This window comes from Pseudophryne corroboree, chromosome 12 (assembly GCF_028390025.1).
Source record: "Pseudophryne corroboree isolate aPseCor3 chromosome 12, aPseCor3.hap2, whole genome shotgun sequence".
In the NCBI taxonomy this organism is placed as follows: Eukaryota; Metazoa; Chordata; class Amphibia; order Anura; family Myobatrachidae; genus Pseudophryne; species Pseudophryne corroboree.
The window spans coordinates 127,155,661-127,299,839 of NC_086455.1; the positions used below are offsets into that span (position 1 = coordinate 127,155,661).

Genomic DNA, 144,179 nt, shown 5'->3' on the forward strand with positions numbered 1-144,179 from the left:
CCTCTTACACACATATTCATATACAGTGTCCCCCTCCTCCCTCTTACACGTATTCATATACAGTGTCCCCCTCCTCCCTCTCACATGTATTCATATACAGTGTCCCCCTCCTCCCTCTCACATGTATTCATATACAGTGTCCCCCTCCTCCCTCTCACACGTATTCATATAGTGTCCCCCTCCTCCCTCTTACACGTATTCATATACAGTGTCCCCCTCCTCCCTCTTACACATATTCCTATACAGTGTCCCCCTCCTCCCTCTTACACATATTCCTATAGTGTCCCCCTCCTCCCTCTCACGTATTCATATAGTGTCACCCTCCTCCCTCTTACACGTATTCATATACAGTGTCCCCCTCCTCCCTCTCACATGTATTCATATACAGTGTCCCCCTCCTCCCTCTCACACGTATTCATATAGTGTCCCCCTCCTCCCTCTTACACGTATTCATATACAGTGTCCCCCTCCTCCCTCTTACACGTATTCATATACAGTGTCCCCCTCCTCCCTCTTACACATATTCCTATACAGTGTCCCCCTCCTCCCTCTCACACATATTCCTATGCAGTGTCCCCCTCCTCCCTCTTACACATATTCCTATACAGTGTCCCCCTCCTCCCTCTCACACGTATTCATATCATACTTCCCGACATTCTGGCTGCTCTCTGCGGGAGAGAGCAGACAGGTCGGCTCAACAGGCGGGCCGGGGAGCACTCTGACAATTGGAGGGGGTGGGCCGGAGGCGGGATGGGGCGGAGCAAGGACGGGACAGGGGCGTGGTTACGGCGATGCCTCCTTTAAGCCATGCCCCCGCTCTGTAATGCCGCGATCACCTGCATTACAATGCAGGGGGCGTGGCTATGATGACGCGATTCAGCAAGAATCGCGTCATCGTCTGCCCGAACCGCCCACTTTACACACAAAGTGGGCGGACGGGCAGGGGGACCCCATCAAATCGGGAGACTTGCCTGCTCTTCCGGGGGGCCGGGAGGGTCACCCGATTTTCGGGAGCCTCCCGGCCATTCCGGGAGAGTAGGCAAGTATGATACATATACAGTGTCCCCCTCCACCCTCTCTAACGTATTCATATACACAGTGTCCCCCTCCCCCCTCTCACACATTCATATACAGTGTCCCCCTCCTTCCTCTCACACGTATTCATATACAGTGTCCCCCTCTTACACGTATTCATATACAGTGTCCCCCTCCTCCCTCTCACACCTATTCATATACAGTGTCCCCCTCCTCCCTCTCACACCTCTTCATATACAGTGTCCCCCTCCTTCCTCTCACACGTATTCATATACAGTGTCCCCCTCCTCCCTCTCACACGTATTCATATACAGTGTCCCCCTCCCCCCTCACACGTATTCATATACAGTGTCCCCCTCCTCCCTCTCACACGTATTCATATACAGTGTCCCCCTCCTCCCTCTCACACGTATTCATATACAGTGTCCCCCTCCTCCCTCTTACACATATTCCTATAGTGTCCCCCTCCTCCCTCTTACACATATTCCTATACAGTGTCCCCCTCCTCCCTCTCACACATATTCCTATACAGTGTCCCCCTCCCCCCTCTCACACATATTCATATACAGTGTCCCCCTCCTCCCTCTCACACGTATTCATATACAGTGTCCCCCTCCCCCCTCTCACACGTATTCATATACAGTGTCCCGCTCCTCCCTCTTACACGTATTCATATACAGTGTCCCGCTCCTCCCTCTTACACGTATTCCTATACAGTGTCCCCCTCCTCCCTCTTACACGTATTCCTATAGTGTCCCCCTCCTCCCTCTTGCACATATTCCTATACAGTGTCCCCCTCCTCCCTCTTACACATATTCCTATACAGTGTCCTCCTCCCCCCTCTCACACATATTCATATAGTGTCCCCCTCCTCCCTCTCACACATATTCCTATACAGTGTCCCCCTCCTCCCTCTTACACATATTCATATACAGTGTCCCCCTCCTCCCTCTCACACATATTCCTATACAGTGTCCCCCTCCTCCCTCTTACACAGTCCCCCCCCACTCCTCCCTCTTACCTCCCTCTAAAATCACTGGGTGGGCACTGCAGGCACACTTTGTGTGTGCATCTGATCCAGTCCTGCCTACAAGCTCTCCTCTCCCATGCCGATTGCACGGAATGCACAGTGCCGTGAAGCCCCGCCCCCATGCACGAACTCCACCCCTCTTCGTCCTCAGTCTCCTGTTTACTTTCATTTTCTACAGCTCGCAGTGCACTTTTGCACTGCAGCTGTAACCAAAGCTGGGGGGCCCCATTCATAGAGGGGGCCCAGGGTAACGTGCCCCTCGAGCCCCCTCTTAATCCGGCTCTGGGGAGGGTATTACCTTTTTGCAGTTGTGCCATCGCATTCGTTGGCAGAGCGGCACAAACATAAGTTTGTGCAGTCTCTGCACTGCCCAGGACTTACTCAGCTGCTGCGATGATCGGGGCCGACTGACTTCAGAAACCCTCCTTCAAAATGCCAGGTCCTGCCTGTGTTTTTCCGGACACTCCCTGGAAACTGTCAGTTGCCACCCACAAACGGCCTCTTCCTGTCAATCACCTTGCGATCGCCGGTGAGTTCATAATTTTTGCACCATTCCGTCACTGACTGGCGATCCCCGTTGCTGCGGTCTGTCGTGCCTGCGCCTTGCGGTGCATATGCATGCGCAGCTCCGACCTGATCGCCCACTGTGCGAAAACACAGCAGCGATCAGGTCTGAATAACCCCCTATATTGGGAGTGCCAGTCACCTATCAATTCAAATCAAATCATGTCACTGGTTGGTACTATTTCAGGTAGTGGTAGTTCAACTTCTTTATGGGATTTCTACATTCCTAATTTACCATCTGTACTCTACCATTACTCAGACAGCCGTCATGTGTTCCAGTGTGGATTCCTGAGACCACAGGGAAACTGTCCCGCTGTCCATTTGACAGTCCAGTGGTGCAAGTAGAAATATTTTGTTAGTGTGCCGAAAAAGGGGGACATGGTCACATGTCATGAGAGGGCATGACCACATGACACTAGGGGGAGTGGCCACACAGCATAGTCCCTTTTCTTTGCAATACATAGTAATGCCCCATAATAATAGACATATATAGTAGTGTCCACATTACAATAGAAATACATAGTAATGCCCCATAATAATAGACATATATAGTAGTGTCCACATTACAATATAAATACATAGTAATGCCCCATAATAATAGAAATACATAGTAATGCCCCATAATAATAGACATATATAGCAGTGTCCCACATTACAATAAAAATACATAGTAATGCCCCATAATAATAGACATATATAGTAGTGTCCACATTACAATATAAATACATAGTAATGCCCCATAATAATAGAAATACATAGTAATGCCCCATAATAATAGACATATATAGCAGTGTCCCACATTACAATAAAAATACATTGTAATGGCCCCATAATAATAGACATATATAGTAGTGTCCCGCATTACAACAGAATTACATTGTAATGTCCCCATAATAATAGACATACATATTAGTGTCCACATTATATTAAAATATAATCACCCCACAGAGTGAAGCCAGAGACATGCCAGCAGCCCAGCCTGTGAAGAACAGAAGCCGCTCAGTGCTGATGCGTCACTGGAGCAGAGTGAAGGGAAACATCTGGACACTGCTGGGAAAAGGCCCCCAGGCTCCTCTTTTCGTGCCAGCCGCGACCACCAGGAGAAGCGTGATATGATCTCATGACATCACCGTCGTGCTCCCTGTAGCCCTGACAAAGTGGGAGGTGCAGTCATGCTGCCAAACACCATAGTCTTGTTGCACGGCATCGCATTATAATTGTGGTAATGGCAGTCACAGGTACAAAGTGTGCAGTGGATGGTACTATGTACCTGATGCCAAATTCTTAAGAGTACTCCGTACCGAGCGTACCGGCATGCTTGCACCACAGTGTGACACTCACAGAGGTCCGGTGAGCTAATTTCAGCTAAGTGCACTGAGGGGCTCTTGGAGGTATTTAATTGGATCTGTTTCTAACTGGATTCATTTGATTATGTATGTATTTAGCTATTTTACATCAAGCTTAAGAAGGTGCCTTGGAAATCAGAAATGTTTGTAACTACAGTATATTGCGGAGCATTATACGTTTTAATAAAAGTTATGTTTTTTGAGTGCTCAGTGGGCTGAATATTCATTTAAATTGGATCCAGTGGTTTTCCTCGATTGCGGGAAGTGATCTTTATTCATTCTGTATTGGACTGGAGTAAGTCTTTTATTGCTGGAAGTGACTTTGTACAATTTCTATTATGGACCTATGTAAGTCATACAACACCATCTTACTAATCATACCTGGAAACGTAATGACACGCTCTCTGCATTCTTTGGCAGAGATTCAAATGTTTGAAAAGTCGGTTGGGTGTCTGTTTTTTCTTGTCAATTAGATGGGAAAAAACAGGCTCCCAACTGACTTTTCAAACATTTGAATCTCCCCCTTTAAGTGCAAATTGACACACTCAGTGGTTTTTACTTAAAGTACCTATTTACCTGCTTCTGTAACATACACACAATTACAACTGTAAAGTAACAATTCCAAGATGCTGTAACAACATTAATTCAGTGGAACCTGGTTAAGTGGCATCTCAGGTACAGCACACGTCTACTGTAGTCTCTGTTATAGCGGTATCTCACTCATCCAGGTTCAATAAGTGTTTGTTTTACTTATAGAGGTTCCTAAACAAAAAATATGTACATTATGCATTCTTTAAAAAAAAGTTATTTGTAAACATTATGTACTACAAACAATTAAAAACAAGTTTAGAGTCACAATGATGTCTCCTCAGCAAACACACTGACTGTACCCTGCAGCACAGTAGTCCTCTCTCTGGGCTTGGTAGATGCTAGATTCAAGTGGCCTAAGGGACCTTTTACATCAGGGGGAGGAGAAACGATACAAGGGGGAGGAGCTAGGCCATCGGGATAGTTCCTCTACTATCCACGCCACCAACTATTACCTTTAGTAATCAGGTGGCGAGCGAACTTTTTGGGTACCCTGTTCGGCCGTAGCAGCTCCCTCTGGGGGCGTGGCTCCTCCCCTAGTGACGTCAGAAGATCCCTTCTCCCACTCCGATTTAGAACCAACCCTCTGGGCCTCCTCAGATCCACCTCCTACAGCCTCTTTTAGCTTCACTTTCATTCTTTGGCTGTGCTCATATTGCTTACATTTGCCAGCTTCTGGGTCCTAAATTCCTCCCAGTCTATGAAAGTCAGGTGTAAAAGGGATACCTCTAAGTCCAGGTGCAAGGTGCTTTAGTGGGGTATCACACAAGACTTGTGAAAACCTGTACTAATCCCAGTTACAGAGGTTCTTAAGGTGGTTCTCTCATTTATAGAGGTTAATAAACTGCATTAACAGCAATAGTTATAGAGATAATTATTCCTAATAATAATAATAATAAAAAAAACCAGTCTAGGTTAAAAAGGTTTGACAGTCTCACTAACAGAGGTTTTTTGATTAAAAAATGCCGGATCCTCACAATTAGTCCCAGTAATAGAGGTTTCCCACTTTTCCAGGTCCGGCTGTATTTTGCTGAGCTGATTAGCCAAAAAAGCAATGGGACTCTGTTGTATTTAGGTGGTATGGTATTAAAGGTCGACAGAGTCTAGGTTGACCACTGTTGGTCGACAGTAATTAGGTCGACAGGTCAAAAGGTCAACATGAGTTTTTTCATCTTTTTTTGGTGTCGTTTTTGCCGTACAGTGACCGGGAACCCCAATTAGTGCACCGCTTCACTCACCATGCTTTGGGGGACAAGGTGCCTCGCTGCGCTCAGCACAGGTTACCGTTCCCAATTGTAGTCCACGTGGATCATAAAGTATGAAAAAGTTCAAAAAAAAGAAAAAAAATGCTAAAAACTCATGTTGACCTTTTGACCTAGAACATGTCGATCTAGAGACCCTGTCAACCAATAGTGGTCGACCTAAACACTGTTGACCTAAAGCCCAGATACCGTATTTAGGTAGTAACTATAATCCAAGCGGTTTATAAAAACAGATAGACCCATTGGAGATGGATAATTTTTATTTTTTAAATAAGACCTTAATGATATTCCTTCTACTGGTGTCTGTATATGATTTTATCAATAATACTAGGCTCAACAATATATATATATATATATATATATATATATATATATATATATATATAGAGGACTTGAGAGATTTCCTCTATTAAAGTGTCTTTGCTCAGTTATTCAACAAAAGTTCTTGGCATATAGATTATAAGAGCTCAGCAATAAACATGAGACCATTCTCCTAGATATATAATTATATTTAACAATCCTTTGATGTTTGTTCTTATGTGACACTGGAGAACTTCCTCACTACCTGGTGTCTGTGAGAACTGTAGTAATAGTTCTTACTAGAGATGAGCGGGTTCGGTTCCTCGAGATCCGAACCCCCCGAACTTCACCTATTTTACACAGTTCCGAGGCAGCCTCGGATCTTCCCGCCTTGCCCGGTTAACCCGAACGCGGCCGAACGTCATCATCCCGCTGTCGGATTCTTGCGAGATTGGTATTCCATATAAAGAGCCGCGCGTCGCCGCCATTTTCACTCGTGCATTGGAGATTGAACGGAGAGGACGTGGCTGCATTCTCTCTCTGAAAAGCTCCGTAATCTGTGCTCAGTGTGCTGCAAATATCTGTGCTCAGTGTGCTGAAAATATCTACGTTCTCTGCCTGAAAACGCTCCATATCTGTGCTCAGTGTGCTGAAAATATCTGTGCTCAGTGTGCTTTATTGTGGGGACTGGGGACCACCAGTATATAATTATACTTATAGTAGTGCAGTACAGTAGGCCATTGCTGTATCTTGCAGCTCTGTGTCACTGCAAGTATCCATTCCATATCTGTGCTACATTTTTGTGAGCAGTATATAGCAGGACAGTGTAGCATTTTGGTGACCAGCAGTATACATATATAGTACAGTACAGTACAGTACAGTACAGTAGGCCATTGCTGTATCTTGCAGTTCTGTGTCACTTCTAGTATCCTGATCAGTGCTCAATATCTGCTGCATTGTTGTGACCAGTATGTATACTGTATTGTGCGACGTGTGTTATACACCTGGTGATTATACATCCTGTAATCTGTACTGAGCGATGTGTGAGATACACCTGGGGATTATACACCCTGTATACTGTACTGTGTGATGTGTGAGATACACCTGGGGATTATACACCCTATATTATTATTATTATCCTTTATTTATATGGCGCCACAAGGGTTCTGCAGTGCCCAATTACAGAGTACATAAATAATCAAACAGGAAAACAGCAACTTACAGTTGATGACAGTATAGGACAAGTACAGGGTAAATAAACATAGTTACATCAGCAGATGACACTGGAATAAGTATCAGGTGGCAGAAGACTGCTGGATGTGGTACAGTTGAAGATTATTAAAGTAAGACAAAGGATAAGCACATGAGGGAAGAGGGCCCTGCTCGTGAGAGCTTACAATCTAAAGGGGAGGGGTAGACAGACATGGGTGACATCTGTCTGAGATAAAACCAGACAAACACAATGTTTAGTATATTTTTCCCCAACGGCACTAGACCTATGCCTAAAATGGCTCAATTTAAAGTTACAAGAATCCCCTTCTAAACATAGTTATCTTGGGCTAAATGTAATAGCCTGCGAGCTGCCAGAGGTGCAGGACTTTGCGCGAGTCTGCCCGTATCTTTTGAAGCGCCAATCATTAAAAGGCAAACCCAGATTGGTTTTGCCTTTTAAATGATGCAGCTTTAAAAATACTGTCAGACCCACCTTTGGCAACTCGCACTTTGTTACGTTAGGAGCTGGTCAAGATCACGGCGGTCGGGAACCCAGCAGTCAAAATACCGGCGCCGAGATCCCTACACAACTTGGAATGCTGACACTGGCATCCCGACGGCCGGGAACCCGAACGAGCAAGTATCGGGACACCTTCCCATCAGGAATGCGATTGTTGGTATTGACCCAGAATCCCGACCGCCGCCATTCTCTATCCCACCCATTACACTTAGCCTCTTGTGTTGTATGAACCTCTGATGCATGCACAGTGAACCTTCAAAAAGAAATTAAAAGAACCCCCCCCCCCCCAATAAAAAACAGAAATGAGAGATTGTGTAAATTGTAGTAATAAATGCAATTTATTTGAAAGTAACCAATAACACAAATGATTAAAATTTAAACAGGAACTTCATTAATAAGGACTGTGACAAGCAGATATTGAGGACAGATTATTGAAGCTTCAGGTCTCAAAACAAACCATTTGTAGCAACATTAAAAAGAAGTTTATGAGCTGTGAAAGGAAGCCGCATTCTATATCTTACATTAAATATTGGAAACAAATGCTTTTGCTTATAAAAATATGGAAGTTTTCATGAGGTTTAATTTCCATCTTGACACAATTTCACTTTTACAGTTTGTCAGAGATTGATTTTGGTGGATGGAAAAAGATATTAGGCCAAGGTACAACGACTAAACAGTCCTGCTCTTCATAAGTGGTCGCAAAAAAAAAAGACGACGATAAGAATCTGGAACATTCAACTTTTCTTCTCCGACAAACCAAAAACAAGAGTTAGCTTTACTTTTGTGTTGGCAGAAAAATACATTTCACTTTTTTCCTCTCATAATAAAATATGCATTTAAAGGTCTTTAGTAAAAATTTTTATTTGTAAACTGTTGCTGTAAGGACAAAACTTTACACAAATATTGACCCTCCCTGCGGTGCCAGACAGACAAAGGGTCTGAGCACTAGAGGGGTGAAAGTGATTTATTTCTTTTTTTCATCTGGTGAGCTATGAAGACACACAAAAGGCGTGAAAGCTGAAACCACATTGGGTACAGGAGTGGTGGCCAATCAGCACTGCGGTGACCTCTAGGAGAGTAATGAAGGGTTAAAGGTCACTTTCACCATAGAGTGCTGTTGAAAAAGACATGTAGTCCAGTGCCCCTGGGACGGCGTCATGTCCAATGTACGGTGCCATCCTGGCAATGCAATACTCCGCTTGATCTGGGGGAAGTTCCCGACGCAGCTCATCTGCAGTGATGTAATTCTACAAGAAAAAAAAGAAAATTGAGTCGTCAGTTCCAGGAATTTGCCCATTTCCCCCTCTTCAGTTATGGAGACAAACAGAATTTGACGGCATCTAGTCTGCCCATGTACACACACTAGGGTTAATTATTGTTGGGGGCCAATTAACCTACCAGTATAGCACGGGGAGAATATACAAACTCCACACTGTTAGGGCCATGGTGGGAATTGAACCCAGGACCTCAGTGCTGTGAGGCGGTGATGCTAACCATTACACCATCCGTACTGCCTTAGATGCCATAGGACAGACTGGTAATGCTACAGACCTGACAATATCAGTGATCAAACTACTCTTAAGACAATAAAACAAAGCTATGTTGGCCATTTAATCTTTACGCATGTAAATAGATCATTAGACGATGAACCAGTTGTTACAGTATGTACATAGAATTGTACAATCGAGTCAAACAGTTTGATGTTCACCCCCTCCCCCAAGCGTTGAGATAGGGAAGGTATTGTTTCTATTATTTTTTTAAGGAAGCGCAGCAGAGAGAATGGTGTTTTCTGCTTATTCTCCTTCCTTTTCCACCCTCTGCAATGACACAGACCGTAAACTACAGCCTGTAAGTCAGTGCATTTTCCAGGAACCATCAGAACTAGTTCATGGTAATTAGATTTAAAGCACATCATTCTGACACTCTGCAGTTATTACTGCCAGGACCACATAGAGTGGTGCTCAACATAACCAAGGAACTGGCAGGACACGCTGGGATGTGTAGTTCCACAGCAGCTGGGGGACCGCATATTGAATACATCTGCACTATGGTACGGCATTGACAAGAAGAATGGCACCGTCTCATTTATCACTCCTGTAATCACAGGGAACATGTTATTTGCTATGGGGTGTGTGTGTGTGTGTGTGTGTGTGTGTGTGTGTGTGTGTGTGTGTGTGTGTGTGTGTGTGTGTGTGTGTGTGTGTGTGTGTGTGTGTGTTTTAGTCATAGACTGTCAGTGTGAGGAAGTATAGTATTTGGGTTCATTATTACTGGTTTCTGCTAGATAGGAGGGTGTGTTATCTTCCAGCAAATATCATGTAAAAAGACATGTATCTTTCACCAATTACTTTGTATGAAATTGTAGACTAATTATGTGAGAGTCTGAAGTAATGAATAATTAGCTCCGCAGCAGTACAAATACTTTTAGATCAGGGGGTTTTCAACGCCGGTCCTCATGTACCACCAACAGGTCATGTTTTGTGGATTTCCTTAATCACACACTGGTGTGTTACTCTATTTTCCTGGGCCAGTAATTATCCCGCCTGTTTCCACAGACCGAAACCCTCAAAATATGGCCACAGGGCAAACCGGTACCTCTGCAATACCCCAGATATGAGAGATCCTCACAGCCGGGATATTTCTGAACCACTGAAAACATCATGGAAATTCCTACATATCAAATACAAGCCTCTCTAGACACAAGTTGTTTTTGTGAAATGTCACCTCAAGATGTCGCTCTGCTCCTCCTGATCAGATCTGTGATGCACTAATATTGTCCCTTATTTCACTCTCCAAAAACAAACATCAGCTATAGACTGAATTACCAACCAAAAATGGCTGTAGTCAAGGGGTAGTATGAAATTAATGGACAGATAAGAACAACTGGCGGGAAATGGGGTCACACTAGCTTTTGATTGCACATTCTGTCTTACCATAGTGCAGACAAATGAAGATGGAGGTAAGCAGTCAAGACTAAACATTCACCATAACAGTATATTGGAACCAAAAAGACAGAAGAAAGAGTAGGCATCTGACTTGTTATTATGTACACTGTCTATAGACGTTTGCTGTCTCCTTCAATATTAGTAAATTGCCTTATTTATTATTATTTTTTGAATAAACGATTTATTAGGTTTTTACAAATTTTTCCATTGATATATAAAGAACAATATCATAACAATAATATTGGTACATCGGTGCATTGCAACATCATTACATTGGCATTTTCAAGGCATTAAAGTATGAAATCAAAGAGTGACAATCAATGCTAAGTAATGCCTAATAAATTTGGGTAAAGAGTCACGATTTACATAACAATTGTTACATTCAAAAGGATGTTAGAATACAGTACAATAGTCCCGTTATTCAGATCCAGTGTACCAGGTATGAGTGGATAACCTCAAATAAAAGGAAAAAGTTTTTACATAATATGATAAAATAGAGACAAAGGAGTAGAGGGTAAGGAGGGACACAAAACTAAGGGAAGGAGGGAAGAGGTAATAGCAACTCTGAAATATAACAATAAGTTATCATAGCGGATAAGAATTACATTATTTTCTGTCTTAGGTACCAGTCAGTGCCTTCGAATACTCTCTGTAGTTGATCTTGTATATCTTGAGGAAGTCTATTTATATATTCACCCCATTTTTTATAAAACCTCACTACCCCTGTCTCAACTTCTGGAAAAGCAGCACTTCGTTCATAATAAAGCATCTTTAAGATATCTGATTGAAGTTCATGTAGAAAGGGGGGAGATCTAGAAATCCAGTGTTTTAGAATAAGTTTACAGGCAATGGTCAGAATAACTGTTAATATAGGAGACAGTGAGGACTTACCTAAACCTAAATCCCATTCATCAAAATTTAATAACAGGCAGGGAATAGGGGCTTTAGCAAGTCTAAGGGAAAAAAGTTTATTAATATAATCGATAACTTTATCCCAAAATCGTCTTATTTTTCCACATTCCCAGAAGTTATGAAAAAAATCGGCCCTACTAGTAGAGCATTTTGGGCATCTGCCTGTTTCTTCAGCTACCATAAATTTTCTTTGCGCTGGGGAGATGTATGCCCTATGTATAATCCGCAAATATGTTTCCTGCAATGCAGCAGAAGGGATACGTTTTAGGGTGATCTCACAATGCTTTGTCCAAACTGCAGATGACTGAATAGATGGGATGTCTCGAGTCCAGCTCCGAAGGGAGCAAGACCAAGCCGCTACCATAGATGTCTCCAATAAAAATGGATATAAATACCGAATTTTGTATGTTTTGATTTTAATAAAAGCCATGGTATCCAAAATCACATCTCTGGGTTGGGTCACAGCTGGTTTCACAGTTTTCGACTGAGCATAGTGCCTAGCTTGTAGGTACATAAAGAACCACCCCCTCTGAAGACTAAAAGTATCTTCGAGGTAGTCAAAGGTACGTATAGTGCCACCTGGATCAAAGATATCTTTTATCGCTATTATCCCTTTCGCTTTCCAGTTCAAATATAGTGAGTTCTCCAAACCTGGAATAAAATTAGGATTTCCCCAAAAGGTAATGAAAGGGGTGTCAGTATGGTCCCTATGCAAGCGTTTATTGATAGTACACCAGCTTCTATAAACATCTGCAAATAATATATTGGAGAGAATGTGTGCTGGGATCAACGATTTGGGAGAATGTAATAGTGCATTAGAGGAAAAGGGAAAAAAAAGTGCATCCTCCAATGCAGTATTAGTAAATATTGAGGTTTGCCCTAACCAGTCCGATATATACCGAAAATGAGCTGCTTGAGTAAAAGTGGCTACATCTGGCACAGCGAAGCCTCCCTGTGCCTTTGGAAGGGTCAATTTGGAAAAAGCAATGCGCGGTCTCTTACCTTGCCATATAAATTTAGTAAGTTGGGCGTTTAGGATTTTGGTATCTCGTTTTGAAAGACAAAGGGGGAGCATTTGCAGTATATATGAAAGCTTAGGAAACAACACACTTTTTATAACAGCAATTCTGCCGGTTAACGAGAGGGGCAAGTGTATCCAGTGGTCGATTAATTTTGCAATTGAAGTCAGTATTGGTGGGAAATTGATCGTATAAAGTGAGCTAAGAGTAGTCGGAATGAGGATGCCCAGATATTTAAGAGGGGTGCGACAGATAGTAAACCTAGCTAATGTGGGGTGTGAGTGAAAGTAATTAGTTTCTGTCATTATAAGAAGGAGCTGTGATTTCGAATAGTTTACCTTAAAGCCTGAAAACGCACTAAAATTGTCTATTATGGAAGTAATAGCTGTAAGCGACTGCAAAGGCTGAGAAATAAATAGCAGCATATCATCCGCTCAATTTGACTTCAACATCCTTAATTTTAATGCCAGTATACAGGGGATTTGAGCGAAGAGCTACAGCTAATGGTTCTAATGCCATAGCGTAGAGGAGGGGAGAGAGGGGGCAACCTTGTCTTGTGCCCTGTAAAATTGAAAAGGGGTGAGAGAGATAACTATTACTTAAAATTTGCGTAGAGGAGCCCTTATATAATCTTTGTAAAATCATAATAAATTTAGTGGGGGTGCCAAATCTATGAATACAATCAAACAAGTGGTCCCAGGCTACTAAATCAAACGCTTTTTCTGCATCAAGTGATAGAATTGCATTGGGACTTTGGGAGTTAGAGGAGTTAGAGGATTCTAGCCATTGCATAACTGCAAGGACTTTCCGAACATTCCCCACTGAGTGACGACCCATAATAAACCCTGTTTGGTCTTCGTGTATGATATTCGGAAGAATAAGTTTAAGTCTATCAGCTAAAATTTTAGTATATAGTTTATAATCTGTGTTCAGGAGGGAAATTGGGCGATAAGATCCAGGCAAGAGAGGGTCACGACCAGGTTTATGTAGAAGTTTCAACAGGGCGGAATTAAAGTATAGAGGGGGGTCTGATCCTGATATAAGCATATTAAAGAAGACCAGAAGAGCATTTTCTATTTTAGGGCCCAAAATCTTATAGAAGTCATTAGAGATTCCATCTGGACCAGGAGCTTTGTTGGTTTTAAGGTGCTTAATAGCGCGCCTTATTTCCTCAATAGATATAGGTTGTATTAAAGATGAGGCTTGATCTGGGGATATGTGGGTGAGGGTAACCTTGCAGCATTAGTTTCCGATAAGCATTAGTTTCCGATAAGGCATACAACTTCGAGTAGAAGGCGTGCAAGATATTGGAGATATCCTTGCCACCAGAAGTGATATTGCCATTTTCATCCTTAAGAGCCTTAATTGTGCTAGAAGTAAGTTGGCCTCTGAGTAGGTTAGATAAAAGTTTCCCCGACCTATTACCATGTTTATAGAATTTGCAGGCAGAGTTAAAAGAATATTTAGATTCCGCCTGAGACAACATGTTATCAAAAGCTGTCTTTTGTGTCAAATACGCCAATTTATTGGCTGAGGTAGGTGTAGTTTTAAATGTCTGATAGGCTGTAGTGAGGTTGGTTTGCAATTCTACATATGAGGAGCGAAACAATTTGTCTTTATGTGCACAGTAAGAAATAATCTCTCCTCTAAGTACAGGCTTAAAAGCTAGCCAAAAAAGTGCGGGGGAAGAAGAGGCGGTATCCCTATTATCAGATTGATAATTAGCCCATATGGTTTCCAATGCAGCTCTAAACTTTAAGGAGTGAGATAAGTGGGAGGGGAAACGCCATTGTTTAAATGGGCCTTTATCCGTGACCAGGGCAAATCTGATCCAGCACAGAGCGTGATCAGACACACAGATAGGTTCTACATTAGAATCCAGGAGGCGTGTAAATAAATGTTCAGACATAAAAATATAATCTATCCTGGAGAGAGTGTTATGAGCTGCAGATAGACAGGTAAAATCACGCTCCAAAGGATGAGCAGCTCTCCACGCATCTACTAACTGAAGTTGTTGCAGAATATACGGTATGCCTATCTGTGGGACCCGACGTTTGTTGTATGGAGAAGAGGAAGCATCCATCAGCGGGGATGCTACTATATTTAAATCTCCCCCAAAGAGAATAGGGACAGTACCATAAGCGTATAATTTTGTTACAATTTTCATAAAAAAAACCTTAGAATATACATTTGGGGCGTACACATTACATAGTATGTATCTAGATTGGTCAATTGACACCTCAGCGATTATATAGCGACCCTGAGGGTCAATTAATGAGGAGTGTACAACGGTTACTAATGATGCCCTCACTAGTATTGCCACTCCTCTGGCCTTAGAGGTGAATGGGGCAGATAGAAGGACTTTCCAACGTAGTGCGTTCAATTTTAGCATTTCAGGGGGTAGCAAATGAGTTTCTTGCAAATATGCTATATCAATTTTTGTTCTATTGAGGTATATTAATATCTTCTTCCTCTTAACTGGAGAATGAAAGCCACCGACGTTAAGAGAACCCAATGTAAGACTAGCCATATATGGAGTAGTAGAAAGGTATGTATGTAAAATATACTCCCAACTTACTTATTGAAATCCTCTCACATGATGATAAGATAAGAAATATAGTCAAATCGGAGTTGTAAAAGGGAAGAGGGGGGGTGGGAAGAAACAACTGGGGGAACAAACATAGTGAATAAATTCCGCTAAGGAAGTATATTCCTATGTTACGCACACATGCTAGGTGTGCTTCCGGGTTGAAATCTTCCCGCGTCACACTAGTACGCGGGTAAACTCTAACGAGCATAAAGCATAACAAGATAGGTGCTCTTAACCTCCATAGTAAAAAACATAGTGATTCATGTATTTGTATATATGAGGGTTAGGCACAGAGCCATTATTGATCAAAAGTAAAGCATTGGTCAGAGGGGATACAGAAGGGTCACATGGATAAGCATTGCCTAAAATATCATATGAAGTTCTATACCCTTAATCGTCATTTCTATAAAACTATCTCTGGCCAAATGCATTCTGAACAGTGATTGCAAAAAGACAAGCATGTAATTTTTAAACCAAAAGGAGCAATGAGACTTTGGATATGATCTAAGCCAGCGGAGGGGGACAATCTAGTAACAATAACCAGAGATTAAATAGGAAGAGGAAAAAAAAAAAAAAAAAAAAAAAAAGAAAGGCAAATGTATTGTTAGCTAGGAGACTGCAAGGCAGTCACTAAGTATCAGCCGAGGCTGTAACTATGCATATACAAAGGACATTGTCAGACTGCACGTGGATATCTCTTTAGGGATATATAAGACTATTGAATCTCACATCTCAGGGCACATTATAGATCAGCTGGGTCTCCAGAGGGGCTGTAATCTGACTGAGTAAGTTCACGTAGGTATCCCTCCGCATCCCCGACTGTGGAGAAATCTTTAAATGCATTGCCTTCAAAGAGACGGAGACGTGCTGGAAATAACAAGGCAAATTTCCTTTTGTCTTTCACCAGTTTAGTACAAAGAGGTGCAAATTCTTTTCTTGCTCTCATTACTTCAGAAGAATAGTCCTGAAAAATAAACAATCGGGAGCCCATCCACTTAAGATCTCTGTTGTGCCTTGACGCTGCCCAGATAGCCTCCTTGTGTACAAAACTAAGAGTTTTGAAAATGACGACACGGGGTCTGCTGTCTGTGCCGGACCGCGGGGGACCCAAGCGGTGCGCTCGCTCTATTACCAAGCCCGTGCAATCCTCTCCAATATCCAGTAGATCAGGCAAGGTAGATTGTAAAAAGGTAAACAGTTCAGGTCCTTTAAGCGATTCAGGTAACCCCACGACACGTAAATTGCATTGACGTGACCTATTTTCAAGGGCGTCGACTTTTGTTTGTAGCTGATAATGGGATTTCTGAAGTTGTTCATATTGTATTTTGAGCTCAGTTACTTCTTGGAAATTTTCCCCAATCCGTTGTTCATTATTTACCACTGTTCTAGAAAGCTGCTTCACCTGTGATTTCATATCACATATGGCTTGTTGCAGTTTGGCTGAATGTGCGTCCATAATTGGTCCCATAGCTACCTGTACTGCCTTTACAACATCTGTGTATGTAACAGGGCTATCAGAGGCAGGTACAGGGATGTCTGGGGTGGGTTGTGGAGGGTGCGAGGCATGCTGTGAGTGTGTATCAATGCTAGCAGCATGTGTCCCCACCTGAGAATCAGACGCGGCGGCCATCTTGGATTCCGGCTGCCGACGTTCAGACTTTGATTTGTGCACTTTGGGGGGCATAGATGCGGATAGAAATCTATCCATGTGGTGCCCCACACTTTCTCCTTCAGCTCACTGCAAAAACCGCCGCTGTCCACGGCAGAATGGAGGCTCTGTGCGGCCCGTTATTCGGAGGTGCGGGAGAGCTGTAAAGATCAGCGTCTCCTCATGCAGGCACCGGAACCGGAAGTCAAATTGCCTTATTATATTTTTGAAATTACAGGGAGATGTATTAAGCCTTGGATAGTGGAGAGACACAAAGTACCAGCCAATCAGCTCCCATTTTACTGGCTGTGGGGGTTATTCAGGTCGCATCACTAAGGTCCCATCCTGCGTGTATGCACCCGGCCAATGTGATTGGATCACAGTGGCTGCGAATGCCTCTACCTGATAAGACAGGCAGAGGCGTTCACGGGGCGGGCGGGGACGGACTGTTACAGGAGCAGCGTAGGGAGAACGGGGGCGTGGTGGTGGATTTTCGGAGCGGCTGCATGACAACACACGCAGCTACTTAGATGGGAACAATGGCGGTGGACCGTCTGCATACACTGGGCAGGCCATTCAGCAAAGAAAGGATTGCAGATTCTGGTTTTGAGCCGATTCTGCAATCCTTACTGAATAACCCCCTTAGTACATATCCTCCGAAATCTCAGGAGGCTGAATATTCTGGTTCCTGGTGTAACTTTGAACATACAGATTGTGTCCTCTTACATCCTTGCTGCAGTCACACTAAACAGGCCTTCAAGTCACGGCATGTCGGTAGCACCAAACATTTTATTGCATTTTTCCTCGCAAAGTAATGCAATAGGACGCACAAGGAGATCCTGCTGGTTAAAATGATATGTGGCATGCCTATAATCCGTGTGTAATTGCGGCTGTATCTGCATCCAAAATGCCACGTTAGTGTTTTCCAGGAAAACACTGTAGCATAGCATGTTGTATGCAAATACAGTCACAGTGCATAGCATGTTGTATGCAAATACAGTCACAGTCAATCACAGAATACAGGCATGATGAACATCATTTCAGTCAGTAGAAGCTGCTTCTGTGTGCTTTTGCATTACTTTGCGAAGCAGCAGCATTTTCGTGGGGAAAAAAACCTCAAAAAAAAAAAAAAAGATGCTTGGCGCTAGAGTCACACTGCTCCGTGTGATAAAAGTCACATAACGTGCGAGTGCAAAGACGTAAGAGGACACATCAGTACCTTCTCTAAACACCAGCAACGCCACCGCCGCTCGCACCCCTCACAAGCCCAAATCCTGAATTCACACAAAACTGCTCGAATCCCTATGGGGTGTGAGCAGTTTTGTAAGAGATCAGCTGCCGATGCTCTGATTCGGCCAGGCAAAGACATCTGCAGGTAACGGATTCCTCCGCCCAAGGCTCGAATATTTGTTTAATTCTATGTACAGTGTGATATGGATTCAGCGTATTGAGAGATTAAATATAGCTTTAAAGCAAATGCCACTGTGGAACATAATTTAGGCACTGTATATGCCCCATGCTGAGGAGGGTGACACCTTGCATTACATACTGATAAGCATCTGCTGCCTCCTACTGTCTGCTGAGGAGGGCGACACCTTGCACGCTCTAGTGACAATCAGCATGTGCTGCCTCCTACTGTCTGCTGAAGAGGGAGACACCTTGCACGCTCTAGTGACAATCAGCATGTGCTGCCTCCTACTGTCTGCTGAAGAGGGCGACACCTTGCACGCTCCAGTGACAATCAGCATGTGCTGCCTCCTACTGTCTGCTGAGGAGGGCGACACCTTGCACGCTCTAGTGACAATCAGCATGTGCTGCCTCCTACTGTCTGCTGAAGAGGGCGACACCTTGCACGCTCTAGTGACAATCAGCATGTGCTGCCTCCTACTGTCTGCTGAAGAGGGCGACACCTTGCACGCTCTAGTGACAATCAGCATGTGCTGCCTCCTACTGTCTGCTGAAGAGGGCGACACCTTGCACGCTCTAGTGACAATCAGCATGTGCTGCCTCCTACTGTCTGCTGAAGAGGGCGACACCTTGCACGCTCCAGTGACAATCAGCATGTGCTGCCTCCTACTGTCTGCTGAAGAGGGCGACACCTTGCACGTTCTAGTGACAATCAGCATGTGCCGCCTTCTACTGTCTGCTGAAGAGGGCGACACCTTGCACGTTCTAGTGACAATCAGCATGTGCTGCCTCCTACTGTCTGCTGAAGAGGGCGACACCTTGCACGCTCTAGTGACAATCAGCATGTGCTGCCTCCTACTGTCTGCTGAGGAGGGCGACACCTTACACGCTATAGTGACAATCAGCATGTGCTGCCTCCTACTGTCTGCTGAAGAGGGCGACACCTTGCACGCTCTAGTGACAATCAGCATGTGCTGCCTCCTACTGTCTGCTGAGGAGGGCGACACCTTGCACGCTCTAGTGACAATCAGCATGTGCTGCCTCCTACTGTCTGCTGAAGAGGGCGACACCTTGCACGTTCTAGTGACAATCAGCATGTGCTGCCTCCTACTGTCTGCTGAAGAGGGCGACACCTTGCACGTTCTAGTGACAATCAGCATGTGCTGCCTCCTACTGTCTGCTGAAGAGGGCGACACCTTGCACGTTCTAGTGACAATCAGCATGTGCTGCCTCCTACTGTCTGCTGAAGAGGGCGACACCTTGCACGTTCTAGTGACAATCAGCATGTGCTGCCTCCTACTGTCTGCTGAAGAGGGCGACACCTTGCACACTCTAGTGACAATCAGCATGTGCTGTCTCCTACTGTCTGCTGAAGAGGGCGACACCTTGCACGCTCTAGTGACAATCAGCATGTGCTGCCTCCTACTGTCTGCTGAAGAGGGCGACACCTTGCACGCTCTAGTGACAATCAGCATGTGCTGCCTCCTACTGGCAGTTACCAGCATCACATCAGTGACTTCTTGCATTCTACAGTACTGGTGGGGAAGTGGGTGCTGCAGCCCTTACAGCATGTGTGCTAGAAAGAAAAGCTTGGAACAGTGACTTCCCTACCAGCTGATCTCCGAGTGATTTCCCAAGCATGGCCAACTTGTATATTACAGAAAACATACTACGTAATTCATTATCTTTAGCTCTATAGGGGGTGCTCACTAGTCTACTAACCCCAGCCCCAAACTACATTGTATATTTGCATAAAGAAACATATAAATAAAGCTTATACTTTCAAACTTGCAGGTTTAAAGTTAGCAGAAGAGAATGATACATAGATATATATTATTTAATGAATAATAGCAACAAGAGGAGTATGTACAAACCTTATCCCCAGCAAGAACCTTAAAGGAGGCCATAACTTGGTCAGCAGTGTCCGTGTCTGCAGTTTCACGAGACATGAAGTCAATGAAAGCTTGAAATGTAACCACTCCAAGTCTGTTTGGATCCACGATAGTCATTATACGGACAAACTCTGCTTCACCCTAGCAAGGAAAACATTGAGGAATCTTTAATTACTGTAGTTTAACGATCGTGGTTTGTGTACAGTCATACTGTAAACCTGAGAATGATCATGTAGTACTGTTTATACAGGGGTTGATCTACATTTGGGTCCATGTTTATCTTGACCTTTAATAGGATTAACGGAGACTGGGCAGTTGGACTTAATCCCCTGCTGTAATGACTTAATCCCCTGCTGTATTGTTCTCTGTATTGTATTGCAGCTGAGAACAATAGATGAAAGGTTTATGTTAATAAACCATGTTGTGCCTAGGCGCAGCAAACTAGTCAAGATAACCGTGGATCCATCTGTACCTGCCAGCTTTAAAATAGATGACTGAATTTGATAAGAATAAGCCCTAAAACACCTGTATAATGGAGCATTCTGTAGCACACTGATCAGCGCATAGGTGGGAGAACGTGCCACAATGTACATTAGCTATAGTTCCCATCCTTAGTTCAGAACGCCAGCTCCTTACAAGCTATTTCGGGTTGATCCATATCAATTACAGTAAACAGCTTTAACTTCAGTTGCTTTAAATGAAGCCAATTCTTACAATGAGAAGTACTAGAGCAATATCTAGTGATAGAACATAAACAGCAACACTGAAGGAATATAGACACTTCAAGAAGCAACATTTACATGGCAGGCCTCTAATACCCCTTTTCCACCAAAATCCCGGGTCTTAGCTGGGATTTTTTTACCCGGCTTTTAACCCATTTCCACTGCATGATCGTCCCGGGTTTTTCCCGGGTCACCTCAGTTTCCACTGAACCCAGGTAAGCCCAGCAAAATCTGTGGATGTCAATAAAAATGGCCTTTATTCAGGCCCACAAAGATGAGGTCACAGAAAAGGGAACAAAAGGGAGGGGTGGGGAATGTGTCAAGCATTCAGCGCCCACTTCCCTTCCAGGCCCACTCTGTGCCCAGTCTCTGTACGCCCAGCTCTCCTTCCAGCCGGTGTGCGCATACAAACAGCCTCATCCAGCGTGTGGACGTGTCTCCTCTAGTCTCTGGGTGATTACGTCATTTCACTGAGCTGCGTTCCGGGTAGACACGGCAATTACCCAGGTTTTTTAGGCAGTGGTAAAGGGGTATTAGTCTATGCTTTAAAACATGCATTTCCAGATATGGTCATCCAGAAAAATGACTTGTTATTATAATGTACATTAGAATATTATAAGGTAGCTGTACCCAAGAAAAAAAACACCTGATGCAAATAGTACAAGCAAGGAAACACTGGGGCCTTATGCAAACTGGTGCACAGTCAACTGTACAAAAAGGTCTTGTGACACGCAGCAACCAATCAAGACACTTGCTTGCAATTTCTAAAGTTTACAGATGTGCCCACTTACATCTAGCCTCCCCTTTGCATGGAGTGACTTGGTAGCGCCAAGCGTCTTTTCGTGCAACTTTTTTCATTAAATTGCATCTTATTCATGAAACGATGTGAACAGGACGAACAAGTAGCTTATGCTGATTAAAATAATATGTGGCACGGCTATATTCTGTGTGCGACCGTGGCTGCATCTGCATACGAAATACTATGCTACAGTGTTTTCCTACCAAACACTGTAACGTTGCATTTTGTATGAAGTTACAGTCACACACGACAACACAGCCATGTTGCATATCATTTCAATCAGCATAAGCTGCTCGTACGTCCTGTTCACACAGCAATGCGAATATGATGCATTTGCGGCAAAAATGCAGGAATTGGACAGGACCTGTCAGCTCACTTATGCCACAGGTATCTCCCGCTACGTGGTGTATTGAGGCAAGATATATGAGGTCCCATCTGTAAATATAGTAAATGATCAGTTGCATAGTTGGATGTGCACCACTAGTGTTCTGCATTATCTTGGATCCTATAGAGGACATACAGTACTAAGTAGCCCAGGCATTATTTGCTTTACACCGCTTGTGGGCTACCTTCCCTATTGTGTTTAGACATTTATGTCATCACGTGGTGAAATGGGATATAGCAGCCACATGGAGACAACCAATTTCACAAGACACTGGCTTTTATAACAACCTCACAATTGATGCAGCACAAAACACATTGCATGAACACGTCTAATAGTAATATGGTATTACTGTATACGTTAGCTTAATATTTGAAATGAAGGCTTTTGCTATTATATTCTTTGTGCAGGAAATGAATCACAACTTGGCCCATAAACTCGACCAATGTAAACATAGGCCCAGATTCATCAAGCCTTGGAGAGTGATAAATAGCACAGTGATTAAAGTACCAACCAACCAGCCAGCTCCTAACTGTCATTTTTCAAACACAGCCTGTAACATGGCAGTTAGGAGCTGGTTGACTGGGCCTTACTGATTTAAGGAATCAGTTACAAATGATGGCCACAATGTTGTTGCGCCAGTAGCATACATAGTAACATAGTATCTAAGGTTGAAAAAAGACAATTGTCTATCCAGTTCAACCTATTTGTGGTCTCCTATGCACGATTATTTTGTATAAAATTTTGACTGATGTTGATGACTGCCGTTACGTTTTACCCCTCTTTTTTATAATAACCATAGTGCGTGACTATGCCCCGTAACCCTGGATATCTTTATCCATTAGGAATTTATCTAACCCATTCTTAAAGGTGTTGACTGAGTCGGCCATTACAACTCCCTCAGGCAGGGAATTCCAAACACGCATCGTCCTTACCGAAAAAAAAGCCTTTACGCCGTATTGTGCGGAATCTCCTCTCCTCTAACCTGAGCGAGTGTCCACGTGTTCTCTGTGTTGATCTAACCAAAAACAGGTCCTGCGCAAGATCTGTATATTGTCCCCTTATATATTTGTAAATGTTGATCATGTCCTCTTAATCTCCTCTTTTCCAGTGTAAACATGCCTAGTCTTGCAAGCCTTTCCTGGTATTCCAGCGTCTCCATACCCTTAATTAATTTGGTCGCCCGCCTTTGAACCTTTTCTAGCTCCAGGATATCCTTTTTGTAGTAAGGTGCCCAGAATTGTACACAGTATTCAAGGTGTGGCCTCACAAGTGATTTATATAACGGGAATATAATACTCTCGTCCCTAGCATCAATTCCCCCGTTTTATGCATGCTAATATCTTATTAGCCTTCTTTGCTGCAGTCCTACTTTGGGTACTACTGCTTAGTTTGCTATCTATGATGACACCCAAGTCCTTTTCCAGTACAGAATCCCCTAATTTTACCCCATTTAGTAGGTAGGTGTTATTTTTGTTCTTGTTACCACAGTGCATCACCTTACACTTGTCTGTATTTAAGCGCATTCTCCATTTCGCTGCCCAAGCTTCTAATTTAACTAAGTCGTTCTGAAGCGACTCAGCATCCCCCTCCGCATTTATAACTTTACACAATTTGGTATCATCTGCAAAAATTGACACCATGCTCTCTAGACGACCTGTTAGGTCGTTAATGAAAATATTGAACAATAGTGGTCCTAATACCGAGCCTTGCGGCACACCACTTAGCACTTCAGTCCAAGTTGAAAAAGATCAATTAACCACAACGCACTGCTCCCTATTTTCTAACCAGTTTTTGACCCAAGTGCATATTGTGCTTCCTAGCCCTGATTCTTGTAGCTTGTAGATAAGTCTCAAGTGTGGTACAGTGTCGAATGCTTTGGCAAAATCTAATAGATTACATCCACCTCTTTACCCTGATCTAGGTTTGCGCTTACTGTTTCATAAAAGCCAAGTAAGTTGGTTTGACAGGATCTGTCCTTCATAAACCCATGTTGATTCCTTTTATGACCTTATTGACTTCAAGGAACTTCTGAATACTATCTCTTAGAATACCTTCCAATACTTTCCCCACTATAGATATAAGACTAACTGGTCTATAATTACCTGGTCCAGCTTTACTTCCCTTTTTGAATATAGGCACTACTTCCGCTATACGCCAGTCTTTGGGAACCATACCTGATATTACTGAATCCTTAAAGATCAAAAATAGCGGTTTTGCAAGTTCAGAGTGAAGCTCCATTAGAACCCTTGGGTGAATACCATCGGGACCTGGGGATTTATTCATCTTTAAATGTTTTAATCGGTCACAGACTTCTTCCTCGCTTAAATAAGTACCTATCAGTGGGATATTCTCATTATTGAGATTATGTGTTAGTCCCTGAATTGGGTCCTCTCTAGCAAATACTGTTGAAAAAAACTCATTTAGTGTATCTGCTATGTCATTATCATTTTTGCTTAAGACTCCCAACTTGTCTTTTAAAGGGCCTATACTCTCCTTCTTTAATCTCTTGCTATTAATGTATTTAAATATTTTTTTGAGATTCGCTTTGCTTTCCTTTGCTACTAGTTTTTCAGTTTCTACTTTAGCCGCTCTTATTTCCTTTTTGCAAATTTTGTTACATTCCTTATAGTGCTGAAATGACTCTGCTTCCCCGTCAGATTTGTATTTTTTAAATGCTCGCTTTTTCTTGCCCATAAGTTCCTTTATCTTTTTGTTAAGCAACATCGGTTTATGATTTTTATTCCTTTTTTTGCTGCTCGTAGGAATAAATTTGAGTGTATTTTTAGCTAGCAGGAATTTTAGTACCTCCCATTTCTCCGTAGTATTTTTTCCTAAAAACAAACCTTCCCATTCAATATACCAGAAAAATACCCTCATCTTTTCAAAATTCGCTTGCTAAAGTTTAGAGTCCTAGTTGAGCCAGTATAGGGCTGTTTATGAAAACTGATATTGAATGTGACCATGTTGTAGTCGCTGTTTTCTATGGGTTCCCCTACTATAATACCTGATACCAAATCCCCATTGTTTGTTAATACCAGGTCTAAGATTGCATTGTACCTAGTGGGTTCCTCAATTAGTTGAACTAAGTAGTTATCATTAAGTGTGTTTAAAAACATATTGCCCCTAGCGGCTCACTAAATCATCCACAATGTAGCCCTGACATCACGTATATAATATATATATATATATATATATATATATATATATATTGCAGCCCCATAGAGGCGCATAGTAAAACAATAATCTCGGGACTGACGTGATTGCGGGACATGGGCACTAGATGGCGGGCACAGCTAGATATTGAATTAACCTCTAAAGGTGGGTACACACTGGCCGATATATCGGCCATTCTCATGAACGGCTGATATATTGCGGGTCCGTCGGCCAGTGTGTACGGCCGATACGTCTGTGAACTCCGTTGTTCACAGACGTATCGCGTCGGCCCTGCAGCACAGCCGACGGCCAATATATCTACTGATATATTGGCGCGTTGCTGTGTGTGTACGGGCGGTCAGCCGACCGCCCGAACACATGCTGCGGCAGCCGGTGGTGATTGACAGCTGAACTGGGCGGGCGTGTGTACACGCCCGCCCAGTGCATGAAGTCAGTCCCCGATGGATCGGGCAGTGTGTATGCTCAACACACTGCCCGATCCGCCCATAGATATATCTGCCGATCAATTGATAGGCAGATATATCTACCAGTGTGTACCCACCTTATGTTTAGAAGTTGCATTCTACTGGCTGCTAGGGACCCAGTTAGGATCCTGGCAGTCGCAATATCGACGCCGGCATCCCGAATAAGATCACAATCTCGGCTCCGGCATGCTAGATGACGCGATACCACATCACTGCTCGGGATACCACTACTTCTCTGCAGCCTTTGCTAACAGTTCTCTGTACTGATACAGATAGAGCGACCACAGTGCAGTGACACAAACATTATAAAATGCTCAATCTTAGAACCTAGATTTAGGGGCATATCCATATGTACTAATAATCACAGAACAGCCACGATTATTAACACTCCGTTTCGCAGTGGATATTTTCATTCTTAATGAAAATATCACCCACTATGTACATAGGGAAGCAGTAGAGATAACCACTGTCCCTACAAGTTACCTCTCCGGAGGAATCTCGCACTGCGCCTGCACAGAGTGCCCGTTTCTGGAATCAGGAATGGTGCCAGACGGAGGCAGTGGGAGAGGGGGATACAAAGTTCTCTCTCCCGCTATGCCTCCATAGGCTTAAAGCAGGTTACACCATCTACCGATGGTGTAAACTAACGTGGCCAAACTCTGAAAAGATTTGCTTTTCAGGGTTTAGTACATATGGGTTAGATCGTAGTCCCCAATGAGAATATTGGGGACTGTGATATGTAGTGCTAATTAGCAATCTGCAGGAGATTTCTGTTACATTACCTGCATTATGCTACTAGTACATAGCCATAAACCATAAAAGAATGCAGAATCTTCAACTAAATAGTCCTTTAAGTATGAGATTGATCATTTTAATATGCAGAATGTTGCCTAAGAATATACAGAAAATGAAAAGTTCACCCTTTGGGTCCAGAAACCAGTACACACCAGGTATGCAGTAACAGGTGCCAATACAGGATTAACCCTGCTCTGTGTGTGCTTGCAGAACCCCAATATTGGTGCTGTTGACACACTTCCAAGTCCTGTGCATACCATTGTTCCGTCATATAGGTGTGAGGTAAGAAAGCACCACCCTCCATGATGTCCTAAGGTATAAAATGCAACAAAGCAGTGCACAGTGGGGGTCATTCCGAGTTGATCGCTCGCTAGCAGTTTTTAGCAGCCGTGCAAATGCTATGCCGCCTCCCACTGGGAGTGTATTTTAGCTTAGTAGAAGTGTGAACGTTTTTATCGCAAAGCGCCTGCAAAAAATTTTGTGTCGTTTCAGAGTAGCTCAAAACCTACTCAGCGCTTGCGATCACTTCAGACTATTCAGTTCCGGATTTGACGTCACACACCCGCCCAGCCACGCCTGTGTTTTCCCTGGCACGCCTGCGTTTTTCCGAACACTCCCTGAAAACGGTCAGTTGACACCTAGAAACGCCCACTTCATGTCAATCACTCTGCGGCAACCAGTGCGACTGAAATGCATCGCTAGACCCTGTGCAAAACTGCATTGTTCGTTGTGCCCGTATGTTGCGCCGCATGCGCAGAACTGCAGTTTTTTTAGCCTGATCGCTGCGCTGCGAACAAATGCAGCTAGCGATCAACTTGGAATGACCACCAGTGGTCTGTCTGGATCCAATTTCTGAGTTCTCCATGTAAATTGTCAGTAGCGACCATTATTAGATACATTCTGCTAGAAAGTGTATCTAACCACCTAACAGAGATGAGTAGCAGATTCTTTTTTGTGCACAGCACCTCTTTCTTCTATTTAATATATTTAAAAAAATAAATATATATATATCAATTTCACTCGCATAAAGATGCTTGTAATGTATGTGTATACTTCCTTTAAACAGCTGCTGAAGAATAAACAAAACTGCACATACTTTACAGCTAAGAAAACAACTCGTCATGGTGGATATAAGTTTCCTCCTCAGATCTACTTTGGCCAGCTAAGTCCTTACAGAATCATACAATACAAGCAGGTGTTACTTTACCATATTGTAACCCATGGAGATAAGACAGGCCCGGAAATCATCACTGTCCAGCATGCCAGTCTTCTTCTGCGGGATGACCAGTGACGGACAGGACAGCACACAGAAAGGTGCCAAGGAGATCAGAAACAGGACAGTCAGAAAAGTAAAGCAGTGCCAGAACGCATGGAAATAGTAAGAGAGATTCAGATATTTAGAGGAAATAGTCACAAGGGGAGTTATTTACAAGGACAGCAAAGAAGATGTTTTGAAGAAGTTTGAAAGTGATAAGGAAGAATTAGGTGAGGGGAAGATTGATGTGGAGAACATAAACACACATACAACATTAATGAAATAGGGAGAAAAAAATACATTATTTCTACTGAATACAGTAAAGCAACACTGGTCTGCAGTTACCTGGGAAACAAAAGTCACGTTATTATCCAGCACTTGTCTTAGCTTATAGACGTGGTAGTTTTCTGTACCTGAGGATCGTTTCCAATATCGTAACCCAAGCTGATGAGGCAGGCCTTAAATTCCTCTGGGCCAAGCGTGCCGGAGTGCTCCTTGTTACAAAAAGTGACCGTTCAGGTGTCCGGAACATGCCATGCCAGGGATGAGTGACAGGGTGAGGGCAGAGAGATGGCAAGACAGGGTGGCAGGATTGATTGTGAATGAAGGGCCATGCAGAATAAAGCAGAAAGGCACATGCACGGGGTAGATGGGGGGGGGGGGAAAGAAAACAGTTAGAATTAATATTTGTGACAAGGATGCATTTATCAGTGGATGTTTTAGGGCTCATGCACATTGGCGATTCTCCTTACACTGTCTTGCTGAATAAGTTCCATTTCATTTACCTGGCACAGGGCTGGGAATATCCCTATGGAGATCACAAGGGCATTGCACATGGATATACTGGGCAAAGCAGGATGAAGTATTGATGCTCCTATCTTCCTTCTCTTCTCCACTGACGCTGGGTCATACATTTCTTTAATCATCCATATGCACTGCTCTGGTGGCCCCACATGATATATCTCAGTCTCCGGTGCTTTCAGATGCTCAGACAGGCCAGCCTGTGAAGGAATCCCCTGTGTGCATGTACCCATAAAAGTGCAAAACTAACATTTTTGAGAACATGAATAAGAACAATCTTGGTGCCTGTGTGTAATTATTTAGCTCATCCCTCTGACTATTCTCTCACAAACATAATGCAATTTCCCTGACATGGTTGTCAGGGCTTGCAGCTCAACAACAACTAAAGAACCAAAGGTTACATAAACCATCATCACACTCCTTTTCTATGAAGTGGGAAGGATTAAACACAAGGGCTCAAGTAAATGACTTCTGACCAGTATCGCTGTTCCCCTGATATGTAGCCAGTACAGTTGGCAGACTTACACATACTCAGCGCTCATGTAATAATATGGTACAGGATAGATTTGTAGTCTTTACCATACACAACCAACTGCATATTACCTTTCATTACTCTAACTGATATACAAGACCGCTGAAAGACGATATTGGACTGGGTGGTAGGCGTTACAGAACAACACTGCTCATTATTACATAGTGTTATTCAACAGGCTCCAGGGTCTCATTATCTGATGGCTACACGGCACAGACTAAAAAAAAATGTGTGCTGTAGGACAGTGGATCTCAACCTCGGTCCTCATGTACCCCCAACAGTTCATGTTTTCCAGGTCACCTAGCAGCTGAACAGGTGTATTCATTACTCACTGACACACTTTAAAAGACCCACAGGTGGAGCAAATTATTTCCCTTGCAATCCTGTGAGGAGACCTGGAAAACATGAACTGTTGGGGTACTTGAGGACTGCAGTTGAGAACCACTGCTGTAGGATATTCAGCGTATGCAGCGTTTCTGTAGGGGAACTTGGAGTCACATGAGGATATAATTATCCTGAACACTGGCTTTCCATTATACAGGCTGTGAATAGTCTCTGTACACTCTTTCTAAATGTGCCCGACTTTAAGAAGAACGTTCAGTAACCGTTTTGATGGGTGTTGACGCTCCTAACTGAAATATATGTTGTGAAATCACTAAATATATAACAGGAGTGAATTCATGAAACAAATTCACCTGAAGAATACGCCTATTATGAAGTGTGTTGGACTGAACACGTTAACTAGAAAGTCTGTAGATTGCGTCGGTGGATAGGAACAGGGTGCTTACAGTATGTGTAGACATATGCATGCTTATTGTACGTAGTGCTTGGATATGTTTAGTTACATGCATGATTACCCAGTTCCACATATACAGAACCAGTGCTTTTAAACATTCAGACCCATGCATGGTATATCCTACAACACAGCCACAGTGACAGTCAGGATAGGTTTCATAGTAGTCCCTCCAGCCCACTGTGAGATGACGGCCGTTCCAGCCATATTCCCTTAATCATCCACTTATTACACATTCCCATGTTTTCTACATAGCCACATCCATTTTTACAGTGCTCCCAGCCATACACATATTAATACACTGACACATATGAACACTACTCTGTGGGATTAGCATTATTGGGTAAGACAGGCCTTCATGCTACTCGCATGTTCTTTAACTGTACAGCATGAATAATTAATATTAACAGTTATAGAAATATACCCCCTTTGCTCACTAGTGACACCTGCAGTACAGGAGGACTCACTCAGTAGTGCTACAACATGTCTTGTCTCAGAGTTGGCAAAACGGGGGGGGGATTTAAATCTTAACCCAGCTGCAACTTTGCGTTTGACATGCACATTTGTCAGCAGAGGGCATACACATGGTTACGGCACTAGAGAAGGCAATTTCCCTGGACCCCATTTAACCGTACATATAGTAATATTCCAAATAACACAGTTTCCCAGAACTATAAGAATAAAATAACTTTATTTCTCTAAACATGCTGCATATATATATATTACAATATGGCAACATAAGTTTAAATACATATCTATTTAGTTGGGAAAATAACTATTGCTCGTTCACAAAGGTGAATTTGTGGTCACCAAAACTAAGTGAGCTTCGCTGTAACAACATTTCTTAGGAATGAGGAGACCAAGTAGTTTGTATTAGAATTTGATGGCAGATAAGAACCACTTGGCCCATCGAGTCTGCCCTATACACATATACATACTAGGGTTAAGTTTTGTCAGAAGCCAATTAACCTACCAGTATATATGTTTTGTTTTCTGGATTGCAGGAGGAAACCAAAGTACCCAGAAGAAAACCATGCAAGCATGGGGAGAAGATAAAAAGTCCACACAGTTAGGACCATGGAGGGAATAGAACCCATGACCTCAGTGCTGTGAGGCAGTAATGCTAACCATTACACCATCCATACGGGTTTACAGCAATACTCAAGAGACTTGTTGGAGACCCTGATCCCAGTTCCACCTTTTGCTATTTGTGATTTTGGACAAGTGTTGTCTCCGTGTCCCAGGCACCAAAAACTACGTTTTGATCAACATGGGAAACGTTCCTGAAAATTTCTATGCACAGAACCACATAATAACTACATGTGTCATATAAAAAAAAAAATAATAACGGTAAAGAAAAAAATAAAACTGAATTCAACAAAAATAAAGATAATGTTCCATTTACCCTTATACTGTCACCTTTGTGAAGGAACGGTTTCCCAGAACTGTTGTCCCACCACCAGATATAAACACACACACTTACTCAGGCTACCCCTATACTTGCCCTAATAAAGAGATACTTGTACACAGGCACATGCATACTTACCCTGTCAAAGTGGTTGAACGAGTTCCTGAATTCATTCATCTGCTCCTGGCTGATGCCTTTGGCATCTCGTGTGAGGACTTGGTTTTCGATCTCATTCATAGTTCTGGCAATAGTGGTCAGAAGTTGTTCCCATCCCACACGGATGTGCTGCAGTAACGCATAAAATGTATGACAATCTCTTGCAAAAGAGGTTAGGTAAATAACTATTTGGGCTTAGAAGAGCACTAATAACGCACATAAGAAGGACTTGTAATAAAATCACACCTCCGTAAAGAGGTACCTAATGTACAGAAATTGGCTGCAGTAGAGCATAGTGTCAGAAATGGCGTAAACACTTGTATACAATTCTGTATGCAAACAAAATTACAGCTACTTTGTTTTGTTGGTGGTATGATGCCAAGACGGGGAACAAACGTTACACTTTACTCTGGGAACATCAGGATATCTCCTTAATGAGAGTACACATGGTGCAGGATTACTGGAAGCATGACTACAGTATATGCTAGTGCCAGTCATTACTTCCAACAATAAGAATGCGCTGCTGTGCGGAGTTATTTCAACAGCTCAATTTTGGTGAACCTAAAATGGACTTAGCCATTTTTGAACCCTTAAATTTGTAATTTACAAATCAAAGTCTCAAAAAAAAATTCTGATAAATTCTACTTTAAATAGACTGGTTCTAACCTAATATCTGACAAAAGAAATGTTTTCAAGTCACGGTCAACATGAGCCAGACTTACCTCCATGGTGTAGTTGGTGTGCTTGTTGTCAAATATAAGGGCCTCCTGGATTTGTTGGTGATCACCCTCTAACTGGTCAATCTTTGGTTTGTAGTTCACAATACTCTTCTCATATTGTCGTAAATGACTGAGTTGATCTTCTAGAGTCCCGTGCATTTCTATAGAGATGCGGCCAATCTCCTGTAGATAACAGTCCATGAAATCATGTATAACAGATGTTCTAAGTGCCAGATAGGCTTAAAAATACAGTATTTTCATTTTTACATAACAAATACACAGGGGTCGATCCTAAAATACGTCAAGGGTGCCATGTGCCGTTGCTGCGGTGTTTAAACGCCGGCAACAGCACCCAATCTCGCACCCTTCACAGGCTGGTTTCTGTTGGAGCTCGTACAACAGTGTTCGGTGCCCTATGGGGCAGCGAGCATTTCTGTGCTAATTCAGGCCGCCAGAAAGTGTGGCCGCTGCCGCGATGATTCGCACACGCGATATCTTTACGGCTAATAGCAATAACTAGAACGGCTAGTGGTTCACTTCTTTGAATTTGTGTAACAAAAAAAAAAATATGCTGACCATTTCATAATGATCTGCATTGATAAATGACATGCATAAATAAAATGTTGAACAAACTTATTCTACAGTTTTGGTAGGCATTACCCCATTTGGTTTGGTAGGATATTTGGTTGGCTGGGCTGGTGTGTCACTAGCGAGATGTAGAAGCCTATTTGGTTGTGATGGATAATTGCTTGACTGGGCTAGTGAGTCATCAATGAGTAGTATTAAACAATTTAGTTGGGTGGGATATTTGGATGACTGGGCTGGTGTGTCACCAATGCAATGCGTTATCCAATTTTGGGTGGCTGGGCTGCCATGAAATGTATTACCCCATTTGGGTGACTAGTCCGATGAGTCACCAGTAAGAGTTATTGCCCCATGCCCCATTTGGGTGGCTATGCTGGTAAGTCGCCATGAAATGTATTATCCCATTTGGGTGGCTAGTCTGGTGAGTCACCGATGGAATGTATTGTCCCATTCAGGTGGCTAGACTGTTGAGTCACCAGTACGAGGTATTGTATTACCCCATCCAGGTGGCTGGCCTGGTGACATGTATTGCCCCATTTGGGTTTCTAGGTTTTTGAGTCACCAATAACATGTATTCCATTACCCCATTTGGGTGGCTGGGCTGGTAGGTTACCACTAAGATGTATTACCCCATTCATCGGCTGAGTCACCAATAAGATGTATTACCCCATTTGGGCGGCTGGGCTGGTGAGTCACCAATAAGCTGTTTCACCCCATTTGGATGGCATGGCTAGTGAATTTTCTAAGTCTGTAAGTAACCAAACTTTGTGCTCTTTGTAAATAGATACATTAACTATAGGATGATTGTGTTGAGAAACATTTAAAGTGGTGGGAAGATTAAAACATACTCTGCAAACTGCAAAAGTAACATTTTATGCTTTTCTTAAATGCTGATTTTAAAACGGAGTCTCTTGCCTGGCCGGGGACAGGTATCCCAGTACCAAATAGCAATTTGTAATATTGCATTGTTTATCCCACCTCTTGCTTCACCAACTTAATTCATATTATATAAATGTACTTTTATATTTATTTTTGTCTCTGCATTTGCGTCACTGCGTCACTAGCATTTCATAGTAAAATGACTGAAGGATAGAAGGATGGACAAGGTGGGCGCAGTAGCTGGAACTTGTCTCACAGTAAAACGTCTCTGCAATTAATTTCTCTCCCATGTAGAGTGGAATGTTAAGCATGGGCCTTGATGTAATGTCAGTTTATTGTCTTAGTAACCATGTATTTCCATATGTTTTTTTCTCTGTACCTGCATCTTTGTTTGTATCCATGGCCCAATGACATTGGCTTGTGCTGCAAACTGCTTCCTCAGCCGTTCGTTCTGCTGCTGGCGTGCATGTTCCTCCGTCAAGGCTTGATCTCGGCGGGGCACCAGCTGTCTTACCTGCATATAATATAATAGAATAACTTGGCACAGTCTTATTAATTCCAACAACACTGCTCTGTAACAAAATAACAAGCTGTGTCGTGCAATTACTGCTGCCTCCAGCTTCAAGTTACAGGAACATTATGGCAATAAGCAAGCACAGTGTAAGCTTACAACATATAATATAGCAAATGGCTAATAACCAACAAAGGGGCAGATGTATTAACCTGGAGAAGGCATAAGGAAGTGATAAACCAGTGATATGTGCAAGGTGATAAAGGCAGCAGCCAATCAGATCCTACCTGTTAATTTACATCTTGGAGCTGATTGGCTTGTGCCTTTATCACCTTGCACATATCACTGGTTTATCACTTCCTTATGCCTTCTCCAGGTTAATACATCTGCCCCACAGATCGGCGTGCTTTAGTCCTGTGCGTGTCCAATATGATCTGTTGCTATCAATATTCCTTACAATGATATACGACTACGGAGAATGAAAAGTGTTACATGCCACAAAAGTAACAATAGTCATAATGAAACGCACTTTAAAAAATAATAATAATAATTTACAATATAAAAATAATAAAATTTTTATATATATATTATATAAATATATATATATATATATATATATATATATATATATATACATACATACATATATATACACACATACATACACAGTGCTTTGCGTTATCTTATTGTGATTTATTGTACACTGAAAAGTCACATGACGAAGATGATGGACACAATAGAGTGATAATGAAATAAGCTCACATGGTCCCACTTGTTGTTGATTTCTTGAGGGGATATAGTGGAATAGGGGTTGGTCCCAGACATATTGACGTGGTAAGTCTGCGCAATCTTTGTAACCTCATTATGAATTCCAAGGATGGCTTGTCGCTCCTTATCAGCCTCTGGCAATGTTGCTTTGAACTGCTCATGTGCGGTGCTCAGTCCCTAGAAGATGAGGCAAGCATTTGTTTTACATTCCAGAGTAATCAGTATCATTCACAACAAGTTCAAAGGCTTAATGACAAAAGCGAATGGTCATTGCATCCATCTGAGTATAGATCTACAGATGAAAGCTGTCATTAATTACATGACTAAGCCACCACCTTGTATAACGGACATGTATACCATGTTAAACATGACTCTCTCCAAAGAACATAAAACAAGCATGACCATATAATCAAGAAAACTACACGTTTAAGAATATGTGTATGATGACCACAGTAGCGCAAAAAATCTCACCCTCAACTGTTTCTTATTAGTTTTTTTCTCTAAGTGTAACATGCAATAATATTCCGAACAAGAAAACAAACACTTGAATATAATTGCTTGGCAGTACTTGCATAAGCTGTGCAGTTTAAATGACTTATGTAGACTTTGTGCCATATGAGTCAGCACCACGACCTCTGGCTTTTTATAAGAACATAAAGGAACGAGGTATGGAAACTTGCTGAGGTTTTAATTGGAAAAAATATATCTTTAATAATGCACAATTTTATATTACAGATTACGTAGTTAGAACATGGTGTTATCAACTTTCTTTTTTTTTTTTTTTACATCATTTGAGCATCAATCTCACAAAAAGAACTTTATATTTAAATTAAAAAGAAATCTTGTAACTTTTTAAGTATGCATTGCATCAGATTGTAAAACATATTAGTTATGCTCCTACTAGTCACTTTTTCCTTTTGATTACCACTCTGGAGAGCAAAATAGGATATAACTGCCCCAGAGTCATGGCTTGTGAAGGCATCTAAGGAGGGGGAGGTCTCACAGTTGGCAGAGCATAAAATAGAGCCAAGAGAGGAATTCCAAAGCCTCACTGCTCACTACAGCATGTGCCATGTGTCTGTGGCCCTAATTATTGGTCTTAAACCAGTAAATAGAAGGTCTATCTCGTTTATTAGGTAGACTATTGTTTATCTAATAAACCAATTCCTCCAGCAGCAATAGTAAAACATTCACTTATTTTGCGATCAAAGTCATTAAAAGCAACTTTTGTCTTTGGAATCGCAGCTATTTTGCCAATTTGTGCAAAGATGTTTTTACTATTATTACAAAATAAATCAATGCTTTATTATTGCTGCTGGAGTAATTGGCTTATTATGTAGACCGTAGTCTGACATAAGGAACTACTTACGGAGTGCATTTTAACTTTCCTTAAATCAAACTGTGATCTCACCAAAAGAGAAGACTTTCACTTATAACCACAAACATATCATTCACCAACTTATTATATATTATTATTATTATATTGTGGAGCAGGTGTACTTTATTATAAGTACACCTGTCCCACAAGAGGTATTGCCTCTCTCAATACTGGAAGATAGAACAAACAATACAACCAGTATTACCAGAACAACAATGGGTGGACACATTACTTAATTATATTTGTTTATTTCGCATCCAGTGTTAATGGATCATAAAATGTAAGCACACAGGGCAATTCTCACATTACCTGGATCTCCTCAATGGTATGAACAATGAAGGTGTCCTGTAGGTCTTCCATGGCACCTTCCATCCAGTTATTGAATGGGGCGGCTCTCTTGGCATACTCCAGATAAAGTTGATCAATGGTTTCCAATAACTTCTCTGTTCTCTAAGTGATCAACAACCAGTAAGAGAGTTATACAAGCAAGATAATAAATCGCAAGCTCCTAGGTTTACTGTGCACGGTATAGATTTCAAATAATTGGGTTGGGGACGGGATCCCGGCGGTCAGAATATCGACGCTGAGATCCTGACCGGCAGAATGCCGGCAGTGGGGCGAGCGCAACAAAGCGTTTGCCACGCTGCAAGCTCGGTGGCTCTCTGTGTTCGCCACAGGTTCTAGTCCCACTCCACAGGTGTCGTGGACACCCAGGAGTGGGAATAGTGTGGTGGTGCTGCCGGTATTCTGACCGCCGGGATCCTGACTACATCCCGAATAAATATATCAGACTACAAGTGAGGTTAGGTGAATTATGAGTACGGTTTATCGTAATTGGGTTACGGACTCCTCGCTCTTCGTGTCACGGAGAGAAGAACTTAAATGTTACATAACACAATCTACCACAAAATGAGAATTTCAATCCTGGGGGTAAAATCTTACAACTGACAATTAAGTTTGAGGCTGTATAACATCGTCTAACACATTAATCCTACATAGCACTAAACGGACTAGGACTAGAATGTTGCACCCAATAATGATCTACATTTGTGTGTGTAGCCTTACAGAATAAGGGGTATATTCAATTGAAGTCGGATCCATTCCGACATTCATTTGTCGGAATGGATCCGACCTGGGCTATTCAATGTCATCTCAATTCGACTTTAAAAAAAAAAAAAAAAAGGCGAATTGAGGTGTGGGAGCTGAGACAGGGAAGAGCCGCGGGCAGACGGGGGAGAGCAGCGGCTATATAGACGCTGCTGTAGCGCTGCTCTCCCCCGTCTGCCCGCGGCTCTCCCCCTCCCCGTCCCTCCTCTACCCGTCCCCGCATCACAGCCGCCGCTCACAGCAGGGTCCACCCAGCTCCAGCAAGCGAGGTCTCGCTTGCTGGAGCCGAGTGGACGCTGCTGTGACATCCCCCGGCGCTGCTCTCCCCATCTGGCTGCCCGCGGCTTTCCTGGTCTCTGCTCCCGCATCTCACTTCGACTTTTTTTTAAGTCGAATTGAGATGGTCGAAAAGGGAGCCAATACCGTTTTCGACACACGCACGTGGATCGGCAGCTATTCCGCCGATCAATGTGCTTTCCGACTTGTCGAATTCCTCGACTTGTCAAATAATTTGGAGTTAGACTGAATAGGTTGGAACCCCTTCCGACCTAAAAAAATTTGAAAACTGACGTCTTTTCGACAGACGGCAGCTTTCGACTTCAATTGAATATACCCCTAATCATGTGTAATTATGTACTTATGCATAAGCCTCACAATGTAAATACTCTACCATTGGCACAGTAACTGCTACGATAAGCACTATGGCCAACAACTAAAGGGTGATTGTCATTTGAATAAAAATCTAATTACAAAACCAGACAAAGGTAAGTACCATGCTAAATAACATACAGACTGAAAGCAGAGCTGTCCACCACTGAACAACTGCAGTCATTAATAAAGTCTACAAGACACATTTGCCATAGTCACTAAGTAATGAAAGCTCTGCTGAGTCAATAGAAAAGTGATATAAAGGGACAAAAGGCTGAGTAAACACAGCCATACAATACATTTTCACCTGCAGGTGAGTCAGCCTGCCTGTACGCTGCATATTATCTAAGAATCCATTTCTCTAGGTCTATGATTGAGCAAATATGGTCACCGCACCTTGCAAGCATGCTTATAGTAACATAGTTAATAAGGTTGAAAAGAGGCAAAATGCCCATTGGGTTCAACCTGTAATCTGTTTTATGCAGAGTTCATTATAATGTACCAATTGAACTAATGTTTTATGTTTCGTTATCAACTGTAAATCATGTTCCTCCAAGAGTAACAATGACAATATTTTCAATGCTATAACCTTGGATATCTTTGTCAGAAATGTATCCAATCCGTTTTTAAATGCATATATAGAGTCCGCCATTACCACCTTCTCTGGCAGGATGACTTATTGTGCTCAATCCTTATTTGTAGTGTTTATGGCTTTATACAGAAAATAACAAACCTCTATGAGTAGTAGTATAAGTATGTTTCTGTCATTGGTCCTGAGTATTTTAAAGAGTGTTTATTGCATGGCTTGTTTTTGTTAGTCATTCATTTTCTCAGTCACGAGCGCACCTGGGTAAAGGACTTATATTGTCAAAGAATAACTTAACGTCCTAACCGAATAACAGTATTATTTTCATATCACACATAATGGAACACTGAAAAAAAAAAAAAGACATTTTTAACCAGTCCTGTCTTCTTTCTTAGAGGGAAAGTTGCAGAATATGTAAATGTTGGTGCCATCTGCAAATTATTTGTATTAAACTCTATTGCAGGAGGCTTCGATCAACTTTGTGGTCAATGGCTTGTAATACTATAATAATCACAGTAACCACCAGAATATCTTTTATACGTATATATAAGATGATAGTGGCTTTGGATAAGGCAGGGTTACCAGATATATTTTATTGCCTCTTCATGTGCAGAAGAAGTGATGGTGTAATGTAAGAGATTGCAGTGACTTATCCAGAGGTAAAATCTTAATGGGAGGATTAGTAACATGGGAGCAGATGTATTAACCTGGAGAAGGCATAAGGAAGTGATAAACCAGTGATATGTTCAAGGTGATAAATGCACCAGCCAATCAGCTCCTAACTGTTAATTTACATATTGGAGCTGATTGGCTTGTGTCTATATCACCTTGCACATATCACTGGTTTATCACTTCCTTATTGCCTTCTCCAGGTTAATACATCTACCCCACGATTACAGCCCATAATCTCCATGACCTGGTCTGGGTAACAGTTGATCGTGTAACTTAAAGTTGTATACATGATATAGTTTCACTTTGTGTATTTTGTTTAACTTTGATGTAAGTGAACAATGCATACGAACATTATGTAATGAGCGCGCAGCCTGCGGAACTGGTAACCAAGGGACATTAGAAGGTCTTTCAGATGCTAATCAAAGGCCTGTAGCATGTGAGGCTGTTTTATTATTATGCACTTATGAACCCATCCACACTGCCTTATAAACCGCACATGAACGCAATGTTTATTTCTGTTGTGTTACGACAATACAACAAGTAAATCCTTTTATAATGTACCCCACACACTTTTTTTCCCCAGTCCTGTGCCCAAACTTTGTGTTATTAAGCCATCCACCATGTAAGTGGCAAAATGTAGCCCTCTGTACCTAATACGTTGGACAGCACTTACTTTGGGTATGTGGCCCAGCCCACTGAAAAGTGGACAGTAACTAAGACCTCATTTACCTAGGGGAACCGTACTGTAGATAATGTACCTGATGTAAACATTTGCATTTACTGCGGAGCAACAGAATCCATTACTGTTGGATACTTTTCTGAAGTCTAAAAGATTTTTGCAAGATTCAAATAGACACAAACATGAATGGCAACTTTGCCGCAATTGTCTTGCGTCAGACACAGAATCATTGCTTTCATCATAAAAAATGCAGTTAACAGTCTTGGATTCAGGTTCCTCCTGCTTAATCCTAGCATGTTAGGGGTCTATTTAAGCCTTGGAAAGGGAGAAAGCAGAAGGAGATAAAAGTACCAGCTAATCTGCTCCTAACTGCTATGTTACAGGGGGTGTAGTATGGTACGCCGGCGGCCGGGCTCCCGGCGACCAGCATACCGGCGCCGGAGCCCAACCGCCGGCATACCGACAGCGTGGCGAGCGCAAATGAGCCGTTTGCGGGCTCGCCACGTGTGCCACGCTATTTTATTCTCCCTCCAGGGGGGTCGTAGACCCCCACGAGGGAGAAAAAGTGTTGGTATGCCGGCTGTCGGGATTCCGGCGCCGCTATACTGTGCGCCGGGATCCCAACAGTCGGCATACTGAAGACCACCCGTTATAGGCTATGGGGCATATGTATTAACCTGGAGAAGGCATAAGGAAGTGATAAACAAGTGATATGTGCAAGGTGATAAAGGCACCAGCCAATCAGCTCCAAGATGTAAATTAACAGTTAGGATCTGATTGGCTGCTGCCTTTATCACCTTGCACATATCACTGGTTTATCACTTCCTTATGCCTTCTCCAGGTTAACACATCTGCCCCTATGTTTGAAAAATGACAGTTCGGAGCTGATTGGCTGGTATTTTATCTCTCTGCAAGGAATCCGGTGTCTGATTATTTTCTGCATTAGGCACATTTATTTGTAACACTGATTTGGTGCATCTCCAGTAATCGGTGTAAGTCAGCAAACTGCTTTTATTCTGGCATGAAGACATAGAAATATTCTGATCACATTATAGCATCAAATACACATTCATTTGCCTGACTGCCATGTTGCATGAATACTGGCACAACCAAGATAACAATCTCATACCTCCAGAGCCTCTCTACGTTTCTGGGTGAGAGCACCAAGATTATCCCACTGGTCACAGATTCTTTGGCACCTAGCATTCACACTTGGGGAGTCATAGTAATCCAGCTCACTACATGGAAACACAGAAAGAAACTAATAAGAACTGATACTCTGCAATGTCACACAAGACGCCACCTACCTAGGTTCTATTACAAGCAAGCTGGCATAAATCACTAGGATTGGTCATTGATTTTTCCATCCAGATACTTTTCATCTGCTACAACATATTATAGACATTTGTATGTCCAACATCAATTATTACCAGCCTTACTTATCCTTCTGCAATAAGCCATTCAGGGACAAGTATTACAACTGGCTTACCGAAATGAGGTCTATAACCCATTGCATCTAATCAATTCTGTTTTTCTAGAACTGTATATAAAATCTTATTGGTTGCTAGGGTTACACAAACTATTTTGTCTATGCTAGTTTTCATATACATTTCCCAACGTGTTTAACAAAATGCTTCTCTGCATATTTACATATACATATACACACACACACATTACACATCTCTATATATATTCATATGCAACTGTATTAAACCAAACCCAACAGACCCCTTAGTAACATAGGGGGAATTCAACTGTCAGTGGGAAGTTAAAATAAAGCCCATGGTGCAGGGTTTTTCCAGCAGCCGAGGGATTTAGCTATTCAATTAGAGGACAAAACAATGAGACACAGTGATTCTATAGCTATAGGTTTATCAAGCACTGAAATCTCTGAGACCATTTAAAAAAAAACAATTGGATACCACTGCTATTGGGAGCACGCATATCTGCAGTCAGTGATCCAAAATTGGGTGTGAGGCTCACAAGGTTTTTTAATTCACTAAAAGCTTTTGTCCAATTGAATTCCCCCTAAAGAATGTGTTGGCAGAGAAGAACCACTTGGCCCATCCAATCTGCCCATGTACATGCATACACTAGGGCTGTATTTTGGAAGAAGCCAATTACAATAGATTTTTAGACTGCAAGGGCTAATTTTAGCTTTATTGAGATTCTAAATTTAAAAACAAGCAAACAAACACTAATAGATCCGCTGCAATTAGATATGGATAACACTGTCTCAAATTGTTTTGGTGGCAGGAAAAAATATACCTGTGCCTTTGTGTTATACATCAGCTGCCTGTTAAACTGGGCATAAACTATACAATTATCTGTCAGATAATCTGTGGTTGGAATGAAAGTCTGGTAATGGATGAGAGCAACTGACAATCGACCATTTGCTCACAAACACTGGAAAATGGACAAAACCGGTCTGTGATTGAATCAATCTGTATAAACGACAGGTATACTAGTTTATTCTATGGTTACACACAGAAATCTACGCACAATTCTCAGGCACTGGGTAAAGATACACTAATCTGGAAACTTTGACCTATACATTCCATAGGAAAATAAGATGGCTGTGTAGGGCTCATCACTGGAACGGTAGTGCTTGCTGGAAATGGGCAGATAAGATACAGCATGCTTCACCATTCTAACGTTCCTGCAGCTAGCCCTCTTATACGGGATCCGGTCTGAAGATCGACACTGTCTAGGTCAACAATGTTTAGGCCGACCGCTATAGGTCGACAGTCACTAGGTCGACAGGGTTGGAAGGACGACAGGGTTCCTAAGTCTGGCTGTCCTACCCTTTATCTACACAGCATCTGGCCGTCCTATCCTTTATCTACACAGCATCTGGCCGTCCTACCCTTTATCTACACAGCATCTGGCTGTCCTACCCTTTATCTACACAGCATCTGGCCGTCCTATCCTTTATCTACACAGCATCTGGCCGTCCTATCCTTTATCTACACAGCATCTGGCCGTCCTACCCTTTATCTACACAGCATCTGGCCGTCCTACCCTTTATCTACACAGCATCTGGCTGTCCTACCCTTTATCTACACAGCATCTGGCCGTCCTACCCTTTATCTACACAGCATCTGGCCGTCCTATCCTTTATCTACACAGCATCTGGCCGTCCTACCCTTTATCTACACAGCATCTGGCCGTCCTACCCTTTATCTACACAGCATCTGGCCGTCCTACCCTTTATCTACACAGCATCTGGCCGTCCTACCCTTTATCTACACAGCATCTGGCCGTCCTACCCTTTATCTACACAGCATCTGGCCGTCCTACCCTTTATCTACACAGCATCTGGCCGTCCTACCCTTTATCTACACAGCATCTGGCTGACCTACCCTTTATCTACACAGCATCTGGCTGACCTACCCTTTGTCTACACAGCATCTGGCCGTCCTACCCTTTATCTACACAGCATCTGGCTGTCCTATCCTTTATCTACACAGCATCTGGCTGTCCTACCTTTTATCTACACAGCATCTGGCTGTCCTACCCTTTATCTACACAGCATCTGGCTGTCCTACCCTTTATCTACACAGCATCTGGCTGTCCTACCCTTTATCTACACAGCATCTGGCTGTCCTACCCTTTATCTACACAGCATCTGGCTGTCCTACCTTTTATCTACACAGCATCTGGCCGTCCTACCCTTTATCTACACAGCATCTGGCTGTCACACACTTTTCTCTAATCATCTATCATACCTGTACTCCATCTTTCTTCCACCATTTTCCAACAACCACTTTTCCCTTGTTCCCCTCACAACACACGGCCAGCCCCACCTTTGAAATGCCGCCGGCGCTGGCTGACTCGCTCCGTCTCCGTGGCTGCCTGAAGGTTAAGTGCTACATTAACCTTCTGGGTAGCAGCGGTCCCAGCTATATACCAAGGTACTTGCTGCCTCCACATGTCCTGCAAACTTCCAGGACTTTGCTGCTAGGGTGCAACTGTAATCTCCTCGGGGGTTGTAAAATATAATACAAGTGTACTTTTAATAATATACAGTATGTCTTATTAAAGTTGTGTGTAATGTATTTAATGTGTATTCATGCACTTCACAAAAGTAATAATGTTTATTGCCCTTTTGGACACTTGTTTGGGAGGGGGGATGGGGGTACTGGTCATATACATTACACATATTAACTGTTATAAGACAAACACTAATAAAAGTGCTCTATTATTTTCCTTTTTTATCTTATTACTTCACAAGAACATGCCACCTGCGCAGATTAATAATATTTCAATAGATGCGTGGAGTTCCGGTCGTGTATATATGTGTGTGTGTATATATGTATATATATATATATATATATATATATATATATATATATACATATACATATATATATATATACATATACATATATATATATATATATATATATATATATATATATATACACACACACATATATATATATATATATATATATATATATATATATATATATATATATATAAAACTTCCCGTAAGGCAGCACTCCACTTAGAATTCAACAACTTCTCCGGTGCCCCTGGACCAGGAGCCCAACGAATCGGCAGCACTCAGATAACAAAGCAAGTGAACCTTTAGGTTGACATCAACATTTCAAAAGTTTTATTCCCTCGTCATCAGGATAACAAGGGAATAAAACCTTTGAAATGTTGATGTCTAACTAAAGTTCCACTTGCTCTATTATCCGCGTGCAGCGGATTTATTGGTGTGTGTGTGTGTGTGTGTGTGTGTGTGTGTGTGTGTGGAATCAATGTGGCTTTACAGCAGTATGTTTCTATATTTGTATAGTTTCATATATTATGATTGACACCCACCCCACATCCCAGATTTATGCACCAATTGATTCCCCACCCACGTTATAGTTGCATCCACAATATCCACAGCTCTGTCTAGGGGAGGTGGACCCTGACTATTTTGTCAGTCCCGGGCCCCACAATTTCTGATGGCAACCCTGAGCAGTACTAATAATGAGTCAAACGGACTCATTGTAGTACTCAGAGTACACTGCGGGACATGACAAAGAGGAAGGAGGCGGTCCGGGGGCTTCCGTTTCCTTCCATCCCCTCCTCTCTCCTCTGACCTACACACTGCCGCTACTGGCCGGGGTCTAACAGTGATGTCTGATCTCATGACGTTCCCAGTGCAAAAACTGAGGAGAGGATGCCCACCGCAAGGTACCCGCTTTTGCAAGTTTGGCAATATACCAGAAACCAGCCAGAGCTTTCCTCAGCACTATGGGATATTAACTTATGTATGTGGGGCTCAACTGTCACGCTGACACAGAGACCAGCCAGGGTACAGTATATATTATTCAACTGCCTGCACACTGTCCGCTGTGTGAGAAGTGAGGAACAAGCTGCTTTTTACAAAAATGTATTATTATTATCATCATCACACAACAGTAGCATATGCTGTTTATAGGATGGTCTAGGGATACTGGCGATCAGTACACCTAAAGCAGAATCAAACACTTGGGAGTTAAGTGTCCTAACCCTACCCCTCTATCCCCTAACCCTCCCTACCTGCAGCCTCATCCTAACCCTCCAATCCCTTCAGCCTAACCCAAACCCCCCCTCTTTAGTGACCAACCCTCCCCCTTAGTGCATAACCTTCCCTCCCCGCAACCTAACCCTCCCCCTTAGTGTCTAAACCCCCCCTTCCTTCCCCGCAGCCTAAACTTCCCACACAACAACCTAACCCTCCCCGGGGGTGCATAACCCTAATCCCCTCCCTTCCCACATGCTTAACCTAACCCTCCCCCTCCGCCCTTCCTACCCCTCCCCGCAGCCTATCCCTCCCCTAGGGTTGCCTAACCCTAACCCCCCCTTCCGCAGCCTAAACCTAACCCTCCCCCTCACAGCCTAAACCTACCCTCCAATCCCCCCACTTTCACCCTCCGTGGCTTACCTCTCTGGTTGCCCAGCACACAGATGTCCAGGATCCGGCGCCGGGATTGTGATCCTATTCAGGATGCCAATGCCAGTATTCCTAGCAGTGTCGGGATTCCGGCGTAGGTATTTCAACTGCCGGGATCCAAACCAGATCCCGTGCTTACCATGTTGCTGGTAATGCTAATAATCATAATAATGCCCCGACACATATGCCTTTCATGTCACCCACTGTCACAGTGTGCTGGGACGTTAGGGGCGCCAAACTCAGATTATATCTCCCCCCCCCAACCTAAAAACGATCTGACGCCCCTGGCCTGTTACCTATAATGCAAGGCCAAGAGAGGCAGAGACAGTAACGTTTCTAGGCTGCAGGCTGTCTAGCTGTAAAGGGTGCTCTTTGTCTAGCTTCCCACTGGCCCATTATTACTGTATAATGCATCTTACGTTTCGTCTACCAATTGGTGCTAAAGCTTTGCAGAAGGTTCTCCAGTTCTCCGCTTCTATGATATATAATTCCTTTATTCGCTAACTTTATAGGCTCACTCACCTTCTGCTCTGACAAAGGTCTGCAGCTCTATGTATGTCGGTCATGGTGGTGGGGGACTTGCGATTGTCTACATACAAGTCAGATGTAAGGTCCACTTACTGGCCAATAGAAAGCTTATATGGTTACAGGAGAGGGCGCTGTTTTTCCTTCTAGACAGAGTCTAGTTTTACCTAAATGTCTCTGCGAAGAAAAGCCGCATAATAACAAAGGCTGAGCCAGACATACTTTAGTTCCTGGGCAATAGCTGCAATCTGTTCCACTCGGTCCTGATGAGCAGCCAAATCACTTTCAAAGGCCTCGTGTTTCTTCAGCAGAGCCTTGATCTCAGACAGACTCGCCGTTTCATAGTCCTTCTTCTGCAGCATGTTTTCTTTACCTGTTGAGGAAGGAAAATATAAAGATAGAAAAATAGAATTTGATAGCAGATGAGAACCACAAGGCCCATCCAGTCTGCCCATTAGGGTTAGTTTAGAGGTTATGGTGTTAGGATATAAGGGATAGAGTATTAATGTCAGTTTAGTGGTTAGGGGATTAGGGTAGAAAAAGTAAAAAAACAAGAGAGAGAGAGCGTATTTCACTAATATGCCGCTACTTACATTGCCTCTATAAAAAGTATGTCTCCAAGCTTAGATAAATCTCCCTCTTTATCTCTATCCAATTTATAGCTCTCCAAAATGTGTTAATTCTCCCTCATGAGAGTAAAAGCTACAGCGATAGGCACAAACCGCAACCCTGATCACCAGATTCTATCAACTGGCCATTGCTACTGCTAATTTGCCAACTGAGACCACGATCTATCAGGTGATGCGGGCATTGGCTGACCGCTATAAGTAAACATGTATTCTGGTCATGTGGCCTAAGCCATACATTTTCTTAATGTGGTCGGCGAAGCCAGACAAAGTTTTGATTACTGGGCATACAAGCAAAAAAAGACTAGCTCTGATAATAACCGGGCAGGTTTACTGCAATGTTAAAAGTATAATGTTGACTGTACACCAAATAACTACTTAGATATGGCTCTATTCTTAAAAAGAAAGAATGATAGATAGATAGATAGATAGATAGATAGATAGATAGATAGATAGATAGTTGGGGACGGAGATCAGAATACAGACACCGGGATCCCAGCTACCACAGGCATTCTGAGCAGGCCGGATCATGAACGCCGGGTTCCCAACAGCTGGGATATTGACATTTATATTATATATATATATATATATATATATATATATATATATATATATATATATATATATATACACATACACACACACACACACACACACACATATATATACATATATACATGCACACATATATATTTATGAAGATTAAATAATCATTTTCCTCTCCAAAGATGAGTGCTAGTATTTCTTTTTTCACTACCTGGGAAAAGTGTTTTTCAGGTTATTCTTCCTCACAATTCATTTAGTTGTGCTATACATAGCAGCTGCACCAAATACCGTATCATCTCTTGTTTGGTATGGGTGAACACACGATTTTATAGTAAAAACTTCAAAAGAACGGAAAAGTCACTTAAGAGCCATTAGTATAATTACAACGTTCCTCTGTGTTATGAGCTAGAAAGAAATGCTTTATAAAGCATCTGGGATGAAAGAAAAAGGTGCTAAGCAGTGCATAAATACTGGTTTGTTATACAGAAACAGGACACAGCCTAAATGGTCTGCCAACAGCATTCCTAATTGCAGCAGATGTTTATCAGAATGTCATCTATGGATATATGTCCCTGTGTGGTACTGTCCTATCATCATCTTGTCCAAACTTTGAAAATAAGTGAATCCAGACACTGACATTTCATAACTAGTGACAGGAATGCCCAGCAACAGTTACTTTGAGTCTGATCATATTACCATCTGTCCAGGCTTCGTGAATAGAAGCTTTCTGACGAAACTTTTCAGCCAAGTGGTCTAGTCTTTCCAACCTCCGGATCTCATTCAGCAGCCACTCCTCATAGCCCTTCTCTGCATGCTCCAAACCTCCCCAAGCATTGTTTATATCCTGGGTAAGAGATTTGTGAGACACCATCAATCTTGTAGCTACAGAACAATGTTACTGAACTAAGAAGTGAAGCCAGCAAGTAGCAGGCTCTGGGACAGCAGCGTAAGCACGCACAAAGTTTCAGGACAAGTCATTTGTATAATATAAAAACAGACAGACAGCGATATCTCAGACTATGGGGTAAATTTACTAAGATGGGAGTTCTATTTAAGATGTGATATTGCCCATAGCAACCAATCAGATTCCAGGTATTATCTTCAAGAATGTTCTAGATAAATGAGAAGTAGAATCTGATTGGTTGCTATGGGCAACATCCCATCTTAAATAGAACTCACATCTTAGTAAATTTACCCCTATAAAGGGACCAAAGCAGTATGCGTACAACATCTAGGTACTGATTACCTATTAAACAGAACTTCTGCAGAACATTTGAACATGGAACTTAGCAAAATATTTCAGATTTGAAATCACATTATTTTTATAGATTGCAGAAACCCTCAGGGGTCCAAAATGGACAACAAATCTATATAAAGGACTTATTTAAGAGCACCCAAATGCTCTCATCTCCTATTACTCTTACCTATTCTACTCCAATGACATTTTAATTAATTATTTGGTCATGCGAGAGATCACAGCTTAATTAAAAAAACTTAATACCAAGCCATCCACAGCCAAACCATGTAGCAGACCAAGCAATCTGTTTTCTAGAGTTTTTTAATCTTCAAAACCATTATGGAAACAAAATGTTTCATAAATCCACTGACAGGAATGTGTATTTCTAAAGGCGGACTGCGTCCAACTCCCATCAATGATAGAGGTGTCTATAGGCTACATGGGGCATGGAAACAGATACTGCATAACAACTGAGTGATGTTGAATATAGACCTCTATATTGATGCTACAAAAGGCATATGAGTCTAGGCATGCAAATGTCACACTTACAAGATCTAACTTATTATGGGTCTGGGACTCCAGGTCGACAACAAAAAGGTCGACACACCTTAGGTCGCCGCCAATTGGTCGACACACCTTAGGTCGACATGGACAAAGAGTCGACATGAGTTTATGTTTTTTTTGTGTCATTTTCTTCGTAGAGTGACGGGGAACCCCAATTAGTGCACCGCGTCCCCTCGCAATGCTTCGGGCATGGTGCCTTCGCTCCGCTCCACTCGGCACAGATTACCGTTCCAATCGTAGTCCACGTGGATCGTTAAGTATGAAAAGGTTCCAAAAAAGAAAAAAAATTGTGAAAAACTGATGTCGACCTTTTTCCATGTCGACCTTGTTCCTGTCGACCTTTTGTCCACGTTGACCTTTTGTCCATGTCGACCTAAGGTGCGTCGACCAATTGGCGTCGACCTAAGGTGTGTCGACCTTTTTGTTGTCAACCTGGAGTCCGGATACCCTTATTATACAGTACCTAAAATAAGAAATGTTCTGTCAGAAATGTTTTGCCCCTTAAACTAATGTGCAGGAAAAATGGTTTAATTATCATTGATCTAAACCACTATTTCCTAACTCCCAGCTGATGACTTAGAATGTAAGCTCTCACGAGCAGGGTCCTAATCCCTCATGTGCTTTTATGTCTCTTACTTGACCGATCTTCTTTTAGATTTAGCTATGCTTATTTACCCTTCACTTGTCCTGTATTGTATTTAATTGTAAGTCACTGTCTTCTTGTTTTATATATTTATGTACTCTGTAATTGAGCGCTGCGAATCCTATGTGGCGCCTTATAAATAAATGATAATAATGACTTCTAGAAAAGGGAAATCACAGACAGAGATGTAAGTGAAAACCGACAATGTATTATGTGATCTGTATGCTTCTGACAATGTGTTACATGGATAATGGATACAGTAAAACTTTAAATTCTATATATATGGATACCAAAAAGAAATAGTAGTGCACACCTAGCAGTCCAGGGGAAGCAGAGGTATTTCCTGATAAAATTATGTGTTAATTACATTATTTTCTAAATTAGTGTGATTACTTATTGAAATAATATTGATCCATATTGATGGGATCTATAAATAAGTGCATCATTATTTTCTCGTCTATCTTCTAATGTTAGAGACGCACATAGTAAAAGATAAAGGTGTCGGAAGCTGCCAGACATAGGTGTATGATATACTCAAATTACGATTTCCATGACAACTGGATATTTTTATCTATAACAAGGAACCCGCAGCGCATAAGGATTGGGCTTACCGAGACCATCTTTCCCTCAGAGGGCATGAATGCTGGCCGGTTGCTAAGTCTTAGTTTAGTCTGAAGAGTGTTAAAGTTGATTTCTAGTTGACACTTTTCTTGGACCTTAGGTGGCTTGTGTAGGCGCCTATAATCTCTGAAGTCCTCCAGCTTCTGTTGCATGGCTTGCATGGTATTCTCAGGTGCACGGTTCTCCAGCCAAGGTATAGTCCGTTTGATCCATTCTAACAGCTAGCAGAACACAGACACAATCACAAATCAACCGATCAATATTAGAAATACATCATCCACAAAACATTGTTGCTGCTCAATCGCTGAATCTCTGCATTAAGAAGACCTGCAAGTGCCATTTTTTGGCTCTTCATTGTAATTTAGCTATGTGGTAAATTCATAAGGGGCAATAAGCTATATTTTGAATGTTTGTGCAATATATGTTGTTTATTTCCAATATCTGTAGTCCTTTTTCTAGAAAGCCGGCAGAAGCTTGTCTATTACTTACCATTAGTATAGCCTATCTAATCATGTGATATTTTGATATTGTTACTATTTTATATGGGCACTACACTACCCTCTATCATGTAATGTGTTGCTTCATTTCATTTCTGCTTTTATACTGTAGTTTGCACTTTTTTAAGGGGGTATTATACGGTCAGTTCATCAATTTCATTTTTGTTAAGATTTTAAATTAGCTGAACCTCTTAGAATGTAAAATGTATTAATATATTACTGTCTCATTAAACCACTCATTATTAGTAGTGCAAGGGAGGGTTCAATGCATCAGCAAAAGGTTACGGGGTTACAGTTTGTAGCCAAGCCCTCTAACGCTGAGTACACAATGGCCTAGATATCGAGCGTTCTATCGAACGACCGATATATTGCTGGCCCGTCAGCCAGTGTGTACCAACGATATGTCTGTGAACGCAGTCGTTCACAGACATATCGCGTCGGTCCTGCAGCACACACGATGACCAAAATCTACAGATATATTGGTGCATCGTTCTGTGTATATGGGCAGTCAGCCGACCGCCCGTACACATGCTGCAGCAGCCGGCGGTGATTGACTGCTAAACTGGCCGGATGCATGTAAATGCCCGCCCAGTTTGTGACGTCAGTCACGGCGGATTGGGAAGTGTGTATGCACAACACACTGCCCGATCCGGCTATAGATATATCCGAAGATCCATTGATCTGCAGATATAGCTACCAGTGTGTACCCAGCTTAACACTACAAGAGTTAACCTTTTGCTGTCTTTTGTTGCAACACGTACATCACTCGCCAGTTTTTCATAGTCTTCCATAAGTTGCTCATTCTCCTGATTGACAGCTAGAACTTTGCAGATCCGATTGGCTGCAGTCTCCGCCTGCATAGGAGAGGGGAGAGAGAAGCTGGTTACATTTGAATGACGATGGCAAAACAGAACTTGCTCCAGATTGCACACTTTACAGGCAGCTTACAAGCCAAAAACGTTAGAATTAATACATGTAAGTAAGGCAATCTCAGATGAGGACAATGTTGCTTTTACTTTTTGTTTCCTAACATTTGTTTTTCTCACTGGGACCAGTTTGATACCTTAGAAAACATCCCAATATTGTGCTTACTTGGACTTATCAACCAAACCAGTTCCGATTGGGATCCGAAGCAATAAAATATTGGAACATATTAAAATGAAATGCAAGCAATTATTTTGGGCACGGTATAGATGATCTACAGTAATTAGATAGTCAGTCATTAGGCTGACCGGGTCAAAAGATCGACATGGAAAAGCTAGACGGGTACAAAAGGAAGACATGGAAATAGTCGACACAAAAAGATCAACAGGTCAACATGTGTTTTACAAGTGTGTGTCATTTTCTCTGTTTCACGATATGTGACCACAATTACTGCAAAAGTAGACGCTTCGGGCAAAGGACTATTCCCAGTCATAGTCCGCGTGGCTGGTAAATCAAAGAAAAGAAGAAAAAAATATGTTGAAAGCACCAAACAAACTTGTGTCGACGATTGTTATGTCGATTTTAGGCACTGTCTGCCTTTTCTCCATGTCGACCTATTGACTGTCTATCTAGACAGTGTAGATCTATCATCTGGATACTATTATTTTAATTATCTAATAAACTGATCTTCTTTTAAATATCTTTAAGGCAACAGTTCCAGGCTCATTACAGGGCTGGCCATATTAAATGTGGCTTAAATCACATGTACTCAATTCTGATTATGCATAAGGTGGTCTGAGCTTATATTGTTCTTCACTTTATCACAATAAATACTGCAATTCTTCAATAGGCAATCTCCATTCCTTGTAATGTAATGCTCGCACGATTAGGAAAGTGTTATTTCAACGCAACAGCTATAAAGCAAGCCAGTTAGAAATTGCCAAAACACACTGCAAGGGTTTAATAATAAGGTTACAGTTTTATTAATCTAGTCACTCAACCTTTACTATATCAGTATTTTCACAGAACACAGACTGCAAACCCCATGCAAATTTTGGTTAGGATTATATCCAGATATCTTATATGTAAAGGAAGACAATTAGCAACCACAAAGTCTGCCGGAACTGATCCTATACCTTTAACACTTGGAAGTGGTGACAGAAAAACAGAGATGATCAACTGCCTGCAAACAGTATGAGAAACTGTATGTAAGCTTCATCAGAGAACAATTCAAAGTGAAAAGTGATTAATGATAAGTTATTTTACCTAACCATGGGGGTGATTCCGAGTTGTTCGCTCGCTAGCTGCTTTTAGCATCATTGCACACGCTAAGCCGCCGCCCTCTGGGAATGTATCTTAGCTTAGCAGAATTGCGAACGAAAGATTAGCAGAATTGCGAATAGAAATTTCTTAGCAGTTTCTGAGCAGCTCCAGACTTACTCAGCCATTGCGACCAGCTCAGTCCTTTTCGTTCCTGGTTTGACGTCACAAACACGCCCAGCGTTTGCCCAACCACTCCCCCGTTTCTCCAGCCACTCCTGCGTTTTGCAACTCGAACGCCTGCGTTTTTCCGCACACTCCCATAAAACTGGCAGTTTCTGCCCAGAAACACCCACTTCCTGTCAATCACACTACGATCAGCACAGCGATGAAAAAGCTTCGTTATGCCGTGAGTAAAATACCTAACTTTTGTGTAAAATAACTAAGCGCATGCGCTCTGCGAACCTTGCGCATGCGACTAATCGCAGTATAGCGAAAATCAGCAACGAGCGAACAACTCGGAATGACCCCCCATGTTTTGCCTTGAAAATGTAACAAAGCCTAGGATATGGTGGATACTATGACAAAATGAACAAACATGTTGTAACCTTCTACGTTTTCTTGCACACACACACGATATACAGTATAGCAGAGAGCCTGACGCAATGAGATAAATGTGTTTATTTGCACAAATGTAGGGAAATGTCTAAATCTTTGCAATTCAAGATGCACATCCACTTCCCAGCCTTGGAAACTGCTGTATGGTGCTGCTTGTAGCTATATTTGGGAGCTAGCAGGGTCCAGAATATAGGCACTGTGCAATAGTTAAAATGTAATTAAAGCCCAACCTACATCAACTTCAAGATTCATGATTTCCCCTTTTCACTTTCTCTCATACAATATTGCCCAGCTTACCTTCACCTTAAATTACATATATTACACGATTCACTATTATGTGCTCTTACTACCATGGCAAAGTGTGCCAAGAAAAAAAGAGTGTACTTACATATGTGTCCTCTTACATCCTTGTTGCAGTCATGCTAAAAAGTCTTCAAGTCGTGCCATGACGTGGCGGCAGTCGGTAGTGCCGATCGTCTTTATTTGAGAAAATGTGCCTTAATCGCAAAATAATGCAATAGGACGCACAAGCAGATCCTGCTGATTAAGAGGATATGCGGCATGCCTATTTTCTGTGTGTGACTACGGCTGTATCTGCATCCGAAATGAGACGTTACAGTGTTTTCCAGAAAAACACTGTAGCATAGCATTTTGTATGCAAATACAGTAGCAGTCACACAAAGAATATAGGCATGCCGCATATCATTTCATCAACATGACCTGCTCGTGTGTACTATTGCATTACATTGAGACTAAGATGCATTTTCCCAGAAAAAAAAACCTAAAAAAAGACCCTCATCGCTACCGAGTAACATGGCACTCGCACGTTATGTGGAACGCAACTTATAGCGCACGAAGCAAAGATGTAAGAGGCCATATCTGTAGCAAAGCTCAAATGCAAAATACAACACGTGTCCTGCTGATGGCATAGGGAGAAGGTTGGGTTCCTGCAGCTACATCTAGCTAGAGTAATCAAGTCTTATGTGGAAAGGAAAGGCTGTGCACTTGCTGTAAGATGGGAAAACATCACTAAGTGCAGGTTTTAAAGGTCTAGTGGCTTATTTTAATAATCATGTCCCGTATATGGAACTCTACACTCATGAGGCACAAAACGAGGCACAAATAGGAGGACCATACAAATCTGCTCAATCCCCCTCCAACTGCCACTTTGTATTGAGGATAACGGTGTTTTTTTATTACTAAGCTGCCTTCACATACATATTAGTTCAGGCAAAAACACCCTCAGTGATGCTACTAGGGAAATGATATGGACTTGATCTGCATGTCAGCATTTCTCAGGTTGATACTGATGAAATGTTAACAATGGGCGAAGTGGATGTACCGGTGGTAAATAAACTAATCCTAACGTCGCAGGTTGCGGCTCATGTTGTAAAACTGCGGTTGCGGTGGTATGTATGTCCCTATCCCTAATACTTACCATAATGTCGACATTTTACAAAATGTCAGCATTTCCCTTGGCAACATTTGCGATATCGACATTGTGTACATATTGACATTTTACAACTGTCAACATCATAACATTCTACAATTACTGCCGAAGTGCATGTCAACATTATGACAGCCGACATGCTGAATACATCCTTGTTTAGCTCTATTGAGGTTATCATAATTTTTAAATAAATATTTCTTAAATAGATCATACCATTGTTTATTTTTTATTTTCGTTAACAGTGTTTTTCTACATCTGCAGAGACAGGCCTGACAGAGCGGTCCGTGTACCCCTACAGCTCTGGAACAGCATCACTGGGGCAGCACAGTATCACTCAATTGCTAAGCAACGTCATTTTGGTAAACTGCACAGATAAAGAAATAGCATTGTCACTGTAAATGTGCTTATTCCAGTGAATGGTATCATAAAGACCTTTACTAGGGAAGTGGTGGGGATCCGGGAGGGTTCACAGCTCTTGGGGTAGTCAGGGAAAACAGTCTAAACATCGAGCGACTTAACAGGCAAGTAGATGAATTTTATATTATACGATAGAGCCACACTGCAGCGTGTTCAAAGGCTGACCTCCTGACCATGCACTATGCAGCCCATAAGCGGATTTAGGTGTGAGGGCGCCCCTAGGCCCAACAATGACGGCTAACCCCACCTGCCTAATTTTATTTTTATTGATTGGTTATAATCCCTCATTTTGATGAAGCAGCCAAGTGCCACCCCCCCAAACAAGTGCTGCCCCTAGGCATGTGCCTTATATGCCTAATGGAAAATTTGCCACTGATGCAGCCGACAGCGGTTTCTACTTCGCAATACACAAAAAAGGTGCAACTTTATTTAATAAAAATATATCTTACTAACCTAACAAGTATTTAAAATAGGAATGACTTTCTTAATGCATAAAAGCATACATAGGTAGCGGTAATGGTGGAAATGTGGATCCATGTAGAAGGAATAAGAAGGGATTTATTCCCCCTTACTATAATTATTACTACTTGACACACGCCAGCAGAATACAGCACGGCTATTTTCTACAAAATAACCTCTGTCAATATGGGGAAAACAACCCTATTTTATCTTTCATTCTGAAGACACTTTGCTGCTGCTCCTTGTGGGCTACATGCATGGTAACCTGTATGGAGAACATACGTACAGTAATGAATGCTTACTTTTAATTCACACAGGACTGTGCAGGACCAAAATGTATTATTACATGCAGGAAACCGTTACGGCATAACACGGAATATGAATTGTGAGAAGAACTATGACACACGCAGAGAACAAAAACGGTTTCACTCAACATGTGTGAATACACTGATGGCAAATACACACATTGTGCATTACTCAGACAGGTTGAGTATCCTTTATCCAAAATGCTTGGGACCAGAAGTAATTTGGATATCGGATTTTTCCGTATTTTGGAATAATTGCATATCATAATGAGATATCATGGCGATGGGACCCAAATCTAAGCACAGAATGCATTTATGTTTCATATACACCTTATACACACAGCCTGAAGGTCATTTTAGCAAATATTTTTAATAACTTTTTGCATTAAACAAAGTGTGTGTACATTCACACTATTCATTTATGTTTCATATACACCTTATACACACAGCCTGAAGCTCTTATAATACATTATTTTTAATAACTTTGTGTATTAAACAAAGTTTGTGTACATTGAGCCATCAGAAAACAAAAGGTTTCACTATCTCACTCAAAAAATTCCGTATTTCGGAATATTTGGATATGGGATACTCAACCTGTACTGTGAGCTAAGGTGAGAAACTTAAAAAAAAAAAAGTTACATTTTGCCTCCTTGATAGGGAACACTCAATGCAGCCGCCGGACAATTTAAATGAACTGCCAATCACATTCCATGTACACAGTTGAAAGAAGAAAATCCATTACTTAATATTCATGTAAATGTTCTAAAGATCTGAAATACACGTTTCACTGCAGGTTTAGAATATGGATAGACAAGACAACTACTTACATTGCTACAAGTTAAGTTCACTTTAGGAGGCCACTAACCTACTCTCATTGTGTTTGCGACAAAAGACGCAATTGCAAACCGCATGTAAAAAAGCGTAGCCACTATGATACGCGCTTGATGGTGTCTTCAGCATAAGCGACCAGCAGACTGCGCATGCTCCAAGCTACCTCTGAGATGCCAATCGCAGTGAGGATTTCATCAAAGAGCAGCTTGCGAGGCCAAAGAAACTGCGCACGCTTCGCAGGCCTTGGCCTCTCGCCACTCCCGGAAAACAGAGGCATCACGTCCCCGTTTTCAGCAAGGCCCCCCCCTTTCCCTGAACGCATCTACCTATTACTGCAATTATTAGGAAACAGTGCGTTGGATCGTTTACACGTTCCAACCTGAATGAGGAACATAGTACTCAAGTACAGGAATAGCCGCAGTTGTATTATATTGAGGGAGAGGAGGAGCAGCAATAGCCGTCATTTGCCTTTAGAATCTACTAGTAAACATCCATATGAGTGTGGTTTTATTGGTTCATTTATTTTCCTCTTTCCTTGAGAGAAAATGAGAATCCGAATACACCCTTAGTTCTGCAATAGATTAGTTATGGATATGGAACAGGGTAGTTAATCTAAAGCAGGAACAATGCAGGAAGAGAGGAAAACAGTTCATCTTGATGGCTACATCAGAGTACTCTAGCTCATTATAACTGTAACATCCATGTAACTCAATTAAGGCCATTGTATCAATGATATATTTTATATTCTATATAAAAAACTGTTTCACATCAGAGTGCGTAGCAATTGGTCAGATTATTAATCACCGAGAACATTTATATCTCAGGCCTTATAAATACAACCAGTAGGAAAGTCACAATTGTATCCTATAGATCAGGCTTGGCTAACCTTTGTCTCTCCGACTGTTGCAGAACTACTAGTCCCAGCATATCTGCCGGAATAATTCAGATCCAATTGTCTGAGTGATCAGAAAGATTCTGTAACAACTCTGTATTATTCAGGCTCTAAGAGACAGGCTGAGGTCACAAAACATAAGTCTGTTAAAAACAGAAGGAAAAACGGCATGTTGGGACTAGTAGTTCCACAGCAAATAGTGAGTCACCGATTGTCTACCTCTACTACAGATAACAGTGACCACATAGGTCTCTTTGACTGTCACACAATTTGATTGGAAGATACACCAATGTACGAGTGAGTGACACACAGAAGGTAGAACACTTAAATGGCAAGTGACCAATGATGAAGAGAGTGCACATATGCGCCTCGGCATTCATTCAATGAGACACGACATAAGGTCTTTGGCTGCGGGTGCAAGCTTCTGTAGAGGATATTTAATTACGCGTTATATCTCACCTTCTGAGCACCTGAGAAGGCGTGGTAATAACATGACACATAGGTCATTAAAGCTTTCATATCCGGCCTTAGCGTCCCTATAATATCTGTACAGGAAAGGAAAAGAAAAGGTTTGAAAGGATAAAAGCAGAGAGCATAGCGTAAGAACAGTCATATGGAATGAGGAGGAGAGCAGAGCCAAAAATGAAAAGGGTTCCCAGCATGCACTGCAGGAATAACCATCTCAAGGGTCTTATTGCCAGGACAGAGAAGACGGAAAAATAGCACTAAAATACAGTAATACATTAATAATAACGGATTTCATATACATACACACAAATTTTCACTACAGGGTTTCAAATATCAAGATAAATAGAAAGTAAATTGCATGATATAAATAATGGTTTCTTGTCACTTCTACTGTTAATACCTATATCTTCCTCTGCATGCCTGTGTGTAATGTCAGCTGCTCACTACCCTCTTGCTCGCCAGCCCAAGTACCAAGAACACAGTCAATACAAGGAACACATGCAAGTGGACAGATTGGAGAAGTCTGTCCATACAGAGCATCCATCTCTCTCCCAGCACTAAAAAGGCCTGTAAAGAATTGCACAGACAGAAGTGATCTGCAGCCAGTTCCCTACATACTAATCTGGTGCCTCTGACTGAATTATCGCTGATCCCAGACACTGCAATATTTGCCAACTGCCCGATATTGCAGCCAGTATAATATAGAATGAAGTAGGTGCATCTAACGTATAATAGCCTGGAAACAGAATATTAAATCCTGGATTAACAGCCAACAACAAGATAAAAGGACATCAGGAAAAAGGCAGGTAAAATGTGCCCACTGCTGTAACAAGTATAGGGTTTAATTAAAGAACAACAAAATAAATGTGAAAGATATAAATTAGGCTCATTTACACTGTACTTGAGCATTACAGGGGAGGCAATAAAGCTAAAGTCTGTATCTTTTCCATTCTTTGTATTGGTGCATGCAAGGTGCAGGCCTTATGTAATTCCTGCACAGGTTATCAAGTCAAGCTCTGCAAGGATAGAGCCACCGTTTTTATCTCTGTACTAAAACGCACGGTCAACCTGCAACAATGGTGTTTTATAATGTCACTCATTTGTAGCAAGAAAAGCATAGTGTACTTAGGGGTCTACTTACTAAGCCTTTAATGGAGATAAAGTGGGCGGAGATAAGGAACCAACCAACCAGCTCCTAGCTGTCATTTTTCAAACTGAGGGGCAGATGTATTAACCTGGAGAAGGCATAAGGAAGTGATAAACCAGTGATATGTGCAAGGTGATAAAGGCACCAGCCAATCAGCTCCAATATGTAAATTAACAGTTAGGATCTGATTGGCTGGCACCTTTATCACCTTGCACATAGCATTGGTTTATCACTTCCTTATGCCTTCTCCACGTTAATACATCTGCCCCACAGTCTCTGACATGGCAGTTAGGAGCTGATTGTCTGGCACTCTATCTCCATCCACTTTATCTCCAAGGCTTAGCACATAGATCCCTTAAGATCTTCTAACTGCAAACATTAAAAACAGAATTAAAACAAAAATTTTTTCCCCCCATTACATTGAAAGAGCTAGAGCTAGGGCCAAGATCCTCACACCTGATGCATCTAATCTTCCATTTGACTGTGAAACGGCCTTCCATTCATTGTTGTGTATGACTATCGGATCTCCAAAACTGCATGTTCCACGCCAGCCTTGCGAGTGATCCAACAAATCTACATGGGGGTGTGGCCTAGTGACACCGGTTATGCTATGAGCCTGGCAGAGCCTCTGTTCAAAGGGGTGGCCGTTCAAAATGGGATCCCATCAAAACTCCCTACACCTGCATGCAGTCTGTAAAGTTAGATAACACAACTCTCATTTTCTATAGGTATATATATTTCCCATGTGAGGCACTAATAACATAAGAACATCTTTAATGAACAAATGTTTGGTCAAAGTTTCCTTTGTGCTTTCTTCTGTTGTACAGACATAAAGAGGACACATTTACTGTATATACAGAAAACAAAGAGACCACACAACTAATTCCAAGAACAACCCGACTAATGTTCAAATGAGCTAATGAGACTGAAAACAAGAAGGGGTGACATCTCACTGAGCATGGAAAACCAAGTAGTAACACAATAAGTATGTTTCTATGTATTATAGTAGGTAACGGGTAGATGACAACATATCTTCTATATCGATGCTGTATAGATTAAGTAGGACTGCATGGTTTGGGAATCACCTCACGCGAGTAAAGGTGGATATGTAAAGACTGTTGGAGTGATAAGAGTTGCCCTGTGCTTCTGGGACCTAGAAAAACGCTCAGTTGTTGATGCCTATGGAGAACTCTGGGGTCCATACACATCATTGGTTAGTGATTGCTAAGTAGCAATAATGATACCACTAAATTTCAGACTGTGTGATACTACATTTTTTACCTGAGATATAGAACATGGTACTGTTGTATGAAATCTACAGCACAACCACTTGCTGACCATTTGAATATGCCACACACAATATGGGCTTGTTAATTCAAATACAAACCAAGGCCATCCAATGACACTAAGGTGTATATTTACGGGTTCACTACGATATGCCGGCGGTCGGGCTCCCGGCGACCAGCATACCGGGGCCAGGAGCCCGACCGCCGGCTTACCGACAGTGTGGCGAGCGCAAATGAGCCCCTTGCGAGCTCGCTGCGCTCGCCACGCTACGGGCACGGTGGCGCGCCACACTATTTTATTCTCCCTCCAGGGGGGTCGTGGACCCCCACAAGGGAGAATAAGTGTCGGTATGCCGGCTGTCGGGATTCCGGCACCGGTATACTGTGCGCCGGGATCCCGTCAGTCGGCATACAGAAGACCACCCATATTTACTGAAGTGTAACAAATCATATTCTCGCTACTATCTTGTAGAAGTTGCTAAATAAATAATAAGAATTTACTTACCGATAATTCTATTTCTCATAGTCCGTAGTGGATGCTGGGGACTCCGAAAGGACCATGGGGAATAGCGGCTCCGCAGGAGACTGGGCACAAAAGTAAAAAGCTTTAGGACTACCTGGTGTGCACTGGCTCCTCCCCCTATGACCCTCCTCCAAGCCTCAGTTAGGATACTGTGCCCGGACGAGCGTACACAATAAGGAAGGATTTTGAATCCCGGGTAAGACTCTTACCAGCCACACCAATCACAACGTACAACTTGTGATCTGAACCCAGTTAACAGCATGATAACAGAAGGAGCCTCTGAAAAGATGGCTCACAACAACAATAACCCGATTTTTGTAACAATAACTATGTACAAGTAATGCAGACAATCCGCACTTGGGATGGGCGCCCAGCATCCACTACGGCAGGCATGTCCAAACTGCGGCCCTCCAGCTGTTGTGAAACTACATATCCCAGCATGCCCTGACACAGTTTTGCTGTCAGAGAATGCTAAAGCTGTGTCAGGGAATGCTGGGATGTGTACTTTCCCAACAGCTGGAGTGCCGCAGTTTGGACATGCCTGCACTACGGACTATGAGAAATAGAATTATCGATAAGTAAATTCTTATTTTCTCTAACGTCCTAGTGGATGCTGGGGACTCCGAAAGGACCATGGGGATTATACCAAAGCTCCCAAACGGGCGGGAGAGTGCGGATGACTCTGCAGCACCGAATGAGAGAACTCCAGGTCCTCCTCAGCCAGGGTATCACATTTGTAGAATTTAGCAAACGTGTTTGCCCCTGACCAAGTAGCTGCTCGGCAAAGTTGTAAAGCCGAGACCCCTCGGGCAGCCGCCCAAGATGAGCCCACTTTCCTTGTGGAATGGGCTTTTACAGATTTTGGCTGTGGCAGGCCTGCCACAGAATGTGCAAGCTGAATTGTACTACAAATCCAACGAGCAATAGTCTGCTTAGAAGCAGGAGCACCCAGGATAAACAGCGAGTCAGATTTTCTGACTCCAGCCGTCCTGGAAACATATATTTTCAGGGCCCTGACTACGTCCAGTAACTTGGAATCCTCCAAGTCCCTAGTAGCCGCAGGCACCACAATAGGCTGGTTTAAGTGAAATGCTGAAACCACCTTAGGGAGAAATTGAGGACGAGTCCTCAATTCTGCCCTGTCCGTATGAAAAATTAGGTAAGGGCTTTTATAGGATAAAGCCGCCAATTCTGAAACACGCCTGGCTGAAGCCAGGGCTAACAGCATTACCACTTTCCATGTGAGATATTTTAAGTCCACAGTGGTGAGTGGTTCAAACCAATGTGATTTTAGGAACCCCAAAACTACATTGAGATCCCAAGGTGCCACTGGAGGCACAAAAGGAGGCTGTATATGCAGTACTCCCTTGACAAACGTCTGAACTTCAGGAACAGAAGCTAGTTCTTTTTGGAAGAATATTGACAGGGCCGAAATTTGAACCTTAATGGACCCTAATTTTAGGCCCATAGACAGTCCTGTTTGCAGGAAATGCAGGAATCGACCCAGTTGAAATTCCTCTGTAGGGGCCTTCCTGGCCTCGCACCACGCAACATATTTTCGCCAAATACGGTGATAATGTTGTACGGTCACATCCTTCCTGGCTTTGATCAGCGTAGGGATGACTTCATCCGGAATGCCTTTTTCCTTTAGGATCCGGCGTTCAACCGCCATGCCGTCAAACGCAGCCGCGGTAAGTCTTGGAACAGACATGGTCCCTGCTGGAGCAGGTCCTTTCTTAGAGGTAGAGGCCACGGGTCTTCCGTGAGCATCTCTTGAATTTCCGGGTACCAAGTCCTTCTTGGCCAATCCGGAGCCACGAGTATAGTCTTTACTCCTCTCCTTCTTATGATTCTCAGTACTTTTGGTATGAGAGGAAGAGGAGGGAACACATACACTGACTGGTACACCCACGGTGTTACCAGAGCGTCCACAGCTATTGCCTGAGGGTCCCTTGACCTGGCGCAATATCTGTCCAGTTTTTTGTTGAGGCGGGACGCCATCATGTCCACCTTTGGTTTTTCCCAACGGTTCACAATCATGTGGAAGACTTCTGGGTGAAGTCCCCACTCCCCCGGGTGAAGATCGTGTCTGCTGAGGAAGTCTGCTTCCCAGTTGTCCACTCCCGGAATGAACACTGCTGACAGTGCTATCACATGATTCTCCGCCCAGCGAAGAATCCTTGCCACTTCCATCATTGCCCTCTTGCTTCTTGTGCCGCCCTGTCTGTTTACGTGGGCGACTGCCGTGATGTTGTCCGACTGGATCAACACCGGCTGACCCTGAAGCAGAGGTCTTGCCTGACTTAGGGCATTGTAAATGGCCCTTAGTTCCAGGATATTTATGTGAAGTGACGTTTCCATGCTTGACCACAAGCCCTGGAAATTTCTTCCCTGTGTGACTGCTCCCCAGCCTCTCAGGCTGGCATCCGTGGTCACCAGGACCCAATCCTGAATGCCGAATCTGCGGCCCTCTAGGAGATGAGCACTCTGTAACCACCACAGGAGAGACACCCTTGTCCTTGGAGACAGGGTTATCCGCTGATGCATTTGAAGATGCGATCCGGACCATTTGTCCAGCAGATCCCACTGAAAAGTTCTTGCGTGGAATCTGCCGAATGGAATCGCTTCGTAAGAAGCCACCATCTTTCCCAGGACCCTTGTGCATTGGTGTACTGACACTTGGCCTGGTCTTAGGAGGTTCCTGACTAGGTCGGATAACTCCTTGGCTTTCTCCTCCGGGAGAAACACCTTTTTCTGTACTGTGTCCAGAATCATCCCTAGGAACAGCAGACGTGTCGTCGGAATCAGCTGCGATTTTGGAATATTTAGAATCCATCCGTGCTGTCGTAGTACTACTTGAGATAGTGCTACTCCGACCTCTAACTGTTCTCTGGACCTTGCCCTTATCAGGAGATCGTCCAAGTAAGGGATAATTAAGACGCCTTTTCTTCGAAGAAGAATCATCATTTTGGCCATTACCTTGGTAAAGACCCGGGGTGCCGTGGACAATCCAAACGGCAGCGTCTGAAACTGATAGTGACAGTTCTGTACCACAAACCTGAGGTACCCTTGGTGAGAAGGGCAAATTTGGACATGGAGGTAAGCATCCTTGTTGTCCAGAGACACCATATAGTCCCCTTCTTCCAGGTTCGCTATCACTGCTCTGAGTGACTCCATCTTGAACTTGAACCTTTTTATGTAAGTGTTCAAGGATTTCAGATTTAAAATGGGTCTCACCGAGCCGTCCGGCTTCGGTACCACAAACAGCGTGGAATAATACCCCTTTCCCTGTTGTAGGAGGGGTACCTTGATTATCACCTGCTGGGAATACAGCTTGTGAATGGCTTCAACTACCGCCTCCCTGTCGGGGGGAGACGTTGGTAAAGCAGACTTCAGGAACCGGCGAGGGGGAGACGTCTCGAATTCCAATTTGTACCCCTGAGATACTACCTGCAGGATCCAGGGGTCCACTTGCGAGTGAGCCCACTGCGCGCTGAAATTCTTGAGACGGGCCCCCACCGTGCCCGAGTCCGCTTGTAAGGCCCCAGCGTCATGCTGAGGACTTGGCAGAAGCGGGGGAGGGCTTCTGTTCGTGGGAAGAGGCTGTCTGCTGCAGTCTTTTTCCCCTTGCTCTGCCCCGGGGCAGATATGAGTGGCCTTTTGCCCGCTTGCCCTTATGGGGACGAAAGGACTGAGCCTGAAAAGACGGTATCTTTTTCTGCTGCGAGGTGACTTGGGGTAAAAAGGTGGATTTTCCAGCCGTTGCCGTGGCCACCAGGTCCGATAGACCGACACCAAATAACTCCTCCCCTTTATACGGCAATACTTCCATATGCCGTTTGGAATCCGCATCACCTGACCACTGTCGAGTCCATAATCCTCTTCTGGCAGAAATGGACATCGCACTTACTCTTGATGCCAGAGTGCAAATATCCCTCTGTGCATCTCGCATATATAGAAATGCATCCTTTAAATGCTCTATAGTCAATAATATATTGTCCCTGTCTAGGGTATCAATATTTTCAGTCAGGGAATCCGACCAAGCCACCCCAGCACTGCACATCCAGGCTGAGGCGATTGCTGGTCGCAGTATAATACCAGTATGTGTGTATATACTTTTAAGGATATTTTCCAGCTTTCTATCAGCTGGTTCCTTGAGGGCGGCCGTATCTGGGGACGGTAACGCCACTTGTTTTGATAAGCGTGTGAGCGCCTTATCTACGCTAGGGGGTGTTTCCCAACGCGCCCTAACCTCTGGCGGGAAAGGGTATAATGCCAATAACTTTTTAGAAATTAGCAGTTTTTTTTATCGGGGGAAACCCACGCTTCATCACACACCTCATTTAATTCATCTGATTCGGGAAAAACTACGGGTAGTTTTTTCACACCCCACATAATACCCTTTTTTGTGATACTTGTAGTATCAGAAATGTTCAAAACCTCCTTCATTGCCGTGATCATGTAACGTGTGGCCCTACTGAAAAATACGTTTGTTTCCTCACCGTCGACACTGGAGTCAGTGTCCGTGTCAGTGTCTGTATCGACCTGAGGTAACGGGCGTTTTATAGCCCCTGACGGTGTTTGAGACGCCTGTACAGGTATTAACTGATTTGCCGGCTGTCTCATGTCGTCAACAGTCTTTTGTAAAGTGCCGACACTATCACGTAATTCTTTCCATAAGACCATCCAGTCAGGTGTCGACTCCCTAGGGGGTGACATCACTAACACAGGCAATTGCTCCGCCTCCACATCATTTTCCTCCTCATACATGTCGATACAACGTACCGACACACAGCACACACACAGGGAATGCTCTGATAGAAGCCAGGACCCCACTAGCCCTTTGGGGAGACAGAGGGAGAGTTTGCCAGCACACACCAGAGCGCTATATATATATATATATATATACAGGGATAACCTTATATAAGTGTTTTTCCCTAATATAGCTGCTGTATATATTTATATGCCAAATTAGTGCCCCCCCTCTCTTGTTTTACCCTGTTTCTGTAGTGCAGGACTGCATGGGAGAGTCAGGGAGCCTTCCTCCAACGGAGCTGTGAGGAAAAAATGGCGCCAGTGTGCTGAGGAGATAGGCTCCGCCCCCTTCACGGCGGCCTTTCTCCCGCTTTTTAATGGAAAAATTGGTAGGGGTTAAATGCATCCATATAGCCCAGGAGCTATATGTGATGTATTTTTTGCCAAAAAAAGGTTTTTTATTGCGTCTCAGGGCGCCCCCCCCCAGCGCCCTGCACCCTCAGTGACCGGAGTGTGAAGTGTGCTGAGAGCAATGGCGCACAGCTGCGGTGCTGTGCGCTACCTTATTGAAGACAGGACGTCTTCTGCCGCCGATTTTCCGGACCTCTTCTGCTCTTCTGGCTCTGTAAGGGGGCCGGCGGCGCGGCTCCGGGACCCATCCATGGCTGGGCCTGTGATCGTCCCTCTGGAGCTAATGTCCAGTAGCCTAAGAAGCCCAATCCACTCTGCACGCAGGTGAGTTCGCTTCTTCTCCCCTTAGTCCCTCGGTGCAGTGAGCCTGTTGCCAGCAGGTCTCACTGAAAATAAAAAACCTACTTTAAACTTTTACACTAAGCAGCTCAGGAGAGCCCCTTAGCCTGCACCCGTCTCGTTCGGGCACAAAAATCTAACTGAGGCTTGGAGGAGGGTCATAGGGGGAGGAGCCAGTGCACACCAGGTAGTCCTAAAGCTTTTTACTTTTGTGCCCAGTCTCCTGCAGAGCCGCTATTCCCCATGGTCCTTTCGGAGTCCCCAGCATCCACTAGGACGTTAGAGAAATTGTATTGTACTCTGATTGGTTGCTATGGGCAACAGCTCAACTTCTAAAAACCCGCACTTTTGTAAATATGCCCCTAATAGTTATTACATATGGAGAGATTGTGGCACTTAGAGAGGACCCATTGTCTACACACATTGGAAGCCACCACTATTCATATGCCATCGCTATTCACTATGAAGATGCGGCATGGAACACTCAGCGAGTCTGATTCTAAGTTGGGAGCAAAGCAAAACAAGTAGGTAACTTTGTACCTTGAACAAACCATTTTGAAATGCAAGGGTTGCAAATACATGTATTATTTTTGCATGCAGTGTGAATACTGGCTGCTTCTGAATGTAGCCCACAAATGCCCACTGCAATTTAGATGCGAGTTTGGACATACCACAGTAGCGGATCTTGGTACGGGCACACAGGATTTTTGCCCGTGGCGCGGACTTCCGGAGGGCGCCATGGCAAGATGCGCTACTGGTGGTGCCCCCTGGTGCTGGCTGTCACTGCTGTGTGGTGCGCAATGACGTCATCATGCACCGCACGGCATTGTGGAACGGCACATAGACACTAGGAGTCATGACTGACCTCTAGTGTCTATGTGGTGCTATGGGAGAGACGTCATAATGTCTCTCCCATAGATCAGAGGAGCGGCGCCTGCGGCCGGAGACAGAGGGCAGTGGGCAGCAGCGGTCGGGAATCCGGAGCAGGGATGGTGAGTATTAATTAAAAAAAAAAAAAATTTGTTTTTCTTATTTATGTTTTTGTAAGCGGCGCAACTAGGGGGCGCAAACAGGGGCACAACTGTACTGGGGGCAATACCACTGGGGGTCACAACTCTACAGGGGGCATAACTGACCACGCCCCTTTATGAAGCCACGCCCCTATTTCTGCTCGGGGCGCCACAAGGGCTAGAACCAGCCCTGACATGCCCCTCCCATATCTAAATCTCTGTGCACATGTGCAGCATGGTTTTACTCTGGTGCAAAGTTATTTGCTCTTTTTTTTCCTCATCTCAGCTCATCCCCATTGATATCATTCGCTTCTGGTTAACGGACAGGTCAATAAACCACAAAAATCACTAACACCACTGTGTGTGAACAACAGGTCAACTTCAAACGGACTACAGTGTCACGTGACCACACATGACACCATTTATCTTCAGGGAATAACTTACATTTATAAAGACATCTTTGTTTTTACGAGTGTGTTTAAAATGACACTCAGCAGTCACATGAATGGAAAAGCCTCATGGCACTGCGCTGAAGACACTTCTAGGATGGGAGAAAAGAACTTAAACAGCATATTTAGAGTGTAGATATGGGGCTTAGTGATAAATGTATTATATACTTCATGCCTTGCCTCATTACCGAGGCGAAGCAGGAAGGGACATCAATAAGATATATAAACATCTTGTCTGCCAAAGCGGAGGAGCGAAAGCTCCCCCCCTCCAGCGATTCCCCCCTGAGCATACAGCGCATCAACTTAGTCGCTACTAACGCGATATCTCCTGCGCAGTCTGGAGCCTGCACCCATCACAGCCAGGGACAGTGCTGTCCCTGGTGTGCAGATAGGGCATCGACACCTGCAGCTGTCGTAAATGACCGGATTGGTCAGCATCGTACACTGCCCCCTCATATCGATGTGCTATCTTTTAGATAGCAGCACCGATATGGATGGGACGAATAGCACCCCTGTCACTGACCCGGCACTGCCGCTGTCATAAATGGGGGACATAACGTGCGCGGATACTGCTTCTCCCCCATAACAACCAGTTAAAACAACCATATAAATAAATAATATGTAAATGTAATAAGCCTGCAAGAAGCAGGTAGTGCAGGATTTCATGCAAGTCTGGACGGATTTTTAAAGCGGCAATTATTAACATCGCAAAACTAACCTGGTTATGCCATGTAAATGACTGACACTTTAAAAAGTCCAGCCAGACTTCCACAAATCCCGCACTTCCTGCTTCTGGCAGGCCATTACATCTAGTCCAAAGTCTCTTCAAACAACACATACAAGTATTTAACCCCCTCATGGCTGAGCCTATGTAGGCACTTTTTGAGCTCCCACATCAAAATTAGTAATTATTGATGCAGTGAACACACAAACTATACCTTGTTTTCATCAGAAGACACTGAAATTCCTGAAAACACCATGACTTTGCTTTTTTTTCTCCTCACTCGGCAAAACCAGACTACCGAAAATAACCCCCAGACAATTATTATAATTTCTGATTTTCTAACTGAGATTGTAAGAACATGCGCTAAACGTAATGGTGTGTATTTATGTTCTACCCACCATCAATAGAGATTTGTTATGGTTTTGTTTCGGCATTAATCCACCTTTCTAAAACGGCAAGAAGTCAGGTTCTACTCAAAGGTTTTCATGATAAAGTGCCTAATTCAGGTTGTATCGCAAATCGCGTTCCAACCGGAATTTTTACGATCGGCCCGTGGGCGCATGCGCATCAACCGTCCTCCGCATGTGTCCGCACTTTCTGCAGAAAATGTGATAGTCTCTGCCTGTTAAGCAGGCAGTGACGGTCGCGGGCATCGCTCCGTTTCTAGGGAGGAGACGGAGCATTGCGGAGGCAGTGCGACGCGAACAGAAGGCGGAGGCGACCGAACGGCGGTGTGATCACAGCAGCTGCGTGACATCACACGCAGCCTCCGCAATCAAGAATGTGGCGGCGGGACTCCTGCTATCCTTACTAAATTAAAACCTGCACTTTAAAATTATAATGTACTTTTTATTTTTACGTGTTTGAGTGAAACACATAAAACGTGTAGGACTAATATGGCGGCTGAACAAGGCATACCGGTCTAATACATAGCCAATTGCCCGTGTGAAATGTGATTATTGATGCCAGGATAAGGGAGATCTGGGCATTAGAACCCCTTCATAGAACGTCCTAACATTTTCTGTAGTGTAAGGTAACACTGTCTGGTGATCATCAGATAACAACTACTAAGGGTGCACACTGTTTGATAAGGGGACTCCCCTCTTTCAGACAAGGTTGCCCCCATGTGTATAAGTGCCTGAATGGGTGCAATTGTGCACATAAATTGCCATCCCGATCCACCAGTCCTATCCAGTGTCGGACTGGGGCATGAAGGGCCCACCGGGGGAATGATGTTGTAGGGGCCCATGCACATGGGTGGGTACAGCATTCAATGGGGGTGTGGCTAGCTACCACAGAGGCTTTATACTGTACATGCCTATGGTGCATTTTCTACAGTATATTGATGTTGTTAACCATTACAGTGTATACGGTCTGGGCCCCTTTTTATATATAAATATATATATATATATATATATATATATATATAGATATATATATAGATATATAGATAGTAAATACTGCTAGTGTATTCATGAGAGTGTGCCAGCTTAACAGCAGCAATACCCTCTAGAAAGTAGACCATAGTCCTGTGCAGTGTAATGGAACATAAATATAATGTACTAGGCGATTCATCGCGCCCTACGGGCGCTCTTCACACCGTCGAAAGGGGCTACGCTCCCTTGACCCCTGCACGCCTTGCTGGGGTTCAATATTTGTATGAGTATTACCTGCATTCCTAGGTTTGTCAGTGGTCAAATATTGCACGACGAAAGGGCTTGAGATGGTGAAGGGGGTGTAGGCCCTTGCGACGGCGTTAACGGTGCCTGCAGGGCACGATGTACAGAATGTAGCGGGTGCGGGGGGGGGGGGGGGAGAGGATGAGGCAGGGAGTATGTAGATGCTGCGGGTGGAGGGGGTGGATGCAGGTGGGGGGTGGGTGCAGGACCTATAAATATATGATTGTATGTGTAACAATATATAGGACACGGATAAGGATGTATGTGATATAGACATACCCGCATGAAGAGGTATATGGTGTCATTAGACACAGAGAGGAGTGCTGGTACAATGCGGAACAGAGGCAGCTGTGTCCTCTCTCTACACCGTACCATCCTTCAGGTGTAGCAACGCGGACATGTTGCGCACGCAATGTCTCCAAGCGGCCGCAGGTGCACCAGTCCCCTCTGCATGCGCTATGTGCGTGCCCCCCTCAGGTGCAGTAGGAGGAGGGTGCGCAGGCTGGTGCTGCTCCCAGGGCCAATGGGCATGGACAGCACGGTCATGTGCTCGGTGCTGGGCTTGCGCCCTGCGCTTGCTGAGTGAGGGATAGGGAGGAGGCGGCACAGCGGAGCATCACCAATATACCGGTAACTATGGGGGGCACCGCAGGGGGTTATGGCTCCTGTCCTCCTGGTGAGGGTTTGTCAGGGAGGTATCAAGAAGCCGGTGGTATGGACCGTGTATGGGACGCAGAGGGATAGGGAGAGGATACAGAGACGCGGGGCGGTAGGGAGGGGATACAGAGACGCGGGGCGGTAGGGAGGGGATACAGAGACGCGGGGCGGTAGGGAGGGGATACAGAGAGGCGGGGCGGCTGGGAGGGGATAGAGAGACGCGGGGCGGTAGGGAGGGGATACAGAGACGCGGGGCGGTAGGGAGGGGATACAGAGACGCGGGGCGGTAGGGAGGGGATAGAGAAACGCAGGGCAGTAGGGAGGGGATAGAGAGAAGCGGGGCGGTAAGGTGGGGATACAGAGGCGTAGGGAGGAGGGAATACAGAGACATGGGGCCTTAGGGAGGGGATACAGCGACGCGGGGTGTTAGGGAGGAGATAGAGAGACGCAGGGTGGTAGGGAGTGGATACGAAGACGTGGGGCGATAAGGAGGGGACAGAGAAATACGGGGCGTTAGGGAGGGGAGAGAGACGCGGGGCGTTAGGGAGGGGAGAGAGACGCGGGGCGTTAGGGAGGGGAGAGAGACGCGGGGCGTTAGGGAGGGGAGAGAGACGCGGGGCGTTAGGGAGGGGAGAGAGACGCGGGGCGTTAGGGAGGGGAGAGAGACGCGGGGCGTTAGGGAGGGGAGAGAGACGCGGGGCGTTAGGGAGGGGAGAGAGACGCGGGGCATTAGGGAGGGGAGAGAGACGCGGGGCATTAGGGAGGGGATACAAAGACGTGGGGCGATAGGGAGGGGACAGAGAAACACGGGGCGGTAGGGATGGGACAGAGACGCGGGGCGGTAGGGAGTGGATACAGAGATGTGGGGCGGTAGGGAGGGGACAGAGACGCGGGGTGGTAGAGGCGGGGCGGTAGGGAGGGGATACAGAGACGCGGGGCGGTAGGGAGGGGACAGAGACGCGGGGCGGTAGGGAGGGGACAGAGACGTGGGCGGTAGGGAGGGGACAGAGAGACACGGGGCGGTTGGGAGGGGATAGAGAGACGCGGGGCGGTAGGGAGGGGACAGAGAGACGCGGGGCGGTAGGGAGGGGACAGAGAGACGCTGGCAGTAGGGAGGGGACAGAGACGCTGGCGGTAGGGAGGGGACAGAGAGACACGGGGCGGTTGGGAGGGGATAGAGAGACGCGGGGCGGTAGGGAGGGGACAGAGACACGCGGGCGGTAGGGAGGGGACAGACACGCGGGCGGTAGGGAGGGGACAGAGAGACACGGGCGGTAGGGAGGGGACAGAGAGACACGGGGCGGTAGGGAGGGGATAGAGAGACGCGGCCGGTAGGGAGAGGACAGAGAGACGCGGGGCGGTAGGGAGGGGACAGAGACGTGGGCGGTAGGGAGGGGACAGAGAGACGCGGGGCGGTTGGGAGGGGACAGAGACGCGGGGCGGTTGGGAGGGGACAGAGAGACGCGGGGCAGTTGGGAGGGGACAGAGAGACGCGGGGCGGTTGGGAGGGGACAGAGAGACGCGGGGCGGTTGGGAGGGGACAGAGAGACGCGGGGCGGTTGGGAGGGGACAGAGAGACGCGGGCGGTTGGGAGGGGACAGAGAGACGCGGGCGGTTGGGAGGGGACAGAGAGACGCGGGGCGGTTGGGAGGGGACAGAGAGATGCGGGGCGGTTGGGAGGGGACAGAGAGACGCGGGCGGTTGGGAGGGGATAGAGAGACGCGGGGCGGTTGGGAGGGGATAGAGACACGCGGGGCGGTAGGTAGGGGAAAGAGACGCGGGGCGGTTGGGAGGGGATAGAGAGAGACGCGGGGCGGTTGGGAGGGGATAGAGAGACGCGGGGCGGTAGGGAGGGGATACAGAGACGCGGGGCGGTAGGGAGGGTCCCCAGTGAGGAAGCTGATGAAGAAAGGGGGGGGGGGGGGGGGGGGGGAGTAGTGGAGGGGGTGGAGTTGTGTAAAGTGGTGACCAGACATAGATACAGTGGCTAGGATGGTTGGAGGGACTCACCGTTGGGGCTGTGGGTGGCTGCTGCAGGCTGTGAAATAGTTCAGTATCCAGAGGCGTCACCAGGTGTGGGAGAGCAGTCTGTACTATGACATTTCCTCCCCCAGCCCCCCCCCCCCCCCCCACATCCCCCATCCCCCCTCCCTCGCACGGCGAAATGGGGGCGTGGCCTAGAGTAAAAGGGGCGTGACCTCGCAGGTCTTTTTTCTCTCGCTCCGGGGGTGTTTCCAGCTTGCCTGTAGATGCTGGCAGCCCCCGGAGACTGGAGAGTGTGTGTGCCGGCTGTGTGACCGGAGGAGAGTGCTGCAGGAGATGACGTCACTGCAGCACTCGGCTCCTGACATCGGGATGTGTGCGGAGGAGGTGGCGGGTCTGTGTACGCGGGACAGGGAGGGCTATGAGAGCCTTCTCCTGCGCCACCCGTCCCTCCTAATGTGTATGCCGGGGGCAGCAGTTGTTGTTGTTCGGCGCGCCGTGGCTGGGGAGGGGGGGAGGGGATGGGGTGTGACATGGACAGGCAGCAGGAGCAGAGACTTGCTGCACATGTGGTGGGCGGGCTCTGTGACTCCGCCCACCACTGTGACTCCGCCCAGCGTTACGGGCACAGAGTCACAGACTTGGGCAAATATATAGGAGATATTTCTAGTGCACAGTCTGACATCTGATCACTAGAGGAGGAGGTGGGCCCACAGGCAGTGGGGCCCACCGGGGGTATCCCTGTGACCCAGTACAACCCTGAGTATATCTGAAGTGCAGGTTGCAATAGTCTGGTGGCCACAGATAAGGGACCCACATAACTCGGAAGACTGCCCCCTCCTCTTTCAAAAAGGGTGCCCCTGAGTTTATTGATGTTAGGATGGGTACTTTAAATGATTTCTACATAGCAAGGCTTACATCATTTGAAAAATCCCCTCTATCACAGGAGGATACCCCTGAGTCAGTGAATGGCAAAATAAGTCAGACTGAGCACTTGGCCAATATCATGGCTTGCAAGTATGCAGCGGTTATCTAGAAGGGGCAGGACTTAATAACATCACCGCGTTCCACACACAACGACATCATCAAGCACAGCTGCTTCCAAAAATAACCATAAGAGAAATTTTTATATAACACAACCCCCCCCCCCCCAATTTGAGTCAGACATTGTTCATGATGACTCGCACTCATCCAGGATGGTGGATGGTGGGAATCTGGGTATTAGGATTCCCACATCTCTAGGTTTCTGTAGTATAGAGTGTTACTGACATAATAAATAATTGCCCTTGTATTTGCACCCCTGCAGTGTTTAGCACAAATCCTATTTGTCCTTAAGGGGGGTACTCACGGAGAGATATTCTAAGCAATCTGACTAGAGTGCTTAGAATTTAAGCAGGATCGCTCCGTGTGTAGCCCATAGAGCGATAGCGATGCGCAGCCCCGCGCATCGCTATCGCTGGTGCTAAATTGTGAATGGTGAAATGAGCGCCCCCCCCCCCTCTACCCTCACACGCTCAGCACACATCGCGCTGTGCTGAGAGGCGGGAGAGATGTGTGCTGAGCGGTTCGCTCAGCACACATCTCTCCCTCATCGGCCCGTCTATAAGGGCCTTTAGAAGCAAAATTGTTCAGAGAAGACCAAGGTGTAAAATTACAAAAGTAAAGCTATTTTCCATATAATTTACATCTAAGATTAGGTTTGTAGGCAATAAAAGAAATCATTGTTATTGTTCAACTCCTTAACTAACAGGGGTTTAATCTAACAAGTGGCAGGCAACCAAATACACAGCTCTCTGGGCATTAATGTGGATCGCTGTCTGATTGCTTCATCAGATAAAATCTTTGTACAGCATGGGGCCACTGGGAGCCAATGAGGACGCTGTGGCCACTGCAGAATTCTCTTAAGCAGATTCTTTAGGGGCAAAGGGAAACAACGATTTAGTTGGTCAGAAAACTAGGGGCGATTTACCATAAATGCTTCATCTCCTTTACTACGTCAATAAAATACAATGAGCCTGATGAGGAAAAACAATATACAACTTTCATAAAAACATAAATAACATACAAGATTCTGATGGAGGATTTTGTTTTACATTCCCCTGCAAGGACCATTATCACTAAAGTAGGTATAAGGGAAGAATATTCTTGTTAGTATTTGTACATGAAACAGAAAATCTACATGGTACATCATGATTTTCTCCCCCCACCCGGGACACCATGTTATTGCTAAACTGACAAATTAACTTCATATTCTAGAACAGTGGTTCTCAAACTCGGTGCTCAGGACCCCACACGGTTCACGTTTTCCAGGTCACCCAGCAGCTGCACTGTGTATCTCCAACTGTCACATTTTAAAAATCTACAGGTGACCTGCAAAACATGAACTGTGTGGGGTCCTGAGGACTGAGTTTGAGAACCTGTGTTCTAGAAGACTGATGTTGGATTGGTAGCACCCGATTGGAGGAGTACCACGATCATACTGTCAACTGCTCCCTCTGTATAGGCACAAAATATCCCACCAATTTCTGGAGAATACAAAACGATTGGCAAGGTTTTTAGGAACAATAAGACACAGACTCCTTTTCTGCCATGGTAAAGTGGGAGGTATAAAAAAATATATATTTTTTTAAATCACTTTTGAATTGACCTATGCTTTTTAAACTTTATTTATAAAATGCCCCCCCCCCCCCCCCAAAAAAAAAAACTACAAAAGCAACTTATAATGTAACATAGCCTTCTTTTAAGCATGAATAGTCTCAATTTCCAAGGATGCTTTTTTGCATCCCTTGACAGGCTATAATGATTGATGGAACTGGAAGCATGTAGAGCTGTAACAAATGTTCTCCAATGTTTCATCTTTACAGAGAGCAAGACCCCTAGTTTGTACTGAAAGAAAAGAACAGTGTGTTCTGCTGCTAGCTTGAAACCCCGCCATCCCTAAGAGACAAAAGGAAGAATATCCCAGTGCTAAAACAGAGAGAGGGAGAAAGATTTGCACTTTAGCGACAGGAAAAATGTGCTGTTTAGAGAGATCTTGGAACCCTGGGATACCTTCTGGGCTCCTGAAAAGGCGTGATAGAAGCTAGAAACGTAGGTCATGATGGCCTTCTCATCTGGACGAGCAGTCCCAACAATGTCTGTCAAGAAAAGGTTTAAAGCATGTTGATTCAGTAAATGAGATGGAAACAATTTCAAATGTTGAACAAACATAATGACATAACATGAAGCAGCACGAAACAGTGATTGTCAATGGAACATTTAGCCAACACCTCACTACTCAAAGGAGATGCTATAGGTCATAGAAAACATTTCGTGAAACAGACACACACAAACATATTGCAGAAATGGGTCGACATGGGATGCAATGTATCCAGACCAGTTGGTATCAGTTTAATGTGAAATGGATACTGTCCAACCGGCTTCAGGACACAGACAGATGCCAAGTGGACCCGATAATAAATAGTCACTGGGTCATGTACTTTTAGCTAAATATACATTATTATATTAGTAATTGTTTGAAATTTGCTAAATTTAAGTTTGTGACGTCTTGCTGTTCATATGCACTGATAACAGCCATTGCAGGCATTCCCAACCTCCTCAAGTCATACTAAGGGGTATATTTACTAAAGTGCTGGTTATTAGGATGCGTACGATGTTCCCGATTTGGACAGATCGCTCACAATATTGTCCAGTGCGTATGCACTATGTCGTAGACTATGCACGCTAGTGTGCGTCATCAGTAACATCTTCCATTGGACGGGCGACATCAACAGCAAGGGCCATGCTGCTGAATGCAGCATGCCCACTGCTCCCACCGTAGTTCGTCACTGCCGGCATCGGCAAGGGTGTATGCACTTATCAGTGTCCCTGCACTGCATCTTAGTGAGTCGCCCTAGTGTGTACATACAGATGCAGCCATGCTCATCTATGATAATGCAAACGCCCCGCACTGCAACTGATCGCAGCGGGCATTCGCTCCATAGGCTTTAATGGTGTGTGCGTGTGTATGCACGCACGCACAAACAGTCGCTGGGTACACTTGCCGCACCATCACATGGCTACATCTGTGGCCTTAGAACTGAAGGTGTTGCCCATAGCAACCAATCAGATTCTACTTATCATTTATCTAGCACAATTTAGAAGATAATAGCTTGAATCTGATTGGTTGTTGTGGGCAACATAACAATTTCTAAAAACGTGCACTTTAGTAAATATACCCCTAACAGTGCAGGTTTTTGTGATATCAAGGCTTCAGCACAGATGGTTAAGCAAAGTAATTAAGGTACTAATTAAGTCACCTGTGGTTAAGCATGGATATCACTAAACCTGGTGTGCCTTGAGGACGGAGTTTGGGAATGGCTGAGCTATTGGCTCTGTCACTTCAGTAAGTCATTCCATGAAATGGGGAGCGGAATACACAAAGCAGAAAGAACATGACGTGGTTGTGTTTAGTGCGGTTAATCGCTGCCTGTGCCCAGTTTAAAACTCATAAATGTTCTTGTCCATTTATATGACGAAAGCGGGGTGCCAGAGGTGCATCAATAAAGATCAAGGACACCTGTGATTCCTTCTAACAAGACAAAGCCACAAACGGTTTACCCATTGTGCTTTACCACAGTTCTCCACTGTGCCACCTTTTCACTTATCCGCTTTGCAGTTTTTACATGTTCTCCCCCTTATAAGCTTCCAACAGACCAGTGGTACTAAAGCCCAAAAGCAGTCAATCCCCACAAATGTATCCCGAGCATTTGTCTCTCCCTTATTTTCCCCAGGGCACAATCCCAACCATAGCATCCAATCTGTAAGACCTTACCCATTGGTATACGAATGACTGGGGAAGGGGGGGGAGGGGGGGTAAAATACCACTTCCAGGGACTCAGGGGTTTAAGATTAGGATAGTAACCAGCAATCCAAATCAGACCCCTAGCATCAGACAGGCAAATTTCTGCCGGAGGTTGTGGTTCTTGTCTGGCTGGTTCGTGTGAGCCTACACACAGCACTACAGTTGATCACCGCTGCTCTGTTACTATAGGATCAACGTTGCTGGCGTAGATCCACCAGAAGCAGCAGTAAGAACCATCTGAAAGAAGTAAACCTGTAGAAGGACAGACCACTGGTCTGACATTCTATGCCCTTTGCAGGTGTAACCTTAAGAAAGGAGTGCCCAGCTGTTGTTTCTGCAATATGCAGTGCACGTAACCAGATGCATCCAATCCCACATTGGTTACTAATTTTACAACCTATATGACTGTATCCCAATTTCTTATATACACGGTTGTGCCACAAACTAATAAAATTCCGCACTGCCAGTCTGCTATTCGGCAAATAAATCAGAAAATACACTTTACAGATCTGCAAGTCCCAGAAAAAGTGGTTGTCAGAGGAGATGCCTACTCTATGCAACTGGTAAATGCTCAGATCCATAAAAGCTGCACACCAAGATCCTGGTACGATTCTCAGCGTGATAGCTGCGGGCTGCAACAGTGTTATTCTACTATCACATAGATAAGCTACACCCCTACCGTCTCTTTCTCTGGCAGCCATCTAAGGTAGCTGATATGGCACCTGCACCAGAAAAGACGGCTGCACCCGGACTAATAGGAAGTTTAGTAGGACAACTGCTCTTCACATGAAATTGCTCCATGCCCATAAGAGAATGAACCTGATCATCAGCCTCTGTCTGTCTACGTTATGCAACTTAATGCCAGCATCATCTATACCCTCCCATATCCCTGCAATCCGCTCACATTTAATATAGATGCATAATATGCGATTGCCAAAATTTTAAGAAATTGTAAAGCACTGAATATCTTAAACTATGCTAATTCCAACAGAAATAAGTCTCGGGAACTAACCTGACACGGATGGCTCTCAAAAACAAACAATAGGAAGCTACAGTAACACCATTAACCTGAGTATACATGGGGGGAAGGGAGGCAGTAAATTAACCGCCGGTCGGGATCCTAGCGATCATGATACAGACGCAGGAATCCCGACACCAGCTGAAATACCAGCGGTCGGAGTCCTGACCGCCGGCTGGTTTCCCCCACTTGGGTGGTGGTCCATGCCACCACCCGGAGGGTAATAGAAACCTGTGGCCCGAAGCATGGGGAGCGCAGTGAGCCCGCAAGGGGACACGCTGCGCCCGCCGCCGGTATCCAGGCTGTCGGGCTCGCAGCGTCGGTCTCCTGACCGCCGGGATCTCGTACTGATCCCATGGGAGAATCTGCTTCTCACATGTCTAGATCATACATGGTTTTCCTACACTCTGCGGTACCCCGACAGTGAAGGGGATGCAAGGGAAAATATAAACGGACTTCTAAGAGAAAAATTTACCTTCCGCATCCAACATCTTAGGAATGTCTAGGAACCTCTCAGCAACATCGAATGCGGTGTTCAGATTTGTGTAGGGGTCATCCTACAAATAAAGTAAGAGGAGGTGTTTACAAACAAACAAAAAATACACAATTCACTTGAGTTTATAAAAAAATGTGTTTTTTTTTATAATAATAAAAATAATAATAACCCAAATTACTAAATAAAAATGAGGCTCTTTTTCACAAAATGTAACCTCTGTTTTCAATCCAATGTCATGTAGATAAATCTATGGTTTGAAAAGTAGCATAAGTAGTATAACATAAATGCTATTCTTTTTACAGTGTTTTAAAAGAAATACTTCTGTTTGGAGTGTACCGGTGGTTTTATGGGTGGGTTTGAGTATACTGGTGGTTTTATGGGTGGCTTTGTTACTTTTCGTGTTACAGCAGATAATGATAATAAATCAAACTTTTTTACAGAGAAGATTCAGTTTGTTTTAAAAAGTAAATTTCTTTTGAACCTAACAGTAAATTCCCTGTAACAGCCCCCCCCCCTCCTCCCCCCCTAGCATTATCTGTCCACGTTAAAATCTCCAATGCTTTCAACTTTCAGCTGTTTATGGTATCCAAGGCATCTGACAATTCTATAGAAAACACTAAAATATTTGCAAAAGTGAAGAATTCACAGCCACAGTGACGTCCAGGTAAAACTTAGAATGTGGTGCTCTTTAACCACTAAATTTCTGGTTATTTTCCCCCCAAAATGACAAATAATTTAAGTATTTAAATTCCCCTACTCTTCAGGAGGGCCACTGCCTTGATCTTGTATTCACCAGACTATGCTCTGTTTCTGAACTCACTAACATTCCTTTCCCTCTCTCAGATCACAACCTTATCACCTGCATGCTCTCCTCCATTACTTCAAACTCAAGGTCCCTGAAGTCTACCAAGCCGCCTCTAGCCCGCAGAAATATTAACGCTATTAATTTTCAACAACTATCTACCTCACTGCAACCACTGCTCTCACCAATTTCTATATTCACCTCTCCTGAGACTGCTGTATCACACCTTAACCAAACTCTAGAAACCGCACTCGAAGTGGCTCTGGCTACCCATCACACTCCACGTCAACTTAGATGTCAACCGAGGCACTCTAAATACACAAGACACCTACACAAACTCTCACTTAAAGTAGAACACCAGTGGCATAAATCTTGTAGTTCAAGTGACTTTCTCACATATAAGACAGTGTACCACACTTATCGTAATGCTCTGGACACTGCCAAACAAACATATTTCCAATCACTCATCTCTGCTCAAGCCTAACCCCAAGCGACTTTTTAATACATTTAAATCACTTCTTGTCCCTCCCTCACCCAACCCACCAGCCACTATCAGTGCGCAAGATCTTGCTTCCTATTTCAAGGACAAGATTGATAAGATCCAAAATGAAATGGTATGCTCTTCCACAGCCGGTGACCTGCTCTATTCCCTTCCTGAACCCTCTAACACCTTCTCTTCATTTGATCCTACAAATGAAGATGAAGTATCTGCACTCTTCTTATATGCCTACTCTACTACCTCTCCCCTTGACTCTATACCCTCACAAATTAGTAAAGTTCTTTCTGCTGTGCTCGTCCCAACCTTAACTAAAATCTGTAAACTCTTTATCTACTGGTATCTTTCATTCTCTGTACAAGCGTGCAGTGATTACTCCCATTCTGAAAAAAACAAAACTCTGACCCTATCTCTCAAACTACCGTCCCGGTAGTCACAGTTTCTGGACCCACTTCAGTCAGGATTTCATGCCCAACACTCCACAGAGACAACACTAACTAAAGTAGTGAATGATTTGGTCACTGCTAAATCTAAAGGCCATTACTCACTACTTATTCTCCTTGATCTCTCTGCTGCTTTTGACACCGTTGACCACTCTCTTCTCAAACAAACACTACAATCCCTAGGTCTTCAAGACACAGCCCTTTCTTGATTCTCCTCCTACTTATCTAATCGCTCCTTCACTGTTCGTTTCTCTGATTCCACTTCCTCTTCGCTACCTCTCTCAGTTGGGAGTACCACAAGGCTCAGTCTTAGAGCCTCTGCTTTTCTCTATCTATACCACATCTCTTGGCAAACTAATCAACTCTTTCGGATTTCAGTACCATCTATATGCAGATGATACTCAAATCTACCTATCCTGCCCAGATTTGTCACCATCTGTATTGAGTCGTGTCACTGAATGCCTGCCATTTCATCTTGGATGACATCTCGCCACCTCAAACTTAATATTTCCAAAACAGAATTAATTATATTTCCACCGGCCAATAGTAGTTACCAACCTGATATCTCTATCACTGTTGAGAACTCAGCAATCTTCCCTACCCCACAAGCTCGCTGCCTAGGTGTCATTCTTGATTCTGAACGGTCCTTTGTTCCCCACATTCAATCTGTCTCAAGATCATGTTACATACATGTAAGAAACATATCCAAAATATGACCATATCTTACACAAGACACAGCAAAAACTCTAATCCATTATCTCATTATCTCCCGCATTGATTATTGTAATAGTCTCCTGACCGGTCTTCCCAAACATAGGCTCTCACCACTACAATCCATTTTGAATGCAGCTGCGAGGCTAATCTTCCTTGCCAGACGTTCATCGTCTGCAGATCTGCTCTGTCAGTCCCTCCATTTGGTTACCAGTATTCGAACATATTACATATAAAATTGCATACAAGGCTATTACACAAACTGCACCAACATACATCTCTTCACTCATCTCAAAATATCTCCCTACCCGATCTCTCCGCTCTGCACAAGATCTGCGTCTCTCATCTACATGTATTACTTGTTCACATTCAAAATTACAGGACTTTATCCGGGCTTCACCCACTCTGTGGAATGCCCTCTCATGTACAATAAGACTCGCCTCTAGTCTCCAAACCTTTAAATGTTCCCTGAAAACTCACCTCTTCAGACAAGTCTATCAAATTCCAGACCCACCCACATAACCTTCAGTGCTTCCCTATCTAATTACACCCTCTCTGTACAGTACACAACATCACACATCTTGTCTTTCTTTACTCTCACACCCTCCTGACCCTTGGCCAACATTGCTGGGTGATCAAATCATACAACTCATTAAGAACCTAGCAATCTGGTGGACCATTATGCAATAGATAGGCATTGATACACAAGGATAGATGCTATTTCCCTATAGATTGTAAGCTTGCGAGCAGGGCCTTCCTACCTCTATGTCTGTCTGTTATTACCCAGTTTTGTACTATTACTGTTGTTCTAATTGTAAAGCGCAACGGAATATGCTGCGCTATATAATAAACTTTTAATAATAATAATAAATAAAAAAAGTCAAAAACATATTTTAAAAATCCTACTTAAACATTTTAGCAAAGAAAAAAAATAGGGGTTGACTAGCCCTCCCAGTGCCATGTCCTGATTATTATATTAGCCCCCTCCCCCACCCCTGCATGTTAACAGATCCCCCACCTGCATTACCTCCCCCTACCCGAAAGGTCCCCACTGGGCCTTCCTTCTTCTATGAAAGTTTGTTTATTACCCAGTCATTGTGTCCAATTGTAAAGCGCAACAGAATTTGCTGCGCTATATAAGAAACTGTTAATAAATAATAATAAAGACTAATTTAACCAGTGGCAATAAAATCAATATTTTCTATAGATACTCTCATCCAATACATCTCTGCTTATAGTCCCCCCCACCCCCCCCAACCCTGTGGCAAAACAAATCTCTTCGTAGCATCGATCGCCCCAACCCTCCCCCCCCCCCAGTGTCTATAGATGTGCGGACGATGTTCTGATCATCACCCCCCCCCCCCCCCCCTTCTTCCCCCCCCAACTGCCTCCAGCTACTACTACTCAGCAGAGGACGGACGCTCTGGAGGGGAGAATTGGGAGTGATGTCAGCAGTCACAGATCACTACCTCATTGGCGGGGTCCGGAAAGGGTCTAATCTGTATATGTGCAGAACAGATTTTCCCTTCAAATAATGGGGGACGGACGGTTGTGTCAAGGAAAGCACAGCTCGCTGCGGTGTCATCCCATGCGACTGCGCAGCAGCGTTTCTAGAGATGAGGGGACCAGTGTGCAGACTCCATGTGTGGACCCCCTCCTCTCCTGCAGCCGTCCCCGCCGCTTCTAGCGCTCTCAGCGCTGAGACTCTGGCACAGTGCCAGAGTCTACAGCACATGCGCAGGACTCCGAAAAATGGCAGCTGCACCATTTTTGCGGAGTCCTGCGCATGCGCTGTAGACTCTGGCACTGTCCCAGAGTCTCTAGCGCTCAGTACGCTAGCAGCGGTGGTGACGGCTACGGGAGAGGAGGGGACAGTCGCCGATAGACGCAGGAAAGGTAAGTATAGAAGAAACGGGTGCAGTGTGTGCAGTGGGGGCCCGCTCTCGACCCAGTGGCCTGTGTGCACCGCACACACTGCACCCATTATAGATACGCCAATGCGACTGCGCCAGACAAGAAGTTAAAATATTATTTAGACTTTCAGCAAAATATTCACAGTTCAACTTGCCTTCCGTAATTTGCCATAGTCAATGAGCTCCGGGCGATGCCTATGAATGAGAGCGCAGAACCCAAGACCATCTTTCCAGCTGGAATGTAACCAAAGAAAAGCAAATCAACTAAAATTGTATCTGACAAAACAGAAAACACTATGCTGAATATAAACCATAACATTAGAAAAAAACATGTTTAGATGCTATTTGGTTAAGAACAGTTTCAAGTGCAACAGAACTTCAATCAACCGAAACGATGACTATTAAGTAACTGTTCTAGAGACGACATAAGGAACACTGACAAATTTTCATGCATAAACATATGTTATCATTTAAATTAAATACATTATTCAACAAAATGCTAAACCTCTACCTAACCTGTACAGAAATGATGTGTGCCTATAGCTTATCATGCAGAGGGATAGCAACACCACTACTATAACCTTGTAAAACCTAGAAAAGTTTCACAGACACGTGAACACTGCATCTCCCAGCAAGATCCATCAGTGATTACATTTAACATGCAACTCACCTGATATGGAAATTTTGTATGTTGACGTTCTTGTACGGCGCAGTCTTTCTCTGACACCAGAGCAACAGTCCTTCTTTGGCAGATGTTTCTATGGAGACCAGTAATTTGGTTTAGTACACTAAACGGAATGTTTCACAGATTGGGGTCTTGCTAGGCTAAATGTTGGGCCTCTAACACTACTTAAAATATATGTTAAGAACAGTTTAGGACTTGTATTGTAGCCATGATAAATCATGGTTTAAAAGGGGAAAAATTATTTATGTTTGGCTACTATTTTTACTTCATGTTTGGATGGATAAATTTGGGCATTTAGTGCAAGAATAATTTATTTGCACATCTACTGTGATAATGAAGTAGTTCAAGGCACAAATTTGGGTTTTTAAGAAAAGCGCTTATTCACTTTGTTACATATTATGGACAGATGCATTATAATTAAGTCTTTGATTCAATTGAAGGGCAAAGAGAGGTACCCAACACGCTAGTCACAAGAATTAGCTGGTAGTGGGTGTCAACCCCAATCTAAAAATAAGCAAATAAAAGCAGAAACCAGCGCTGTGGTGTTTTTCGAATAAATGTCGGACGGATTAAAAAAAAAAAAAAAATCATCTACCATTTCTTAAAGAAAAAATAAGAATTTACTTACCGATAATTCTATTTCTCGGAGTCCGTAGTGGATGCTGGGGTTCCTGAAAGGACCATGGGGAATAGCGGCTCCGCAGGAGACAGGGCACAAAAAGTAAAGCTTTAGGATCAGGTGGTGTGCACTGGCTCCTCCCCCTATGACCCTCCTCCAAGCCTCAGTTAGGATACTGTGCCCGGACGAGCGTACACAATAAGGAAGGATTTATGAATCCCGGGTAAGACTCATACCAGCCACACCAATCACACTGTACAACCTGTGATCTGAACCCAGTTAACAGTATGATAACAGCGGAGCCTCTGAAAAGATGGCTCACAACAAATAATAACCCGATTTTTGTAACTATGTACAAGTAATGCAGATAATCCGCACTTGGGATGGGCGCCCAGCATCCACTACGGACTCCGAGAAATAGAATTATCGGTAAGTAAATTCTTATTTTCTCTATCGTCCTAGTGGATGCTGGGGTTCCTGAAAGGACCATGGGGATTATACCAAAGCTCCCAAACGGGCGGGAGAGTGCGGATGACTCTGCAGCACCGAATGAGAGAACTCCAGGTCCTCCTTAGCCAGGGTATCAAATTTGTAGGATTTTACAAACGTGTTTGCCCCTGACTAAATAGCCGCTCGGCAAAGTTGTAAAGCCGAGACCCCTCGGGCAGCCGCCCAAGATGAGCCCACCTTCCTTGTGGAATGGGCATTTACATATTTTGGCTGTGGCAGGCCTGCCACAGAATGTGCAAGCTGAATTGTATTACACATCCAACTAGCAAAAGTCTGCTTAAAAGCAAGAGCACCCAGTTTGTTGGGTGCATACAGGATAACAGCAAGTCAGTTTTCCTGACTCCAGCCGTCCTGGAACCTATATTTTCAGGGCCCTGACCACATCTAGCAACTTGGAGTCCTCCAAGTCCCTAGTAGGCGCAAGACACCCCAATAAGCTGGTTCAGGTGAAACACTGACACCACCTTAGGGAGAGAACTGGGGACGAGTCCGCAGCTCTGCCCTGTCCGAATGGACAAACAGATATGGGCTTTTTTGAGAAAAAAACCACCAATTTGACACTCGCCTGGTCCAGGCCAGGTCCAAGAGCATGTTCACTTTTCATGTGAGATGCTTCAAATCCACAGATTTGACTGGTTTTAAACCAATGTGTTTTGAGGAATCCCAGAACTACGTTGAGATCCCACAGTGCCACTGGAGGCACAAAAGGGGGTTGTATATGCAATACTCCCTTGACAAACTTCTGGACTTCAGGAACTGAAGCCAATTCTTTCTGGAAGAAAAATCGACAGGGCCGAAATTTGAACCTTAATGGACCCCAATTTGAGGCCCATAGACACTCCTGTTTGCAGGAAATGCAGGAATCGACCGAGTTGAAATTTCTTCGTGGGGCCTTCCTGGCCTCACACCACGCAACATATTTTCGCCACATGTGGTGATAATGTTGTGCGGTCACCTCCTTTCTGGCTTTGACCAGGGTAGGAATGACCTCTTCCTGAATGCCTTTTCCCTTAGGATCCGGCGTTCCACCGCCATGCCGTCAAACGCAGCTGCGGTAAGTCTTGGAACAGACATGGTACTTGCTGAAACAAGTCCCTTCTTAGCGGCAGAGGCCATAAGTCCTCTGTGAGCATCTCTTGAAGTTCCGGGTACCAAGTCCTTCTTGGCCAATCCGGAGCCATGAGTATAGTTCTTACTCCTCTACGTCTTATAATTCTCAGTACCTTAGGTATGAAAAGCAGAGGATGGAACACATACACCGACTGGTACACCCACGGTGTTACCAGAATGTCCACAGCTATTGCCTGAGGGTCTCTTAACCTGGCGCAATACCTGTCCCGTTTTTTGTTCAGACGGGACGCCATCATGTCCACCTTTGGTAATTCCCAACGGTTTACAATCATGTGGAAAACTTCCCCATGAAGTTCCCACTCTGCCGGGTGGAGGTCGTGCCTACTGAGGAAGTCTGCTTCCCAGTTTCCATTCCCGGAATGAAAACACTGCTGACAGTGCTATCACATGATTTTCCGCCCAGCGAAAAGTCCTTGCAGTTTTTGCCACTGCCCTCCTGCTTCTTGTGCCGCCCTGTCTATTTACGTGGGCGACTGCCGTGATGTTTTATCCCACTGGATCAATACCGGCTGACCTTGAAGCAGAGGTCTTGCTAAGCTTAGAGCATTATAAATTTACCCTTAGCTATATTTATGTGGAGAAAAGTCTCCAGACTTGATCACACTCCCTGGAAATTTTTTCCTTGTGTGACTGCTCCCCAGCCTCTCGGGCTGGCCTCCGTGGTCACCAACATCCAAAACTGAATGCCGAATCTGCGGCCCTCTAGAAGATGAGCACTCTGTAACCACCACAGGAGAGACACCCTTGTCCTTGGATATAGGGTTATCCGCTGATGCATCTGAAGATGCGATCCGGACCATTTGTCCAGCAGATCCCACTGAAAAGTTCTTGCATGAAATCTGCCGACTGGAATTGCTTCGAAGGAAGTCACCATTTTTTTACCATGGCCCTTGTGCAATGATGCACTGATTTTAGGAGGTTCCTGACTAGCTCGGATAACTCCCTGGCTTTCTCTTCCGGGAGAAACACCTTTTTCTGGACTGTGTCCAGAATCATCCCTAAGCACAGGAGACTTGTTGTCGGGATCAGCTGCGATTTTGGAATATTTAGAATCCACCCCTGCTGTTGTAACAGTATCCGAGATAGTGCTACTCCGACCTCCAACTGTTCCCTGGACTTTGCCCTTATCAGGAGATCGTCCAAGTAAGGGATAATTAAGACGCCTTTTCTTCGAAGAAGAACCATCATTTCGGCCATTACCTTGGTAAAGACCCGGGGTGCCGTGGACAATCCAAACGGCAGCGTCTGAAACTGATAGTGACAGTTCTGTACCACGAACCTGAGGTACCCTTAGTGATAAGGGCAAATTTGGGACATGGAGGTAAGCATCCCTGATGTCTCGGGACACCAGATAGTCCCCTTCTTCCCGGTTCGTTATCACTGCTCTGAGTGACTCCATCTTGATTTGAACCTTTGTAAGTGTTCAAATTTTTTTAGATTTAGAATAGGTCTCACCTAGCCTTCTGGCTTCAGTACCACAATATAGTGTGGAATAATACCCCTTTTCTTGTTGTAGGAGGGGTAATTTAATTATCACCTGCTGGGAATACAGCTCGTGAATTGTTTCCCATACTGCCTCCTTGTCGGAGGGAGACCTTGGTAAAGCAGACTTCAGGAGCCTGCGCAGGGGAAACGTCTCGACATTCCAATCTGTACCCCTGGGATACTACTTGTAGGATCCAGGGGTCCTGTACGGTCTCAGCGTCATGCTGAGAGCTTGTCAGAAGCGGTGGAACGCTTCTGTTCCTGGGAATGGGCTGCCTGCTGCAGTCTTCTTCCCTTTCCTCTATCCCTGGGCAGATATGACTCTTATAGGGACGAAAGGACTGAAGCTGAAAAGACGGTGTCTTTTTCTGCAGAGATGTGACTTAGGGTAAAAACGGTGGATTTTCCAGCAGTTGCCGTGGCCACCAGGTCCGATGGACCGACCCCAAATAACTCCTCTTCCTTTATACGGCAATACACCTTTGTGCCGTTTGGAATCTGCATCACCTGACCACTGTCGTGTCCATAAACATCTTCTGGCAGATATGGACATCGCACTTACTCTTGATGCCAGAGTGCAAATATCCCTCTGTGCATCTCGCATATATAGAAATGCATCCTTTAAATGCTCTATAGTCAATAAAATACTGTCCCTGTCAAGGGTATCAATATTTTTAGTCAGGGAATCCGACCAAGCCACCCCAGCTCTGCACATCCAGGCTGAGGCGATCGCTGGTCGCAGTATAACACCAGTATGTGTGTATATACTTTTTATGATATCTGATAAGCGTGTGAGCGCCTTATCCACCCTAAGGGGTGTTTCCCAACGCGCCCTAACTTCTGGCGGGAAAGGGTATACCGCCCATATTTTCTATCGGGGGGAACCCACGCATCATCACACACTTCATTTAATTTATCTGATTCAGGAAAAACTACGGTAGTTTTTTCACATCCCACATAATACCCTCTTTTGTGGTACTTGTAGTATCAGAAATATGTAACACCTCCTTCATTGCCCTTAACGTGTGGCCCTAATAAGGAATACGTTTGTTTATTCACCGTCGACACTGGATTCAGTGTCCCTGTCTGTGTCTGTGTCGACCGACTAAAGTAAACGGGCGTTTTAAAACCCCTGACGGTGTTTTTGAGACGTCTGGACCGGTACTAATTGTTTGTCGGCCGTCTCATGTCGTCAACCGACCTTGGCGCGTGTTGACATTATCACGTAATTCCCTAAATAAGCCATCCATTCCGGTGTCGACTCCCTAGAGAGTGACATCACCATTACAGGCAATTGCTCCGCCTCCTCACCAACATCGTCCTCATACATGTCGACACACACGTACCGACACACAGCACACACACAGGGAATGCTCTGATAGAGGACAGGACCTACCAGCCCTTTGGAGAGACAGAGGGAGAGTTTGCCAGCACACACCAAAAACGCTATAATTATATAGGGACAACCTTATATAAGTGTTTTCCCTTATAGCATCTTTTTTATATATTTCTAACGCCAAATTAGTGCCCCCCCTCTCTGTTTTAACCCTGTTTCTGTAGTGCAGTGCAGGGGAGAGCCTGGGAGCCTTCCCTCCAGCCTTTCTGTGAGGGAAAATGGCGCTTTGTGCTGAGGAGATAGGCCCCGCCCCTTTTTCGGCGGCCTCGTCTCCCGCTCTTAACGGATTCTGGCAGGGGTTAAATATCTCCATATAGCCCCCGGAGGCTATATGTGAGGTATTTTTAGCCAAAAATAGGTTTTCATTGCCTCCCAGGGCGCCCCCCTCCCAGCGCCCTGCACCCTCAGTGACTGCCGTGTGAAGTGTGCTGAGAGGAAATTGCGCACAGCTGCAGTGCTGTGCGCTACCTTAAGAAGACTGAGGAGTCTTCATGCCGCCGATTCTGGACCTTCTTCTTGTTTCAGCATCTGCAAGGGGGCCGGCGGCGAGGCTCCGGTGACCATCCAGGCTGTACCTGTGATCGTCCCTCTGGAGCTAATGTCCAGTAGCCAAAGAAGCCAATCCATCCTGCACGCAGGTGAGTTCACTTCTTCTCCCCTAAGTCCCTCGTTGCAGTGATCCTGTTGCCAGCAGGACTCACTGTAAAATAAAAAACCTAAGCTAAACTTTTCTAAGCAGCTCTTTAGGAGAGCCACCTAGATTGCACCCTTCTCGGCCGGGCACAAAAATCTAACTGAGGCTTGGAGGAGGGTCATAGGGGGAGGAGCCAGTGCACACCACCTGATCCTAAAGCTTTACTTTTTGTGCCCTGTCTCCTGCGGAGCCGCTATTCCCCATGGTCCTTTCAGGAACCCCAGCATCCACTAGGACGATAGAGAAATATTAGGAAAATTGATAAAACAATCATAGACTAGGACATAAAGGACTTTCACTAGGACATTATCTCCAATGGTAAATCACTATGGGGTCTATTTACTAAGCCAGGGATGGAGATAATATACCAGCCAACCAGCTCCTGTCATTTTTAAAGCCTAGCCAATGACATGGCAGTTGGGAGCTGATTGGATGATACTTTATCTCCATCCAAAGCTTAGTAAATAGACCCATATATGGTATATTGCATGGAATTACCCATGATTTGTTGATGAGTGTTCCATCAAAGTTCCTTGAAGAAATTCTGTGTAGATGATGGTAGGTAGAATAAATCCACTAGGTATCCATATACAATAGTTGATTTCCAGGTATGTAGGAGAAAAGAAGAAGTAGTCCATTGCCATGGTGTAATAAGTCTCTCTCTGGATCCATCACACCTCTGTTAAAGCTGGGTTCACTTGCCCAGGGAAACGCGTTACGGCTTTTATCCCACATTGACTCTTGGACCCCTGCTTATTACAGCCGTACTGGATACAGATAAGGACTCATTACACCGTGGTACTGGACTACTGCTTGCTTTTCTCCTACATACCTGGAAAACCATCAACTATTGTATATGGATATCTAGTGGATTCATTCTACCCACCAGATTCTGCACAGGATTGCTTCAAGGAACTCTGATGGGACACTCATTCACAAATTTTGGGTAGTTCCACGCAATATGAGATAATGTCCTAATGGAAGTCCGGGATCCGGCTGTGTATAAAATATAATATGTGTGTGTATAAAATATATATACACACACACACACACACACACACACACACATATATATATATATATACACACACACACACACACACACACATATATATATATATATATATATATAAATATATACATACATACACACACACACATACAGTACATATCTATGTTCTAGTCTATGATTGTTTAATCAATTTTCCAAATAAACTGTATATAATTTTTTGTATGCATCCAACATTTATTAGAAAAACACCACAGCGCTGGTTTCTGTTTTTATTTGATTCAATCCAAACTTCCCCTTCCATGAGACGGGTTCAATTACGCCCCAGATTCTGTTGGAACGTCTCGCTGTGCAAACTGCAGGGAACTTTGGCTGTTATTGCTCAGTACTCTATGGAGAAAAAATATTGGCGCTAGCTATTCTAACATGCATTAAAAAATAAAAATCACCTTCAACAGAAATGTCTTGAATTGCAAAACGGAGGATAATCGTCCATATCATTCCTAGGGTCATTTTAGCATTGCCATCCACAATTTCTGGAAACAAACAAAACAAAAAGTCAGTGTACAAAGCTATAATTATTAGGAAGCCTGTATTGACATTTCTTCAAAATTTATGGATATTCTAGAGTTCTTTTTGTGTTGTTTTTTAAACAAAGGTATTACTCTTATTTGTTTATAGGTCACTGTGAGAACAAAGGTTAAGGTGAACAATGGAGTCCCAATACATACACCTGGTTTGTTACCGGTCATCATCCAGGCGCACTTTCACCAGCCATAACATTGGTGCAATAAATACAGCCTCCGGCAAACTGAATAGCACCTAACTCCGTTGACGCGCCCTCACACATCACTGACTACATGAGAAAGCTTTGTTACCACTCACTTACGTCCCATCAGCCACAAGTTGAGATGTGACTGAAAAGTATAAATGAGTGTAGTCTGTGTGTGTACATGTTTGGTTCCAAACTGGCAGATGTTCAGCTCTGCTTCAACCAGTGGTCTGCACAGTCTTCATAGATCACTATTCTGGAGGTCTACTAAATACAGTAAAGGGCAAAGTATAACTGCTTATAAGTAAATACAATTTAACTCTGCCAGACTGTAAAATAGGTTTCACTAGCAAAGGTCTTTATTACGGATATAACCATTAACTTCATCTATATGATCATAAATGTTTATTATCTTACTATATTGATAGCGAAGAAACACCCCCCCACTATTCTGCGATATACTAACCTGACACGCACCACCCACTGTCATTCGCACCATGCACAATCTCATTGCTTACCCAGCATATTGTGCTGTACCTCTGTGGAACAAGTGCCACTGTGCAGTTATTCTACAGGAATGAATTCCTCATGTACACACAGTGGAAGCAGACTTTGTGGACTTCAACAGTAATCGTGAAAATCCAACATATCACTTTACTAGGAGCCAGGAACATATTGTAGCATCTTGTGGCTCAGTGATGTCCCTAGAAGGTACAGACTGTAATCTCAATATATAGGGTCTGCCCACAAAACAGCTGTGTATGTGAACGGTGACACTGTGTACCATGGATGAAGTGGCACCAACTGCTACAAGAGCCATCTGCCTGTACTGTTATACTGTGCTCCTACAGCAGGGGTGTCAAACCCGCGAACCCTACAGCATCCTTTGGCGGCCCATTGGCAGGGGTTAACTTGGGGCGGAACTCTGTCCCTGGCGTTATCCACTGTCCGTCCTCAGTTACATTGCCCTGCTGTCTGTACCGCCCATCGGCACCCATAAACCGGGTCATGGCCAGCAGCTGTGTGAAGCAGCCAGCGCGGAGCCCTAACAGACAGCCGGAACCCTTACCTCCAGAGCCCTTACAGCTGAAGCCATTACCCCTGATGCAGCATGCCCATGAAGAAGCATCCTGCTAATGTAAGTCTCTGGGGCATGCTGCACAGGACATGGGGGGGTGCAATGGGGGTATTATGTGTATCAGGCACTATCCTGGGTGACATTATGTGTAACTGGCACTATACTGCGAGACATTGTGTGTAACTGGCACTATACTGCGAGACATTATGTGCATCTGGCACTATACTGCGAGACATTATGTTTATCTGGCAATATCCTGCGAGACATTATGTGTAACTGGCACTATACTGCGAGACATTATGTGTAACTGGCACTATACTGCGAGACATTATGTGTAACTGGCACTATCCTGCGAGACATTATGTGTAACTGGCACTATCCTGCGAGACATTATGTGTAACTGGCACTATCCTGCGAGACATTGTGTGAAACTGGCACTATACTGCGAGACATTATGTGTATCTGGCACTATCCTGCGAGACATTATGTGTAACTGGCACTATCCTGCGAGACATTATGTGTAACTGGCACTATCCTGCGAGACATTGTGTGAAACTGGCACTATACTGCGAGACATTATGTGTATCTGGCACTATCCTGCGAGACATTATGTGTATCTGGCACTATACTGCGAGACATTATGTGTAACTGGCACTACACTGTGAGACATTATGTGTAACTGGCACTATACTACGAGACATTATGTGTAACTGGCACTATACTACGAGACATTATGTGTAACTGGCACTATACTACGAGACATTATGTGTATCTGGCACTATACTACGAGACATTATGTGTATCTGGCACTATACTACGAGACATTATGTGTATCTGGCACTATACTACGAGACATTATGTGTATCTGGCACTATCCTATGAGACATTATGTGTATCTGGCACTATCCTACGAGACATTATGTGTATCTGGCACTATCCTGCGAGACATTATGTGTAACTGGCACTCTACTGCGAGACATTATGTGTAACTGGCACTATACTGCGAGACATTATGTGTAACTGGCACTATACTGCGAGACATTGTGTGTAACTGGCACTATACTGCGAGACATTGTGTGTAACTGGCACTATACTGCGAGACATTGTGTGTAACTGGCACTATACTGCGAGACATTATGTGTATCTGGCACTATCCTGCGAGACATTATGTGTATCTGGCACTATCCTGCGAGACATTATGTGTAACTGGCACTATACTGCGAGACATTGTGTGTAACTGGCACTATACTGCGAGACATTGTGTGTAACTGGCACTATACTGCGAGACATTGTGTGTAACTGGCACTATACTGCGAGACATTATGTGTAACTGGCACTATACTGCGAGACATTATGTGTAACTGGCACTATACTGCGAGACATTATGTGTACCTGGCACTATGCTGCGAGACATTGTGTGTAACTGGCACCATACTGCGAGACATTATGTGTAACTGGCACTATGCTGCGAGACATTATGTGTAACTGGCACCATGCTGCGAGACATTATGTGTAACTGGCACCATGCTGCGAGACATTATGTGTAACTGGCACTATACTGCGAGATATTATGTGTATCTGGCACTATCCTGCGAGACATTATGTGTAACTGGCACTATACTGCGAGATATTGTGTGTAACTGGCACTATACTGCGAGACATTATGTGTAACTGGCACTATACTGCGAGACATTGTGTGTAACTGGCACTATACTGCAAGACATTATGTGTAACTGGCACTATACTGCGAGACATTATGTGTAACTGGCACTATACTGCGAGACATTATGTGTATCTGGCACTATCCTGCGAGACATTATGTGTAACTGGCACTATACTGCGAGACATTGTGTGTAACTGGCACTATACTGCGAGACATTGTGTGTAACTGGCACTATACTGCGAGACATTGTGTGTAACTGGCACTATACTGCGAGACATTATGTGTAACTGGCACTATACTGCGAGACATTATGTGTAACTGGCACTATACTGCGAGACATTATGTGTACCTGGCACTATACTGCGATACATTGTGTGTAACTGGCACCATACTGCGAGACATTATGTGTAACTGGCACTATGCTGCGAGACATTATGTGTAACTGGCACCATGCTGCGAGACATTATGTGTAACTGGCACCATGCTGCGAGACATTATGTGTAACTGGCACTATACTGCGAGATATTATGTGTATCTGGCACTATCCTGCGAGACATTATGTGTAACTGGCACTATACTGCGAGACATTATGTGTAACTGGCACTATACTGCGAGACATTATGTGTAACTGGCACTATACTGCGAGACATTATGTGTAACTGGCACTATACTGCGAGACATTATGTGTAACTGGCACTATACTGCGAGACATTATGTGTAACTGGCACTATACTGCGAGACATTGTGTGTAACTGGCACTATGCTGCGAGACATTATGTGTAACTGGCACTATGCTGCGAGACATTATGTGTAACTGGCACCATGCTGCGAGACATTATGTGTAACTGGCACCATGCTGCGAGACATTATGTGTAACTGGCACTATACTGCGAGATATTATGTGTATCTGGCACTATCCTGCGAGACATTATGTGTAACTGGCACTATACTGCGAGACATTGTGTGTAACTGGCACTATACTGCGAGACATTGTGTGTAACTGGCACTATACTGCGAGACATTATGTGTAACTGGCACTATACTGCGGGACATTATGTGTAACTGGCACTATACTGCGAGACATTATGTGTAACTGGCACAATACTGCGAGACATTATGAGTAACTGGCACTATGCTGCGAGACATTGTGTGTGTAACTGGCACTATACTGCGAGACATTATGTGTAACTGGCACTATACTGTGAGACATTGTGTGTAACTGGCACTATGCTGCGAGACATTATGTGTAACTGGCACTATGCTGCGAGACATTGTGTGTGTAACTGGCACTATAGTGGGGGGCATAAAAAGAATATTATTCCAAAATACAGAATAATCCGTTATCCAAAATGCTTCTTGTCCCAACCATTTTGGATAAGGGACACTCGACCTGTGTGTGTGTGTGTGTGTGTATGTGTGTATGTACATGCATGTATGTACAGTATATGTATGCATGTATAAATAAATATAAGTAAATAAACAAACTATTTTTCTTGCGGCGCACACAAGACTAAAGGCCCATACACATTAGACGATGTCGCTCTGTGAGCGACATCGTCTAACGTCTCCCCCTCCCGGGCCAGCCGGTCGGCGGCCGCCTGTACGCACTGAGCGATATGACCGCTCATAATCGCTCAGTGACGTCACGCCCCCGCCAGCCCTGCATGAAGGTCGTGGACGACAGTCCACATCCTTCATGCATGCCCTACCGACAGCGACGATCGTTGCCGACCCCCGGGGCCGCGCATTGGTCGTCGCTGGCGGCATACACACTTAACGATATAATGAGCGACGTCGCTCAAGGAGGGGGAAAATGAGCGACGTCGCTTATTATATTGTTAAGTGTGTATGGACCTTTAGACCTTTGTAATTCGCCACAGTTGGGATTTTGAGTTTGACGTGCCTGTCCTACAGTCTGCATCAATACATAATGTCTCATGATACAATATGCAGGCCTGTTATATTAATATTGGGTGGGGGTCTCACTGCAAATACAATTGGGATATAAAGTATTATCATGTATCGCACAATGCCCTATCTCTCTCTATTTCCATCCATATGGACTTTTTATGGAACCTTCTGCGTGCAGGGCCCATTGCTATTTATAAGCCCTCCGTAATTATGTCAGCGGAGAACTGTAAATATGTACTTTGTAATGTTATGTACTTGTCTGAATGGACTGCTATATATTTCACCCCTAAGTACTGCATTATGTGGTAGTAATAATAATAATAATAATAATAATAATAATAATAATAAGTTAACAGAAAAAATATGAAAAACTAAATATACAATAAGGGTTAGGGTAGAAGTATACCGACAGCGGCATACCGGCCACCAGTATGCCGGCAGAGGGGCGAGCGCAAAGAGTATCCGTACAGGCTTGCTGCGCTCGCCATCCTGTGGGCTTGCCACAGGCTCTATTCACACGAGTGGGATTAACTCCTGTGCAGTGGGATTCCGGCTGTCGGCATTGTCGGCTGTTGGGATTCCGGCGTCGGTATCCTGACCGCCGGGATCCCGCCAGCCGGCAAATTAACTGAGCCTTTAAGTGCTGTTCCACAAGTTTCCAAACGGGAGAAGTCAAGAATACAGAAACAGAATATGACGGCAGATAAGAACCACTTGGCTCAGCTAGTCTGCCCATGTACACAATATATAAACATCCATATATTCACAAATATAACGTAATATAGTTATAATGTATATGCAGAAACAGCATATTTATTCAATTACACTGGTTTCTACTTCAACACTTAGTAATAAATATGTGGTTCAAGTCTTTACTTGATCCGACATAATGGAAACCATCTGATCTTTGTTTATTAGAACCAGAGAATAGGTAGAACTAATATATTCTGCACACGAAGGGCAAATGAAACGCTCATTTTCACCGACGTACATTTTTTTTTATTGGTTTATCATCTCAGCAAATCACTTCTGGCAATATACATTTTTAATCTGCAGGAAAAGTTCAATCAAAATTTGGAAGCATTCCCTTTTTGCAGCAGCCCTCTAGACTGCACCAATTAAAGCAACATTTAGTTTAACAAGACACAGATGCTATTCTAATGTCTAAATTGTGTGCCACAAACAGTGTCACGTGGATTTATATGTATTACGGTGAGCTCAACTCACTTATATGGAATAACTGGAAATTAAGCTCACTTAGTAATTCCAGCACAACTCTAAGAATAATATTAAATTACTTCTGAACATAATCATTAACAAGTAAATGTACTGAGCCAGAAAACAACATTGATGAGAATGCAGTGACCTCTCAGGATAATGACAGCGACCTCTCAGGATAATGACAGGGACTATATTTTGCCCTTCAGCTGGGCGGCACAATTCATATTATTATATTAAGGTGAATCTAGTTGCAGAGCAGACAAAGGCTTCCTTATCATATAAAAGACATCTAGTTAACGTAAACATATATACAATGGCAAAAATATTTTAAGATGATAAATGACACAAAATAATGTCATTTAAGGTTTTTGCATAATCAAAGACGAAATCGTCCTATTTCAGCGGGCTGATATTTATTAGTGGTCACTGTACTATAGCAGGACTATTCTTTTTCCATGCTGGTGTACAATTCTGCCTAGTCCGCAGCAGTACCACCTGCCATGAACTGAATAAGGATCCATCTAAATTTGTTTAATATGAACTACTGTAATTAATAAGGGTGTACAACTATATTATATAAATAGATCTCCAGTGTGCCTGGTTCTTTTAGGAGTTTTTTTGTATGCTAATGAAATATTTTAAGGTTGACATATCTGCAGTGAGTCTTTTGTCTGCATGTTAAACCTCTTTGGTAGCTTCAGTATTATATTAAAACCAAAAATGACTAAAATATTCAGACCGGTGTTTTTTTTAGGCCAGTGGTTCCAAAATGTGGTCCTCAAGGCACCCCAACAGTCCAGGTTTTGGGGACATCCCTGCTTGTGCACAGTTGGTATAATGAAACTGACGAGGTACTAATTATGTCACCTGTTCCTAAGCATGGATATCCTGGAAACCTATACTGTTGAAGCTGTCGTGAGGACCACATTTTAGGCATCAAAAACCAGTAGCTATCTCCCTACGGTTCTGCATAAATTACACCAACGGCACAAGTGATTGTTGAGGGAGGGGGGGGAAAGGTGGAGGGGGGAATCTGAAAAAATAAACACAAAGATGAAAATATATGTATAATATTTCTAAGCTGGCTTGCATTGCAGACTATCATCTCATCTTGGATGTCTCCTTGCAACCTCAAATTTAGAAAAAAACAAACAGAGGTACTATTCTTCCCTGCAGCCAAGAGAAGCTGCTTATCAAACATTCCTATTTCTGCTGGACCCAATACGCTGTCCGTCACATTCAACTGATAGTATCAGGCACCTATTTTCCAACAGTCTGTAAACTTGTCACCTCTCACTGTTTGCTAATACGCAGTCTTGTGTTATCACTAAGTGCTGCGTTGTATGCTGATACTATATATATATATATTTTAGCAGTAATTACTAAAGCATATTTCTTTGTTTAGCTTTGCATCTTCATCAAATATTTGCTTACTAAAAGGAAAACATGGAAACACCAAATCTCTTAATAACCTGGAACCCATTGCACCGGAGAGTTAAAGACAAATAGGTGCAAAGTACTAGATCCGTACACCAAGCTCAGACGAAAGGAAGACTTTATATGAAGGTTGTCAGGATGTCACTGCTTTGCCAAGACTCATTTTTAATTAAAAGGACCAATGTGTCTTTATATCCCAAACCAATAAATAGCATTACTGGGCAAAGCTACATCACACCGCAATTGGAATTGCTAAGCAGTAGCCTATGCCAAGACAGAAGTAGATGGGTGTGGTGGGTAACAATGTGAAGATAGCAGAGGCAACAATGTTTCACTGGTAGTATAGACCACTACTGTGATACAGGCAAATAGTGTTTGAAAAATGACAGACAGGAGCTGATTGGTTGGTACTTTATCTCTCTCCAAGGCTTCGTACCTGTGTATCTCCCCCTTAGCCACTACAAAGTAAAGGTCACTATCAGCTGACTACTGCATCCATACACTACGGTCCACTAATCAGCCTACCCATGTTTAGAGAAAAAATTATAATTAGTACAAAATAATTAAGTTAGTTAATATTAGTAAAATATTAAAGACCTCACCTTCTGCACCAATGGACACCAGTTTTACCCCTTTGCTGGCAATAAAATCCAGAGCTTTGTTGACATTGGAAATTTTGTGCACTCGCATTTTTCCACGTTCAGGTTTGGGCAGACGTTCCCCTGTTAGAGCAAAAATTATGTTTGTGAACACACCAACTAAAACTTCATCCATATAGACAATGCACATATTATTTTATTAATAATAATATTATATATATTTAATGTTTTAATAAATCACTGACCCACTTTATATAAAAGGGTCATTATTGTGGGTATGCTATCAAATGACAAAGCCATCTCAATAGTGATGGATTCAATCAGGGGTGAATTAGCCACATGTAAATATCAGTATACACCACACCTACCGTACCTTTGGACTTGCAGATTTTTGTTGGCAGCCCCATGTATAAATATACAGAGGCAAGTTTAATGATTTTAGATTGTGTCCCAAAATGGTCTTTCATGCCACAAAACATGAGTGCCAAGCCCAATCACAAAGAAATCACCAGATAAGAGCAAAAACCTGAGGTGACAGTTCCAGGGACATACTGAACTTGTGCAATCCATTTATCAGCCAACTAACTGTATAAGCAGACATGTCCAATGTGGCCATTGGAGTGTATGGACTGTAAACCCAGCCAAACAGATCTCAGACTGTGGGAAACTTTCATACTATACATAAGCGATAACGTATGGAAATATAAAGGAAGCCAGCTGGTCATTTATTACATCTACGGAATTTCTTTACAGAAAAGAATTAATCACTATCCCATCTTAAATGTTGTCAATATTGGTGGTACCAAATTTACATACATACATTTTATATATATGTTTTTCACAACCTGTGCTTTTTGGTTCTCTTTTTTCCTCTTTCTTCATGTTATTTATTCTGTTTTCCTCCTCATGTTGCTATGTCATGTTCTTTTGAAACCAATATGTCATGTTATATGTGAGTGTAAGATGCTTATTGCTATGTATTTGTTTTGACTTATTATTCTACAATTGTAGATTTTACCCCTGATGAAGTCTTGGAACAAGGCGAAACGCGTTGGGTTATTTATCTATCTATTATCTGATGTTACCTCCGAATCTACAATAAGGAAAAGGAGGAAATCGTAGTGATATATCTACGCTTTTTCCTCATCACTACAAACTGATTGTTCAAATTGTGCGACAAATGTAAATGTATCAACTCTGTATACTTCTGAACATTTGTGTCGGGTTTATATGATGTTTTAATAAATGATGTTAGTATTTGTTATCTGATGTAATTTATCCGGAGAGTACTGTAAGGGTCCGTTTTTAGGTAGGGCGTTGATATAACTCCCTTGGCGCCATCTCCTCTATTTCGTTATATATATATATATATATATATATATATATATACATATATACATACACACACACACACACACACACACAGGTTGAGTATCCCATATCCAAATATCCGAAATACGGAATATTCCGAAATACGGACTTTTTTGAGTGAGAATGAGATAGTGAAACTTTTGTTTTTTGATGGCTCAATGTACACAAACTTTGTTTAATACACAAAGTTATTAAAAATATTGTATTAAATGTCCTTCAGGCTGTGTGTATAAGGTGTATAAGAAACATAAATGAATTGTGTGAATGTATACACACTTTGTTTAATGCACAAAGTTATAAAAAATATTGGCTAAAATGACATTCAGGCTGTGAGTATAAGGTGTATATGTAACATAAATGCATTCTGTGCTTAGATTTAGGTCCCATCACCATGATATCTCATTATGGTATGCAATTATTCCAAAATACAGAAAAATCCCATATCCAAAATACCTCTGGTCCCAAGCATTTTGGATAAGGGATACTCAACCTGTATATATATATATATATATATATATATATATATATATATATATATATATATATATATATATATATATATATATATACACACATATACATATATATATATATATATATATATATATATATATATATATATATATATATATATATATATATATATATATACACACACACACACACATACACATGCATTTATATAGATATATCCATCTATATCTATCTATAATCAGGCAAGGAGTACACACAGAACAGAAAAGCGGTGGAATGCTTAGTAAATTCACACCATGGTCCTGAACCTTTAACGACTCCAAGGACAGAACACTCTGTTGTGTCTGACAGTCACTGCACTTATTATCCTACTGCAAAAAGAGAGTGTGTCTGCTTAACATGACATCCTGTACCCCCCCCCCCACCCACACATGTATGAATGGGAAACAGGATGCTATATAATACTATAGTGAAACAGCCAAGCTGAAATCACTAATTCTTCCTGTGCTACAGTGTTTTTGGCCTGTGATAGCAGCTCCGCGACCCAGATGGAGCAAGTTAACAAGCAGGAGTAATACAGATCTGTCTGTAATGTTTACTAGCCACCAGAGAATGGGGTCTAATATCCACTTGCCATCACGGCCAGATACTGAAATGATTATTAACTATCAATTGCAGGAGTTCCTTTACACACAAATGGGCAGAATATAACTGCAAATGAATGCACATATATGGTGCAAGAGGCTTCTCAAACAAATGAGGATTCTTGGAGCCAAATGTGAGTTTTATCACCTGAAATAACTTCAAGTAGTAACATGAGTTTAAGGCCGTCTCGGAAGTCCTCATCTATATTCTCAATCTGCGTCCCAGCTTTGCGGAGATGTGAGTTACACCACGCTGTGAAGGTCTGTGGATGAGAAGATGAACTGGTCAGACATCAGCAAAGAAGTAGCAGAACTGATCTCTAAGTATAAAGGTATGAATACAGCCTCACAACCAAATATGTATTAGACGTTACGAAATACATCAAAACACAATCAAAGTTAGATTCCATCACTGTTGCCGACAGGTATAAAATGGACAAAAATTCTCTAAAACATTTTACATTCAAGTAGTGACAAATAAGTCTGCAAAAAAATAAATAATAATTATACTTTGTCAAAGTTTCCCAGTGAGTTAGACAAAATATTAGAGAGCGGCTGATTGAGCCTGATGAGAAGTGTCTGCAGGTAATAAGGGATGGTAATACTTTCATAAGAAGTGATGCCGCCCTGAAATATGCGCACTGTCTGTTCGGTATCCTGACCTGCGCTTGATTCTGGCGCCCGTTTTCTGACACAGGGGTAGGACTGCATCGTAATTTTGACTGTCTGGATTCAGACAGTTGGAATTTTGAGCGTATACCGTCTGGGATAAAACACCTCTCCACTGATTACTTTAGACACAATGGGCCGGATTCAAATGTGTTCTCCCCCCTCCCGGTCGCGATAGCGGCTGCCGGCAGTATTCGGTTATTATCAACTGGCGCAACAAGTTAATTTCAGCTCGCTACCCCCAGAGGTAGCGGACTGAAATGCGCGTAGAGAGACCTGTTGGGCGCCCAAACGGGTCTCATCATGATCGTGCTCATTAGTTTAGTCGGGTTTAGGTGCTTTGGGTGCAGTTACTGGGTGCGATCAGCGCGATAACGGGGGCCATTTGAATATCACACCTCTATCTCCAGTCACTTTAGACAGAAGATAGGAGGCGCGTGAATATTTGAATTCCCCCCAATGTATCATTCTGCAATTTAGTGCTTTGTGGCATTTGCATCTTTGTATAATAAACTAACTATTCATTAATATATAATAATAAATGAAAGTATAAAGCCACCTTTGTGATCAATGTTTACTCGTCTTCCCATGATCTTTTAGAATGTTGGAAGTATTCCTAGCAGTGTGCATAGAAACATCTATAGCGGCAATTCAATTGAACGTGGGACTTACTGCAGGGTTTTAGCTAGGAGATATTTAATTTTCTCCCACTTCTAGCCCCGGAGGCTCTACTTAATGTGGATTTCTGTTCGCAGCTAGGACGCATCTTGGCACTAGTCGCAGAATTACAACGGGCAGTTACTGGATAGCGCCGGGCACTGAAACCAGGAGCTAAAACCCAACAGCTTATTGAATCCCCCCCATTATTTAAGTCCTGGTATGAAAATAAGTGCACCTTGCCCAACAATGGTTTTCTTATAGCCTATTCAAGCACAGTAAAGCTAAATTGCTGTGATTGGCGGTGAAGGAAAATGCGATCAGGTGCATTCAATTCATGAAAATAGATCACAATATATAATATACAACATGACGAGAGCAAAGAATCCTATGTATGCCATCTAGCTATAAAACCCAATAACTGTAAATCTGCCCTTACATGGGCACAGCCTGTCACAAGACAATTCAGCTCGGTGCAATGTGCATCACTCTGTATTATGGTAGCCTGGCATCTCAGACCACTTAAAATTATTATTTAGCATGATTGACAATATGGATGATGACCGCTATAGTGGCCTGTAACACTCGGATCAAACTGCAAGACCTGGCTGTATGGAAGGCTCCTTTTACCAACATAGCCAACACGCTTGGATAGGATCAATATATCAGTATCACTGACAATACTGCAGGTCATGTGGTCAGTCATGTGGTTACAACATTCTGTCAGGCCCAGTGAATTATAGACTTTAAATTTCATTTATGTCCAAATAATTGAAACATTCAAGATCACTTTACAATTATTTTGCCTCATACCACATATCAAATACATTTCTCGTATTCTTTATGATTTTAAACAATAACTTTCAAAATAATGACAATCTACTTGTCACATTAATGTATCGGTCTGGATTCCATCTATTTTATTACTGGATTATGTTTAGACTTCTTGGCTTTTTATGGTTCTAACTGCAATTTCCCTGCACTGTGTCACCATTGTCTTTGTTTGAATTACTTGTTCTGTATAGTTAAATTGAGAATAATATATAATCTATAGAATTTGGCATGTTTTAAAAGCAGCAATCCCATAAAAGAAAAAAAAAATATCACACTGGCAGCTATAATTTTTCCAGTGTCGTTTGATGATCATGGCAACTACAGTCCTATCCCTCCCCCACTCTAGCATCACGTGACATACTGGTCTAATTTAGCTAAACATGAGGATTGTTGTTATTTAGATTTTTTTTTTCAAATTTAAGGAAGCGCTTTCTGCCATCCTATAGAAAGTATTAATGCCCAGCTTTGGGTAATGCCCAGCTTTGGATGGAGTAAGGCAATCCACTCTAAGGAAAAGGTGGCCAAGGAAAAGGTGGTCTGGTAGCCATGTAACATCTTGCAATGCAAAGTTTTGTTAGCATACATCAATTGTTTACATAAAGTAAAAAAATTGATTTAATAGGCAAATCCATACCAGTCCTAATGATACATAACGCAGCTTGGAAAAGAGGAATCCCGTATTAATCACACAATTAGTAAATGCAATATTGTGAGATCTCAGGAGAAGCCCATCAGATGCCAATAAGCTGTGACAGGTACCCAACATTTAAGCCTTGTGCAGGTAGTAGTCCTACAAGGAGACGGTAGGACATTAGACCATTCTTCATCCATCAGTACCCCAAAATCATTCTATTTTTCTCAGAGACCTCGCAACAAGGACTAAGCATAATAGGTGGGAATACATAGCTGGTATTACTTTACAGTTACCCACTTATTATATAATTGACTCCATGAGGAAACAGACAGCAATGGAGGGTCTCCAGCAACCTATTCCCCCAAAGCAGGTCTCAGCTGAAGACATCAGTAGACAAAAGAGAGTTTGGTAATCCAAAAGTTTTCTACGGATGTACAAAACTTTCAAGAACACTTGTTCCATACTGATCCATGACCTCTACCCCATGTTGACGGCAAAGTCTTGAGTCATCTATCAATGCAAGTCCCTGAGAACTACAAGGTTAACAATAGAAACATCAGGCAAAGGCTGTGAGGCAAGCCACACCTTCCTGTATCACTAAAGGAGTACAAAAGCGAACCGGAATAGATGCTAATAAGAAACGCAAGAGGGTATAAACAAGTCCCGTCTGCAAAATTAATGCATCAGAACTTCAGAAGGCAAAATCCATCCCCTTAAATGTGCAACTTGGGCAACTAAGTAATAAGTCAATGGGGCAGATGTATTGGTAGACAGAAATAAACTACCAACCAATCAGCCCTTTTCATTTTTCAAACACAGCCTGCAACATTGCATTTAGGAGCCGATTGGTTTATATATTATCTTTCTCCATTTTATCACTCTCCAAGGCTTAGTATATCTCCCCTATAGTTTCAAATCAGGAAGCACCATATATCCATTTCCCTAGTTCTGCACTATGAGAGTTTATGCGGTTCTCTTCTTACCGGACACCAGCAGAAGAATATACTTACTGAATTTATAAAATAGATGGTAGGGCAAAAATACTGGAGATTGTTGGAGCACATAGAGAAATTTCAGCTGAATAACCATTCTCACAAGATTTAGTATACCCATAAAAGGCAATCGCATTTCTTCCATGCGTGTGACTTGGCCTTAAGGAATTCAAGTTGGGGTTGCAGATTGAGGGGTATATGTACTAAGCCATGGTAACACATGGGGGAGAACCTGTAACTGCTGCACCCAATGTGTGCAGCTACCGTTTTCTTCCCTATCGCCACATAATACAGATTACCCCTTTGGTTTTAAAAATCACAGGAGCTGGCTAGTACTTTATCACTCTCCAAGGCTTAGGGGTCTATATATTAAGCCTTAGAGAGAGTTAAAGTGGACAGAGATGAAGTATCAACCAACAAGCGCCTGTCATTTTTCAAACACAGTCTAACATGGCAGGTAGGAGCCGAAAGTTGGTACTTCCTCTCTCGCCAAGGCTTAATACACAGACCCCTTAGTCGAATATAATCCACTTTCTTATGGGAAACTTTGGTTCCCAAGTATCAAAATTGAATTATCCAACGTATGGGAAAGTGTAGGTGATCTGGAAATAAATACTTATCTTGCAGGGGAAATATTCTGGACTTATACCAGTTGATCTTGATTCCAGAAAAGGAGCCAAACTGATCTACTACAGACAGAAGAACCGGAATGGAGGGTTCAAGATCTGCCATAAGCAACAACATATCATCCGTGTAAAGGATTTTTTTTTTCTTTCCTCTTAAGTTTTTATTTAAAGGGGGGTGGGGGGGAATCCTATATGGGAGTGCTGCTTTAGTGTTAAGTTGGGTACACACTATACAATATATATCAAATGATGTTGCAATCCACAATGATCATCGTACAGCGTGGACCTCACATCCACCCATAACATCGTCTGCAATTGGTGACATAGTCCCATTGGAGGCTCTGCATGTTCAATGGGATGATTTTGCGGATGCCGCTGTGTTATTACATGAAGCATGTAACAATATGTTGTATCATCGCACAGCAGATCATGTAGTGTGCACTGTAATGTGATCTAGAATTACATTGCACTGCCGTGGCACTGGGTCGCACCGTCGTTTAGGTGTGTATGCAGCGTAACTTTTCATTTCCTTCTCTTCCTAACAGACAAGATATTTACAATACTCCAGTACAGATTTGTGGAAACAGAATAGTGCAAGGCAATTCCCATACACAATGCTGCCAAAACTGAAAATGTAGAGCGGAGACGGATGATTTGCACACTTGAAAAAACAATTGTTCTCTCAGTTAGAGTGTGCTTAATTAGGACTTGTGGGGTATTCGCTTACACTAAATATACATTAGCTCATATACCTAGCTGAGTCGCGGCAGGAAGCCTAAAAACGATAAAAGATAACACAAGGGATATTTCATTATTGGCTTATCAGTACAACAAAGAACCCACACCCATATAGGATGATGACAGTAACTGCAAAAAGTAAAAGGACTTGATATTACCAGTGCAGGACAAATCAACATTTTTATTTAATTGTATAATCAAAACCTTCCTTAATGCAGTATGAATTGATCAAAGAGTGATCAGATGCCACAGGCTGGAACAATATACATATTCATTACTCTATTTGATAGGCTGTGTGTCACGGCGGGATCCGGTCTCTAGGTCGACAGGGTCTCTAGGTCGACATGTTCTAGGTCAAAAGGCCGACATGATTTTTTCACGATTATTTTCTTTTTTCGAACCTCTTCATACTTAACGATCCACGTGGACTACAATTGGGAACGGTAATCTTTGCAGAGCGCAGCGGTAGCAGAGCGAGGCACCTTGCCTGAAGCATGGCGAGCGAAGAGAGCCATTCGAGGGGACACGGTGCACCAATTGGGGTTCCCGGTCACTCTACGAAGAAAACGACACAAAAAACCCATTGAAAACTAATGTTGACCTTTTGACCTGTCGACCTAGAGACCCTGTCGACCAATAGTGGTCGACCTAGACACGGTTTGACCTAGTTACTATCTACCTTCCGTACCACACCCGTCACGGCATCTATAAAAGTTGTTACAAATCGCAGCATATGCGGATCAAAACAACTGCCCATACTAATAACATTTGACATTAAACGTAATTTAGGACAACTGGAAAGTTAAATAAAAGGAATTACTGTACATATGGGGAGAGAGCAGAAGGCATCATCTAACTGCTTTCCCCATGCTTTGGCCATATATATATGCCATCATTGGATGGTAATGGTCTGCATTGAGTTGCCAGTCCTGCCTGTGTAGGTTTACTTGACGCAATGAAAGATTCCTAGATTGTATCCATAACCCCAGAGGTGTACATAAATACCTGAAGGCTCAGGGTAAGGACCTGACAGTTTCCTACTTAGGAACTAGTTTGCTGGGTTTTATAATGCAGCCTTATCTGTGGTGACTTAACTCCTTAATGTAATTTGGCTAAATAGAACCAAAACTGCTCTATACATTAAAGTTTAGATATGTTTTATTGATGTACTTCTTCATAAACTCAAACATGTTAATCACCTTGGTTAGATGTAATCACCAAAGTATAATGATTAGTCCAAGGTTACTTATTGTGTATGTCCAATTCACCAGTCTGTACACAGCGGAGAAACGAGGGTCCAATCATTTGTACAAACTAATTCACAAAATCTGTCTGTATGTGTAACCGAAAACTCATTGACCTTTAAAGATAACTTATTGTAATAAATAAACTATTCATTACAGACGAGGCTTAGTTGAAGCTATACTTATTGCACCTATACCAAGAAAAGGACAATGAGTTACAGTATCTGTGCTTTCCTCTGGATAATAAAGTGACAACTAAGAAGGGGTCAGGCCATCCCTTTCAACTGTCACAGTCAGTGGTTGCCAACAGTCACATCTCACCACGCTTCCTGGCTTTGAGAAACACAAACACGCTTCAGAAAGCAACTGACTACAAAGTTTCCTGTATGATAGATGAGAAGTTACCTGTAACATTGCGAGCAGCTAAATCCCTACTGGCTGAATTTGCTTTGCTTCAAGAAAATGTCCAAAAAGTTTAACAAATATGTTTTTTTAAAATGCTTAATTGACTTGCCTGATGGTACTAACGGATTACATACACATTACTGTCTGCAAACGAATCAAAAACACTTTGTGCAAGACAGGACCAAGTATGGTGGCCAATCCTGGGATCAGCAGGATCCCGGGATTTAGGGCCATAAATGGCCGGGATTCAATCCCGGGATTGGAAGCTCCAATCCCGGGGATTGAGGGATCAGCGTTGAGCGTCCACAGGACGCTCAGACGCTGCCCGTATTCCTTGTTCCGGCTCCCCAGCGCAGCATGAGAAACCAAGCTGCGCCGTCAGCCGCTGCACGGACCCGCCAGCTGCGATCAGTTGATGTTCCCCGCCCACCCCCGGTATATGGTGAGTTATGTGTGCGGGGCGGGGTGGGGCAAGGGGTCGGCCACATAGCAAAAAGCCAATCCTGGGTATCCCGGGATTGGCCATTTTTCAATCCAGATACCTGGGATTGAAAAAATGGCCTGGGATTGGCTTCCCTAGGACCAAGGATATTCATGCAACAGCTCGCCCATCTACATATCTCAACCAGCTACCTGAGAACCATCATCCTAACTGAAATCTCCCCTACATAAATGTAGAACGTGTGATGGCTATCCCAATTTCAGAACAACAAGTTCAAAAAATCGTTTTATTAAAACTAATTATGAAATTCTGGGACTATCAATCAGTTGTATATCCTAAATTCTGCCATGCTTGAAAACAGGTGACTTAATTAGTAGCTCAGTCACTTTAATTTAGCCATATGGACTCAACCATGGATAGCCTTAAAACCTGGACTAAACTGGTGTAGTTTGGGGAACTCTGGGTGGTGTCTGGATGATAGACACTGTACTGGTCGACAGTCAATACGTTGACAACACATGGCGAACATGCATTAGGTCGAAGGTACAAAAGGTTGACAGATGAAAGGTCAACTGCTTAAAGTCAACAGAAACAAAGTGTCAACAGGTTCAAAAGGTCAACATAACTAACAATGGGCAATACACTTTTTTGGGGGTTTTCACGTTTTCCCAAAATTTGCTTGATTTATTATCCACGTAGACATCCACTGGGAACAGTAACCTGTGGTGAGAAAAGCGAGCCACCCTGCCTGTAGCTTGGTGAGCGAGGCAAGCCTGCGAGGGTACACGTTTGTACTGATTGTGGTCACATAACATGGAATACAAGATTTGACCTAAAAAAACACGTCTGCCATTTTGCATCGACCACCGACATGTCAACCTTTTTCACCCCGTCTACCGTTTGTACCTGTCAGCCTTATGCATGTGGAACTATTGACCGTCTACCTAGACATTGTAGATATATTATACCACACACCTCTGTGTTAGGAAGATCGTCACTCCATATGTAAGACGCCATATTACCACAGGATGCAAAGATTTTACACAAAAAATTAGCCATAACAAGTTAACCTTGGGATTCTTGTAGACTACACATTAGAACATTTACATCTGAGTTTTTCCCCCTAAACATATACTGTATGGAAGGCATATTATTAGCTGCCACGTTATAACAATCCAATTCGTAAAAATAAGACTTGTATGACCAAATTAAAAAGTTGTATTAGTACAAATGTATTTTTAATTTAGTAAGGTAGTCTGATAAAAATGTTGGTTTTCTTTACTTATTAACACTTATTTATATAGAGCCAACATATTCTGTTGCGCTTTACAAGCGTTACAAATAATGGCACTCCCAAAAAATTATATAAAATTTTTTACCGAAACACATTACAGTTCGATAAGGTTTCCGATTTCATTATTACATAATAGAAAGGTGTTTATTTAAATTAATTTTACTATCAGTGATCTTAGTGCTAAGAGTGTGCATGTGCATCTCTTCTCCTCCAGCATAGTAGTAGCAGCCTCAGCATGATAGCACCTCTTGATATCTTTAGTAATAGGATGAGCAGTCCAGGTCCCCCCCTTTTTCTTTTAATACTGTATAGCAGTTGATCGGTTGGTACTTTCGTTCAAGGCTTGATACATTTGCCCTGGAACACGGATATACTTAAAGCACTGAAGCAAAGGCAGTTTTTGTGTTCCGCAGAAAGCAAGACCGATATAGGGGGACCAGGAAAGCAATATTACAATAATATAATTTTTCCTCCTGTATCTGAACCCACTGTACCCAATCGCACTGTGACTGATGGAGACTCTCCTAGTAACCATCTCTGCAGGGAGACCCGGCCACTTGTCAGAACAGTCGGAAAAGTCTGGCATTTAAAGCCAATGTTGGAGGGAAGGGGGAAAAAGATGTGTTACAGAACATAGGGAAATTATGGTGCAGAGATAGATGGCCAGATGGAGTACAGAGGTAGGAGGGGCAGGGGAACAGTGAGAAGTATACAATACTTCTATTCACTCATGTGCTGATTTCTTGCTTGTAAATTTGCCACAATATTCTGCACAGAGCCGTATGAAATGTAGGGCCAGATTAATAATGGGGCGGATGGAGTTCCAGATCCAAGCCTCCACATAAAAATAGGCCCATCGCCATGGTTGCATTATGATGACCAGCCATCAGCTGGCCACATAGTTGGCCATAAATCGGGAGGTATTCAAGTTGCCGGTAGTTGCAATCCCTACCACCTCCCGGAATCCCCACTTGGGTGGTGGTCCACGCCACCAGCTGATAGGGAATATAACCCTGTGGCGACCAAAGGTCACCACCGGGCCCCAAAGTGTGGCGAGCACAACGAGTCCACGAGGGGACACACTGCGCTCGCCGCCAGTACTCCGGCTGCCTGGATGCCAGCATCGGTTTCCTGACCGCCTGGATCCAGACAGCCGGTATATCATACTGAATCCCATAAATCATATCTATTAAGTTTCTATTTCTATTTTTCCCAAAAAATGATGCAATTTGAATCTAATTAGGGAGACATTGTGGCTTATATTGTAGGGGAGTACACGCCCATATGGCTCTGGCTACACCCAGGCCACACAGCACTTGTCAGACCTCCTCGATTCTCACAATAGGCCCTTGAATATCTTCAGCTCCAGGCCCATGTGGCCCTTAATCCGGCCCTGCCGAAGCACGAGGCCGGCAGTTAGCAGGACACTTCCAGACGGACACTAGCTTTTCTCTCTTGGCTTCCCCTGAATCTGTCCAGTGACGCATTGGTCTCACTGTGGCTGCTGCGGTGTGACAGATAAGGCAGTACACCAGAGCGAAACAGCTGCACTGTGATTTGCTGCCAGACGCCCTGTACTGCAGAGTTTGGCCTCTCAAGTGAGACATGATCAAAGAGATTTTAATAATTTAGAGAGGTGTGGAGTAACTGCACATGGGTCCATCATTCCTGTAGTAAATTTCCATATTTTAAATTTTCAGTGACGTTCGTGTTTATTATAGTCCCTTCAAAACAATAAATATAATAATAAGATTTTACTTACCGATAAATCTATTTCTCGGAGTCCGTAGTGGATGCTGGGGTTCCTGAAAGGACCATGGGGAATAGCGGCTCCGCAGGAGACAGGGCACAAAAAGTAAAGCTTTTCCGATCAGGTGGTGTGCACTGGCTCCTCCCCCTATGACCCTCCTCCAGACTCCAGTTAGGTACTGTGCCCGGACGAGCGTACACAATAAGGGAGGATTTTGAATCCCGGGTAAGACTCATACCAGCCACACCAATCACACCGTACAACTTGTGATCTAAACCCAGTTAACAGTATGATAACAGCGGAGCCTCTGAAAGATGGCTTCCTTTAACAATAACCCGAATTAGTTAACAATAACTATGTACAACTTATGCAGATAATCCGCACTTGGGATGGGCGCCCAGCATCCACTACGGACTCCGAGAAATAGATTTATCGGTAAGTAAAATCTTATTTTCTCTATCGTCCTAGTGGATGCTGGGGTTCCTGAAAGGACCATGGGGATTATACCAAAGCTCCCAAACGGGCGGGAGAGTGCGGATGACTCTGCAGCACCGAATGAGAGAACTCCAGGTCCTCCTTAGCCAGAGTATCAAATTTGTAAAATTTTACAAACGTGTTCTCCCCTGACCACGTAGCTGCTCGGCAAAGTTGTAATGCCGAGACCCCTCGGGCAGCCGCCCAAGATGAGCCCACCTTCCTTGTGGAGTGGGCCTTTACAGATTTAGGCTGTGGCAAGCCTGCCACAGAATGTGCAAGTTGGATTGTGCTACAGATCCAACGAGCAATCGTCTGCTTAGACGCAGGAGCACCCATCTTGTTGGGTGCATACAATATAAACAACGAGTCAGATTTTCTGACTCCAGCTGTCCTTGCAATATATATTTTTAATGCTCTGACAACGTCCAGTAACTTGGAGTCCTCCAAGTCACTTGTAGCCGCAGGCACTACAATAGGCTGGTTCAGATGAAAAGCTGACACCACCTTAGGGAGAAAATGCGGACGAGTTCGCAGTTCTGCCCTGTCCGAATGGAAAATCAGATATGGGCTTTTGTAAGATAAAGCTGCCAATTCTGACACTCTCCTGGCAGAAGCCAGGGCTAGAAGCATGGTCACTTTCCATGTGAGATATTTCAAATCCACCTTTTTTAGTGGTTCAAACCAATGAGATTTTAGGAAGTCCAAAACCACATTTAGATCCCACGGTGCCACTGGAGGCACCACAGGAGGCTGTATATGCAGCACTCCCTTAACAAAGGTCTGGACTTCAGGGACTGAAGCCAATTCTTTTTGAAAGAAAATCGACAGGGCCGAAATTTGAACCTTAATAGATCCCAATTTGAGACCCATTGACAATCCTGATTGCAGGAAATGTAGGAATCGACCCAGTTGAAATTCCTCCGTCGGAGCACTCCGATCTTCGCACCACGCAACATATTTTCGCCAAATTCGGTGATAATGTTGCACGGTTACTTCCTTCCTTGCTTTAATCAAAGTAGGAATGACTTCTTCCGGCATGCCTCTTTCCTTTAGGATCCGGCGTTCAACCGCCATGCCGTCAAACGCAGCCGCGGTAAGTCTTGAAACAGACAGGGACCCTGCTGAAGCAAGTCCCTCCTTAGAGGTAGAGGCCACGGATCTTCCGTGATCATCTCTTGAAGTTCCGGGTACCAAGTCCTCCTTGGCCAATCCGGAACCACTAGTATCGTTCTTACGCCTCTTTGCCGTATAATTCTCAATACTTTTGGTATGAGAGGCAGAGGAGGAAACACATACACCGACTGGTACACCCAAGGCGTTACCAGCGCGTCCACAGCTATTGCCTGCGGATCTCTTGACCTGGCGCAATACCTGTCCAGTTTTTTGTTGAGGCGAGACGCCATCATGTCCACCATTGGTCTTTCCCAACGGGTTACCAGCATGTGGAAGACTTCTGGATGAAGTCCCCACTCTCCCGGGTGAAGATCGTGTCTGCTGAGGAAGTCTGCTTCCCAGTTGTCCACTCCCGGGATGAACACTGCTGACAGTGCTATCACATGATTCTCTGCCCAGCGAAGAATCCTTGCAGCTTCTGCCATTGCCCTCCTGCTTCTTGTGCCGCCCTGTCTGTTCACATGGGCGACTGCCGTGATGTTGTCCGACTGGATCAATACCGGTTTTCCCTGAAGCAGAGGTTCTGCCTGGTTTAGAGCATTGTATATTGCTCTTAGTTCCAGAATGTTTATGTGAAGAGACGTTTCCAGGCTCGTCCATACTCCCTGGAAGTTTCTTCCTTGTGTGACTGCTCCCCAGCCTCTCAGGCTGGCGTCCGTGGTCACCAGGATCCAATCCTGTATGCCGAATCTGCGGCCCTCCAATAGATGAGCACTCTGCAACCACCACAGAAGAGACACCCTTGTCCTTGGAGACAGGGTTATCCGTAGGTGCATCTGAAGATGCGACCCTGACCATTTTGCGTGGAATCTGCCGAATGGAAACGCTTCGTAAGAAGCCACCATTTTTCCCAGGACTCTTGTGCATTGATGTACAGACACCTTTCCTGGTTTTAGGAGGTTCCTGACAAGCTCGGATAACTCCTTGGCTTTTTCCTCCGGGAGAAAAACCTTTTTCTGAACCGTGTCCAGAATCATCCCTAGGAACAGCAGACGAGTTGTCGGCATTAACTGGGATTTTGGAATATTCAGAATCCACCCGTGCTGTTTTAGCACTTCTTGAGACAGTGCTAATCCCATCTCTAGCTGTTCTCTGGACCTCGCCCTTATTAGGAGATCGTCCAAGTATGGGATAATTAATACGCCTTTTCTTCGAAGAAGAATCATCATCTCGGCCATTACCTTTGTAAAGATCCGAGGTGCCGTGGACAATCCGAACGGCAGCGTCTGAAACTGATAGTGACAGTTTTGTACAACGAACCTGAGGTACCCCTGGTGTGAGGGGTAAATTGGAACGTGGAGATACGCATCCTTGATGTCCAAGGATACCATAAAGTTCCCCTCTTCCAGGTTCGCTATCACTGCTCTGAGTGACTCCATTTTGAACTTGAACTTCTTTATGTACAGGTTCAAGGACTTCAGATTTAGAATAGGCCTTACCGAGCCATCCGGCTTCGGTACCACAAAAAAGAGTGGAATAATACCCCTTCCCTTGTTGCAGAAGAGGTACCTTGACTATCACCTGCTGAGAGTACAGCTTGTGAATGGCTTCCAACACCGTCTCCCTTTCGGAGGGGGACGTTGGTAAAGCAGACCTCAGGAAACGGCGAGGTGGATCTGTCTCTAATTCCAACCTGTATCCCTGAGATATTATCTGCAGGATCCAGGGATCTACTTGCGAGTGAGCCCACTGCGCGCTGTAATTTTTGAGACGACCGCCCACCGTCCCCGAGTCCGCTTGAGAAGCCCCAGCGTCATGCTGAGGCTTTTGTAGAAGCCGGGGAGGGCTTCTGATCCTGGGAAGGAGCTGCGTGTTGCTGTCTCTTCCCTCGACCTTTGCCTCGTGGCAAATATGAATAGCCCTTTGCTCTCTTATTTTTAAAGGAACGAAAGGGCTGCGGTTGAAAAGTCGGTGCCTTTTTCTGTTGGGGAGTGACTTGAGGTAGAAAGGTGGATTTCCCGGCTGTAGCCGTGGCCACCAAATCTGATAGACCGACTCCAAATAACTCCTCCCCCTTATACGGCAAAACTTCCATATGCCGTTTTGAATCCGCATCGCCTGTCCACTGTCGCGTCCATAAAGCTCTTCTGGCCGAAATGGACATAGCACTTACCCGTGATGCCAGTGTGCATATATCCCTCTGTGCATCACGCATATAAAGAAATGCATCCTTTATTTGTTCTAACGACAGTAGAATATTGTCCCTGTCCAGGGTATCAATATTTTCAATCAGGGATTCTGACCAAACTACCCCCGCACTGCCCATCCAGGCAGTTGCTACAGCTGGTCGTAGTATAACACCTGCATGTGTGTATATACTTTTTTGGATATTTTCCATCCTCCTATCTGATGGATCTTTAAGTGCGGCCGTCTCAGGAGAGGGTAACGCCACTTGTTTAGATAAGCGTGTTAGCGCCTTGTCCACCCTAGGAGGTGTTTCCCAGCGCTCCCTAACCTCTGGCGGGAAAGGGTATAATGCCAATAATTTCTTTGAAATTATCAGCTTTTTATCAGGGGCAACCCACGCTTCATTACACACGTCATTTAGTTCTTCTGATTCAGGAAAAACTATAGGTAGTTTTTTCATACCCCACATAATACCCTGTTTAGTGGTACCTGTAGTATCAGCTAAATGTAACGCCTCCTTCATTGCCAAAATCATATAACGTGTGGCCCTACTGGAAAATACGGTTGATTCGTCACCGTCACCACTGGAGTCATCGCCTGTGTCTGGGTCTGTGTCGACCGACTGAGGCAAAGGGCGTTTCACAGCCCCTGACGGTGTTTGAGTCGCCTGGACAGGCACTAATTGATTGTCCGGCCGTCTCATGTCGTCAAACGACTGCTTTAGCGTGTTGACACTATCCCGTAGTTCCATAAATAAAGGCATCCATTCTGGTGTCGACCCCCTAGGAGGTGACATCCCCATATTTGGCAATTGCTCCGCCTCCACACCAATATCGTCCTCATACATGTCGCCACACACGTACCGACACACAGCAGACACACAGGGAATGCTCCTAATGAAGACAGGACCCACTAGCCCTTTGGGGAGACAGAGGGAGAGTTTGCCAGCACACACCAAAAGCGCTATATATATATCAGGGATAGCCTTATAATAAGTGCTCCCCTATAGCTGCTTTGTTATATAAAAATATCGCCATAAATTTGCCCCCCCTCTCTGTTTTACCCTGTTTCTGTAGTGCAGTGCAGGGGAGAGACCTGGGAGCCGTCCTGACCAGCGGAGCTGTGAGAGGAAATGGCGCCGTGTGCTGAGGAGATAGGCCCCGCCCCTTTTCCGGCGGGCTCGTCTCCCGCTATTTTGAGAAATCAGGCAGGGGTTAAATATCTCCATATAGCCTCTAGGGCTATATGTGAGGTATTTTTAGCCTTTATAGGTACTCATTTTGCCTCCCAGGGCGCCCCCCTCCCAGCGCCCTGCACCCTCAGTGACTGCCGTGTGAAGTGTGCTGAGAGGAAAATGGCGCACAGCTGCAGTGCTGTGCGCTACCTTTAGAAGACTGCAGGAGTCTTCAGCCGCCGATTCTGGACCTCTTCTGTCTTCAGCATCTGCAAGGGGGCCGGCGGCGCGGCTCCGGTGACCATCCAGGCTGTACCTGTGATCGTCCCTCTGGAGCTTGATGTCCAGTAGCCAAGAAGCCAATCCATCCTGCACGCAGGTGAGTTGACTCCTTCTCCCCTCAGTCCCTCGCTGCAGTGATCCTGTTGCCAGCAGGAATCACTGTAACATAAAAAAACCTAGCTAAACTTTCTCTAAGCAGCTCTTTAGGAGAGCCACCTAGATTGCACCCTTCTCGGCCGGGCACAAAAATCTAACTGGAGTCTGGAGGAGGGTCATAGGGGGAGGAGCCAGTGCACACCACCTGATCGGAAAAGCTTTACTTTTTGTGCCCTGTCTCCTGCGGAGCCGCTATTCCCCATGGTCCTTTCAGGAACCCCAGCATCCACTAGGACGATAGAGAAAACTATAATCTTTTAATTTGGTCTTTGGATAAAAACTATGGATGCACACCCCTGGTTTAGAACTGTAAAAGGGTTATTATGTCAATATTAAAGAACCAGTAAAAAAAAAAAATTAATGGATTTTTTTTGCCATATCAGTCATCATGACATACCCAGGGGTCTATTTACTAAGCCTTGAATGGAGATACAGCGAACAGAGATAAAGACCCAACAAACCAGCTCCTGACATGATAATTAGCAGCTGATTGGCTGGTCCTTTATCTCCACCCATGGCTTAGTAAATAGACCCCCCAGTCCCCTATCACCATTGTGCAACACTTCAGTGTAACGCTTAACACATATCACCATCTGTACTCTCTGCAGTTGGTAGTACTGTAGTGTTCACTCTAAGATTCTTTCGCAGGGCGCTGCGCCCTGCCCCTTTTCTGAGTGACAGAAAGCGCCCTGCCCGTTTGTGCCCGCCCTGCTAATCACCAAAGGACTGCCTTCTCCCCGCGCCAGCGCTGTCACTTCTCCCCGCCCCAGTGTGCTGTCATTTCTCCCCCCGCCGCACTGTTACTCCTCCCCACACCGCGCTGATAGCTCTCAGTTAAAGGTGGAGACAGGGTCAGCGTGCAGCGTGGAGGAGCAGCGAATCAGAGCCTGCGGTGTCTCCCGCCCGCCAGTCCTCCGGCATGGTTTGAAATTCCCCCTCACCACGGCGCTGCACGGCCATTCCCCCTCACCACGGCGACCTGGGCTCCGCCGTCAGCATCAAGAGACTGGACCCGCTGCAACGGTGAGTGCTGCTCTGCATCTGCCCGTCCTCCCCTCCCTCCCAGTGCTCTCTCCCTGGTGCAATGTGTCTCAGTGCTCTCTCCCTGGTGCAATGTGCTTCAGTGCTCTCTACCTGGTGCAATGTGTCTCAGTGCTCTCTCCCTGGTGCAATGTGCCTCAGTGCTCTCTCCCTGGTGCAATGTGCCTCAGTGCTCTCTCCCTGGTGCAGTGTTTCTCAGTGCTCTCTCCCTGGTGCAATGTGTCTCAGTGCTCTCTCCCTGGTGCAGTGTTTCTCAGTGCTCTCTCCCTGGTGCAATGTGCTTCAGTGCTCTCTACCTGGTGCAGTGTTTCTCAGTGCTCTCTCCCTGGTGCAATGTGTCTCAGTGCTCTCTCCCTGGTGCAATGTGCTTCAGTGCTCTCTACCTGGTGCAGTGTTTCTCAGTGCTCTCTCCCTGGTGCAATGTGCCTCAGTGCTCTCTCCCTGGTGCAATGTGCCTCAGTGCTCTCTCCCTGGTGCAATGTGCCTCAGTGCTCTCTCCCTGGTGCAATGTGCCTCAGTGCTCTCTCCCTGGTGCAATGTGCCTCAGTGCTCTCTCCCTGGTGCAATGTGCCTCAGTGCTCTCTCCCTGGTGCAATGTGTCTCAGTGCTCTCTCCCTGGTGCAATGTGTCTCAGTGCTCTCTCCCTGGTGCAATGTGTCTCAGTGCTCTCTCCCTGGTGCAATGTGCCTCAGTGCTCTCTCCCTGGTGCAATGTGCCTCAGTGCTCTCTCCCTGGTGCAATGTGCCTCAGTGCTCTCTCCCTGGTGCAATGTGCCTCAGTGCTCTCTCCCTGGTGCAATGTGCCTCAGTGCTCTCTCCCTGGTGCAATGTGCCTCAGTGCTCTCTCCCTGGTGCAATGTGCCTCAGTGCTCTCTCCCTGGTGCAATGTGCCTCAGTGCTCTCTCCCTGGTGCAATGTGCCTCAGTGCTCTCTCCCTGGTGCAATGTGCCTCAGTGCTCTCTACCTGGTGCATTGTTTCTCAGTGCTCTCTCCCTGGTGCATTGTTTCTCAGTGCTCTCTCCCTGGTGCAATGTGTCTCAGTGCTCTCTCCCTGGTGCAATGTGCCTCAGTGCTCTCTCCCTGGTGCAATGTGCCTCAGTGCTCTCTCCCTGGTGCAATGTGCCTCAGTGCTCTCTCCCTGGTGCAATGTGCCTCAGTGCTCTCTACCTGGTGCAGTGTTTCTCAGTGCTCTCTACCTGGTGCAATGTTTCTCAGTGCTCTCTACCTGGTGCAATGTGTCTCAGTGCTCTCTACCTGGTGCAATGTTTCTCAGTGCTCTCTACCTGGTGCAGTGTTTCTCAGTGCTCTCTACCTGGTGCAATGTGTCTCAGTGCTCTCTACCTGGTGCAGTGTTTCTCAGTGCTCTCTACCTGGTGCAATGTGTCTCAGTGCTCTCTACCTGGTGCAATGTGTATAACGTGCTCTCTACCAGGTGCAATGTGTATAACGTGCTCTCTATCTGGTGCAATGTTTCTCAGTGCTCTCTACCTGGTGCAATGCGTCTCAGTGCTCTCTACCTGGTGCAATGTGTATAACGTGCTCTCTACCTGGTGCAATGTGTATAACGTGCTCTCTACCTGGTGCAATGTTACTCGGTGCTCTCTACCTGGTGCAATGTTTCTCGGTGCTCTCTACCTGGTGCAATGTGTCTCAGTGCTCTCTACCATGTGCAATGTGTATAACGTGCTCTCTATCTGGTGCAATGTTTCTCAGTGCTCTCTACCTGGTGCAATGCGTCTCAGTGCTCTCTACCTGGTGCAATGTGTATAACGTGCTCTCTACCTGGTGCAATGTGTATAACGTGCTCTCTACCTGGTGCAATGTTACTCGGTGCTCTCTACCTGGTGCAATGTTTCTCGGTGCTCTCTACCTGGTGCAATGTTTCTCGGTGCTCTCTACCTGGTGCAAGGTTTCTCGGTGCTCTCTACCTGGTGCAAGGTTTCTTGGTGCTCTCTACCTGGTGCAGTGTGTCTCAGTGCTCTCTACCTGGTGCAGTGTGTATAACGTGCTCTGCCTGGCGCAAAGTGTAGAATGTGCTCTGCCTGGCGCAATATGTATAACGTGCTCTACCTGTCGCAGTGTGTATAGGAGGTTCTACCTGGTGCAGTGTGTATTAGCTGCACTACTGTGTGGTGTAATGTGAATTGCCACTATTATGTGGCCATGCCCCTTCCCCACGAAAAACAACGCCCCTAAATTTTTGCTGCGCGCCTTTGGCGCGCACTGCCCATTCTTTATCATGTGGGAATGGGAGGACCAAGCATTATAGTATGTACCTAATTTTGCCCTTCTAACTGAAAAATGTGCCCTCCCGAATGAAAAATGTGTCCTCCCGAACGAAAAATGTGCCCTACCCGTGATCAGCACCCTGCCCTAAAAAAATCCTAGAGTGAACACTAGTACTGTATTTGAACAGTGGTGGTGTGATGCCATCGTGATCCTGTGCTTGCTCAATATTAAGCAGATCCTACGGCACTGATGCCTGCATCTGATCAGGACACCAATGGCTCAGGGCACTTTGTCGGCAAAGTAAGCTATGCTCATCTCTTCGGAGACTTTGTTACCTCCGCTTCCCAGTCTCTCCATTGTGTAAAAGTTGTAGACCTAAAGATTTTTAATCGATTTACTCCTGATGGAATTATTCCTATACCTGCTAAAATAAAATAAGAATGGTACAGGGACTTGACTTGCCGGGTGCAGTTATTTGTTCCGAAACTGGTGTCCTTGAACCAACTTATGTGGCCACTACTCGTCTGATATGCAATAAAATCTATTTGTAGATTTTGTGCCAGACTGTTTGGACATACTAGAGCAGTGGTTCTCAAACTCGGTCCTCAGGACCCCACACAGTGCATGTTTTGCAGGTAACCCAGCAGGTGCACAGGTGTATTAATTACTCACTGACACATTTTAAAAGGTCCACAGGTGAGGCTAATTATTTCACTTGCGATTCTGTGAGGAGACCTGCAAAACATGCACTGTGTGGGGTCCTGAGGACAGAGTTTGAGAACCTGTGTACTAGAGCAATGGCACACAGACATTTGGGGCTCAAGCTAAAAGACTGCTGATGACTACTGTGCTAGATTAGAGGTGGCCAAACAACATACAGTAGGAGATGACATAACTGATTGGGTGAAAACGTCCACCAAGCTTACATATTGCAACGGTTAAAAAGCCTAGCGGGTTTACATACTAAATGCAAATGACACTGAGAGCCAAAGTAAGCCAGCATCTATGGTTAAACGCTGGGGTTAGCGCAACACTTTCATTTAACACATTCCAAGCCTACTAAATGAAATTTAATGCCGATCATTAAAAAAAAAAAATACAAAATGCAAGTGAATAGACAACACTTTTTGGCAAGCGCCATCAATTTCAACACTGCCTGCAGCATACACTCCATACAATACAATGGAATGCTCATTAAGTAAATAGCTCACTATGCTGCAGGAAGCCGTTGAAAAGACACTTTGAAAGCATGGTATAAAAATAATGTGGCACAAGGTTTGTCTATACTTTTGGCGGGTTCGTTTGTACAAGCCCTAAAGTCAGAGTTTCCCAAACTCCGCCACTGCAGTCCAGGATTTAAGGATACCCACATTTGAGTCCAGATGGTTAAATCGAATTGACAGCAATACTGATTACGTCACCTGTGAGCAAACATGGATATCCTTAAAAATTGGACTGTAATGGGGGCATTTGGGAGACTCTGCCTAGAGAATTATAATGTCCTTACATACAGCTGTACTAACACTGTAGCAAATAACGGTGATATAGACTTTGTAATTACTGTATATGGAAATGTTTATGTCAGGGAGGAAAATACAGTGTAACCTATCATGAATAAATACTAGGGGGGTTTGACTATGCATTTTTCCGTCTTGAGAAGCTACCATTGTGCCTCACTGATCTCGCTAGCTCCTTTCCTAGTGTACGGACAGGCTGCAACTTCATGAAGTTAGCCCATAAAATAGAGGCCTGCACTGAGGATATGCAGACTAACTTCCTTCTATAAAACGTTCTACATGCATGAGATTGTGCGTTGTACCTAGGCTCCTTGCCACGTTTTTACTGAACAGTCAGCATGATCACTGGCTTGTTTTCTTCCTTTCCGCAGCAGATTTTCTACCAAACAATTGATCTGCTACTGCGGTTCCACAATATACTGTACTCATTTCCAAGCATATGTGCAGAATGTGTTACACTACTCAGCAGAATAAACAGATTTGTTTGGGGTTGTTTTTTGCTTTTAATTCTTAAATATAAAATATTCTTCAGCAGATTTTATTGAATTCTTTAAAAAACATGACTTATCCATGCCAAGCAGTATTCCTGTCATACAGGGCATTTATCTCTGTGGCTCATTAGTGCAGGGATTTACTGATCAGCACTTAAAGTAATAAAGAGACATCATTAAATCAATGTGAAAACTTTGCTGGCGGCTTTCCTAACTACGTCAGCCCCCTTCACTTGCAACAGCTAAATGTTCTTGCAAGCGGGCATATGGACACTTTTAGGGAAGTCAGGTAAAGTATTGTAATAGGAATATAACTATATATTTGAATGCAAAAAAAAACAAAACTGAAAGCACAGATTGGAATAGTGGTGTTGATGTATCAAGCAATGAAAAGAGCAGTAGGCCAGTAGAGAAGTTGCCAACAGCAGCCAATCAGCTTTGAGGTAGTATTTATCAAATACGGAGATGTACTAAGCCTTGAAGAGTGATAAAAAGGAGAGATATAAGTAATAGGCAATCAGCTCCCAACTGTCATGTTACAGGCTGTTTGAAAAATGACAGTTAGAAGCCGATTGGTCAGCAGTTTATCTCCACTTTATCACTTTCCAAGGCTTAATACATCTGCCCCACGTTCTTTAAAATGATAGGTACAAGGTGATTGGTTGCTATGGGAAACTTCTGCACTGTTTTCACTGCTTCATATATATATAAGCCCCAGTTTGCCTTCCAGCTCCTTCTAGAATATGCATTCCCACTACAGACGTCCTACGTAAGCGCAATTCTCAAGAGTGACTGCTCCTGCAATGGCGATGCTTCTTGACATATGGTTACTAAGGAGAAAATGAATTCTCTACACGTCTAATACAGTAACCACCAGCATGGGAACCTTGCACACCTTCATGTATTTATATCTGACAATAGGCACAGCAGGTTATTAGTCACATACTTTCTCAGATGACTATCATCCACATTTTCTCTGCAGTGTAACATTACTTCCCGAGGAGTGTAAAAACGCCTCTCTGAGGGCCTGATTTATGGTTAGGAGAAAAGACCGCTCGCAGGCAGATTTGTACATTTAAAAACAGGTGTGTTGAACAAATGCGCTGCCTAAACCAATGCCGCCTGCTTGAAAAACACAGGAATCCTCATCAAATTCCAAAGGAAGCAAAATAAAACAAAGATTTACAAGTGGGCGCAAAGAACCTACATAGAAAATATCCTCAAGGTGAAGGATGTTCCAGGGATATCACAGACTGGGTTCTTAAGTACTCAAACCACCATGTAGTCAGTCAGGTGGTAATTTTCTTTATAGAGATATTCCAGAAGTGTCACAGTCAGTGTTCTTAAATTCCCAATCCACCGTATAGGTCAGTCAGGTGGTATTATTCTTTATCTCAATGGAAAATAGAATAGATCATGGTGCAGATCAAATTTAAAGGGACAAAACGTTTTAATAGACACAGGACACTCACAATTTACATAAAAAGGAAAAGCATGTAACCAATCAAATGGTACAGGTTGGAGTGTAGGCTTCTAACATCATCACGTTACCCTCCCAGAATGGTATTGGGACACCACTGATGGTTCCGGATAGCACACCAGTTTGGAGCAGGCTTTGAAGTCAGAAGTCAGACCACATCCACAGCAAGCAGAAAACGCCACCAGCTTAACGCGTTTCGGACAATACTTGTCCTTCCTCAGAAGCTTGGTGGTAAATAAACCCTAACACATATATATATCCTAAGCATAATTGTATAATAAAGTCCATGTGTGTGGCATTCTCCCGCCACACAGCAACGCCGAACGACCGCTCGTGGCCGGAAGTCACGTGACCGGAACCGGAAATGTTCATGCGTTCCAAAGTCTTTGCCGGAAGTTCGTCGTGCGTTCCATACTATGGTGAGACGGCGTGAACGTAATCCCTTCCACATTTCAGTGGGACAAAAATCCTCCTGATCCATAAAATCAAGTCCATGTCCATATACTAGTGCATATTGCACTATTATATGGACATGGACTTGATGTTCCGGTCACGTGACTTCCGGCCACGAGCGGTCGTTCGGCGTTGCTGTGTGGCGGGAGAACGCCACACACATGGACTTTATTATACAATTATGCTTAGGATATATATTATATATGTGTTAGGGTTTATTTACCACCAAGCTTCTGAGGAAGGACAAGTATTGTCCGAAACGCGTTAAGCTGGTGGCGTTTTCTGCTTGCTGTGGATGTGGTCTGACTTCTGACTTCAAAGCCTGCTCCAAACTGGTGTGATATTTGGAACCACCAGTGGTGTCCCAATACCATTCTGTGAGGGTAACGTGATGATGTTAGAAGCCTACACTCCAACCTGTACCATTTGATTGGTTACATGCTTTTCCTTTTTATGTAAATTGTGAGTGTCCTGTGTCTATTAAAACGTTTTGTCCCTTTAAATTTGATCTGCACCATGATCTATTCTTTTTTCCATTGAGATAAAGAATATTACCACCTGACTGACCTATACGGTGGATTGGGAATTTAAGAACACTGACTGACACACTTCTGGAATATCTCTATAAAGAAAATTACCACCTGACTGACTACATGGTGGTTTGAGTACTTAAAAACCCAGTCTGTGATATCCCTGGAACTTCCTTCACCTTGAGGATATTTTCTATGTAGGTTCTTTGCACCCACTTGTAAATCTTTATGTTTTAGATTTGTACATTTGACAAAACATGTTGCATTGCAGGGGAGCAAACTTCAAATGTGTGGTCAGTTTAAGGGATGGAACGGAAGCCAATACTAGCTCAATTTTAATTTGCAGTTTGGAAATAAGCTGCACCAGGATTTGTGTGCGGCATGTGATAATATGCCCATAAAAGTTCCCATCACCATGATACATTTATTTAATCACTTATTACCAGTGATTTAAATACCACACACACACACATTCCGCAGCGCTTATACTACATAATGATCTCTTCAGAAAGCGAGCAAGTCACAGTAATATTACAATACAATCAGGACCAGAAATCAAAGGGCCGCTTAACAGTCGCCTGAACTATATATAAGGGGGGCGGTTGGGTTTAGGCTGCAGAGGGAAGGTTAGGGTTAGGCTACGAGAAAGGGAGGGTTAGAATTTGGCTGTGGGGAGAGGGGGGGGGGGGTAGGTTTAGGCACCCCGAGGAGGGTTAGGCTGCGGGGGAGGGAGGGTTAGGTGTAGTCTGCGGGAAAGAGTGGTGAGTTTAGGCACCACCGGGGAGGGTTAGGTTTAGGCTGCGGAAAGGGAGTGTTGGGGAGCATTGGAGGCAGATAAGTCTACTTGCCTGGCCCCTGTCGGTATTCTAAGCAGCAGGATACGGCAGTCGGTGTATATTGTACCCAACGCTTAACCATAACAACAATTCACTATAAAACATTTCCCCTGGACTGACTGGCCTTCTCAATCAATGAGCAAAGCAAATTACTGCTAAAACCATCCCGTAAGGCCTCACTTCTAGAGGAAGCCAAAACTTTACACGTGAAATGTATTAAGGGGAAAATTCAGTTAGCTGCTGCTTCAAATAATGGGGCAGATGTATTAACCTGGAGAAGGCATAAGGAAGTGATAAACCAGTGATAAACGCACCAGCCAATCCGCTCCTGTTAATTTGCATATTGGAGGTGATTGGATGTTGCGTTTATCACCTTGCACTTATCACTGGTTTATCACTTCCTTATACCTTCTCCAGGTTAATACATCTGCCCCAATACGCTTATTGCACAGTAGTTTCACTTAGCGTGTCTGTGCGCGCTCCTGCTTGCTGTGTCTATGCGCTCTCCCATTTGATGTGAAAGTCAATTTGCAAAGGTTTATCTCAGCAGTCACACAGTCATTTTCTATGTTAGCTGTGTTAAGTGTGGGAAAAAATGGGATGATCAGTCTGTACCACCCCAAAACAGTGCAAACGTTTGTTGGGTAACAGTATAGTATATTACTGGCCAAAAGTAAAGTATCTGCGGCTCTAGAAAGGTGTCAAATTGCTAATGTTTGAATTGTTTAGAACACTGAAATAGAAAAATACAGAAAGCAAGTGCTTTGCAGCACATTTATGCTCTAGATATATTTGGGGTGCATAAAAATGCCTGTAAATTTTGTATAAGTTTTGCTACTTTTAAATAATTGTACAAAACAAAAACAAAAAAAAGCTTGAAACATCCACCTATAAGCCTAAAAACAATGTCCCATCAGTACAACACCCCCACATGCATATCCTACATCATTTAACCCATAATGACATGTCATTATTACATACCCCCAGCATCCTCTGTTCAGGACTCCTGTGCGCACATCTTAAAAGGGGGTGTGGCCTCACAGGAAATGTCACACCCACAAACCACTCCTTCCCACCTTCATCATGCTGGTGGCTGCTGGACTGCCCCCCAGTCCATCTTTTACCTGTATCTCTCAACTGTATAGACGGCGTGCAAATGCACATGACATGTATTCACTGCTTTGGTCTACTAAGTAGAGCAGAGAGTATACGGAGTCCTCCCAACTCACCCCACTACCACCACAGACACTGGGGCCTATGGGTGGGTTGGTGGGATAATGCCCAAAAAGCAGCACTGTTCAGAGGTATGTTAGGGCCAAATTAAGCCAATTATTAGGGCATAATGGGTACCCCAGGGGTTCTCAACTAAGACCAGACATTTTTACGACCTTTTCACCTGCTCAGGGACTGTAAAGAAAAATTTGTGTTAAATCCAATGGAGAGTTAATGGGGGTAATTCTGAGTTGATCGCAGCAGGAATTTTGTTAGCAGTTGGGCAAAACCATGTGCACTGCAGGGGAAGCAGATATAACTTGTGCAGAGAGAGATAGATTTGGGTGTGGTGAGTTCAATCTGCAATCTAAATTGCAGTGTAAAAATAAAGCAGCCAGTATTTACCCTGCACAGAAACAAAATAACCCACCCAAATCTTACTCTCTCTGCACATGTTATATCTGCCACCCCTGCAGTGCACATGGTTTTGCCCAACTGCTAACAAATTTCCTGCTGCGATCAACTCGGAATTACCCCCAATGTTTCTTAATTTGTATGGTCACTTGAATAGCAAACAATTCACGCCCAGCCACGTTAATTAGCATTTAGCCACGTTAACCGCTGTAAACAGGTTATTGCAGCTAATTGATTCCCTCCTAAATGTGTTTTTACTAGGGTTGCGTAATAGCTGCATTGTAAGAGTTCTCTGCACATGAGTGCAATTCTCTCTGGCCACATGACTCACAATGGAGGTGTGCAGCAACAGGCTCCACTATCAGTGATCTTTGAACTGTGAGCTTTACTATTAACTATGCGATTTCCAGTGATCTATGAAGGAGCGGAGAGGATGGAGGGAGAGGACAGGAGAATATTGCCAATGACTTGTCCCTCCATTTAAGTATTCAACCTCTCATCAAACTACAAAATGCAGGCTTCAGAAAGGTCTATTAGACAGACAATACAAATACGGGAACATAGAATTTGGTGGCAGATGACACCGTTCCCTGTGTGTGCGACACCCATAGAGGGAGAATAGATCCTGTGGCGAGCGCAGCAAGCCCGCAAGGGGCTTTCTAGCGCTCGACCCGCTACCGACATACTGGTGGCCGGGATCCTGCTGTTGGGATCATGACAGCCGGGATCCCGGCCGCTGGTAAAACATATGTATTCCGTTTCAGTGCATGTTGCTCTGATTTGAATACCTTTTGATGTTGTGCTGCTACCATGGAACTACAAGTAAGGGAGTTACCGGGGAAGGCTCCTGTAAAACAGCCCTGGATGTATACTACTGCAATACTTGTGTGACCCAATGTGAGGAGGAAAATACCTGCAACTTGTTTTCACCTTGGAACTTTTCTTTGCCAGCCGTACTGGAGGTGGCCCAAATAGTGATAACATTTTTCACACCTGTCTTGGCTGTAATTATGTAAAGGTCACTGATAACTAAAACAATGTGAAGCTTACTAGGATATAAAAATCTATTGAAAAAAAAAACTTGTTTTTTTGACGAACGCCTCTCAGTCCAAGATTATTAATTTGGCCACATCAGCTCCTAGGATGAAATCTGGTTTCATTCCAGCCTGTTTATGTGGTTGGGAGCTAAGCACAAAACAGGCCAATAGTAGCTACAAGGGACGGTGTACGATATTGCGGCGGTGACCACACCAACAGTCACAATACCAGCAGCGGATGCTAGACTATCAAAATTCAGGCGCATTTTAGGGAGTATTCTAACCCACCCCTCACACAGCCTAACCCTAACTGTCCCCTTCAACAGCCTAACCCAGTGGTTCTCAAACTCGTTCCTCAGGACCCCACACAGTTCACGTTTTCCAGGTCACCCAGCAGCTGCACTGTGTATCACCAACGGTCACATTTAAAAAATCTACAGGTGACATGCAAAACGTGAACTGTGTGGGGTCCTGAGGACAGAGTTTGAGAATCTGTGGCCTAACCCTCCCCCTAGTGAGTAACCTAAATGCCCATATAGACGGGCCGATGCGGGAGAGATGTGTGCTGAGCGCGATCTGTGCTGAGCGTGCGGGGGGAGACGGGGGGGCCGCTCATTTCACCCAGCGGGTGAAATGAGCAACCCGCTAGATTGGCTGCACGGCAGGCCAATCTAGCAGCAGCGATAGCGATGCGCGGGGCTGCACATCGCTATCGCTGTAGGGGGTACACACGGAGCGATAATGCTCAAATTCTAAGCAATCTAGTCAGATTGCTTAGAATATCGCTCCGTGAGTACCCCCCTTAACACTCACTGTCAGGATTCACTGGTATTTTGACTATTGAGATTCCGCAGCTGGTATTGTGACCCTCAGGATGGTGACCGTAAGGATCCGGACTGCATCCTGCTACAAGAGGTAATTTCTAATCATACCCAGGGCTGGATGCACAAACATAAAAAATGCAGTAACCCTGCAAAACTGCTGTTCTCAGAGGTTTGCCGCAATCCTCTTATGAATAAAAGCAGAAAGTGAAATGCTGGCACTGCAGGCCCCATAGAATGCTATGGGGCTGCGATGTGCAGGTATACATACTGTACACCAGCTCTGGAAAGCAAAACTTTTGGAAATTGTCCCCGATAGGCCTATGGGCGACTTTTCCCAGAGTTACATTGAGCGGGATTTCTTGGACCCTCCAGCCGCTTGCATATGTGCAGGTAGTGGTTGCACATGTGCTGTAGGACTCCCAGGTCATAAACCCAGAAACCATCTGTTCACAAGGGACAGCTCTTATAGGAAGTTCTATCCCTTGCATAATTAGCTATGTATACAGTGTTATGCATGCGATACTACATCATATGGACACCTTCAGTGTAGGAGATCATTAAATACTTACAAAATGACAATATTTACCTCTAGCAGAGATGATCCAATGATCTATCAGTTTGAGGGTGGGATGTATCATGCATTGCACATTCTATGCGATACATCCAGCTCCGTATCGCATGCAAAGTAGCGTTTATTATCACCGTATGCATGAGTACTCACAAGTAAATGTTGTTTAGATCAGTTCTTCCCTTGTGAGGTGAGGACTTCCGGGTTTATCACCTGGTACTGCACATGTGCTGCCTTTGGATCTCTCATTGAGGACTAATTTCTAAAAGAAGCCCACAGGCCTCTATAAGGAATGTAATCTTTATATAGTGTTGCTGATCAGGCACAGGTTCTGAAAGGTTATGCTTTACAGAGCTTTACGCATATGGGGATTGCGGTAAAAGCTCAGAAAAGTGCAGTTTTAGCATTAGTATACCCTGAAAACAGCATTTTAGTGTTAGCATCATATTCATGCCAGAATGTACTATCAACCTCTCTAGGTTGCAGGGATTAAAAATTCTCATATCCAGATCAATAGTGATTTGGATTTTGGACAGCAGTGAGTTCTCCTGCGGGCTATAGTGGAGCTAGTACATATTTGATGTCTTAGAAACAGAGAACCAGCGCTACCATTAGGCGAACCCAGGCAGTTGTCTAGTGCGCCAACGGTTAGATATCTCTTAAAACGCTAAATGAGTGACATTATGTTACTCATCCAAGGTAATGCCCATAGCCAGATTAAGGGGAGGGCATAGGTGATACTGTACACTGGAGCCCTCTCTATAACCGGTTATCTATTTAGAGCATTCGGGACGAGAGAGAGAGAGCGCGAGAGACACACACACACAGAGTACTACTGAGTCCTGTCCCAGTGTGTAAGTAGTACAGAGGCTGCTGCTATTCTTGCATGTGACAAAATAAAATTATAGATTTAAATTTTTCTATATGTATTTTAAGGTTAAGTTGTCTTTGTTCCACTACAAGATAACTTTATAAAACAGGTGTCTCTAAATTAGGTAGAGGTGGAGCTATAAACAATACCCATTCATTATAAATGTAATATACACCATTGGTAAATTTAATATACACAATCCATACTGTACCTCCCTACATGACCCATTCTTGAAGGGGATCAAAATGTACTCTACCTGGACTTCCCTCTTAATTCATGATTGCAATCACCTGTGTTGAAATACCTTTCTTATCAATTAAATAGTTCAACACAGGTGGCGCCAATCATATATTAAGAGGGAAGTTTAAATGGGTAAAAAAAAAAAAAAAGAGCACTATGATAAATAAAATAAAAACTAGTGGCACCTGTAAAATAATTTTTTGGTTAGTAGGTGGTAATGTTTACATTCTTTGTGTAAACATTACCACCTACTAACTAAAAAAATATTTTACAGGTGCCACTAGTTTCTATTTTATTTATCATAGTGCTCTTTTTTTTTTTTTTTTTTTTCATTTTAACAGCTACTAATTTCTAAGAGCTGCTCACAACCAAGCGCAGCATTATCCTTGTTTTATATATTAAGAGGGAAGTCCAGCTAGAGAGCATTTTATCCCTCCTGGATTGCGTCATGTTGGGCGGTATGTACAATCTAGTATGCACCCCTCCTTCCCCTTAGGGCCCCCTGCCATAAGTGCCCTGCCGCACCCGAGGTTTAATCTGGCCCTGGTAATGCCCCCTCTGCATGCCCATATGGAGCCCTTGAAGCTAGCATTAATGGGAAGCAAAGCAACCAGAATCCGTGAAGCTGCAAACTGCTGCTCTATGACGTCAGTGATATGTTTGGAAGTGTTGTGTTGCGCTTGGCTAAGATATCACAGATAAGCACCACAGTCCTAGACTGAAGAGCTGATGATGCAGGAAGTACATTAGTGGAAAGAAGGTGTGTGTGTGTGTGTGTGTGTGTGTGTGTGTGTGTGTGTGTGTGTGTGTGTGTGTGTGTGAAGGGGGGGGGGGTGCTGCTTATTAGACAAATACCACTCAGCTACTAGATCTCAAGTGCTTGGCAATACTCTTGTAACACCACAGCGCAATGTGGTATGGATGAGGAGTGGGAGCGCGACAAGGTGCTCAGGGGTCAGAACACTACTGTAAAATCAAGCCACAGTACTTGTGCAATTCATAGGTGTTCTGAATTAAATGGATGATATGGCAAGCCATATATAGCCCCACACACACGCTATCTATAATACACACACATATATATACACAAACAGAAATATATACAATGATTACAAAGAAGTTGAAAGAACATTAGTACGTGTTTTGAGAGGCCACCACTCTCTTTGTCAAAGGATACATTATCCAGAAGCTTATTGATGGCACTTGTAGTTTACAGATACAGAATTCGATTGAAACCATATGGAGCTCACAAACGCCATCCCCAATCAGTATTGCTGGTTGAGGTTTAAAGTCTATTACTTCAAAGCCCGATGGGAGGTGTTGCAGTGACCCGTCTGCAGCCGTGTTCTCCAACTACAGATATTCTCCTTTAGACCATATCACAATTTCACATGGCCTCAACTTGCTGCTATTAGCTGCTGCTCTGACATCATCCAGATCAAAAGATTGGTTCTCCTAATTGTTATTACCAACTGTGATACTATCATATTACTGACTTTATTTGAAATGTTTCATCAGTTCCTTGTTCAACACAAATTACATATAAATTATATTATTATATTGGATTTTTCAGATCATTTTTTTTTTTTTTTTAATCAAACCCTTTAAGGGGATAAGATTGATATTTGCAAAATTGATCATTTGAAGAAATGGAGGAGAAAAAAATATTTTAATTTATTTCCAGCCATCATTCTTTTTACCCTATGTTTCTTTGTTGTTGTTCTGTTTTTTATTGCTACCACTAATTACAATAAAATATGAGGTGATAATTGCCATCTGATGATTCTTCGGAAGGATTTTTTTTTATTTTTTTTTTATACGGATTTTGAATGTTTTACTTCTTGTGATTTTTATGTTTTTTAGTCCACGGTGGTGAATCCACAGACAAGAATAAGGTTATGAATAAAAGATTTATCAAATCACATTTTTTAGAACTTATTTTTAAGCTGTGTACACACAGTTTTAGCCTTTAGAGTTTGACTATATAGTCAAAATCGCAAGGAAAGTTAGTGCAAATTGCACTGTGTTTAGCCAGCTGCGATATCGATGCGCGGTGCCGCGGGGTCATTATCGCAAGGAAAGACAGACTGTGCAGACAAGTCAATCCTGGCTATATTGTGTACAATGTAGTACAAAGTATAGCCAAAATTGTTACATAGTCAAAATTGCACAGTCAAAATCAAAAGTACAGATAGTTAAAAATCGGTGCTTCTGGGCTGTGGGGGAGTGCAAGGGAAATTGCATAGTCAATATCTCACCGTGTGTATGCACCTTAGTCAAATACAACACAAAGGGTGGAATTCAAATGTTTGAAAAGTCGGTTGGGTGTCTATTTTTTCCTGTCTATTAGATGGGAAAAAACAGACTCCCAACTGACTTTTCAAACATTTGAATCTCCCCCAAAGAATATATAATACATAGCCCACGTCATAGGTTATACATCGAGGCTATAGCGTAAGTAAACTAAACGGGGGAGTCCCAAAACAAAATAATAATGGAATATACAGGTCACTGGGCAGGTATCTCATACTCTATTCATATTTTATTGCATCATGCAGCCACATAATTAAAGTTGTATTGCTTCATCTTGGCGCCGGTTTATTATTGTATTATGTTTAGATTTCAGTGGTGCACCATAGCTATAGAAATTCCTCAGCAATGCTACAACTGCTGACACCAGTGTTATTCTATATAACTGTGTGTTTGTACATTTGCTTGCTTCCTGTAAGGGACTCTTAAATAAAATTATTGTGAAAACACCAGATCCTTTCCTCTTGTTTGAATACACAATGTATAAAGATGAATTCTCCAGCTGGAGCTACAGGGGGATTTCTGTTTCTATGAGACACAGAGATATATTTATAGCAAGCATTCAGACTGCTTTTGTTATTCTTATTGCTAAGAATTTATGCAGAACATCTCCAGAAGCTGTAATGTAAAATGCAGACCAAAGCAACACAGTCTTCGCCTACAGTACACTAAGAAAATATATTTAGGTTCTAAAACATAAAAAAATATAGATCAAAATCACCTTGTTACTATAGAAACAAAAAAAAATCTTCCAAATGGTTTATTACTTGCATAGAAGATTGTGTCTATACATATTTGCATTAATACTCGGGGGAGGTGTATCAAGCCAGTGAGATAGAAAGTATTAACCAATCAACTGCCACTTTACAGGCTATTTGACAAATGACAGTTATAGTAGGAGCTGATTGATAAATCTGCACCAACTTACCAACCAAAGCTTGGAGAGAGTTACAGTACCAATCCGCTCCTGTCATTTTTCAAACACAGCCTGTAACATGGCAGTTGGAAGATGATTGGTTGGTACTTTATCTCTTCAAACTTTGATAAATCTGCCCCTAAATCTCTCTCCAAGCTTTCATAAATCCACCCCATAAACTGCTTGGGAATCAAAGGTAGGAATGTTTGTCTGGCCATTTAAATGGCTACCAGGGCAGCCAAGAGAAATCCTGGGCCACGGTACAACAACTTCCTGGGCCCGCCTGCCCCCACTGGAGGGGGTGTGACCACAGCATGCTGCGGGCTTCGCCACTCCTTTTTGGGGGCGTGTCTAGCACATCAGAAGCACCCACTCACAGAAGCATGGCATGCCTCCCAGCCAGGGCAGTACAGAGCCTGGCTGGGCCCAGGTACTTTTCAGTGGGCATGGCCTACTCAAAGGAGGCATGGACCTGAGCCCCCACTGGGCCCCTCTATCAGACCTGGGCCCAGGTAATTTGTACCCTCTCTCGACGCCACTGATGGCTACATTGTAAAACTTACTATGCATAATCAAAATATGAAGCTTTACCTATATTAAAATAAAGTAATCAGAAAAATATGCCAATTAGCCTCCATAATGCCGTGGCCGCAAAATAACGATTGTCACTTTCAATTTTGTGATAAACTCGCTGAAATCACACCGGTTTCCAGAACCATTACATAGCCCCCTAAATCTGCATATGCAGAGCTAGCATTAGAACACGGAGACACATCTGACTAAAAGTAATTGTAGAATGTGTGCGCTTAGGTTATCGTGACACAAACTTCTGTTTAAAAGAACAACCCTATTTATTTTTTAAAGCTAATTGACCCATAATAAAGAAATAGGAGCAATTTAGAGTAATGTCAGTCTGCAGGAGAATAATAACTGCACAGTCTTTACTAGGCAGCACAATCCCTTTGCTCTGTAACATAGATCAGTGCATTACGGTAACTCCACCACGAGGTCTACAAACCCTAAATGTCACCCATCCCATGTGCAACTCTTCAAATGTTACACATAAGCTGCCTTATATAAAGAACATTTTATTTGCATTATAACCTAAACACATGACTAAATCAAGTGAGCATAGAATAAAACAATCTGCGCCAGCTCAGTTTGTTTATCTTAGACACAATCTCTCCTTCCAACAGTGTAAACTTACATTTGGACATGTTTGAATAAAGTGTTCAACAGCTATAAACAATGCATTTGCAACTGGCCAATCAGTCTATAAGTAGCATTTCATTTTCCATAAATGGACAGAAAAACACAAGTGTATAATTTCTTTCTTGCAGATATCCCTTCCCTAAATTGATCAGCTTTATTGTGAGATACTTTATATACCTAGGTTATTTATAGTTACCATATGTATGTGTTCCATAGAGGACGTCTGCTAGCCATTTGGTCATAGATGGAAGCTATAAATGTTAGTTTGCCCTCTTTCACTTTTACAGTCGAGGCAGCCATTTTGTGCGCAGAACATGTCCCTGTGATGTCACAGTTTGGGAGTGAAGCAATGTAACTTATCATGCAGCACAAAATGTCCGACTTCCCTCTTGTGTAGGTGTCAGGAGTAGTTTAATTGCTACATTTAAGTCAATTCATCTACATTTGTGCTATATAAGAAACTGTTAATAAATAAATTATAGCAAGGAAGCATGCTGCAAGGTGGGTAGTACTGTACATGCAGGAGGGGACAGTGGGCCATTTGACATGCATGAAGTACTATGATTTTGCCATACTGGAATATCAATCTGCACAACCAATTACTTTTCAAAGCTGTGAATTTACAGCAAAACCCTTTCCCACAGGATACAGCAGCTCAGGTAGGGAGTGACTGGTTCACTTCCAGGTAAGACCGATACCCCCCTTCACACCAAAAAAAACTCAGATCCAAGCTGGGTTATTGAACAGTTTCAAGTCATGTCACAGTACCTTGAATCCCCGTTCATACCGCTAGCTGTAATCACCAGGTCATACCTCTGCTGGCACTTGCAGATGATGTCATCTCCAAGCACCGGTGATCCAGCTCTTTGCATGCTGTTAGCGTGACCCGGATCTGAGGACCAAGGTCACACACAGGCTGCCTGGGTCAGTACCAGGTACGACCCTGGTAGGTATCAGGGTCGGATTCCCTGGTAAAACAACCCAGGTAGACCCTTTCACACCAAAACTGAACCCGGGTTGCACCGGAAATAAACCGGGGTTAAAAGTTTGGCGTGAAAAGGCTATGGCATTTTGCCCTCCATCTTTCATGCATCAACTTCAATAAAAACAATTCCCATCAACGCTTTCAGAGCTCAGAAAAAGATTACTGCCTCAATCACACGTCAGCTCCGCCGAGGCTGGCTGCTACAAGAAGATTTTCACAGTATTGCTTTTACAGAAGCCAAGGAAATTTCTGCAACAAAAAATTTCTAGTCATGTCTTTATCATTGCATTAGAGACGCACAAAAAATGGTAGCCTAGGTTATTGGACATTCCAGGTATCAAGGCAGAGTGGACCCTGGGCATAGGCCATATAGATGAATATCTTGTGTGAACTTGCTCCACGGAGAATACCTACAAGCACACAAACACACACACACACACACACACACACACACATATACACATACACATTAAGGGACACAGATAAAGTCTTGCCTATGGCACCAAATTGGTTATTCTCTATCTATGACAGATGGCCTACATTCTTATAACAACTATTCTCATACTACAAGCATTTCATACATTCTTGCAAACATATTTGGTGTAACTTGTTTTCAGATTTGTTTTGATTAGCCCTTTGTCAGGCAGAATCAATATTAAGCCCCTTTCACATCTCCAATGCCGGATCCCACTCGGGAATTGGAAACGGGTCCTTCCGGAGTGGGATCCCGCATAAAAGCCTCAGCGCCGGCTTCCCTACCCGGCAATATGCTGGGCCGGTTGCCATATCGGTGAGGGGTGGAGCCGGCAGCGGGGACGGCTCTGGTGATGAGCTCATCTCCGCGCCGCCTCTCCCTATGTAGTAAACGGGTCCCGGGTCGCATCAACCCGGGTACCCATTTACACTGCCACTGACCCGGTATTCAACCCGGGAATAACCCTTCTTATAACCCGGGTTGAAATACGGGTCAAGCGACCCGGGAATTCTCCAAGGCCTCTTTCACATCGCACAGTGACCCGTGTCGACTCGGCAATATGCAGGGTATTAGTAAGGTAGAAGTGTAAGGTAACTAACTTCATCTGCCAGCACAGCTCAGTGAAAATGTGACTGCTAAAAAGGAGACGGTTAATAAAAAGGTTTTTTAAAAAGTTCATGTTGCAGCGATGATCGATCTGATATGGGAAGTACTTGCGCCATAAATATAAATTAGATAAATCTTCCAGTGACATGCGACTGTCAAAATTACATAAAGAGCTGCATTAAAAGTATTCTTAAAAGCCCCATACACTACCGCCACATGTCCGTCTGAAATGTTGCGGGCGATCACCGCCGGCAGCCTCCCTGGGGGCAGGATCGCCCACGATACATCGTATGCTGTCCTTTTGCATACAATGGATCCTGGGCGATCCCAGCCATGTCTGCGGGGTCGGACCAGATTGAATGTGCAGCACATTCAATCTGGAAGATCGGATGCTCAAGGGAACGCGCATCGGATCGGAAACACCTCCAAAAAGCACGATTTCATCCAATATATCGGGCCGAATGAATGAAATTGGATGAAATCGGCCATTATCGTCCTAGTGTATGGGGCCCTTTAGACATTGTTCTACTTCAATTGTTTTTCCTGGATTCTCTTTGGTGCAGCAACTGACCTGTAGCCGGGCGAGTGCAGTTATTGCATTATGTAAATGGAAAAGCAGATGTATATTTAGTATATCAGTCAGACAGTACTGTAATATATTGTGATCCTGGATCACATTTACAATCCCTGCTTTCCTAGACTAATTTACAGTCACAATGGGACAGATCTATCTACAGTATGTTATTACTCCATGTACACAGTCTATGCTCTATGGAGCTTAATGGAAAGCTCTAGATAAGTGGTTCTCAGCCTCAAACCTCAGATTTTCCCAGCAGGTCATGTTTTGTGGATTTCGGTCTGTGGGTGGAAGTAGATGGGAAACCCAGTGCTCTAGATCAGGAGCAGACAATGTGTGGCACGCAGGCTGCTGTGGAACTACATATTCCATCATGCCCTGCCACAGTTGTGCTGTTAGGGCATGCTAGGGGAAGCGGTCATCATACTGCTAAGTCAGGATCCTGGACATCACAATGCCAACACTGGAATCCTGACTAGCGGGGAATTACTGACGCCAGAAATCCGGCACCACAGGATTTCCTCCCTCTAGGGGTGTCGACAACACCCATAGAGGGAGAATAAAAGCTGTGGCGAGCATAGCGAGCCACCATGCCCGCAGCGTTGCAAGTCCACAAGGGGCTTGCTAGCGCTCGCCCCACTGCCAGCTTACCCGTGGCTGAGATGCCGCAGTCGGAATACCGACGCCGAGATCCCGGCCACCAGCTTTACGTACTGTTCCCCATGCTAGGATATGCAGTTCCACATTAGCTTCACTGCCTACCTCTGTTCTAGTTAATGGGTTTCAGCAGCTGATAGCCAGAAAAAGGAAAAAGGATGATCAGGTTAATCCACCTTCAGTGAAAATGACAGTGGGGGTCATTCCGAGTTGATCGCTAGCTGCATTCGTTCGCTGTGCAGTGATGTGGGGGGGGAAACTGCACTTCTGTGCATGCGGCGCAATGCGCACAGGCGACGTACTATTACAACGAACGATGTAGTTTCGCACAGGGTCTAGCGAAGCTTTTCAGTCGCACTGTTTGCCGCAGAGTGATTGACATGAAGAGGGCGTTTCAGGGTGTCAACTGACCGTTTTCAGGGAGTGTTCGGAAAAACGCAGGTGTGGCTGGGTGAACGCAGGGCGTGTTTGTGACGTCAAAAAAGAAACTGAACAGTCTGAAGTGATTGCAAGCGCTGAGTAGGTATTGATCTACTCTGACACTGCACAAAAAAAAACGCTGCCGCCGCTCTGCGATCCTTTCGTTCGCACTTCTGCCAAGCTACAATACACTCCCAGTGGGCGGCGGCATAGCGTTTGCACGGCTGCTAAAAACAGCTAGCGAGTGAACAACTCGGAATAACCCCCAGTATTTACATAAATCCAACTGCAACTGTTACTTTGAAAAAAAAATAAAGTCTGAGCTTAATTCTAGTTTGGTTTTTTTCTTTATAACCGTAAAAAACATAGAAGTGACATATTCCAGTGGAGACCAAGGGCGGGATGTTTCAAGCATCATCATTTGAATGCAATACATTCCGCCACTGATCACATGCATAGCGACCGTTAGCAACACCGTTTGCATTTACAATTGCGATTTAAATCACAAAGGCTAGCGCTTTAAATAAGGGCTGTCCTTTGCAATGAGAAGACCTCAGGGTTTATGACCCAGGAGTCCTTCTATATATGCTTGCTCGTAGCCCAACGTATGAATGAGCTGCAAGGAACACTGGAAGGGATTTCCTCTCCGGGAATTATGTGAAAACCCAGCCCAATGGCAATTATTAGGCAACGCCATCAATAGATGGCCTTGCCTATAGGGAACAAGCTCCGGAAACGTTTGCTTTCTGGAGCTTTGTAACCATTGGGAAATGTGGTCAAACCTCTGAAAACAGCGGTTTGCCGAGTTTTTACCGCATTTTGCCATTAGTACATCCTGCCCAAAATGTCTTACACAAATATAGTATGTACGTGTTACAGAATTGATAAACATAGAGCAATAGTCAACCGTAACCATACAGAACAAACAATATTTTTCAATCTCTGTAGTTTTATTTGTTCCTCCCCACTACTCAGTGTTGTTATAGTTTCTCTGCTTTATATTTAGGTTTAACAGCCTAGTACTGCTGCTACCACTACATGATTTTACAATTATTTTCTTTTTTTCATAACATAATGTGATTTACTTATCTATAAATTGGTGTAAGATGTGAATTTTGCCTTAAGAAAACACATCTAAAAACAAGGATATTTCTAGCACAAACGGATATTTCCTAAACTTGCAAAATGTATTTATTTCCTAGGAGAGGGTAACTTCTAAACAGAACACTTACAATGTTAGGTATTCCTCTCAGCTCTATTAGCCAACTGAAGTCTTATGGTGGCGCAGATAACCGACAGTATTTCAATATATTACCCGTTGCAATATATTGAAATACTGTCTGTTGTTATCTGCCCCACCAAAGGTTCTGTCCAAACCCATTTTTTTGCATATATTTGTTCAATTGGTGTATCAGGTGACACACCTGGGTAATACCTTGGGTTGGCTGCGGCAAGAGTGCGCAGGGATATATCTTAAATCTTCATTCTTGAAATCTTATGGTGACCATACACTTGTGTGATTTGGGCCGATTTCGACGGATCGGGCCGTGCTCATTAGATTGGCGTTTGAGATCACAAGGGCTGCACTATACATTTGTCGGATACCGGAGCTTTGGCTGAGATCGCATATGATACTTTGGGCGGGATTCAAATGTTTTATTGCCCCCCGATCTCCCGTCTAAATTGACGGGAGATCGTTGGACGACATTCTAATGACTCCTGTTATCGCGCTGTCTACGACCATAAGAGATGGGTTTAGCCGCGTAAAGCAGCTAAACCCGACTAAAGACATGGGCGCAATCGTGAAAAGTCACGTTTGGGCGTCCAAACGGGTCACTTTTTGCGCATTTCAGCTTACCATCCCTGGGGGTGGTGAGCTGAAATGCTGATATCGCACCCATCGGCAGCAACATTTGAATACTGCCGGCGGGCACTATGGGGACGGGAGGGGGGGCAGAAGATTTGAATCCCGCCCTTTGTATGCAAAAGGACCGCATACAATGTACTGCATGTGATACTGCCGCCCGGCAAGCTGCCGGGGAGCTCAAGGGAATCCTGTGCGATTTCTCCTCTCAGAGAAGTCGGATAAGTGTATGGGGGACCATTATTAGAACTGTGCCGTCGGATTTCAGCGCAATGTCTGGCAGCTGACATTAGTGTTGAAAACCCTAGCAAACCTTTACTGACTAGCCGCTACGTGGCACAGGAAAATCAGTATAGATGGACAGTCTCCTAGTTCACTCAGGAAACGTCTTGGAGACCGTACAAACACATCACATGGAATTGAATTTCCCCCCTTATAATCTACACAGCACAATAAAGTACATTGTCCCCCTATCTACTGGCGATTCAATAACTAGGTTTCTAGAACTGTTTAAACCTATGTCATTGCATAACTTCTGACCCATTCATTAAACAAGACTCCCCCCTTGGTGGGCCACTTGTATGATAGTCTATGTGATATTAGTGAATCACATCATAACAGCTTATATTCTACAGCACTAAACAGTAAAATGTTACAAGTAAAATAAGAACAAATCTGACCAACACTCATTCTATTGTATTGATAAAAAGATCGGCATATTATAGTGCTGTACAGTAAAGGGCCCCTTACACTAGAACAATAATGCCCGATTTCATCCGATTTCGGGCATTCTGCCCGATATATCGGATGAAATCGGGCATTTTGGAGGTGTTTCCAATCCGATCCAATGTGTGTTCCTGTGAGCATCGGATCCTCCAGATTGACCTGCTGCACTAGCAATCATGTCCGACCCGGCAGACATGGCTGGGATCGCACATGATACATCGTATGCAAAAGGACAGCATATGATGTATCTTGGGCGATTCTGCCGCCCGGGAGGCTGCCGGGGTGATCACCCGCATCATGACGGTCAGACATGTCGCAGTAGTGTACGAGGCCCTTAAGAGTATCCTGCTATATATCAATTACATATAATGGTAATGAAACAGAACCCCCTTTACAGCACAAAGAGTATAAAAACCATCTGCATGGTAACTGCGTATACAATGACAGCTCTGCCACCTCACTGCACTGTGATGGGTTCCGTTCCAATCAGTGCCTTATATGTGTGGAGTTTATATGTTCTCATTGTATTTGCCTGATGTGTCCTCCCACAATCCAAAATTAAACTGGTAGATTAACTGAGTTTTTACATAAATGTGTTAAGGAATATAGGGGTACATTTACTAAGCAGTGATAACGGAGAAGTGAGCCAGTGGAGAAGTTGCCCATGGCAACCAATCAGCACTGAAGTAACATCTATAATTTGCATACTATAAAATGATACAGAGCT

General features: G+C 43.8%; 1 protein-coding gene across 5 annotated transcripts; it reads right to left on the minus strand.

Moving 5' to 3' along the window:
* Positions 1 to 8,167: 8,167 nt before the first annotated feature.
* ACTN1 (actinin alpha 1) lies at positions 8,168 to 103,554 on the minus strand. Of its 5 annotated transcripts, XM_063948003.1 has the most exons (21): positions 103,437 to 103,554; positions 100,803 to 100,922; positions 92,568 to 92,654; positions 85,260 to 85,347; positions 84,745 to 84,823; positions 80,204 to 80,285; positions 76,919 to 77,004; positions 52,042 to 52,134; positions 50,774 to 51,004; positions 48,415 to 48,562; positions 46,769 to 46,919; positions 41,216 to 41,324; positions 36,704 to 36,844; positions 35,011 to 35,193; positions 34,117 to 34,251; positions 32,277 to 32,456; positions 31,537 to 31,683; positions 28,278 to 28,358; positions 27,817 to 27,882; positions 20,253 to 20,411; positions 8,168 to 9,104 (listed from the first exon to the last, which is right to left on the minus strand). In XM_063948003.1, the coding sequence occupies exons 1-21, from the start codon at positions 103,459 to 103,461 to the stop codon at positions 8,946 to 8,948; spliced, it is 2,550 nt and encodes an 849-aa protein (XP_063804073.1). In that variant the 5' UTR covers positions 103,462 to 103,554; the 3' UTR covers positions 8,168 to 8,945. The 5 variants fall into 5 exon arrangements, with proteins under 5 accessions (XP_063804073.1, XP_063804075.1, XP_063804074.1 ...); XM_063948005.1 differs by lacking the exons at positions 28,278 to 28,358; positions 76,919 to 77,004 and adding an exon at positions 58,896 to 58,981; XM_063948004.1 differs by lacking the exons at positions 27,817 to 27,882; positions 76,919 to 77,004 and adding an exon at positions 58,896 to 58,981.
* Between the last annotated feature and the right edge of the window lie 40,625 nt (positions 103,555 to 144,179).

Bases quoted from the DNA above. Each gene is read 5' to 3' on its own strand.
- ACTN1 (XM_063948003.1), bottom strand. From the start codon at position 103,461: ATGTTACTACTTGAAGTTATTTCAG. The intron at 80,286-84,744 runs GCAAGTTGAACT...CTTTATTTGTAG, and splicing joins ACTATGGCAAATTACGGAAG to GATGACCCCTACACAAATCT. The intron at 20,412-27,816 runs GTAAAGTAACAC...TTTCCTTGCTAG, and splicing joins TCTCCATGGGTTACAATATG to GGTGAAGCAGAGTTTGTCCG.